Genomic DNA, 144,179 nt, shown 5'->3' on the forward strand with positions numbered 1-144,179 from the left:
AATTACGTCTCATTTCACACAGTGAAATAATTATCTCAAATTAAATATTTTAAAGTGTGTTTACGTGACTGGGTTCGAACCCCCGGACCTTGCATACGTGTTAGTCCATTTATTCATCATGTTTCCCCTTCAAGGGGGGAAGCCTGCTTGTACCGCCGCTGCTGCTTTTTGTGCAAACGGACCGACTTGCTTCGATCGTATCTTTCGTCGAATGGGACTCTGATACCAGAGTTGGGTCATGAGGGAGGGAACGAGGGGGACCGACCACATCGAGGCTAGAAGAACCCCACAAGCAAGAAAGGCACCACACTCTTACCCAAAAACTTAAGACAATGGATTTATGGGTTTTCTTACTTATAAAATGTTCAACCTTTACTATTTTATCCGATGTGGGACATATAACTCACACTTGCACACAACAACAAAAACCACATAAAAGCGAAATGTTTCCACTTATAAATGCATGACTTGATCATGTCATATTTTACTCGATGTAAGACTCTTTTTAACACTTTGAAAAAAAAAAAATCAAAACAATCATACACATTGCGCACAAAGCATTTGTAGTAGACTTTTGATGACCTGGTAAAAAAAAAGGGATGAAAATTAAAGCTAATAATTCCGATTCCTTTTTGGGTTATGAGAATCTGAAATCTTACTCCCTAAGAAACATTAACTAGTTCAAAACATTTTCCTTAAAAACCTAGACATTCTTCATAAGGAAACACTTCACTTTTCACCAATTAATACTAGACCGTTATCTTAATTAGGTTCTTTCTCTTTGAGTGGGGTGACAAATATTTTTTCTAATTATGAAAATTTAACACAAATGCATATAATACAAACCTAACCCGTACGAAACTCAGAGGAAAAACCACGTTTAGAAAGAATCCATTAATCACTCTATCATCCTCATGATTAGACCCTTCAACAGATTTGACAAAGCAGAGAAAGTGCCCAATTTACAAAACCACGTTTATTTTATTTTATGTGTTACTTTTTGTAAAAAATAAATAATGTTTTTGATAAGGCCACTAACAAAGAGCTACATTATGTATTCTGAGCCCTCTAATTTCAGGATTTGAGAATCTACTCCATAATTGGGGGATTGACCAGAATACAAAAAAAAAATTGATTCTATTGAAAAAAAATCCAAAAAGAATTATTTTAATAAAATAATGATATTTTGTTAAAATTATACTTAAAATCATCCAAATATATAAAATTGATTATACTACTTCTCTAAATTATTTGAATGAAGATTCATTTTGGTTATGTGCAATATTCAAACGAGCTAATATAATCATTCAAAATAATCTTTGATATTTTAATATTGAAGTACAAATCAGTACTACTATGTTATATTATGTCAATGACTAATTTATTTTCGATATCAAAATATCAAAGACCATGTTGATTTTGATTTTTTGTTTTATCTCCAAATGAATTAATTGAGTTTTATTTTTGTTAGAGGTTAAATTAACTCAAAAAAATCATGAACGACTAATATAGATGTTGACACAGTTAATTTTAACTTCTAAAAAAATAAGACCAAATATCACTAAATCGTGCATTAATTGTAATTTGTAATATTCAATTTTTCACTAATTTTCTTTATTTGAAATCTTAACACAATGTCCTTGAAGTATTCGTCATTAATACCTTTTTAAATTATGAAGATTAAAAAATGAAAGATAATAGTAATTAAAAATAATCTTTGACAATTAAAAATATATAAACTTTGTATATATTTATCTGATTCAAGGCGGCCGACCTACTCTCTACTTTCGAGAACTAATGCACCTTGCTTTCACAACAACCAATAATGTATCAACACGCGTCCAAGCTGACGACAAAACCCATAAGCCGACTTCAGTGGACCCTACCGCAATTGGATGGAACCTTATGTTAACATCGGCCCCACCACCAGCATTCACAACCACTCAGGCTCACAATATGTTTTTTACAAAGAAATTTGTCTTTTAAAATGAGAAACAAGATTAAAAAGAAATCAATATATCGTTTGTTGTAGTTATGTGAAAGTATAACACTTCTTTTTGCATTTCAATGTTACATCAATGTTAACAAAATCTCTATAATGCATATACGAAGCAAACGATCGTAAGGACTTCAATGTTGCATCAATGTTAACAAAATCTCTATAATGCATATATGAAGTAAACGATTGTAAGGACTCACAAGGTGGGGTGAGAATAGATCGGGTCAAGTTGGATTTTTCTTAAATAAATCGAATTTAGTTGAAAAAATTAAAGCTTAAGTCTGATCTATTAACTTGGTAAAGACTTTATTTTAAGTATGGTTTGACCTTTTTAAAAGCTTGGGTATATTAGCATGTCTAAAAGACTAATTTGTAAATTTTAAATATAACATTTGACATATTTATAAAAAGGCTAATAAACATATACTCCCTCCGTTTCTTTTTAAGTGTTACTTTTGGAGAAAATTTTTGTTCCTATTTAACTGTCACTTTCAAAGTTCAATGCAACATTAAATGTAGTTTTACCAATATTGTCCTTAGTTATTTATTGTGGAGAGAGAAATATATGAAATGAGATATTAAATGAATAAGGTCATTATAGTAAAAGTACATCATATTGCATCAAAAGTAGTATCAATTGTTGATTGTCTTGGTTTATGTAAAATGTCAAAATATGACAATTAAAAAGGAACGGAGGTATCCAGAAGTCCTAGTTCAACTGACAAAATGCCGAAATTATTAGGCCGGATGCCATGACCGGGGTTCGAACTCCGGTACCTCCACTTGTGTGTGTGAATTTATAATGGCTTTGCCATTTTGTCTATCTACCAAAAAAAAACGAACGGAGGTAGTATTTTTTAAAAGGCTACATCCATTTTCCCCCCACTTTAGCTTATATATATATAGCACGCCAATAAAATTTTGTAGGGCTAACACATCCATTTTGCATAGGCTAATACACGTGTATTATATAATGTAGTTAATATAATTACACATATATGGACTGGTTTGATAGGCCTAGTAGGTTTTTCTTTAAGCCTTAGCTTAGCATAAGGCTTATTCCCACCCCACTTTAGGTAGGCCAGGTCATAGGCCCCTGACGAGTGCCTGACCTATTCCCACCCCTACACATAAGTCACAAACTGCACAATATCTAAAAACTACATTTTACGTTTTTACAATTCAATGTTACATCATTTACACACAAAAAAAAGAAAAAAACTTCAAAAATACTAATACAAAGCAAACAATCGTAAGGATTCACACAAATCCGAACATGGACAAATCAAAGAAATGCAATGTCGTAGATCTGAGGTCACAACATTGACGAACCACGTAAATTACTACCCACGCCAAGCTCGAGGTTGACAGATCAAATATCCCCATATTCTTTTTGAATGAGGTCAAAACCGAAACTCTTCATTCAAACAAACATTATTTATGAGCGAGAAGATCGTGAGAGCTCACAGTAGATCCAAAACGAACAATATAATAACAACTTATAGTCGGAACAATTTATAAACAGAAATTTAATAGAATCTCCTTCAAGCAAACAGAATCATCATTTTTTTTCTTTCATGTATACTTTTTACTTAAATTTTTATTTTGAGGGAATGTATACATTTTACTTAATCTTTGTAAAGTTTTCAAATACGGTCGAACAATGGGAGCAATAATTGTGAAACACATGTGTATATATAATATGATCTCTTTTATTTTTTCTATTACCATATTTAGATATAGCACCTTTTTCCAAAGGAGTACATTTTCATTTCCTTTCTTCCCCCACTTACTAACCCAATATTTACATCACCAACCAAAAAACTTAGGTATAATTACTTTGGTAAAACAAACCTATATTAAAAAAGACTTACTAGTTTTGCTACACGCACGGGTACGTCCACCCATTCTTTTTGCTAAATGCACCACCAACTATTTCACAGGTGTCTTTTATTTTCTACTACCTCAACCTTTTCCACTTCTATTTGGATTTTTTTATATACACAAAACACTAGAAAACATTGTTTATCTTAATAAAAGTTAAAAAAAAAAAAAAAAAAGTACTTGCATTAGTATATATATCAGGGGCATTATAGCAAATAATAATCTACATCAAGTCCCCCCAATGGGGCTCTATGTGGTATTCCCTTTCTTCTCTTGGCTGTTCTGTAATTAACTGAAGTTGGGGGTGGTGTAGATGGTGTGAAGCTTTGAACTTTGATTTTCTTCTGACGGCTATGAATGTTGTTGCTACTGTATGACTCCTCAGAATCTGATGCCATTGCTGTTAAATGTCTCTTTTTCTTCTGGAAGTTCTTAGATGTCCCCACAATCTACAATTCACATTCACATTGATTGATTAATAAACCAATTAACCAAAACTGAATAGTACAATTAACAACATAAACTTGTTGAACACATAATAGTTATGATTTTGACAAAGATGGATTTTATAAGTCAATATTCAAATCCCAACATTCATGGTTTTTTAATGCTCTGAAGAAATTTATGCAAAAGATGATTAAATTGAAGGATACAAGAGTCTCGTGAATCAAATGGTACCTATTATGAAAAAGTCAACCTCAACTCATTTTAACCCATCAAAAGTTTCTTACTAGCTTGAAAAGAAAGCAAATACATCATCCAATGTTGTCAATCAATCACAAATCCCAGAAAATATTAGTTTGTTCAAATTCCGCTACACAACATTGTTATGGCGCTGCTATAGCTCACTATAGCTGAGCTATTTGACAACATTTTATACTACATGGCGTATAGCCGAACAACAACGATATGTTCAAATTCGATGAAAATACATTGGTGGAAAAAACAAAGTAAAGTAAAGTAAATTACCTTGCAACCAAGAGAACAGAACCGGAAGGAATCAAGAAGGCTACGCTCACAAACTTCACAAGTGTTTGTGACACCTTTCCCTGGCCTTGGTTGAGGCCTTTCATTCAAAAACACAACCCTTGCACTGTTGATAATGTAGGTTTGAACACCAGCAATGTCCAAGTGTTTCTGAATCTCATTCACCCTTATCACATCATGGTATGAAGACCTCCTAATCTGTTACAAACCATACAAAAAACAAACTTTAGCACATTTATTAAACATTATACATCAATGGTTAAACATTATTCACACACATTGAAAAAATAGCTGAAAATCAGCAAAAGGTCACATTTTTTTTAAAACCCATTTGAGAACAAGACATAGATCTCAACACAGAAAACAAAAGTGGAACTTTTAACTGAAATTAACCCAAAAAAAGAACGAATCTATAAGTAGCCCATGAACCAAAATGTGTCAGATTATAAGTTTTTCTACAAAAAGTAATTTTTTTTATGAATCGATTGAACAATGAAGACAAACCTGAATGTAACGGTGGTCTTTGTGATAAGCAAGACAGAGAGAACAAAGAGGACCATTCATACAATCCAAACAATACATGTTACATTCACTCTTGTGAGAATCAGCATGTATCTTGCATTGAACAAAGAAAGCTTCTTTCAACAATGGTTTCAACCATGGTGGCCATCTGTTATCATCATCATCAGGTCCTCCAGCACCCTATTCAAAAATCAAATCAAAAATCAATAAAAACAGAACATAATACAATGTATAAAAAACAGAAGACATTAACATTAAAAACAAAAAAACCATTAAGAATCTAGTGGTAGATTGTGCATACCATGATTCTCCTGTTCTTTGGTTTGATTTCTCTGACACTGGTATTTTCTTGATTTTCAATTGCCATTGGTGTGTGTGTGGTTTGAAGTTTGAATGTGAAAAAGTGAATGGTGTTTGGTTTTTTGAGTAGAGAGAGAGAGAGAGAGAGAGAGAGAAAAAGAAGAGAGAGAGGCAGAAAAATAGGGTTTGAAGTTGAGAGTTAGAGAAGTAAAGAAGAGTGAGGGAGGGAATGGGTTCTTGTAGGGCTTGGAAGCGGTAGATAGCGTTTTTTGTTAGAGAGAGAGAAAGAGAGGGGTAAGGTCGTTCTTATCCTCACAAAGTCTTCATCCAAACCTAGCTCCAAACCTGATTCCGAACCTCAGATGCGTTGGGAGTAAGGAATCCACCTCCTTATTTCCTTTAATTTTTTATTTTATATAATAATCTTTAATTAAATATTGAATCAAATCAGTTTGTTATCCAAAAAAAATAAAAAATACTCTTTCCACAATTTAATCCGATTATGTAGGTATTTAAATATTAAAATTTAAATAATAATCAGTAAATTATTTCAAACTTGTGGAATAGTAAAAAAAAAAAAAAAAGAGTCAATTAATTTAGACAATTGTTCTTTAGACATCTCAAATTGACTTGCAATCAGGTCGTAACTCTCAATAAATTTTTACTTTTTTTAGAAAAATTTAATTGGGTCGTAATTATCGACGGTTAACTATTTTCAACAAGGTGAACATATTTAATGTGCTTGGAACAAAATATGTGAGCTCCAACCACTAGACTACTTGACAATAAAAATAAAAAAATTAAATCCATAGTTTTTTTATAAACCAAAATACTTATAAGCCTAAACACAATGAGGTTCAACGCAGACAAACTTGAACCTTCTCCGTCCAACAAAGAACCTCAACAACTAACCTTAGATTTCATGAACTTGCAACGCCTTAACGACTAATGAACGTTGAGTTTGACATTGACGGGGCGCTGTGGATAACGGTCCTTCGTCAACTCTCCAATGACTCCACACCTATGCCTACAAAAGACACCCTTAATCAATTTAAAGCACACAATTTCTATCATTTAACACTTTGCACTCTTTGATCTTGTATTGACATGAGCATCGAAGTGCGTGTAGGTACCCTCAAACTTTAATCTTGAAGAATTGTTGCTCGACACCAGCCACCATTTATGATCACTTCGTATCAATGGCCATTTTTATTTGAAGTTTTGCATTACAATTTCAAAATTTTACATTTGTTTTGGTGCTGCAAAATCTTAAAGAAACTAATTGTTATGGTCCTCCAAATTTCACAATTTTGACATTGATATTCCTAAGATTAAACACAGTTAGCCCCATATTTTCCATTCTTCGATTTTTACCCGCTAGTTTACCCACTTGGATTAGTCTGAAAGTGTTGACTTGGAATCTTGAAATGTGCTTCTTCTTAAGGTTTCAAGTTCGATTCTCTCTGGTGTCAATTTAGGTGGGCTAGTTTAGTTTCTTAAAAAAAAAAAAAAGTTTTACCTTATTTTGCTTTTGGTAGTCTCCCATTGAGATTTTGACCTTGATTATATTTTATAAAAGTCATAACAATTGTAAAATTATAAATAATATATATGCAAAATTAATTAAAAAATTATAAAATGAAATGTCGTCACATAGCTTATATTTTACTCTCTCTATATATATACACACATATACATACACAACATATATATATATATATATACACACATAAATATAAAATTTTAAAAATTAAAATAATGTATTTTTAAGTCAAAATATCAATAGGAGACTGACATATGCTAAAAGGGATAAACTTGGGGCCACAATTGAGCAATTGAAGTTTAAGGGCCAAAATCAAATAATTGTGAAATTTGTGGGTCAAACTAAAAAAACCAAACTTGCAGGACCAAAATCAAGCAATTATAAAATTTGGGGTCAAAACTCTATTTAAGCTTATTCTTTTTTTTTTTTTTTATGGTGGTCAAGGTTTGAACCCCGAACCTTGCATATATTATGCATTTAAACTTATTCTTTAATTTATGAGATTAATTTTCTATTTTATATATTTTAGGGACTTCATCGATCGACTGTTTCAATTCAAGAAGAAAAATACCTATTTACACTTTTTTTTTATGATATTTTGGGCATCAGTTCCTATTTACACATTTAGACTCAATGAAATAAATAATATTTAAATTGTATTGGCGGTTGTTTGATTTAGTGGAAAAGCTTGAAAATGGTGGCGTCAGTTAGTTGCTTGGGGGGAGAAATTGATGGGGAGTGTAGTGAGGTTTTATCTAACATTTACTTACAAGTTGGTGTGGGGGATAAGTGGAGCTGGAGGATAACGCTTAACGAAAGGTACAAACTCAGTGGTGTTTATCAGATGTTAACTGAGGTGGAACCAAATACTCGACATGATTTACAATAATAATTTATAACAAAACAGTTTCGTTAAAGGTATCTATTTTTTCATAGAGGCTACTTCATAATCGGATCTCTGCAAAGGATAATCTAGTTCAACGTGGAATACTTCAACACAGTATGAGTGTGTGTGTGTGTGTGTGTGTGTGTGTGTGTGTGTGTGTTGAAGGCTGCGGTGAAGCTGAAAATTTGAATCACTTGATTTTAGCATGTGACTTTTTTTTTAAAAGCTTTGGATGCTAGTGCGGCAATGGTTCAATATCTTTTGAGTGAATCCCTCAAGTTTGTTTGACCACAATCTTCTATTTAGTGCTCTATGAGGATTTTTCTAAATCATTACGGTCGAGGATGCATATTGTGTGGCTTATTTGTGTGTGAGTAATTTGAAAAGAAATAAATAATTGTTGTTTTAAGCAAAAAGACGAGTGAATTACTCAATTGCTAGGTATAGTTCAATTATCATCTTTGTGGTGATTGAAAGCTAAAAATCTATGTTTAACTTTTGATTTTCATAATCGGTGATTTAATCCTTTAATGCTTGTGGGGGTAGACCACCTGTTGGCTTCGTTTCCTTTTTGTTTGTGTTATTTTTGTAAGACTCTTTGATCTCCCCTTGCATTTCTGATGCTAAGGGAACCCTTATCATGGTATATAAGATTCATTTTGACTTGTTCAAAAATATATATTTAAATTGTATAAAACTCATCTGGTTAGCATGTGCTATTAAGATGTCACGAACTTGTCGCATTTTTATGACCATGTATCCTCTAAATTAAGTTGAAGAGTGATAATTGAAAGATTAAATTGATGGTTTATATTTAAATATTTAACATTTCATTTTCACATTGTTTCTCTGATCTTATCGTTCTTTTTTTTATCATAAAAACTTATCATTTTCAGTTTCTATTAATTAAATCTTGCTTTCGTTATCAGTGTGATTAAAGCAATTTTTTTCCTGCCAAGCATTCATTTGGGCATGCTTATTTCGTCCACTAGTGTTTGAATAAACTATAATAAGCAATGGTACCCTTTTCTTTTATATATGGTAAATCATCTGATGTTTTTACAGGACTGCTCTGGCTATTGTCCTAAACCAACTTAAATTTGTTATCAATAATTCAATATATATGAAAAATCTTTCAATTGTTGACCCAAGTGTACTAGCTATATTGGGTCATGTCCCTACTATTTGTAAAAAAAGATGAAACCGTTATTATTCCAGCAGTAATTCTTTGTTTGTCAGTGTAAAAATGTAGACGAGTTAATCAATGTCCTCAACCAAACATGAACTGTATTTGGCAGAAGTTTATTTGATAAAAATGCTTACTATATAGTCATAACCAAGATAAGAAATATTGTGCGGTGTTTGAAGTTTTTCTAGAATAAATTCAATGACTAATAACCAATCATATTAATATTGTAAAGCCAAATAAACGTTCGGAAGTGTAAGCATCATGTTGGCCCTAATCATGTGGGTTAGGTCTTGGTTGGCCATCCCTAATTAGAGTCTATAACAGAACCACTTATTTTATTCTAGAAACAATAATTGTTTTAGCAAGTTAAATGTTCGGGTTTGATATTTCCTTTTAATAACAATGGTTTGGTTGTGCTATATATATAATCCATTACCAAATATGAGTAAGATAACCCAATTTTTTTTCTTTCCGAAATTCGAACTTCGAATCTTGCATATACTATGCATTGTCCCTACCAACGGGGTTGGAACCCCAAACACCAACAAAACTTTGCATATATTATGCATTATCCTTATCAACTTAGTTAAACTCACGACAATAAGATAACCCACTAACCAAATATGAGTAAATATTGTTTTTCTTTTTTTTTTGGATCAAGGAGTAAATATTGTATTTATTTCTATTAGAGAGGACAATTGTGTAAAAAATAAAATCAAAGACGATAATTGGATTCATACTCATAGATAGAGTGCCCGAAAATATTATTTACAATGAGGGTGGGTACGGACGGTACCTTGGCACCATCTTTAGAGCATCTCTAAAGGTGAACTTCACCAAAAGCATTTTGTGGGTCCCATTAAAACCACATCATTTTGAAATAACTCTTTTTATATTTTACTCCAATGGTGAAATTTTAAAATACTCATTTTAGGTCCCATAACATTACCTCATTTATTAATATTTATTTAACTATTTTTATATTAAAAGCTGCATCAAATACTGTGCTCCCAAGATTACTTCAGAAAGGAACGGTCTCGCCAAGCTGGACTACTCCAATGGAAATTTGCTACAAAGTTCCATTCCTTTGTTATGTAACGCTGGAGTACGTTACTTCAAAACCAACCGTTGAAGTTGCTCTTAGCGGCATCGGCGAAACTGACAATATTTTTATAAGGTGGTCATATATATAAAAAATAAGATATATTGTTTTTTAAATTGATAGTTAACTTAACCAATAAGAAAATTAAAATGACAATAGTTAATTTGCACGTGGCAAGTGATTGGTTTTAATTCATTAAGAGAAGTGAGAAAACAATTAGGTCGTGTCAGATTTTCTTCCATGATTATTTGAGTAACTATAAACTATGAATATAATGTTATTGATTACTTGATTTCAATACCAATGAATAAAATAGTTAGGTTTATGTCTTGTTAACTAATTATTTCCAATGGTTACTGCTCCCTAATGTCCTATGTGAGCCCTAACCAATGAAGGTTTAAAAATGTCAAAAGTAACTAAAAATTATTATTAGTTTATGTCTAAATCAAATCAATAATTGAATGATTAAAATAGGTCAAATCAACAAAGTTAGAGTTAGTAATTAATGTTGTGACCTAACAATCGATTTATGAATAAAGTTGTGGTTAATAATCAATGAAAGCATGAAAAAACATTAAGAACAAGATTAACTAGATGAAAAAACAAAGTAATCGACTAAATATTCATGGAATCATTTAAACTTACAAGAGTAATTAATCACAAGAAAGTTGCTCTTTCATGACCTAACATAGAGAGAATTAGTTACTCATAGGCCATAGCTTCTAAATACATATAATTAAATATGATTGGAAAGCATGAGAAAAGGATCATCAATTGATGATTCCTTGGCTTCCAAATGACTCAGGACACTCCAATCCTATTGAAATCTTGTTTTTGCCTTCGCCTACTCATCAAAATGTGTTTTTTATATTGACATGGAGGTTTAGTATTTATAGGCGTCCATTTTCCTAAGTTGTAGGAAAATTGGTTCTCGATGTGAGCCTTATCCTCGCAATGTGAGGCAGGGAATGAGTATCTCTTTTGGCCATATAGCTCTATCTCGTGAGACGGGACTCATAGCCCGCGATGTAAGATAGACAGTAGTGATCTCCTTGATTTCCATCGTATTCTCGTGATGTAGGGCTCATTGCGCGCGATGTGAGTTAGGCAGAAGTTAACTCCTTAATTTCTTCGTTCCTTGCTCCTTTCTTCTCACCAGAACGTCCATAATGACTATGTACCAAATTTAATCAATGACAAACTTGTAAAAAACATAGCACGGTTACAAAGTTGTTTGGTTAGGTAGATTTTCATGGCTTTAAAGCTTTATCCCATCTTTTACAACGGATTAATATATTTTCTATCACACCTAATCCCCAAAATCGCCCCCATTTGTCAAAAAATAAATCATTGAATCTTGAAAGCCTATTGTATTTTTTTTGGTAGTGTCAGGTATTTGAACCCCTAAGTCTATTGTATTTAATAGTGCACTTTCACACCTAATTATTGCCTCACTTTTTTTCTTCTTCTGCAGTTACGCGCATATGATATTCGTTTCACACAAAAAATGCATACACCTAACACTAACGAATGATCTTTTAAAATGAGTGCAACTTTTGAACTTTTCTTCTTCTTTTGAAAGCCTTATTTTTTAAATTCAAGGTAAATATCTTTAAACTCGTGGAGATTTGTTTGAGCTACTAAATAAGTAGTATTTATTTTAGCTGAAAGTCAATCTAAGCAAGACTTGGGATGAAGTAGAAAAGATGATAGGATACCATAGACTACAAGTACAAGTGGTAATGTCTTAGCACTTTCCCTAACTTTCACATGAGTTGCTAAGAAAAATCTTCTAGTAGGGTACTCATTACATGTTGCTAAGAGACCGATGGCATCAAAACTCCTTGTTTGCCCAATATCCCATATATCAATCTTCAACAATAATTGCTGGGAAACTTTCAAAGCTTTAAATAATCAACTAAATTTTAAATAGACCGTTGTTACGATCTACCTCAAAGTCTATTTTAGCTTTTCCTTCAAGAAACCCTTAAAAAATGGAAAATCGAGTTGAAATCATTCAATCAGTTTTTACTATAAGACTCCATTTGTCAATGTTAAACCGCTGGCTTATAACAGATACTTTATCAAAATTGTGTAACCAAAATCAAAGTCCTATATTTGATTAAAGAATTGCTAATTAGACTTCACTTAATCGAAGTCCAAATTATTTGGAATCCATATCTTTCGGGAATCAAAGTATTAAAATTAAATAATATGCACACTAGACTACACTCTAAGTATATTTTTATTTGCATCCCCTGCTGAAATATTTTGGTTCGTGGTTCGTGCATATCTTTGATACGATCAATCCGTGGATAAGCACCGATCTCTCTTTATATAATATAAAAAAAAAAAAACACATTAGCTTTAGGTTAGGAGGACATTATATCATTTGATTCATGTTAATTAATTGAAGATGGTGTTACGTAAGATGGATTAAGAAATGTACTTGTATAATAATACAAGTCTTTGAAGAATGGTGCATTTTGTTGTGGACTACGTCCAATTGTGAATTATTTTCATGGTTCCCTTGCTGATTGCTGAATGAATCAACATATATTAGTATTGCATTCATCTTCATTAAAAACATTGAATATATTTTTTAGTCCTGAACTAGTTGATATATTTTTTTTTTTAATATATCGGTATTTTAATTATTGTTCTTGTTGTTATTAAATAACTAAAAAAAATATATACACGCGTGACCACTACGGAATACCAGGTTTCACGAGACTGGTATCAACAAGATACAATTTTTATTCTCGTAATAGGTGCTTTTGTTTTTGTCTTTTTGCAAATATACCTATGTTTTGTTTCCTTGGTTTATTTGGGTGATGTAGTGGGGGAGGTTATTCTTAAGGGAAAGCCAATAAAATAACTTTGTTTCATTTTTTCTTTTGAGAAATCTTTAATAGTTTATACTTTGTTTTCAAAATAATATTAATAATTAAGTTTACACTTTAAAAAAGGAAAATGGTGGATTTACAATGCAATGGAAAAAGACACTCCATCTTAATTAGAAAGAGAATTAGAGCTCTATGTAACTAAGGAATTTTAGTTGAGAGGTTGCAAAATTTCTCAAGTTAATTTACACATCACTCGTTTTGTAGTTTACAATTAGTTGGTCCAAAGAATCAAGTGGTAAAAATATCATGGCATAATACCATTAAATGAGCTTGGATTTCATGTCCAAAAACTAGTTTGATCAAGAGCGTCCAAACCCATATACATCCAATTAATTGAGAATTCTTGTTTGATAATATGTTAAATGAATTTGAATATCATTCGTAAAAACTAGTCCCTCCGACTTCAATTATATATAAAAAAAAAATTAATTTTTAGATTCATTGAATAACTAATGTATTTGATCTGTAATATAAATCAAATACAGGGTCGTTCCAAAAAATTGGAGACTCGGCTCTAATATTAAAAGTGGTCCCTAATAAAAATAATTAATGATAATTTAAACAATTGCATATTAAGAATAAGCATTACTTTGATTTTAATTTGTTTTGTTGATTTTTTTTTTTGTTGATGTGTGGGTTTGGCTTTACTTGTCCATTTACTCTTTATTTTTGTCAGATAATAAGTGTTTGATTTAGACCCACATAACAAAAGAAAACATTATTCTACATCCAAACAATTATACTTATACCCCTACAAATAATTGAGACCCCCATAAATCGGAGGTTCGGCTCCGTAGAGCACCTTGCGCATGCCAAAAAACGACTCTAACTAAATACATAAGCTATTCAAAGGAAATACTATTTATAATTAAAACCGGTTGGAGTAACTTATAATGAGAGTGTCCAAACATAGCTCGGAAACTTTGCAATGGAAGACTCTATAAACTTCAATACATAAGGTGTCAAAAACCTTATCATAGTAACCTTTAGATAAAATTAAAGTAAGATAAAAAGAGTGGATATTTTTGGTTTGTACTCCTAAGATTTTGGTTTTTGCTCCCCTAATGGGTGATGATTTATACAGCCTTGGGTGTAGATTGATCGATGGGAGATTGTATTATGGCAAGATAACAAAAGATATCAGGACAAGAGAAGAAATCGGTTTCTGCTAGGCATGATTGATTTTTAAAAAATATCTTAATCACTAGAGTGATTCATGCCAATGAAAAACATAATTCTTTTGATTAATTCCATTTATTGAAGTACCGAAAAAGACTGGAAGATGAGTAGTAAATATCAGGTTATTTATTGACTTGAATTTATGACCTTGCTTCATTTTCACGAAAAGATCACACAAAGGGTGGTGGTTTTCTTAACCCAGTTATTTTTGTTTGGGTCAAATAGTTTAATGGCTAGAACTCACATATTTAAATGTGGAGATATGGTGTGTCCGGTGTTCGAACCCCGATCCCTGCATATAATATGTAATATTCCTACCAATTGAGCTAAGCGTACGGGAATTCTTAACACAGTTATTAATTATTGAAATGTTAAATATGATTTTACTCATTTTTTTAATAAAATATTATGTTTTTATTTATTTTTTACTAAATGTTTTTATTCTTATAAATATATCATGTAACTTAATGTCTTCAGGTAAAATATAGCTCTATTATTGAACTCATGCACTATTTTATTTGTTGGATAAGCCTGATTTTTTCTCCATATTTTCTTATTTCTTATACCATGTCGGCCTTATCCAATTCAATTGTATTTTGTTTCTTGGGAAATTCAATTGTAACTTGATGACTATATTGAAATTTTACAAAATAAAAGTAGTGACAAGACAAATTGATGCCCCTTGTAATTTCATGGATATTTTACAAAATATGTTACTTTTTTGAAGATGAATAGGTGATTAATAGTGAGTTCACTAGTCACCCAAAACACAAAACCGTCCAAGCAAATTAAAATATCTTGTCTACCAAGCAAGAGGGATGAAATTGTCATAATATCTTCTTACACATGATTTTGTTATTGCTATATGACAATTTCAGTACAAGATATTATGTGAAACCAAGTAGCGTTGAATTTAATTGACTTGGTTGGGTCAAAAAAGAAACCTAGCTTGTTCCACAAACCACACACTCTCTCTCACGAGCACACCACCATTGACCAAACTTCAACATGCTTTCGCACGTGTGCGTTGACTACTATATTCTAACTCACGCGGTCTACCCTATCATGCGGTTTCCGACCATGCACCTCTTTTGTTTCATTTCATTTATTTATTTTACTTTTTCTTATAGTAAGTGTTACTAATAATAGATGTACGGTGACCAAATTTTATGATGATGCACATGTTGAAGAATGATAGGAAAATGTATGAAGGCTAATTTAAACTTTTAGGTTAAGTAAGTTTTGGGTTAAAATTTCGGTCGAAAATGGAGAATCTAAGTCGAGTTTTACATGTATTTTGATAAAGATTAGTCTCTTTAAATGTTTTTTAACAAAGATTAGTATGTTAAATAATTGTGAAAACTTCATATCAATTACTCAATCCGTCCTTTAATAAGTGATTGTTTTGTTAAAAATATATTGTCCTAAAATAACTGATCTATTTCACTTTTTAATGCAATATTATATTAATTACTTTTTTTTTTTTCAATTATAACTCTAATTAGTATCATTTTTATATTCACAATTCATATATTCAACTTTGCATTTATGATAATAGAAAACACACAATACTAAATAAGAACACTTAAAATCATTTATCTCCCTCTTTCACATATATATCTGTTTTAATAAGTGTGAAGTGAACAAATGACTCACTTAATTCAAGACGGAGGGAGTACAAGATAAACCCAAGAAAAACATGACGATCTATTGCATTAGGTTAAAAACAACCATATGAAGAAATCTAACAACACATTTTTACCAAAAACCTTAAAACATTTGGTACATGACCTCTCTCACTTATATGTCGTTTAATATTCATTTTTTTCTTTCTATAAGAGACTACTAACGCACACATACCACAACATATATGTATTAAAAATCCTTGATTATTTTAGTGTATGTTTGAATTGAAGTTTGGAAGGAGTTCATAAATTTCCAAATTTTAATTGGTTATTTAGGACATAGAGTTTTTGTCACGGGATGGATAAAATCATGACATGTAAAGGCTTCAACTTTAAGTTTTTTTTTCTTTCAATGTACTCATCCTCACATATGTTTGGAGGTACTATGTCTAGGCTGCTTTTATTTTGGATTGTATCTCATTATTGATCCTCGTAAGGTTTAATATGTGACACTTGTTTATCCCTATTTAAGACACATCTTGTGCGGTGAATAATTTTTTAAGGCAATTTCGGCTTTTTCTAAAGCATAAGTTTTCAAATGCAATTTTTGGGGTTTCCTTAATATTATCCACCTATGGCTTATATAGTACTTTTTTTTTAATTAAAATAAATAAGTTCATTGATTAATAGAGCATTTTTTAGCTATATAATATAAAGAAAAGAAAAAAGGTAAAATAGGCTAAAAATGCTTTCAGCTAAGGCATTTCAATGAGATTTGAACTTACGACCCGATACAAAGCATGCACACGATCATTAAAGGTGAGTGAAATGTTGTAATTTATGTTTGACTTATTTTGTAATAGTAGTTCAAAATATGTATGTTTTGGAAATTCTAAAGTGAAAATTTGGATTGCCTTATAATTAAGTCGACCTTGTTCTAAAATGAATTTCAGTAAAAATAAACTAATTTATAATTAGACTCAACTCAAATTTGGTTGACCTAATGAATTTCGATTAAAGATAAGGCGAAACTAATTTCTTTCTATTTTTATTTTTTGTATGGACGTTGGTGGTTGATCAAATGAAAATAATTTATACATGTGTCTTTTTATAGAGAGCACACTCAATTATTTGCTACACATAACTCCATGATAACCAACTCACACTCTAGTCTATGTAGACGACATGCAAATATTAGATGAGGAAAAAAAACTTTTTATGTGAACATTCATAACACTTATGAGGATTAATGGAAGGACACCTTCTACATCATATTAATCCTACTTCTTGATCTTACCTGATTAGAAGAACAACGTCTGATGCAGCGGTTTATGGTGTTTGTAAATTTGAAATGGTAGGGGTGTGTATACCTACAAACACTTCGACACTCAAGTCCGTATGAGTTAGAAAAAAGGGGTTAAGAGTGAAATGAATCGTACATTTGAGGACCGTGTAAAGTTCCCTTATATAGAGAGGAAATGCCAGTGCCGTTGTTAATGGTAGAAAGTCGTTGCTCGACGGTTACAATTGCAGAAACCGTAACCGTCAAGCGTTACAATGTGGGTATCACGGGAGCCGTTATGATACCGTGTTTGAAACGACGCCTCGTGTTACTAAGAGCCCCCCACCCCACCCCACCCCGCGGAGAGGGGTGTGTGAAGTGAATAATTGGGCAAGTATTAAGTTGGGTTTGTTAATTGGGCCTGAATTGTTTCGAGCATGAGCCTTTGGACCGTCTAGAACATTTCCCTTCCATCGAAAGAATGATTTTTTTTTTGGTCAAATAGTCTAGTGATTAGAGTTCACATAATTTAATTCTGGAGAAGTGGAGTGCCCGTAGTTCTAACCATGGCCCTTACATATAATATGCAATATCCATATCAACCAAATTAAGCTCACGGGATGAAAGAATGATTATTTAATGAATATGTTTTATATAAATTATGAAGTTATTAATTTTCATAAATTATCCTACAATAGTTTATTAAAATAACTTCAAATAAAAGTGCATATGAACCATGGGCAGATCTAGGGGTGTTCAAAACCGAACCAATTCAATAGAAAAACCGCAAATCAAACCAATCCAAACTGAAACCGCAAAAAACCGCACTTGGTTCAGATGAATTCGGATGACTTTTGCAATGAACCGCGCGGTTTGGTTTGGTTTGCGGTTTGCATCTCAGCAACCGAACCAAACCAAACCAAACCGCAAGAATGATGAATATTACTTAAACATGTACTAGCCCAATTACATAACTTAAAAATAATCTCTTTTGATTCGATTTTTCCATTGTTGCACCATCAGGTTCGATTCTAATTCCTTTCCATCTCTTTCAATTCATTTCAAGTGATGAATTTGTTTCCTTTACTTTTCAATAATTTGTTTCATGCTTATGTTTCTTCTTAATTTTACCTATTTTTATATAAGTTTTACCAAATATTTTATCATATAAACAACAAAATAAAATATCCTATGTTTATTTTGTAACAAGTTGGCAATATTAGAGTTAATGTAATATTTTTTATCTCACGATAAACTGCACAAACCTAACCAATCCAAACCGCATTGGTTTGGTTTGGATGAATTTTTAAAAATCAACCGAACCAAACCACATGCTTTTTTATCTCGCGGTCTGAATGACTTTTATGCTCAAAACCGAACTAAACCGCACCGCGAACACCCCTAGGCAGATCTACCCTAAGTTTAAGTGTGGCTACAGCCACACCAAATTTTTCTCTCTATTTTTTTTTTCATTTGTATTTTTATTTTTTACAATTAAAGGATGGCTATTAGAGCTATTGAAAGATGAACATTTTTACAAAACAATATGAAGAATACAATGCTAGAGAAAGTTGACGATTCATTTACATTTCATTCAAATACTCCACATCATAGGGTTTATGACATTACTCGTAATTTAGATTGTCTTTTTGTTATAAACCTACTTCAATTTGAATCCACATTGGTAATTTGTATGAAACAAAAAAGAGGTATAAAGAACTGAATAATTGGTCAATCACGTGATTACGAGTAACATATACTGATTCACATCACATGTGTTACTTTTAGAACGGTTATAGGTTGAGCAACAAAAACCAATCTGAACTCAAAAATCTAAGAGTCATCAACAAATTTTTTTTTTTGAGGGAATCAACAAATATTAACATTAATTAACAAATTAAGTTGATGACACAGTACATAAAACACTGTCCACATACGTATTCAAATTATAGAATTAGCAAATAAGCCATAGCTACATGACAAATTGAACTGCTTACATTGTCTCTTAGCATACTTCAAAAGAAGAAAACGACATATAACATTTAAAAAATAATTTAAGTAATTTTCTCAATCAATATCAATATTTTATATAGTAATTTTTTTTTGAAGGAATATTTTATATAGTAGTAGCGGCAAGTTGCAGCCGGAAAAATGAATTATTGAATTGAAATAATGGGATACAATACAATAATAATTAGAGAGACATAGGCAAGTTACATGCTTCTTTTTGGGGCTTAGAATAATGATTTTTTTTTTATTACTACTTTGGCCATGTAGTTATGCGGTTACGAATTGAAAGGGACCCTATAAAATAAAAATCTATAAAGGTAGAACCAAGTGATGGGTCACTATGTGTGTAAATCACACTTTGGATAACTATGATGACTAGTGGCACAAAAGCTATTAAATGAATATGAGATGCATTAACAAAATGATTTTAAGTGTATGAAGAAATTGAAAGGAGAAAAGAGAAAATGGTTGTACCTGTACTCTAAACATGTGTGATAGTGATAGATACATTTATATTGAAGAAATATTTACTTGTAACGTATTTTTGCCATAAAATCAAAGAATGTAGATAGATTCATTGTAGTGGTAGTTGTGACATATATTTCAAGATGAATGGGTTTACTTGGTTATGGGTAGGACCATGCAAATTGCAAGTGGCAAAGACTTTGAGCTTTGAGGGAAAGGTTAGTGGAAATGACTTTGAACTTTGTCCTTTTTCCCTTATTTATTGTGTTTGGCGTTTTGGACCCGTCAACGCTGCGTAATTGTTACTGCAACATTTTTGGTAGTTGGATGAAATTACTTTCTTTTGCCGTTTAAATGAGATGAAACGAGTCTCTTCTAGCTTAAGCAATGTTCTGAGTTCGAATCCAGCCTTGAGCATGCAACAACGTTAAAACTCTTCGGGAGAACTTGTCGTTCAATTGAATCCCACCATATTCGAGGAATTAGTCTTCGCAGTTGCGCGCGGAGGATACTCAGTTTACAACAAAAAAAAATTACTCTTCTTTTATGCAATAATGATGATGGTGTATTTTTTTTTAACATGTGAGAAATCACACAATTATACCACCTTTATGTGTTAATTCTTATGTGTTGAGTAATTGGGTCAATATGCTGCAAATGGATAAGTAGAGATGCTAGAGCTCATGATGGATTTATTTAAGTAGAATAAATAGATCATATGATGATGACAATAAATATGATTATATTTGGCTTCATTTGCAACTTTCCTCTATATATAGCAATTCTGTTTATAAACTGCTACACAAAATCATGAAGCATATGTACGGTGTCGTCCTTTGAACCGGTATTTTAGGGTCACGCAAAATATGTAGCAGTGCAGTTCCGTCATTGCTTACAATCAGAAGCTAGCAGTGTCATTATGAACAAGTTTGGTCTAAACATATTTGATATTCAAAGGGAAAGGTCTAAAACAAATTTTATATAATATCTTTTAATACAACAATAAAATTATGTTTTGACAAATCTGAGGTTTAAGCCCGGATCAAGAATGATACTAGGTCTTTATTTTGATTAATTGAGTTAGGCTAGCGCCTATAACTAATGTGTCATATTTTATATTTACAATTAAATTCATTTTCTTAAGACTTTTTCGATCTAAAATTTTAAGTATTAAAGTCTTAGCTTAAGTTGAAGGGCCAACTCTGGCTATGAAATTGCTTGGAGATATTTTTTCTCATTATTAAAAAAAAAGAGGAAATTAAAAAAAAGCTTACAAATTAAATGGGAGAAAGAGGTCTCTTGAAAATCATCATCTCAAACTAGTTGGAGTTGCGGATAGAACCACTTCCTAACACAAAATTATCGTCATGGATTAGATTCACCAACTTATTACACACATATTTGTCTCACGAAAAATATGTTTGATTGAGCTAACCCTGCAATATTTTTACCGTAGTTATACAACAGCATTTTCTATAGTATCTTATTAGGTTTTTATATTTGACCTAACTCATCCTTGTACAACAGTACAAGACTAATAATACACTTGATGGAATAAGGCTTAAGCACGAGTTCCTTATCCATATCCTTGAATTTTTTGTAGATAATTCTAATTTTTTAGTATCATCTAATTTTCTAAACTACATATAATAGATCAAAGTCGTATCAACATCAACATTCTTGTGGGGGAAGTATCTAGCTTAGCCTGGTGGGTGAAGCATCTAGCCTAGTACTGTTTCAATGTCATGCCGTTTTCTTGCACTATTTAATTTTTGTACTTTCTGTTTTTTAGTGTCTAATATCAAGATTTCACTTCCTTCTTCCATTTTACATATGTTACTCATGTCATGTATATATAGAAAATTTTTCGATCCCCTCTATAAAGTTTAGAGTTTAGAATTTAGGGTTTAGGAAATCTACGATATTTTTCAATTTCTTCTGTCCTAAACTCATGATTAATGTAAGAAAAAACCTAGTTGCCAATGAGAATAATTAGTATTATTATGGTGTAGTAATTATGTAGTACTACTTCACAAACGAGGTCATGTGATAAAACTGAGAAAATTATCGTAAGGTTAGAGACAGTGTGCTTTTTTATATACTATAATAATATATTCCTACGAAGATCCTTTATGAACTTTTGTCTATTGCAACTATTCCTTAAAAAAATGTAACAATGAAAGACAAAGACTAAAATTAATAGCAGGAGGGAGAAAATAAGACATTGAAAAAGTAAATATGTTTTTGCTGGCTATATAAGATATGATCACGTGCAATAACTAGTACTAGCAATAATGAAAGGATGGATTTTTTTGAACTGTTGTCGGAAACTGATAGTGAATATATATAGTGACATGAAGGGTCCCTATATATGCCTAATCTCTACTAGTCCTTAAGCATTTGGAGTGCCATCTTACACAAGATCAGTATACAGTAGATGATGATATAGAGGGACATAATTGAGCACTTGTTATGTTAGAAGATGCTTCATTTTCAAGAATCGTATTAAATTTTATCTAATAAGAGTTTAACTAATTAAGTAATTAAGGTTGGTTAAGATACTTGATCTGAATTAGACTTGAGACGGCGGTTTGAGTATAAGACTTTGTTTGATAGTTTGAAGATGAGGGGAGGAGTACCTTTTTTGGGAGAGGGAAATAGAGAAAAAAAAATACATAAATCTTTTACTTTTATTATTAGCCACATAGAAAATCATTGAATTTTGCGTGTATTGAATTTGGTTTAGGATATATCTTTACAAAATTGGTGTCAATCTACAGACATGCTAACAATAACAGCAGTTCAAGAAGTAAACTTCTAGATGGCAAATTATCTCACGACGTGGTAAATTTTTTCAGAAGTTAATTTGTAGATAGTTTATTAAAAAAAGAAGTTAACTTTTAGGTAGCAACTATTTCGAAATAAAAAAAAATATATATGAAGATTTTACAGGGGGTTTATTGGTAAAATCACAGTGCAAATAACAATGCCGATACATTTAGCAATAAAATGAGCCTCGTTGGCATTAAGCCCAACTGAAACTTCTCAGAGTCCATAGATCGAAGTCTTCCCTTGAGCTTCGGTTTCTTCTTTCTTTCTTTTCATCAGTAGAGTATTACTTTTTTCACTCTACTAGCTTCTCACACGTCATATTTTTTTTCACAAAATTGTTCATGAGGTTTCGGATTATATAATCGGAACATAATTTGAATGTGTTTGGATTCTATATTCCAAAATATGCTTATACATAAACAACTATCAAAATCTCTCTTATTTTCAGTAGTTGTAAATTTCGCTTTTAAAAACAACACAAACAAAGTAAAAAAATGATAAAACAAGTAGAATAAAATAAAAAATAAAAAAATACAGCAAAAAATTCTACTACTCAATAGAACCGTACACTTGCAGATTAGATTAGAAAAAGAATTTAAATAAAATAGATTTTAGACTTGGGTTGAATATGATTCAATCATTAGATTAGTCCAACAATCCCAAGACTAAAGTGTACTCAGTCACGATCATTGTAGACAAAGGATTAAAATTACAAGACAGAAATAAAATGTATAAAAGTAAATGACTGAGTATAAAGTGTTGGAATTGTACATAACAGAAAAGTAAATATCAAGTAATTGTAAAGTGCAGAAAAATAAACTTAGAACAACGTAGAACTTTGATTTCAATACAGCAAGTTTACAAAGATTCTCAGATGATTTGCAAGTCTGATAATGGACTTATTTATAGCCTAAGATCTCTGACAATGCATTGAAGATGATTTACAAGTCTTAAACTAGGAATTGCAAGAGTTTTGTAACAACCATTGCTGGCAACATAAAACGCACGGTCGTGCATTTTCCAGATTATAGGCATACAAAACACACGGTCGTGCTGTTGGAAATTTAGCTCTTGATATAAACAGATTTCATAAAACATGTTCAACAATTATAAATCAATAGCGGAAGCAAACAAAACATTGAACATGATTATGATCGGATCTACGACATGTTTGATTTATCAAGGATATTAAGAATTAGGCTATTAGGAATACCTGGATAAAGCTTTCAAGGCAGCCCTCTCATCAACAACGATAACCAAAGAGAGGAGATGATCTGAAACACACAATAGAGTTAGCGGCGGCTGATTTGGTTCTTCCTCAACCGGTACCTTTATGCCTCAAGTTCTCTTCAGATGGGGAGAAGAGAGAGTTTGCCGTGTACGGTGTATTGGGGACCATAGCCTCTTTTATATTTGATGGCCATTAGGGTTTCCCATTATTCCGTTAATGGGCCATCCGGACATCCACTCATGTTGAGTCCATATCAACTAATTAAATAATTAATTATCCAAAATAGAAATCTAATTAGCCTTATTACTTAATTTGATCACTAATCAATTAAGGCTCACAATTGATAAATAGCTAATATAATTATTATTACGATATTTGCCCACATAATGATATTGGAATATTATTAAATAATAAAATATAATAAAATATTCCAACAATCTCCCACTTGGGTTACATATCTTAATAATTATATCAGAATTCTTTAGGCGCGCAACTGAATGCTATTTATCTTTAGATTTCAACTTTACAATCTGGTCCACCTCATACATTAATAATGGGACCACCGCGGTTGTCGTCACTGACATATAACGTGATGGAACCCCGACGACCACCATATCAATGCACTTGATGACATAGATCGATATGGATGAGTGACATGGAAATTTCATGTAATGTGATCTCTAAATCATGTCTATTTCCAACTGGTCCAACTGAAAACTTTAGTGAGATCAAACTGAAGTTTGCAAATTCAATATTTGCACAAAATGATACAGAAATGGTTATAACAAAAAACCTTATGAACTTTATTTCTGCAGAAAATCATACCATAAAGTCTGTATCGATTCTAAAACAAAATATAGAACATAAAATAAAAGAGACTCCCACTAATCCAAAACATCCTTAATGACAACAACCATATGAAAGACCTTTAGGTGTCATGTCTTTGATTAGTGGTATAGCTAGCATAAGTTTATCTCTACATGTTCTATCATTTAACAAATCTATAAGGTAATGAACCTTATAAACTTTGTTAACAAGACTAAATTATGTCACTATATATCTTAAGTTGTCTTTCAATACCTTTTACTATATGCAACCAAGTGACATAAATACTTATAGTCATTTCTTGAGTTAGAATGTCTATTATCTACTTACATCCAAAAAACCATAGTCTGACAAACTAATGATCTCCAAATTGTCAGATTTCTGATGTGAGCATAAGCTCTCTTGTTCTCTTTAATAATCCTTATGGTTGCTTTTTAAACAATTCAAACTTTGAATTGCTCAAATATCTGCCAAACAATTTTATCATATACACTATTTCAAAATGCGTATAATAATATTATTCATAAAAATCCTATAGACAAAGTGTAGGAAAATACTTAAATTTATGAATTCATAAATTTTCTAATGGGCAATATTTGAGACTGAAAAGTCTCTCTCGGTGATTGAGGTCATCCAAAAATTATGTCATTTCATTTTCAACTTTATTGATATAACTCTTTTGTGATATCCGAATAATACCTTGAGAAGAATCTCTAAGTATTGAAATGCCTAATACAAAAGAGGTGTCCCCAGGATCTTTCATCACTAACTTTGTTAGAGATTTCCTTGGTTTCACATAACAAACATATATCATCGTTGACTGAATAAAATAAAATTGACATATTAAACTAGAAATATAAAATTACTCCCACTGAACTTGTTAAATCCACAATTCTCCATAATATTATCTCAAAACCAAATAAGACAATTACTTTATGAGAATTTTTGGTAACACTAAAGAGACAAATTTCTTAACTTATAAGTGGATTTCATGACTTTGCAAACCATTTACTTTGTATCAATTGACACAAAAGTTTTATTCAGATGCACCATATTGTATCGTTAATGTCACCATTAAGAAACACTATATTATAATCCATCTTATGCAGCTCCAAAATTATAATCAGCAAACTAGTATCATGACTGTCCTAATAGAGTCTTTCAATTAAACTAAATAGAACTTCTCTTTTCAGTCAATTCTTAATGACACTAGAAGCCATATTTCTTGTGGGTGTTGAGTTTGATCTATATGAATTCATTTCTTAACTTGATTGAGAGAAAGAACAATAATGTCCTCACGAGGATCCAAATATACTATAATAATAGTAACTATATGAATTAGTTTAGAATTAATTCTTCCTCGTTCAATTTTGTTCTAAAACCATATCTCTCCCCCAAACTCAAAATCCTCAAGAAAGCTTAACAATTTATGTCTCAAAAAGAATTTCTTAATTTGTGGGACGAAAAACTTATAGTATTCAAAACCTTAAACAATATAGAATGTCACAAGTCATAACTGAATTGACTCTAATAATTGAACTTAAAAGACACATTGAATCATCAATTGAAAATAGAACTCAAAATATCTTGACTTATTCAAAGAAAAATAAATAAATAAATAAAATTCAAACTATGATTCACCAACTTGTCTTTTAAATACAAAAAAAAAAACTAGTGAGGACAATCTAAAATTGGTTCAAAAAATGAATAAAGCAATCTTTATCAACTTTGTCCATTCTAAATTGATATATCTTTCAACATCATTGGACATAAGTCAATCAAGACTACCTTTCTTTATTTGTCCTTATCTTTTGAGGTATTTTCCGAATGAGCACTATTTTATTTTCTCTTGCTTCAGCCTTTCTTATTTGCACACTTTATAAATTGATCATTTAAACGATCATTTCTAACTGTAACAGTTATAAACTTAATTGTGCAAAGATAATACAAAATACTGAATTCTCGAACAAGTCATATGATAGTCGAAATTACTGAATTTCCGAACAAGTCATATGATAGTCGAATTTTTAGCGTCTTAGCAAGATTAAATGTTTACATAATGTGCTCCTAACATTTTCTTTGCCTAATAACCTTAACGAAATACCCACTCTCCAATGAGAGCTTGTCTTTCTCTATATTGCTTTTAAAAAACACCTTAGTTTAAGCAAAGAAAATATGACAAATTTTTTTGTCATTTTAAATAACACCTCTAATACGTATGATATTTTGGCTTTATGATCTTACGTGACCTAAGAGATTTGGTGTATATTCACTTGTCAAACTTGATTCTCACATTAGGTGCTGAATTTGTGAGAGAATGTGAGTTTCACCACCCTTATCTAAGGTCTAGATCCAAGAACAATATTAATATTATTCTTTAATTCCTAAAAGAACTTTTAAGAGTTAAAATTTAACTCAAATTAACAGATACATAAACTATATTAGTTTAAAGAGAATAAGAGAAGTAAAAGTACTCACCAAAATACCTAGTGCATCATCAATATCAAGTCTTCAAACATTAATATCAATTGCTAGTGGTATTTTACAACACTGATCAAACAATGACAATTTACTTTGACAAAGAATAAATTCTTATAATTGTCAAATGTTTACCATCACATGTGTGGATGTAAACTCTTAAATACTTAAATGAGTTTACACTCACACAACATTAGTCGACATGTCAAAATTAATTAATTATAAGACATGCACAATTTATCTTTATTTGTAAATTAAAAGACAAAAAAACAAGATACCAAGCGCACCATTAAAACACAATCTTTTGACTGCTAAGAATTAATTGCAAGCGGTACTCTTAGTGCAATGATCAAATATTGGTAATAAGTCCTGTCAAAATAATGGGTGCCTTTTGACATCCTCATTACCCACATGGAAAAACTTAATAAGTATTGTCAGATAATGAGTGCCTTTTGACATCCTCATTACCCACATGAAAAATTTAAGAATTACCACATATTTGTCATCACAAGTTGTAAATTAAAAGACCAAAAACAAGATACCAAAGCACCATTAAAACACAATCTTTTGACTGTTAAGAATTAACTGCAAACGGTAATCTCAATGCAATGATCAAATATGGTAATAAGTCTTGTCAGATAATAGGTGCCTTTTGACATCCTCATTGTCCACATGGATAAAATTTTAAGAAGTCCGGTCAGATAATGAGTGTCTTTTGACATCCTCATTATCCACATGGAAAAAATAATTACCGCATATTTACCATCGCAGGTATGTAATTATCTGGCCAAACTGTGTCTTCCTTTTGGCCGACTAAAACAACTCGCATGAATAATTACATACTACATCTTTTGTAATTCCAACTGAATCAAATCTACGCAACAGAGGTTACTTTTGCAACTTGTTGTTTCAACCAACTCAACCAAAATTACTAGACAATTCAATAAATGAATTTCAATAGGAATGGTCTTAATTTTACAAGGCAAATGGGAAATGTCTAAATTTACAAGGCACTACGGACATAATGTAGGCCGAATTAGTCCATTATGTTGCTAAGTAACTATAAGGTCACTCGACAACCCTTAAGTGTGAAGACAAATTCACAATAATTGAAAAGATGTAAGTCAAAAAATAACACCAATGTATGTATGACAACATAGTTACAGATATCGCTTGAAAGCATCAACAAACATAGCATGAAATATATTCAAAATGCATGATAAGATAAAATATCATTGTAGAAAACTTAATAATAATAAACTCTAACACCATAATCATGCTATAATTCAATTTCAAAATAAAAGAAAATTGAATCATATATACACCAAAATATTTATACCACAATAGATTCACATATACCAATTGATTCTTTAAATAAAACAATGAATAAGTCTAAACTCAATTATTTCCTAAATAAAGAAATATACTTTATGTTTATAAATAAACAAACAAACAAAGAAAACTAGAGAATCAATATTAATATTTTTTCAATATTTAAAGAATCAAATCCCTGTCTTATGTGTATATTTGAGATGCGTCATTATACGCAAAGAATAAAGACACTAAATTTTCTACAATTATATATAACAGCCAAATATATATACTAATTTATATGTGTCTTGCTTCTCAAACATAAAACTTTAAGCACAAAATCTACTTGAATCAAAATTGAAGGATATGATAAAATTGTTTGAAAAATAAACCAAAAGTAAATAATTGATTCTAACTCCTTGAATTTTCCAAGCAAATCACACAAAAACAAAATAAAATCCAAATATGCTCATATATTTTCAAAAGGTCACACATGATCCAGAATTTGAAACGATTTTCTTTATGAAATCCTTGAGTAAGCAGAAAGTGTAAATATAAAGGATCATCTCTTTTACTGGAAAAAAAAATGGATGTAGCACGTATATTATCCACACTGGCACACACACAAATAATAGTGTTAGGATCTATAACATAAACACAATGATGATCCTTATTGATTATGGCCACAAGAAAATTTTAATCATTAGAAACAAATAAATCTGATCACACATAAGTATGTGAACCATAAAATATAAAACAATTCACGAAGGAAGGAAAATCACGTCATGTGTTCAAAAAACACAATTCAAAAGTAAACTAAAGACCTTCTCTCAATCATATATAATATTTAATCATATTTAATCAAAAGAATACGAAAAACCGAATATAAAAATAATTCTACAATATTTCCATACCTTTTACTTCTGGACTCAAAATTAAAACTAATAACAAATAATACACTAGATGTTATCGGAAACCAGAAATAAGAGAAAATAAAAAAATAAAACGATTCGAAAACCGATTGTTCTCATGGAAAAACAAAGGAGAACGTACAACCGGACAATAAACAATCGTTGCCATACAAAATAGTATTTAGTAAACCAAACAAAAGGAACACAAAAGGTTTACGTAAATGATCTAAAAAAATAAAATAAAAAATAAAAAAATCATATATGAAATATATGATACGAATAACATGGTATGGAAAATTAACCAACAAACCCCAAATTAAAAGAATTGTACGGAATAAACAATTTTGGAAAACTCAATCAATCCTAATAAATCAAACATGAAGACGGCTCTGATACCACTTGTTGGAAATTTAGCTCTTGATATAAACAGATTTCATAAAACATGTTCAACAATTATAAATCAATAGCGGAAGCAAACAAAACATTGAACATGATTATGATCGGATCTACGACATGTTTGATTTATCAAGGATATTAAGAATTAGGCTATTAGGAATACCTGGATAAAGCTTTCAAGGCAGCCCTCTCATCAACAACGATAACCAAAGAGAGGAGATGATCTGAAACACACAATAGAGTTAGCGGCGGCTGATTTGGTTCTTCCTCAACCGGTACCTTTATGCCTCAAGTTCTCTTCAGATGGGGAGAAGAGAGAGTTTGCCGTGTACGGTGTATTGGGGACCATAGCCTCTTTTATATTTGATGGCCATTAGGGTTTCCCATTATTCCGTTAATGGGCCATCCGGACATCCACTCATGTTGAGTCCATATCAACTAATTAAATAATTAATTATCCAAAATAGAAATCTAATTAGCCTTATTACTTAATTTGATCACTAATCAATTAAGGCTCACAATTGATAAATAGCTAATATAATTATTATTACGATATTTGCCCACATAATGATATTGGAATATTATTAAATAATAAAATATTCCAACACGTGCACTTTCCAGCTTTGCTAAAACACACAGTTGTGCTCTCAAAATGCACGGACCGTGCGTTTCTCCCTGCCATTTCTTCCTTTCTCATACTTTTCGTGCGCACAATCGTGCATAATAAACGCACGGTCGTGTGTTTTTCCAGCTGCCTATTTTTCTTGCTTTTCTTCAATTTCTTTGCTCCTTATCCGTCTTTATGATTCAAATATATTGTTCTTCATTATTTTTACTTTCAAGACAAAACAAATACTTTGAAGTAAAATAGTTCTAAAACAAGAATAAAATAAACTAATTTTTATTGAAATTAAAAGCTAAAAACACCATAATCTATGGCTTATCAGTTGATCATACTCTTGCTAGGACAACCACATCCTCAAGTAGTTTTCATTTTTTCCATTGATATTCCAACATGTATCTATAGCATTATTTTGAATGAAGATATTACCAAATGGAGTGCCTACTTCTGGTGCCACAGGAAGGGTAATGTCATCATATTCATCAGCAGGTTCAAATGTTTCCATGCTTAATAAAATAGTCAAATTGTGATTATATTAACCCATTTTTCGCAATTGTTTGCATGTTTTTTAAACTGGTAATATTTTGCCATTTATTCTTATTTAGTGCTTTTGTATGTAACATTTTTTAGTGATGTTATTGATGATTCTGTCTGCAGGATGCATTAGAGGGTTTCAGACCATTGACAACATTTAGGTCCTTTGACATAAATGTACATGAGACTTAAAATGTCCTAAAATAAATGTCATTTTCAATTTTCAATTTAAAGTAATATATATTTTTTCCATTTGTACTCATTATTTTCATCACTTCTAAGGTATTATATTCCATTTGGATGATAATGGTGAATATACAAATGTTTAACCAACTTAATTTCAATATAACCAACTTAATGTCATTCTAGTCTTTACAATCATAAAAAATGCGGATTTGATTAAAATTTTGTAATTTCATGAATCATTTTGGAATCGCAAATGAAAAGAACAAGATTGATGTGATCTTATAATTTTAAGGACCAATTTAGATATTTGTTGAAAAAGTCACAAATTATATAATTAAAAACTTACTTGTATTCTTCGATTTTGAATGATATATACTCATGGATTACTCGTGTTTATTATTATGTCAATATTGAAGTTGATATTTAAAATTGTATCATCATATCAGCCTAGCCTCTACATTATCAATATTTTAAAATGATTCATGAAATTATAAAATGTTAATGAAGTTTATTTGTTCATTTGAATTTGTTATGAAATGTAAAATAAAATATTATTCATTCATTTACACAACGGTTGTAGGATAAAATAAACAACCACTGATTAAAGGATAAACTGCGTTTGCCGGGAGTCGAACCCGGGTCTATTGCTTGGAAGGCAATTATCCTAACCGTTGGACTACAAACACTACTTGTTGATAGAATTTGTTATTCACCTCAGCACACCTTAATTGGGCGGAAAATACAACATTTTTATTACTTGACCAACTATCAGGAGAAGCAAATACAACAGGTACACCAATCAATTAATGAAGTAACAATTTATGCAAAAACAACATTCGTCGTCTCATCATTATTTACACAACAGTTGTAGGATAAAATAAACAAAAAATGATTAAAGGATAAAAAAAATTGCGTTTGCCGGGAGTCGAACCCGGGTCTATTGCTTGGAAGGCAATTATCCTAACCGTTGGACTACAAACGCTACTTTTTGATAGAATTTGTTATTCACCTCAACACACCTTAATTGATGTGGATATTATTCAATGGTCGGAGACAACATAACATATTTAAAGACTTAAAGATTTAAAAGTTAAACTTTAAGTTTAGATAATTAAGGGACCAAAAATGTAATTCAACCTAAATTTTATATCTAATAAAATCAACACACCTTCAGAAAAACAATAATATCAAAATTATCGTCATATTATTAATCAAAATTAACGTTAGGTTTTCTTCATCTTCTTCTCCTCTTTTTCATCCTCATATCATCTTCATCAGCCTTCAACAACAAGAATCCCAAAAAAATTCCAAAATAAAATGAAGAAAACCTAACGTTTTTGAATTAAAACTAACAGAAATAACCAAAATGTGTAATGGAAAGAAGTTAAGGGACCAAAATAAATCAAATTTTAATTAAGGGACCAAAGTGATACTACCTAAATAGTTAAGGGACTAAAAATGCAATTTGGCCTAAAATTTACTAACATGCACTCATTAATTTTGAAGGTGGTCTAAATTAACAAATAATTTGAAGTGTGCATTAAACAAAAACAAAAAACAAGAAAGTGTCCCTTACGGTGCATTTAACAAATCCCTATTTAATATATTGATAGGTTTGATTAAATTATATATTTTTTTAAAAACATCTAACAAAAGAAAGCTGGACATTTTTTAACACCAAATCTTAGATGGTCGACGGTTAATAGTATGAGAGGGAACTCTCAAGGTCTCAACTTCGATTCTCTCAAATATCAATTTTGATCGATTGATTTAACTTCTTCAAAAAGAAAAAAAATATATCATGGGATTCTCTCCAATATCAATTTTGATCGATTGGTTTAACTTCTTCGAAAAGAAAAAAAAATATCATGGGAGAGAATAGAGCCTTTAACTTCAGATGCTCAAACAACATCACAACTGGTTAAACTTAATAAAACCAATAGATTTTGTAAAAAATAAATAAACCAATAGATAAATAATTTTAAGATTCAGACACAATTGTTTGGTGCAAGATTCAGACACACAACATTTGTGCATATATATACTTTATCTTACTCTGCTCATCCAGCCCTCTGGAATGGTGCTAAGAAAAGAATAACATAAATCCAATAGTATTAAAATATTAAACATTAATAACAAGAAAAATGTCATAAACCACTCTTTCTTCTGACATGTGATCTTCAAAGAAGAAAAATGGCGATTTTGAATCTTCTGATATGTGAGGGATGAACCATACGATTCAGATTCAACTAGAACACTTTCTTTTCCAATCATAAAGTATTAATTTCAATAGGTTTACATTTATAACTCTAAAAAAATGGCATAAGCGACAATAAATACCAGGCACTCTCCAAACTCCGAAGTTCACATTGATACATCTGTAAGGCAAAACCTAGGTAAAAAGAAAAATGTTTGGCAACACCAAAAAACGTTACACTAGGGAAATTTAATGAATCAACCACTGTAGAGTTGCTTTTTGATCAATGTCAAGCTTCAATTAGATTCCAATCCAACCAGCAAAAGGATCAAACATGCATGGTAGAGTTGCTTCTAAACATAGAAAAGAAAGTGACAAAAATTTTGGTATGCATAGCTTTCCCTGTTTTACTGCATCAGATTCTAGGTGCTGTATTAAGAATCACAGGTTCGTTGTCAGTTGCATGCCAGAAAAACATATATAGTAAAATACCATAGGAAAATAAACAATTAGCATATAACAGTGTAGCAATGCAAAATTGGTAATAGGAGATGAATAAGATTGGCTTGCCAAATAAACTGAGTTGAAACTCATAGTTAGTTAGCTAGGATAAATGTCTTCTTGAGAGCCACTGAATCTTCATAGAATAGAAATATATATATATATATATATATATATATATATAGGCCATTTCAAATGAGATGACTTTTTAAATGAGAGGGTGAGAGGATCAAATAATAACCAATGGATTAATCTCTACGGATGAGATGAAATTACTCATTAAACAGTGCACTCACACACTATCCTCACACGCCTCTTCATCTCCTACGCTGAGAATGTCATGCACTATTTTCCCTTGAGATTCACTAATAATGGTTAATTATGTGAATGATGACAAATCAAATTAATATTCAATTAATCATTTTTCCGTTTTAATTAACAAAAAATTCCAGTTTGCAATACCCCCAATGTAAGATTTCACCCATGGCTTTGCAATACCCCCAATAAGATTTTTTTTCGTTTTAATTTTCTTTCAGCAATTGATCAGACGTGCTTTTGAGTCTGAAAATAAACATTAGCCATGGCTTTCTAGTTAACGGCTTCTAGTAAATGAGTTTCGATGTTAAAAAGGCTATGGCTTTCCAATTAATGAGTAAAAAGCTATGCCTTTTTAGCAAGATCCAGATCTAAAATTGAAAAAAAAAAAAAAAAAAAAAAGGTGTTTAAATTGATATAGATTACGACAACGAAAAGATTGCAATAATTTCTCAAGATAATTAGTGTATTACTGATTAGAGTATTTTAGCGGATTGAAGTTTTGTGAAGAATCAAGCTGTAGGCGTTTTGAAGGGGAAGGGCGTGATTGGCAAGGAAGAAGGAGACGAGTGTGTGAAAAAAATCATGTGAAAAAAATCAGGTGCAATTTTGTGAAAGTTTTAATATGCACCGTACAATTTAATCAAAGGGTCATTATTTATTTCTCTCATCTCTCATTACTCCTCTCACTTGATATACCCTATATATATATATATGAGAGGAAGTGTTATAATGAGAGGGTGAGAGGACCAAATAATAGCCATTAGATTTAAGTCAACGGTTAAGATAGTGTTTAATTAATATGCACATGTTTCCTTTTCATTTAGTTTCACGGTTTCTCCACGCGCCATTCATTTCTTCGTCTCTTTCAACTTGCTCTCTAATCTCTATAACTCGGTCCATGTTCTGGATGTTAAAAGCATGATTTTTATTTATTTTTAAATCTCAAACGTAGAGATATACAAAGGCATCTCACATCTGGTTCATATAAAATAAAATCTTCACTATACTCTTGAAATTGAAATTGAAATTTCAAGGCTTCAGATCTCTGTCCTATGATATGCCCTTTGAAGCTATGGATAATTGTTTTTGTTTAGGAAGCTTCACGTTTATAGTTCAAAGGAAGCTTCTTCATGTTTATGGTGGAAGACCAAGTTGATAAGGATATTTATCCAATTTCATTTACACAAATTATAATTAATTTAAGAAACATATTTTTTTGAGTTACAGAGTTAATTTGAGAGATAAATATGGATTTTCAATTTTGATAGAATGAAATTATCAAAACCATCAAAAAGGGAACTTTAATCTAGCGTGTTGGTTATTAGTCTAGATTGTTGGGAGGAAAGCACACAAGAAAATCAAAGAACAGGAACATAAGCTAACGCAAGTTTCTGAGAGTGAGAGAGAGAAAGAGGAGGAAGAAGAAAGGGCAGCAGCAACCGCGTAGACCAACCAAAAAAGTCACGTTCATTGTTTAAGTGAACCTTTTAATCTGGACTGTTCATTTTCATGCAAGGGTCATAGTCTATTCCTCTCAGCCTCTCATTATAACACTTCCTCTCATTTGATACATCCCCCATATATATATATATATATATATATATGTTGCATCTCACTCCTTCCACTTGTGGCCACACTTTTCATTCAAGCACTCGTAAAATATTGTTGCAGGTTCATCAGCTGATCGAGTCTGTTGCATGTGATAACTAGCTTGAGGATGGCGACAATTTGGGCATGGTACTAGGAGGGAAAAAAATAAGAGGAATGAGTGAGAAAAGGAAGATATAACAATGGAAATAATGATAAAGGAAATAACAAAGAAACAAGGATTGCATAATTACTTTATTAAAAAAAAATAAAAATAGGATTGCATAATTATTCTATACCTTAACAAAAACAGTATTACAATTGGCCCATTGGCCCTCTTTTGTACCAAAAAAAAAAAACAGTATTACAAAAATTAGGGGGATAGTTACTAATCATCTGGTCTGAAAGAAAACATACCAAGGACAAAATCAATCCAACTTTTAAAAAAAAAACAGACATCGAGCAGACAAGACGCCTAAATCATGATTCAACTGTTTTAAACCGCTCGAACCAAGACAAAACAGTGGTTGAACCACTCAAATAACAAAACCATAAACAATGTTAATTCACAATTCAACTGCTCAAACCGTAAATCATGTAAAAAAAGACATCTAAATCATGATTCAACTGTTTTAAACCGCTCGAACCAAGACAAACGGTGGTTGAACCGCTCAAATAACAAAACCATAAACAGTGTTAATTCGCGATTCAACTGCTCAAACCGTAAATCATGTAAAAGAAAAGCATAATGAAATTGCATGATGAAAAGCAAGACAAACTTAGTGCAAGGAAAATAAACTTAAAAGTTCCTATCAGGAGTTGACTCAACAGTTCCTATTAGAAGTTGATAATCCAAACTGAAACATGCAAACTCACAAAGAAAACCATACCACGACTTCACTTCCCTACTTCTTAAAGCTCGTAAATATAGCTGAGCACACCGTCTTTAAAACCAAATCAAACAAATTTGATATGTATTGGCAGGTACAAATTAAGCTATATCAGACAGCTTATATATATGGTAAAAGTATTGCTGGTTTAGATTTGGCTTCACATTTTGACATTTAAAGTTTAAACCTTCAAAATATAGTGGGTGACCTCAACAGTGCTAGAAAAAAATAAACAAGCTTGCCTTACACTAAACTAAATCCCCGTTTATCCCTTTGCATTAGATTACATTCAACTCAAGTGAAGATCTTTAGTTAATAAGATAAGAGGGGTAATCCCAAATATTTATCTTCAGAGCCCAATCACTAAAAACAGATCGTATCATCTCCAACGACCAATAAAACAGTTCGGCCAATTGATATAATTATTTCAAAAATAAACATAAACTAGTATTGATTGATATTTGATTATCCAAGTAAACAGGTCCACGATGAGCTAAAGAAGGATGATTGACAAAAATTGTCGTGAGAAAAGTAAAAGAAAAGTAGTACCGTCGGCTTTTGGTTTATTTTTGTTGATCTCATGATGGGAGATAATAGGGTCAATCCCCTTCCTAACCAGCATCTGTCTTCTCTTAATCTTAACCTGTAAAGTAAAAAAACATGATGAAATGGGTTGAATTGAAGGTAACTGGCTGGTACTAGAAAATGGAAAATAGAAGAAGAGTACATAACATAACATACCCCTTTCTCGATTCGGCAAATATATGGACAAGTGAGGCAATAAAACCTTGTGGGATGAAATTTGTCGTGACTCGAATTGGGTAGTTCAAGCATCAGCATGCTCCCGCACATAGGGCAAAACTCCATCTTCACAACACAATCAACGTCAAAATATTTGAATTCTCGATACTAAACAACTAGTAAATTATAGGTGTATTAAAATGATTCAAAACACCAACTAAAGGCACTGAATTACTGATTGAACTGGATTCAACAGGATGAATTGGTCGCATTACTTGGTCTCTATAAATATTTTGCCTTGGTAATACTAACATGTCCTGGGGATCGTGGCGGCCGAAGAAGAATACAACGGTGGTCGTGAAAACAAGACCTAATATATGCAATAAAATATTAGACGTGGGAAGACCAGCCATCAGATGATCCAACTAAGAAGTGAATGTTACACAATGCTAGCATCATAGCAGTTTCAGTATAAGAAATGACTCAAAACGAGGGTGAGAAGAGAGAGGCCGCAGTTTCATTTGGAGAACTAACAATTTCAAAATTTCAAAGAGGAGCGGATCTAGACATTTAGGAACAAGTAAAATTCATCTAATCGACATTCACATGACAAAGCACAATTAAATGTTGAAATTTGGGTTATTTATCATAATTAATATGACAGATGACAAATTTACAAAGCAATTTTCCAATTCCCAATTCTAAAAGAAGCAGCAATTGGAGAATGAATTGGCTTACCTTAGAGAGAGTGAGCAGGCAGCAGCTGAGAAGCACCAGCGGGCAGGGGCTTACGCGAGAGAGAGCTGTTGTTGAGACTGGCGGCAGTGTGTGTGGTTAGGGGGTGAGAGAGAGACTCGCGAGGAGGGACAACACAAGAGAGAAGAATTGTTTTGATTCTTCACTTCACATATTGTGTTTTCCAAAAGAGGAAAGACTATGATTCATTTCCAAAATATTTTTGTTTACAATGATTTTTTATTTTTTATTTTTTAAGAGAGTTTACATTGAATCTTAACAACCCTCCTTATTTATATTAATTTTCAATTAGTTATAATTTTTTACACAGATGACTTTAGAGGTGGTCACCAATAGAGATTCTGCAACAATTTATTGTATTCTTATTGAATTTAAAAATAAAAATAAAAACAATTTCAATTTAATTTTTATAACATTCAACCTCCAAACACCTACAAAATATATCTTTAAAAAATTATTAAAAATATTTCCTAATTCAAAATAATAATAATAAAAATACTTGAATACTAATCATTATTTTTTTGACGAAGTGAATACTAATTGTTTTTGTTGAACTTGAATTCTATGGAGATGCATGAACTTATCTAAAGAATGGGAGGAAGTGATGATTAAATTCGTCCTTCAAGTCATACATTGTTATATAATGAACATATATACTTTTTTTTGAGGGATCGGATAATGAACATATATACTATTCCCCTGTCAATCACATATGGTATTGAAAAAAATGATATATGCAGTAATCACATATGGTATTGAATGTTGGCAGGATGCAAGTTTGAGTAATGTTTTGCATCAGAAGTTGCTAAGCCAACAAACTGTCGAGGAAGTGATTTCTGATATATGCAACTAAGAGTGACTGATTGCAGGGCAGGTTGCTGCTATATTATGGCCTCTTTGGTGTGGAGTAGCATTAAATTGGATGAAATTCAATCGGGGACACAAGTGATTGGTATCCAATTCATTCATATGAGGAAAAACAGGCTTGATGATAATCGTTGTGGTAGTAGTATACAACATGAGCACAATTGGGTGAAACCGAATTATGGCCAGGTGAAATGCAATGTCGATGCAGTTTTTTCGATAACGCATTTATAACAAGTCCAACTTGTTGTTCGGGTGACATCAATGGATTCTTTGCGATGACAAAAACAACTTGGAAATGTGTATGAATGTCAACAATGATAGGTGAATTTGTTGCTTTCCTTGATGCGTTTCAATTCATGAGCAGTTTCAGACAGACATGTGTAATTTTTTAAAATGTTTATCAAATTCTTGTGAAGACCATCCGACAATGATCTACTAGAGTATCTGATTTAGTTCTTCAATTTCTAGTATTTTAGCTAATCCTAACTTTGAAGTAAAGTCTTTTAAGCAACAAACAAATATGATTGTTTATATTCTTGCAAAGACGGTAATTTCTTAGACCAATCACCTTGTGTTTGTGTTTGTTCCTTATTATTAATGATACTAGTTACAAACCCGTGCTTCGCACGGGTTGAATAATGTATCTTGTAAAAAATTTGTTCAAAAAAAAAATGTGCAAATTAATGAATATTGCACAAACTCGGATATTCTAAATAAATCACTTTTACTGTATTTTAAAAAAAAAACTTTTTTTTTTAGGGATTAAAATAGAAAAATCTTTGTTATAAAGGAGAAATGAGCAAATTAAGGGAAATAGCTGCATTTTCCTAAGAAATTGTTGTCGTTCATAAATGACAATCTAATGAAGAACCACAATGATTTCTTAAAAAAAATTACATCTATAAGAACATTATAATCAAAGAAAACACGTAAATAAATTAAAGCACATAACTATACAATATAAAACGTCAGTTTTGAACTTTCCATCTTGAATTTTCTTAAATAACTTAAAGCGAAATTCATGAGTAACAATGTCAGTTAACTTGTCATACTTCTACACCTTTGTACCAGAAGCAAAAACAACATTAATGTCCAATCCAAGAATCCACACATAAAAATAGAAATAGAAATACAAAAACAAATAAAACAAATATGATTTGGACAATTGGAAAATAGGATTTGGAGTCCTTTGATTCTCATTACTACTAGTCACAATCCAAGAATCCAGCACTCCAAATCCTATTTTTCAAATGTCCAAATCATTTTTGAGATCCTTAATGTAGTCATAATCCTTTGACATTGAAAGTCCTATATGGAAATACAATAATATATCATTTAATTTTATTCCATTTGTTCATTCTCATATCGAAAGAATCTAACATATTTCTATGTGATCAATTTTTGTATCATGAAATCAACGTGAACTTAAATGCACAAAATTCTGTATCATCAACTTTCTTGACCTCAATGATGTGACCAAAACAAATTTTCACCAATTTTTCAATGATCAATGATATAGGAAAAAATTAACCAAATATGAAAATTGTTACAGCTTTAGGATTACTCACAAAAACTAAAATAAACCACATACATCAATTTTTCAACTACAGTACCAGAAGGTAAATTAACAATTGTGTCAAAACCTTACCACTGAAGGAAAATCGAATTCAAAACAGAATAAGCAGCGGATAAAAATTTTCAATTTTCTTTCCTTGGATCATTACGAATTACACATGAATCAGTGATCCGATTGTTACCTCGAAGTGTGGAATCTGAAAGCTGAAAACTGGAAACTGGAATCACGATCACAACAAAGCAGCAGCAAAGCCTCTACAAGTCCAAACGAACAGTGCTCCTCCAAAACTCGGTGCTAGCCAAGGAATCAGAAGTTTCAGAGAGCTAAGGTTTCTCAAAAATGTGCAACCTCAAACTTCAGTAATAGGGTTCTATTTATAGAACTCCTTGTGTGCTCTGCAAGTCAGAAGCCACTATTGGGCTTCAGTAAGCCCAATAACTTGTTTAGTAATTCTGCTAACTAATTAACGTTATTTACTAAACGCACCCTTATATAAGTCATACTTATATATTTCTCTTTTGACTGTTATTTGTGTGTGACAAGAATGTCAAGTGATCTGACGAAACCTTTTTCATGATAATAATTATGTGTACAATTACTCCTTTGTCTCGATATCTTTATTGACCCCAATGCATAGATATTGTCACCCTTGTATAGATCAATGTTTATATTTCTTGATTCCGAAATATACTGAATAACGAATAAGTCCAATATCTCATATTGACTTAGTTCGGCATGGCCATGCAATTTTACAGTCATATTTCATCAAGAGGCCTAAAGATATATCTCCTGTTTATGAGGAGGGACAAATCTCATCTACGACACTCATGTCCCTCAACATGATTCATCAAGTACCCATCAACCAACGTTATGGTTATTCTTTTACAGACAACGTTAGAATGGAAACAAAGTACTTGAGTCCACATCAAGAGATCATAGTGGTTTCAGGTCTAAGAGCGATATACACTATTATCATTGTGAGAAAATCTTATGACAATTAATCTCATAACGTACTATGTAGTATTCTCACGGTGGGTCTATCCAATATAAATATTACTCCTAATATTTATACATATGTATAGACTTAATATCTCATATCTATAACCCATGAGATGTGGTCATCAGTCTACATACATAGTAGTCTCGACGCTTTATTATTATCCTAATTATATTAAAGCTTGACTACGGATACATTTAAGAATAGTGTTCTTTATGATAATGTAATCTCATGATTAAGTCACAATTAATATATTATTACACGAACTATCTATTTTAAGGACTTTATTAACATTACTATAAATATAATAAAGAGTGTCATATATTATTCAATAATAAAAATCATGATACATAAGATAAGTTTAACATAAACTATTGGCCTCTAGGGCTTACACCAGCAATATACAGGTGCAATATATATAAGTATAATTTTTTTAGGCATCTATACCTTTTTTGAAGAAAAGACATCTACAATTTTACTTTTAATTAAAATAAAAAATATTATAAAAATAATCATACGTATTATGCAATGCCAAAAAAAAAATACGCATTAGCGTAACAAAAAAACCGACACACAAAAAGTATTACTCTAAATGTTAATGTGTGTGTGTATATTAGCGAGGTTGAAGAAAGAAAATAAAAATATTTGATATCATTAAATGACAGAGTGAATAAAAATATTTGTGAGGTTGTGATAATTAAACGATATTGAAATTAAATATATAAGTGATAAAAAGATAATAAAATTCCTTTGAAAAAAGGTAGAAAAATTAAGAGGAACATCCTTAAACAAAATTAAATGGAACGGTTCAAAAAAAAATTAAATGGAAGAAAAAACATATTGAAATATAATATTAAAAAATAAAAGAATAGGTTCCCAATGTGAATTGAAGATAGATGCTTCTGAAATAAATTATCGAGAAGTAAACCAAGTTGTTTGGACTCCAGTGGCAAGGAGCTCCTTCCAAGGACGTACCCGGGGAATACCGGGTTCGATTCCGAGGAGGAACAACGCTTGACCAGTGTGCATGCTTCTACGCATGAACCGGATTAGTCGCCCACCTTTGGTGGGTCAGAAACCGGTGCGAAAGCCAAAAAAGAATAAAAATTGTCGAGAAGTAGTTTTGTGAAGTATCATTCAATAACTTTTGCCCAAAGCTCATTCTATTCAATTTTATGCATTAAAAAAAGTACCTTTTTTAATAAGTACTAATTGATTTTGTATTTGGCTTAACTTCTCCTTAAAAATATAGAGAAGTTGAAAAACAACCGGGTCAAACAATATCTTAATCTCCTACAACGGCGGTGTAGATAGCACTCAACACAACACTAAAAAAAATTATATGCATTATCATAACAAACAAAAAAACAGACAGACGGACATAAAATATTACTCTATACATTAATGTGTGTGTGTGTGTATTCGTGAGGTTGAAGAAAGGAAATAAAAATATTTGGTATCATTAAATGACAGCGTGAATAAAAATATTTGTGAGGTTGTGATGATTAAACGATATTGAAATTAAATATATAAGTGATAAAAAGATAATAAAATTTCTTTGAAAAAAAGATAATAAAATTAAATGGAACGGTTCAAAAAATAAAATAAAATAAAATGGAAGAAAAATATATATTGAAATATAATATTAAAAAATAAAAGAAAATGTTCCCAGCGTGAGTTGAAAAGAGGTGTTTGTGAAATAAATTATCGAGAAATAATTTTTTAAAGTAACTTTCAACAACTTTTTGGCCAAAGCTCATTCCCTTCAATTTTAGGCATTCAAAAATTTTTTTTTTTATTAAGTACTTAATTGATATTGCGTTTGGCCTAACTTCTCCTTAAAAACGTAGAGAAGTTGAAAAAAGTCGGGTCAAACGATAACTTAATCTCCCACAACGATAATGTAGAATCAACTGAATTTAGGTTTATTTTTATTCTTACAAAATAAATATAAAATAAAAAGGAAAATAATATAAAATAAATAAAAAATAAAAAAATAAAAAATAAAATAATTTGGATGAGGTGGCACTCACCAAGATTAAGGAGTTATAGAATTACTAAATTGCCCCTTCTAGGGGCAAAATTGTAAATTCATATAGCATCAATTTTAATAAATAGAGTTAGTAGATAGATAGATAGATAGATTTAATAAATAGTTAGTAGATGAATTAAATTTGTATTGGTAAAAAAAAAAACTCAGAGGAAAAAGATATGCAGTTGGCAAAGTAATTGACGGTAGAGATTCATTCTTGGTATTCTTGCACACATGTTACGTAATAAGTAGCATTTCTCCCTCAAAAAAAAAAGAAGTAGCATTTCTCAAAAATGTAAGCTTGTGATAAAAAGAAAAACTGTTACCAAATGTCTCTATTTGCTATACGATTTTATATGTACGTTATAAACTACCCATTATAAATTAGCAGTTAGATCTTCCCAAAGAAGGCCTAATCTACTAAAGCATGCCAATGTAATGCATTGATAAAGCATGCCTTCTGAAAAGACACCCCAATAATACATCAAAGAAAATCCTTGTCAAAAACAGGCAGAAGCAAAAGTTTTCATGACAAATTGACAATCACTTTCGATGGGGGCAATAATTCTTTTCATACATGTTACATCTGTAAAATATAAATTGGTAGTACATGACTTTGTACAAAAAAGAAAACATAAAATTAGTGGTCCATGACTTATTTATGGATTTCCAGAATTCCGTCAGAATTAGAAAATATCAACGGTTTTAAAATTTCATCATGTGTATTATAGAGAGGATAAATATTGACATTATTGATATCAAAATATTTTATAGTTGTATTTAATAACCTAAGTGCAAAATGCATCGTACGACTTTAGCAGAGTTAACAAGATTTTGTCAAAGATGTTGCTGCTTTGTGCCTTTGTTTTCTGTTGTCTTTGCACGTGGCTTTATCAAACAATTAGAAACTCCAAGATTCAATGGCTTTGACCATTTTGATTTTGTAGATGCTACATGTGGTGGCATTTCACATGAATTTAATGATTAGATTAATTAAATGAAGAATATATTCTTAACATGCTCTCTCAACAATTATTTATGATTTAAAAAAACTTTTTTGCTTTTTTGATTTGGATACAAAAATAAACATTTTATTAAAATAGCTATAACCATAGCTATTCAAAAATTATTTCAAAAGTTTACTAAAGCTTAATAAAAAATAGCAAAATTCAAATAAAATTATTCCATTCACTTTGGAGGTTTGAAGTTAAAATTTTACTTTTTTTTTTTGTTGTTGAGGGAATGGTTAAAATTTTACTTCTAAAATATTCATCGCAAAGAAACAAATATGCTAAATCGTATACTAGGTTTTACTTAAATATGAGGAGTGTCTTTCAAGGACAACCTAATGACAAAGTTGGTAATAACATATACTAATTGGGGTGTTAGCAACAATAATGGCAGTGTCAATATTTTTTTTTACTCCGATGTCAAATCTTTTTCTTTCTTTCTCTAAATAGTTTAATTACATACTATAAGTTGAGAATTTGAAATTTGAATTCTAACTCTTAGTACAAATGTTTATAAAATTTATCAATTGAGTTACACTAATAAGATGATGATATACTTAGATGATCATCAATGATCTCTCCTCAATTTTTTAAGTGATCTTCATATGATTATTTTGTATCGAACTTTAATAAGAGAAAAATGTTGTTTCTATACACATAAAAAAAAAAAAAAAAATTAACTGCTTTAAGTAGGGTTTCAAGTAAACTTGTTAACATTCCTTAAAATAAAAGTAAACTTGTTAACATGATCCTAAGAAATAAAAAAGGAATTTAGCTCTATTATGTTTTTTTTTTTTTATGTAGATAGACGAAATGGTAAAACCATTATAAACTCACACACACAAGTGGAGGTATTGGGGTTCGAACTCTGGTGATGGCATCCGACCTAACAATTTCGGCATTTTGCCAGTTGAGCTAGGACTTCTGGATTCTATTATGTTACTTATATCCATATATGAGAAATAGTTTCTTTAATATAAACTTTTATGATAATTAAGCATTAACTAAAGTCTAAAAACTTCAAATTTTGAAAAATGATGAGCTTAGTAACATGGTTATCCGGTGAAAAGCTCAGCAGAAATACCAAAACTCTCTGATAATGTTGGTTTAAGACCTTGTAATATGTTACTCTTCAAAGTTTCGGATATAATTAATAATGTTGACTTGAGATCTTGAAGTATGTTACTATTCAGAGTCTCAGGTTCGATTGTGTCAATTCAAGTGACCTAGTTTAACATTTAAAAAAAAAATCAAATAAGCCAAATCATATATTAGTAGTTTTTACATAAATATGTGCATTTTAACTTTCATAAGTTTTTTTTTTTTTTTTTAACGAATAAGCATTATCCTTTTAATCTTAAATATTTCAATTTTTAAAAAAAATGGATCGTGATAATTCAGAGTTTAATTGGATCATAAGTAAATTACAATTAAAAATTGATAGAAAGATTCCAATTCAGATAATAAAATAAGATTTGCTTTAAGTCACACTTCATTCACTTTTTTTTATTGCATGCATTATTAAGTAATAATCTTGTTGGGAGTAGGACCATGTCCTCTAATGTTGAGTTGCTTAGAAGTCCCATTCAAGATGTGAAAACGCTCTCAATGTGTCTTACACCTCTCCATTAGAACCCGTCAATACACAACAACTCCCAACAATCACATTCACCTTTTTAATACTAATTCATTAAAATACACACCACAACAATAAATTATTAAATTCTGTCAAAAATGACCAATGGTTTACTCGTTATTTTGAATCTGAACATGTACCAAATCATAAAAACAAGCCCCGCTGACGAAATTAGACTAATAGACAACACAAATGGTAGTTACCTGACTCTAGTAAATATTTTGTCTCGAATTATATCAAATGTGTATGAAAAAAATATGCTAAAAGATGTTAACTCTTTAAATAGATCTTTGTTAGTGAGAAATTGATCTTCACACATGCGTCCGAGTAGGCATGGTAATGGGCGGGGTAGGAATGGAATTTACATTCTCCGTCCCCATATCATATTCTCAAGTACTTACCGGGTACCCTACCATACTCAACAAATATGAGAAATTAAATCTCATTCATGTTCCCGACAGGTTTGAGTATCCATGTTCCCCATCCTCATACTGAATATTTTTTTTTAATAAAAAAGAAGTATTTTTCAGCCACAAACTCAATGTTGTATTGCATTATCCAGCAAAGAGATGATGACGATCAGTGACCGTTGGTGATAGAGAAGAGAGAGACCAAGGGTATGAGATGTGAAAGGAGAAGATAGAGGACTTAGAGATGTGAAATGAGAAGAGAAAGAACTTAAAGAAGTGAGTGTCGTTTGAAAGACTGAGACTTTGGTTGTACGAGTGAAATGATTTAGGGTTTGAATTTCTATTTATGTAAAAAGAAAAGATAAATTGATTTTTTACATTTGAAGCATATTTAAGTATGAGTTCAAGATGAGTATTTATATCTCTAATACCCGTCTCATATTCGTGTTTTAAAATTGAAGAAAACATAAACTCATATTTATACCCAATTAAATCAGAAAAAAATCGTAAATTTTAGTTTGGTTCGAACATATATCCATGCATATGTACTTTGTTGTCATGTTTACGGCGGAGTGCGAGATATTTTTACTTTTTTACCATAACTAAAATGAAACTAAGTAGACAAGAAGTCCAAACCGTTACACAAAACGCGGTGTTTTGATTTCCCTCAACCCAATAGTCACTAACCTCATTTAACTAACCGTGGTTAAACTTCCCACTAATTATCTTAACCATGGTTAACTCTCCTCTCTTCTTCTTTTAAAAGCCTCACCCACTGAACGAAAACGAAAAAAAATCACAAAAATTCTCAAGAAAAACGGAGGAAAGAAAACAAAGAGAAGAAACTGAAGCAGAAAGAAAATGGCGTTGTATCTCGACGAAGAAGAGATATGGAAATGTCTAAAACACCCTTCAAAGCGAAGGAAGATTGGTATTTGTCCAGTTTGTCTCCGTGAACGTCTCGCTGCTCTCTGTCCTGACTGCGCTAACGTGCGCCCGTGTTCTTGTTACGCTTCAACTTCATCTTCTTCATCGGCGTCTTCATCGTTTTCTCGATTTTCCGTCACCGGCGACGGCGTCGGAGCGGTTGGTAAAGTTAACAATCTCATCGATCGTGAGCCTCCGCTACGACGCTCTCGGTCTATGGCGATTCCGTTTCTCCGATCGCGATCGAGATTCTCCGGCGCCGGCGGAGATAAAGAATTGGTACCTGATAGAGATTCTCCGGCGATTAACGGAAGCAAGTCAGCGAGGTCGTTTTGGTCAATTTTCAAGGCACATAAGAGTAACAGTAACAGAGGGAGTGAATCGGAGCGAGATTGGGAGATGAAGAAGGTGTTGACGGAGGAAATCGACGGTGATGTGAGTAGAAAGGCGGCGGTTATGGCTAGGTCAAGGTCGGTTGCTGTAACGGCGGTTTCTGCCGGTGACGGAGAATTTAGAGCGGCGCCACGTTCGAAGGGAAAGGGATGGTTCTTTCCGAGTCCGATGAAGGTTTTCCGGCAATCGAAAGCTTCTAAAGTTGTTCAGGAACGTTCTCCTTTGTATAGAGGTTGAAATTGAAATGAAATTTTGTAGATTATTGATATAATCAAAAATAGTAACAATAACTCTTACTATTAACACAAATATATTAATTTTTGTTTTATCTTTATGATGTTAATCTTCATTCTGATTCTACTGTTTTATGCCTCAAAGAAATGTAGAAGTTGTAAATTTAAAAAGTATGAAAATCATGAAACTATTTTATTTCAGTTACGAGCTTATGATTTTAATTATTTTTGACTAATTTTTTAAGTTATTTTTTAATTAGGGGTTTGTCTTAACTCTATCTTTAAAATCATGCTCCCTTCTTGTGTTTTACACTTTTACTAATTACTCATTGAATTAAGTGTCAATTTTATTTTTAAGCTATTGTCGCATACAGCTATTTAGTTTTTCAGTCAATTGTTTTGAATGTCTGTTAATAAGACTTTAACATATAAAAAGGGATTAATGTAGCCCTAAATAGGAAAAAAAATGTATCGTTAAACTCTTCAATTCAATCATTTAGTTCCTAATCTCATCTTTTCTCTTATTTTCAAACTGCATAAAAATAAGCTTTTAAATGTTGACGAAATTGGCATGGATCAAGATTAGGGATGGGAAATTGAATCTAGATACATCGTATTCTTTTGGTGTTGGACTCAGGCATACGATTGCGTGAGTCCGATGCAACCCTTAATAGAAGATGTGTAGAGTTTTTTTAGTGCAATGCTGGGTAGGGTATGCACTTTTTTCATGATTTTTTTTGCTTATCAAAGTAAAATTTCAACATTGAAGACCAAAATAGTTTTTATCCTACTTAGGAACTATACTATTGATATACTAGAGACTATGGACCAACCTCTAAATTAGCATGCCTATTAAAAGGGATTGAGATTGCATTCTGTGAAAGACATATCCAAAACCGGTATAAGATTTTAAGTTCGGTATTTTAGATTTTAAAAATATTAAAATATGTATTAAATTTGAACTGGCGATCTCACTCCAACGACTAGAGATATATCGATTGCCTGATTGCAAACTTTACTCATAAAATTAAATGGGAGGTATGAATGTGTATGTCAAATGCTTTGTTATTTCATTGAAGACTATAATATAAATAGTTTTCAATACAATTAATCAAATTGATACGCTGGCTATTAATTGAGGATTTGCTCTTTGCAATGGTCCAAGGCATTAGTGCGTGATGCTATGATTATGAAGGTTCTTTAACGGAATTGGTATTTTAATTATTAATTGTTGATTTGCTTGTAACGGTTCCAAAACATTAATTTGTTCTTAATTAACATTTCCTCCGGGCCTCATCAAATCTGATTTCCATTAAAAAAGGGACCAAATAATTGGATGAAGAATAGTTTAAGGACCTTCTATAAACTTATTTCAAAAGAAAAGAAGAACCAACTGTTAATTAGGGGACATGATTAGGCTGCACTGTGCTACTTGGTTTAACTGCCTTATAATTCATGCAAATGATTGTTATTTGATATGTTTGGTCCCACTTAACATGTGGTTTCAGTCTTATTAATCATAGAATGATTATTGTATCTATAATTTTTCGCTTGGGTATTAGAGAGTGAAGACTTTGGTCCTGACTCCTGTTTCATTTTTGGAATCTGTTTTCTAAGTTGTTGATTCATATATGATCTAACGATAGGACAAATCCCATTGCACAAGACATACGATATGTTTTGCATTATGTGTAATGTCGTTTTTATCATCGGATCAATGAATGATAGGTTAAATTACAGCAGAGGTTTTTAAGTTTGATGTTTGTAATAGATTGATTTTTAAGTTATTTTGATCACACATAAGTAGACATGGCAACAAATTCCGTGTACATGGGCACCCGCCCAAACCAACCCCGATTTGACAGGTTTTCCCCGATTTGACTGAGTTTGGGTTTTCTCCGATTTCAAAATACGGGTACGGGACGGATAACGGAGATATATGTACCCACCTCGAACCCATACCCAAACCCTACCCGAATGTAGAAATGTCATATTTTTCATTTTTATAAAGAACTTTCATTGATAGTTAGAGGAGCAACCGAATTATTCGGTAAGAAAATGTTAAAATGAACGCAAATTGTTGGATAATGCATTACAATATTACCATTGAAGCTTAAAAAAACTCTTTTTTTATCAAAAAAATTAGATTCACTACGGGGACGGGGATGAGGCAGGAATACCCGAACCCATTGGGGACGAGGATGAGATTCAATTTCTTATCCCCGTCGGATATGGGTAGGGTAACGGGTAAGTATATGGGAGTAGGGGATAGGATGGGGAAGACAAAACCCGTCCCCACCCCGCCCCATTGCCATACCTACACATAAGTCCTTTAAAATTGTAAAAGTTTTCAATTTAGTCCTTCTATCACATCATCGTTTTGGTTAACAGAATGACTAAATTGAAAACGTTTACAAACTTAAAAAGACTTTATGCGTGACCAAAATAACTTAAAAGATCAATATGTTAGAAATCTCAAACTTAAAGGACTTATGTGTGACAAAAATAACTTAAATGACTAACCTATTATAAAGCTCAAATTTAAAGAACCCTTGATATAATTTAACTTAAATGATACCATTAAACTATCCGAAGTAATATAGGGTCTGTTTGGGAAACCCCAAAAAAGAGCTTTTAGCTTTTAGCTTATAGCTTATAAGCTCGTTTGACAAAAAAAGCTCTGTTTGGTAACACTTTTTCACCATGAGCTTATAGCTTATTTCACGAGCTTATAAGCTATTTTTCAGAAGCTATTCCAAGTAGCATTTGAGCTTATAGCTTATATCTTCTCACTTTTTCTTCCAATTTTACCCTTATTATTTCATTTAAATTGTATTTTTATCCATTATAATTTTAATAATAAGCTACGTAATAAAGACTACCATCCCTTTATTCCAATTTTTGTATATATATCAGCTGACCTTTTTTTTTTTTTTTTTGAAAAATATATACCTTCTTTTTTTTTTTACGAAACAAAATACTATTATTCTATTAGTGTTACTTTTTTTTTTTTTTAGGTAAGTGTTATTTTCTTTATTCTCTGTTATTAATATTACTCTATTAGTGCTACCTTTTTTTTTGTTTTTGAGGTAAATGTTATTTTCTTTATAAAGTGGAAACACTTAAATGATAATAAATATAAGATAAAATTTTAGTGAATAAAATTTAATTTAATTTATAATACATAGGATATATTAAATTAATAAATTTAAAGTATTTTTTTAAAGAAAAATTAGTTTACAAAATTACAAATACTTAAATTAATGATATAATTTTTATTATGAATTAAGAATACCTTTTATGTCATTTTACATTTATCAGCTAGTTGAACCGCTATTTTTACCAAACACTTCAGTTAACTTATCAGCTAAAAGCTATCAGCTAGCTTATCAGCTATCCGCTATTTTTACCAAACAGAGCCATAAGATTTAATGATTAAATGATACAAAAATAAGTTTCATATGAAACAATATTTATTTGCTCGTGTATACTCTTCATAATGAAATATAAGTAAATATGATAGTTTCCTTAAAAGAAAGAAAAAAGTAAATAGAATAGTTGAAATATAAATGTGGATAAAAATTTAGTTCATATATTCTTTAAAAAAAAAAAATTAGTTCATATATATTGAATTTTTAACTACTATTTTAGTTTATATTTCATCGCGAATGGAATATTAATTACAAAATTTTCAAGGGCATAGCAAATCATTTTGTTAAGTTAATGTATTAATCATGAATGGAAAGGACGGGTATATAGTCTTTCATCAAAATAGAGTAACTGGTTGGTTGTACTTGGGCACATGAGAATGTAGTGGAATATGGTATACTATTGATTAGTTTTTTATACTAATTGGTTTAATGTTTATGCAGTCAGAGTAATGCTAAAAAATTGTCTCATTAATAAAGAGATAAAATAATTTTAATCTTGATGTTTAAACATCCCTAAAACAAAAAACTTATTTAAAACTATTCCCTAAAAAAAACTTATTTTAAACTATCATATGGACGTATGCGCTGTTCATTGAAAACATAATGCTTAAATTAAATTATTATTTTTTTTTGAAGATTTTAGATTTAAATATATTTTAGATATTATTAAGATATCATTTTTTTAGAAAAGAAATTCATTGTATTTCATTAGCTATCAAATTCCATATAGACGACAGTACATCATCATAAACATGAGAGCTAGCATGTGATGGGGTTACCTCTGCTAATTTATGAACGACCCCATTAGGTTGCTTCCTTTTGAACCCAACATGAGAGTTCTGAAAACTATTGTCAAACAACAATCTACAAGCATATATAATACATCCAAATTCACTATTACCAATTATATATGACTTAAAATGATCTACGATTCTTTTAGAATCAAGTGCAAAATTCGCATTATCAAAATGAAGAGCAACCATCCATTTCAACGTTTTGCGAAGGCCAACAACCTCTCTCACATCAACATCAAGTAGGGGAGAGAAGATGTATGCCTTTGCGATAACAAACTCACATGTATCATTGCGAAGACATATTCCAATACCCACCATGTTTAGGGATGAGGAAAATGAGGCATCAATATTACATTTGTACCTGCCACGTGCAAGTTTCGTTCATTCCACCACATCGCTGCTACTAGGACCATTTGTTGAATATAGGAGTTTGTTGTTCTTTGAGATTTAATACATTGTGATGCTCACCAATCCTCTAGGAGATGTGTTCCACGCTCGACAACCTGCATGCTCGTCACATTTTGTTGCTGCCACAGTTTCAAGTTCATGCGCTTTCACAAACTCCACATAATCGTGACAAACAGTTCACTTTGGGCCGAGGGTAATTGGTGAAGAAGGGAAAATATCAAGGCATCCATATTATAATTTTTGCGAAGAGTTCTATCAATTGTGTCCCATAAATGAACAACACACCAAGCTTGAATAACACATGGACATTCCAACAACACACAAATGTTATCTTCATAATTACTACCACAAAGAACACAATCAACCGAGCAATGTACCTCTCAGCTACTAAGGCACGTACACGTGGGGAAACAACACCAACACACACGCTACACAAAATTTGTAATCTTGGGTGGAACCTTCAATTTCCAAATCAAGTTCCACTGACCCGGTATATGCGAATAGGAGTTATCTGCAATTTCATTCACGCAAACACGGTATGCACTACAGACATAATAACTAGAGTTTGGAGAGGAGTATTCAATATAAGTTGGATACTGTGGTGATAAAAAAGATTATAAATTAAATAAAAATTCCACACCTTTGCCGATGGTTCAATGATATCATGGACTTTGACATGAGATAGAGGCGCGCACATAGGACTATCAGTGGCAATAGAGTGTCCATCTTTGAGCCAAGGTGCGCCTAGTAATGGAATGTTATCGCCTGACCCAATCCACCATCTTGCACCCTGTTTCACCACCATTTTAGCACTAAAAATACTTTGCCCGACATAACTGAGATTAGTTCCAAGTCTAGAACTCAGAAGACTAGCAGTATCAATGTGGAACTTCCATCTCTATTTACTGAGCATGGCCACATTGAAAGACTTGAGGTCCTTAAATCCCATTCCTCCAAAGTTTTTATAAACATGTAGCCTTTCTAAAGATAACCAATGCACAACTCTTTTCGTGAAGTCACCATGTCCCCACCAGAAAACATTAATCATTTTTCTACATCATCAATTAATTTATTCGGTGAAAGATAGATACTCATCACATATGAGGGAATAAATTGGAGTACCGATTTGATCATGAATTCTCTTCCGGCTTTGGATAGACACTTGCTTCTCCAGAAATTAATTGTGTGCCAAATACGATCCTTCATAAAGCCAAACGTAGCCCCTTTGCTTCTACTGATTGAGGTATTTGCCGGTACCCATAACAGCTCGAACATCCAAAGTTGTCGTGATAAAATCCTTCAAAGGGGCTGATACGTTGTGGTTGTAGTAAACTTCAGATTTAGGGAGATTAATTGCTTGGCTAGAGACTGCCTCATATATTTCAAGGATATGTTTCATCATGTGCGCTTCTATTTCATTTAGCCAAAAAAACAAGAAACAATCATCTGCAAATAAAAGGTGAGAAATAACGGGAGCATTAGTACATATAGATATGTCATGCATATCCTCTCTCCATTCACCTTTGTGGATAAGAGCTAAGTGACCCTCTGCACACAAGATAAATAGGTAAGGCGAGAGAGGGTCACCTTGTCTGAGTCCCCTGCCAAGAAATATAGGTCCCACCGACTCATTATTAACAATCACAGAATAATCATCCGTTTCGACACACATCATAATCCACCTAACCCAACGATTTGCAAATTCCAGTTTTTGCATGACCTCTTTGAGATATAGCCGGTCAATACAGACATAGCCCTTGCCGATGTACAACTTCAGCGCTACATTCTTATCCCTACTACGTTTGCTGATTTTCATATGATGGACAACTTCAATAACAATCATAACATTATTAAGATATCGTTAAAATTTATAATTTATAATTTATATTTCTGTTTAGAATATTTTTAGAATTTCTTTTATGTTTAGATATATGATTTTTTTTAAAAAGAAATTTAAATATATGATTTAGAATTATGTTTTGTATTTGACTTTTATTTTATATATAAAGTCTGTCATTTTTTTTTAATAAGAGTCTTCTTTGTATGAAAATATATCTGTGATAATTTCTTAATCACAAAGACACTAAAAACCCATCAATGTTTATTTTATACAATTTATTTATTTATTGGTCGACCTAAAGTTTTTCAAAGATTTGGATTAATTTAATCCATGATCGAGGTTGAATAGTTCAACTGATTTATGCTAAAAAGTAAAGATTTGAAGGTCATGAGTTCAAACCCGAAAAAAGAGAAAAAATAATCAAACAATTAATTACAACGGATGGGAGTTTATGACTTTTGAATTGGATTGCCAGACGTCGGTGACATCTCTAACAGCTAGTCATCATGGAACTTTTGAATTTTCTATTATTGTTTCTCATATTATTTTTGAGTTAGTTTTACATTTCAATTTTAAGATGAAGTTTATTCGACGACAAGCGAATATGGTTGCTCATACCTTAGCGAGGGCGGCCCGTTCTTGATCTAGTCACCATGTTTGTGAGATTTCTCCTACTTGTAATGAACAATTATTGATTAATGATATTAGTTAAACTTGTTTCGTTCGAAATAACATAAGAACTAATTACAAATATTTTTCATTAAAAAAAAAAGCAATCACTTGCCTTTGTTTAATGAGGAGGTATGTTTCTTTATATCTCTATTTTCATTACTTATCTCTTTTATTACTCTCTCATCACATTTTTTATGCTATGTTTCATTTTCTTTCTTACACTTCACCTATATGAATACTATGATACAAAATCAATTGTCATCTAGGACTGAATTCTGAGTTGTAAATGTGGAAATTTTGAATAGAAGCCTAAGAACAGTGAGAACTTTAAAGTTTTGGAAGACTGTCACTTCATGTGAAGCGGAAACCTTAACATGATTTGCATCTTTGACCCCACACCTAACAATTGAATCCAATCTTTGCGATGAAGATGCTATAAAATAAATGAGTAGTGATATTTGAACAACCATTTTCAACAATTTTTGTGACAACTTCTTTTCTCTTTCTTTTCATTGGTCAAAAACAATGGAGAGAGAAAAAGGAAGAGAGAGAATAAAAACATAATGTGAATATGAGAGATAAAGTTGTCAAAAAGTTGTCACAAATTGGTTGTACAAATATCATTTCTCAAAATAAATATTGGTTATGAACATTTTCGCCTTTAATAAGTCATTTCTAAATGCTAGGGAAAAATGTAGCACCTTATTTTTGAGTCATGTGGTATATGTGGTCTATGTGCTCATTGTTAGATGTTTATTATTTTTGGAAGGATTGATAATCAATTATAATGCTCATTTTTAATCGATTAAGTAGTGAGTTTGATCAATTAAATCGTGTTTGTATAAGTATTCTTATGTTAAATCGACCAATTCAAATATGCGCGTGAAAGAAACACAATTTTAATCTATGGGGTCTTCATTCAAATTAACATTAAACATAGTTGTTTATTTCAAAAGTGGGAAAACCTATAAGTAATGAGAACTCAAAGTTATGAGAGACCGTCACTCTGGCTGCTTCACTTGAAGTGAAAACCTTAACATAATCTATGTTGGTGGCAAGTTTGAGTTAAAAGCTCCACATTTAATGAAAAGATGAATGTTGATCGGTATATATATGAGATGATCAATATGTTGAATGTCTTAAGTTTTTTTGGTAAAGATGTAATGTTAAATTTTTGTGTTGGTACTCTTAACTCGATGTCATAATTTAGCTACAAAACTTTCCGAATATGCGGATTCAATTTATCTAAAATGTGATGAAAAGAATCACTAATAACATGTCATTATTTTATTTCTCTAAAGAAAAGGAATGTAGAAGAAGCATTCATGGATGGAGTTATTCTAGGGCAATTATTTTGTTCTCATTTTTTTACTTGTCAAAGCTAGATATAGTGGATCCCATTAACATTTGACAAAATGTGACCAATCATTCTTAGGGAATGAAAAGCACTCATGGATTCCAACCATAGTACGTGCTATAATTTATCAATTGCAAAGGAAGTCATTCCCGCAATTATTTCCTTTGGCAAACTCTATTGTCCAAGTTATCTTCACCAAACAACCGTACCCACAACAATTCTCTTTTTCTCCCTCAAGGAAGACCACAAAATATCTAGGAGAAAGAACATAAAATCAACAATAATAATAACATCCTCGTGCATGATTTAGAGGACACATATTTATGCATGATCCCAAAACCAAAAGGGGGAAGTACTACACAGACCTTTTGCAGTGAATGGTAACTTTCAATCATTGAACCCGCCAAAACAAACAAGGCAAAGTGATCGAGGGCTATATTATTCATAGGTACAAGCCAAAAGGAAGGGTTTTATTTTTTTCTTTTATTCGAAATATAATTTTTGATGTTCTACTATTGCTAATTTGCTACACAAATTCAAAAATAAACACAATTCTATGAACTTAAATTATTTGTACTTACTTTGTTTCTAGGATGTAGTGTAGTTCAAATGGTTGAGTCGAAACATTTGATTAAGTTTGTGAAAGAAATCCAAAATTATAATTACTAATATTACACACTATAACAATTGTATATAAAAAATAACAAGTATCTTGACACTTCTAATTTCTCAAAGACATTCAACACCTTGTTTTCTCTCTGTATCTTTATTTTTATCAGATCACCAATCATATCACATATATACCACACCATCTTCTCTATTACACCATCTTCTCTATTTTTTATTCTCTCTCAAAATGTATAGGTATATGAATGTCCAAATAACCATATTCAATGACTATGTGATGATCCAAAATTATGGTCCAAAACATGAGTAATTCTTGGGTGGACACAAGAATTTGGATACTCCATTTAGTTACACACATAAAAAGACAAAAAGTATAAAAAAAAAAAAATTAAATAATAATTAATTTCCAAATGATTATAGCATATTTACTTTTTTTATGTGTGTGATCAAATGAAGTATCCAAATTCTTGTGTCCATTCAAGAATTATCCCATACCTCCAAAAATATCATAGTCACTATCGTCACGTTGTAAATTTGGAGATAAAACTCTTATGATTGTGTTTGATTTGTACCATACTTGATCTAGAAACTAGTCATGATGTCGGACAATACATGTAGTTAGAGATTGCACAAAAGCATGAATTTTTATCCCTCATTAAACCATGCGACAACTTTTTGTCAAAAAAATAGATTGTTTGGTTTGGGAATCAAACACACTCTATATTTTTGTAAGCCAAAATTGAAATAAAATGAAAATGAAAAAGAAATAAAAGGACTTGACGCAATAAACCACAAACTCAAACCTTAACCGGTGATATAGACAAGTCAGTATAAAAAATGAAACACACTCTATATAATCAACAATTCATTTGAGAAAATGAAATGATTAATAATTAATATTAGATAAAGATGAAATAATAAAATTATGAGTGATTAAGATATGATCTCAATTTTTCACTTCATATTAAATGACCCATCTCTTAGAATAGTGATAGTGAACTTGGCTTCTTAGGGGCCACACATAGCAAGAACATGCCATGTGCTAAGTGACCCATCTTACATGTGAAAGTTTCCATGCTGGATTTGGTTCAACTTTCAATCGTATGCTCACACTGAACCTGGCTTTGGAATGTTGAAGAACATGCCGGCACCTTCAATTTTGGATAATGTATTTGTATATATTGATATCTCTTGTTCTTGCCACTTTTTTCTTTTAAACGTGTTTTCTGGGGTTTAAAGATTCCAATTCATGCAACAGACAGACATACGCACACGAATGACCAACGTACAGTTTCCTTTTTCACTTTTTCTTAAACAATAAATATTGCTTTTCACGAAAATAAACAAATACTCTCTCTAATTATATTTATAAAACAAATTTAGATTAATATAAAGTAACACATTTGATTAAAAAATTAGATCAAATACATAAACTTTTGTTAACTTAAACACGTCTTATAAATAAGATTAGAGGGAATACTATTTCATCATCGAATCATTCTTTGATATATTATGAGTTGAGTTCCGTTGAATATTTACTAGTAAAATTAATTTGTAATTTAATTTATATTTAAAAAATTAAATATGAAAAATAATTGAATGTTACTTCTTAAAAAAAGTGATTGGATGTTAGAAATAATTTATGATCTTTTCAGTGCTTATAACTTTTCTTTTGATGATGTATAATTAACTAAGCAGACAAGAGCCATAAGAGCTAATTGGAATTTAAATATTTTATTCAAATTTTAAAAAGATTGTGATATAAAATTATTTATATAGAAAAATACAAGATGACTCAATAAAATAAATACAAGATGACTCAAATGCAAAAGAGTTAATTATTTAATGATATAATGAGAACATTTATCAAACAATGTACTCGAAAATATCAACTAAATCCTCTTTTAAGTTTTGAATCTAAACTTTTTGTGCACTCTTTTTCTTTCTCCCAAAGCAAGTAATAAAAAAACACACACACTTTTACTTTTTCCCTGTATCCTGGATCGATAGGGACATCTGTGAATGCGGTTAGGGATGGTGACATAGAGAGCATATAATAAATCAGCTGGTATATCTACAAATTAATTAATGGTTTATTTGGATGAAAAGAAAGTGTAAGGAAAGAAATTTAACCTTTATCTTCTCTTTGATTGAGTATACAATAAAATCAAAGAAATATGCATTTTTAACAATGACATAATTTGGTGGCCTAGCCACTCATAAAAAAAAAACATAATACTCTTCGTATAAAAATGAATTGAAGGATATTTCAAATGGAAGCTAATATGCTTTGTAAAAAAAAAAAATGGAAGCTAATATGAGTAAGTGGATCCAATGATGGAAGATATCAAGAAACAAAAGAAAAAATGCATGGAATTTTGAGCATTCTTGCTAGAGGGGGAACAAATGTAAATGGACCGTCAATATATTTCTATAGAACCTAAAAGACCTCCAGGAGAGTTTTTAGACTCTCTTAGAGGTCTTAGCACTCTCAAGAAAGGCCCTGAGGCTCGAGGCGCGCCCTCTCCAGGGCGCCGCCTCTACTTCCTTCTAGAAACCTCTAGAAGGCGCCTAAAATACCTAAACATCCATATTACTTACAACCCAAGTAATCATAAATCAGGTCCATAGAAGGCTATAAATACAACCCTTGAGAGCACTCTCAAGGCACGACCAATATAATACAAACCTTAATACGATTATTGTACTTTTAGCAAGTACAGTAAATGTAATTCTTTTCATGGGCTCCATGTATAGATTGTTATTTCCTTATGCTTTCTTGCGATTCAAACCACAAGACATGTAAAAGTTCCTTCCTTCAATTAAAAAGGCTAGGCTTAGGCTTACAGGAGCCTACGACTTGGCGTGTTCCTTTCCTTAGATTGTTATTTTTTTTTTAGCTAAAAAAAAATAAGTGTAAAGGTTACAATTTCTTCTAACATGTACAAGTAGGGTTAGGAATAGGTCAGGCCGGCCTACAGCCTGGCCTGTTTAAGCCTGGTCTGGCCTAGCCTGTTTATTAAAAAGGCTAGGCTTAGGTTTTTGAAAAAGCCTATTTAAGTAAATATGTCAGGCTTAGGCTATCAAAAAAGCCCACGAAGCCTAATAGGCCGGCCTGTTTATGCAAGTTATTACTACCTCTGTTCCTTTTTAATTCTCACTTTTTGACATTTTACACAAACCAAGACAATCAATAAATATTACTACTTTTGATACAATTGTTTTTACTTTTACTAAAATGATCTTATTAATTTAATATTTCATTTCATATGTTTCTCTCTCCGCAATAAATATATAAGGGTAATATTGGTAAAACAACAATTAGTGTTGCATTGAACTTTAAAAGTGACAATTAAATAGGAACAAAATTTTTCTCCAAAAATGACAGTTAAAAAGGAACAGAGGGAGTAAAATTTAATTTTTATTTATAATAAAATATAATTTATATTAAACATAAAAATAAAGAAACAACTCAAATAATAGACTTTTTAAATAGGCTTTAAGGCCTTGTAGTCAAATAGGCTTTTAAGACCTTATAGTGATAGACAAACCTTACAATGAAGACTATTACTTTTCCCACCCTGCTGCCTCCTCGCGCGCCCTGCAAAATTTACTAAAATACCCCTGGTTCGGATTACATAATCCGGATCAGATTGTTAGTGATTTCCGAAAACAGAAATCCGAACCAGATGTTATGTAATTTTCTGTGTCTTTCTTTGATGTCAAGGGTCTCTATTGACCGTTATATAAACCCTACACAAGTTGCAATGCATTGCAATTGCAGGGTTCCTATGAACGGTCAACAATGACCATGACACCATCGACACCCCTAAAAAACTAAAAAACATTTGAAGAAAATGTAAGAAAAGAGGTGAAGTGAAGAATGAAGGTATTTGTTGAAGATGAAAACCTATTTATAGCCTAAAACAAGTCCTAGGTCATTAATACAGTCAATGAAAACGTGTTAGTGGTTGTTGTAACCGTCCAAACCCACATTAACGACTATGAATCTTTCCGGATTTTACTTTCCAGAATGTCCTTAGCCCTACAGGAAGTGCCAACTTTCCCTCGTTCACCACTATTATCGCATTAATCCGGAAAATATATTCCGGAAAACAGATGTGCTTTCCGAATTATATATTCTGGAATACATCAGTCATGGCCAGTGGTCTACACCACACGTTTTTGTCGGTGGCCAAGTAAAAAAATAATGGCAAAACGCGTTTTTTGACTGCATTTATGGCCTCCCAACCGTTTTTGACCCACCCCTCCTTATAAATAGTCTTCCAAACCCCACCATTTCTCACACCATCCTCTCCCATCCTTTCCTCCTCTTCTTCCTTCTACAACCATGGTTTTCCATGGTTGGCCTTTCATAGATAAGGGCCTCGTTGAAAACTTTCAGGGTTTGTATGAACGGTCAATAAGGATGGAACCGCGCTGCAATGAAGCGCGGTTCATCTGAGGGTCATGTGGGTCAGTGTGGTTCTTAGCTTGGCCTGCCTGGGCGTAAGTTTGAGCACCCCCCCCACCTCCCTCATGGGCATTGTTCTCTTCTTCCCGCCCTCCTCTTCCCTCCTCGTCCTCCGATTTTCCTCCAATAGGCAAACTACTGATATGTCCCATCACATACCAGTGGTTAGGCTCTTAGGAGATTAGAATTAGGCTCATAGGAGATTAGAAATAGATTTAGGATCTTATGTAATAAGCTTAAAAAACTTGAAAATTATTGTAATGTATTGTACATATATTAATAAAATGAGTTGTTTTTATGTTTGTGTCTTTTTATTTCTGTTTTTTCTTTTATTTGCATTTTATTTTACGAATTTTAAAGATTAAAATTGCAAAACTTCTAGTAAAACATTATTCCGGATTTTCAAATTCGGAAACATCTGCAAAATTCTAACAATACCATCCGGAAAACGAAATCCGGACCAGGGGTAAAATTGGAAAAAAATAGGGCGCGCGAGGAAAGGCATAGGGTGGGAAAAGTAATAGTCTACAATGAAATAGGCATTAAGGCCTATTTACCCTATTTAAAAGTAAATAAAATAGAATGTTTAATGACTTTTATAATAAGTATGCCTGTAAATAGGCTTTCAGGCCAGACCAGACTTTTAGATAGGCCAGACCTAAAAAGTAGGCCTATGAAAGGCCATAGGTCAGGCTCAGGCTTAAAAAATAATTCGTAGACCAAGCTCAGACCTATCAAAGCCTGGTCTAGCCTGACCTATTCCCAACCCTATTTACAAGTGAGTCAAATCTCATTCTTAACTTTCCCTATATATTCCAGAGCGCGTAAAGTACCAATTAAATAGTATAATTGAAATTCTCGATTCATATATAATTTTATCAAAGATTAAAAATAACATTAACACAAAACGAGAATAGAACATGTAAAATAAGAGATGTACATGAAAATAAAATCTTGATTATCTTCATTATGAAAATGATCTTTATGTCGTAGTTGTAGGGACTTCAAGAGGTAAGATAAAATAGATTATCTGATCAATCAAGTAATGTACCCACCTGACTTGATTTATTTTTCAAAGCTTCACACATTTAGACATATTTTAGAAGTCATTATGGAATATAAATCCGAGATAGGTGGTGACGTCTATCTGATTCAAATATGTTACATGATGTTAGTTTTTTTTGGTGCATTTGAGGTGACCTTCTTTAATGACCGGTCCATGACATAATTGGTTTGAGATCTTGGTTATATATCTATCTATCATCTTGGAATCCAACTCCCAGACAACTTTGAAGTTGATTGCAGATACTACATAAAATGATTTTTATCCGTGTGTAACTTTACTCTCTCTCATTAGAAAGTTCACTTCTCTTCATTGGATGGTTTTCTTTACTCATACCTTAAGAGAAGACAGTGAATATTTTGATTGGTTTGTCAAGTTTGGTGCTACCAACATCGACTCCTTAAAAACATGGACAACTCTCCCTCCTCAATTATACATCGTTTTGGTTGCGGATATCTCTAGGGCGTTATGACAGCGGATTACTTAGTCCTTTTTCTTGTCTTTTTCTTTCTTTCTTTTTTTTCTTTTCCCCTTAATAAAAAAACTGAATCAGGTCAGACAAATTGGAGAAAAAGGATAAATTTAGTAAGCAATCATAAACTTTTCTTAGTTAATTAAGGAGGCCCAAAACGCAGGGTACTGAGTTGGCAAAGACTTCACTACTAATAAAATTGATTCGCTAAGTGAATTGCTTGTTTTGTTAGCAAATTTGCACTTACTCAGTTTCTATTTAAAGGCCATTAATTGTCATATTTTAGAAGAACTTTATATTTCGAAGTCTTAGAGGAAGATAGGAGATAGGGAGTGATCAAGAAAGGGTAGAGGATCTTGAGGAATCATCTTTAGAATTCAAGATATTCTCTTTCTTCATGAATTGTAAGGTCATCGTATCAAAACTTTAATGATACTCTATAGATTAACCGAGTAAGACATCATAAGTTAATAGCTAAAATAGATCTTTTGTCGTTTGTTGGACTTTGAAACGAATGATAGGGAACATATGAAGGTATAATTGAAACACTTAAAGTATATAATTGACCAAGAGAATATATTATCAAGTTGTTGACCAAGTTTAATCCCCGATAAACTCATCTCTCAATTATTCTACTTTTAATTTATCAACTTTCTACAATTTTATAAAAACCAACCTACCTTTACTCTCTACTTAAAATGGTAATAATTATTGAAAGACATCGATATCGCACGAGTCCTTATGAATATATACGATAACTCGAATACCTACTTTTGATATGTTAAAACTATAATTATCTCTAAAAAAAAGTGGTTAATATTACAGGTATTTATTTTTTTTTTAAATAAGTTTTTGGTCTTTATAAATATATTAACTTTTCGTTTTAGTTTCTCTAAAAAAATTCTTCAACTTTTAGTCCTTATAAAATTTCAATCACTAATTTTGGTCCTTATTTTTAAGTTAATTTTTGTATTTTTTTAAATGAAATTGTGCAAAAATGTGAAGAATATTGTTTAAAAAATTTCCAAAAAACAAATTAGAATTTTTTTAACAAAACATAAATTTAATATTAATTTTTAACTGTCAAAAATATAAAAATTCATATTAAATTCATGTTTTGTTAAAAAACATTCTAATTTTTTTTCAGAGAGATCATTATAATATTATGAATTTTTCTACAAAATTTTATTCAAAAATATGAGTTTACTTTAAAAGAGGGACCAAAAGTGAAAATGGAAAATTTTGTAGTGACTAAAAGTTGAAGAAAATATTTAGCGAGACTAAAACGTAAAGTTAAGTATTTATAGAAACCAAAAACATATTTAACTGTTGACATATTCAAGTTCAGCTTTGTTTCCACCTTTTTGTATTCCTCATTGCTAGTTCAAGAGGAGCTTATATCCCTTCTCAATTCTCATGCTCTCTGTGAATTTATATCAAGGAGGGTGACCTCGGTTGAGATATACAAGGGACATCAATGATGCTTCCTCCTTCAAGATTAATTAGTTGGGATATGGTAACTTCAAATAACCGATGGACCATTCTTACAAGGGCTATAGTACTGATATCTAAGGGATCTATTTCCTTTCATATTATTTCTTCTATTTGGATCGATGTGAAGCATAAGCTCCTTATTTTTATGGAGCAATGAGCATAGCCTTGGGACAAGATTAATTAAGGGCTAGAGGTTACAACATGGTTTCCATGAAGAGTTTAGCAAACACTTGTTTTTCTGAATGTCATTTTGCTGGTCAACTTGGGTACTTGATTGATTACTACCATTTCTAGTATGCAGGTGGACACCATTTGTTATAAATATTCTTGGTGACTACAATGTAAAGTGGTTATCACTATATGGTATTGCAAAAATAGATACATATCTGACGGTGTCAATATTAATTGGTGTAATTGTTGCTAATTTAGTGTGTTCTAACTTCTAACACTTTCCTTACTAGAAATCATACCAAGGCACACTATTATTTTAACATGGAGAAATTTGTGTTTTTAAAAGCTTTTATTGTCTAGGTCCATGCACCTATTGTTCTTTGCATTTAAGGATGTGTTGTGACATCCCCCATTCTTAACTAGGTCGGGTGTAATATAAATGATAATGTTAAGGATTTTCCAAGCCCTGCAATTTGTGCAGGAATTTTCAGGGATAAAAATGCTATTTTTTTAGGTGGATTTGTTGTCAATCTACACATCACTACTTCTTTTCAGGGTGAGCATTATGAAATAATAAACACTATTGTTCCTCGACACTTAAGGAATAGATGGTTGAATTGTATGAAGTTAACAAAAAAAGCGTACAATTTTACATTTCTCATATTAGGGTTAGATGGCCTTCAGCACAATGGGATGCTTTGCATTTTAGAATTTTTAAATCGGAATAGATTAGGGTTTGCTGAATTCAAATTTTGTTGATGATGTTTTATATAAGGTTCTCGTATCCTTATTATCTTTGTTGATGTTTGCTCGGTACTCTTTTTCTCTTTTCAGATTTTATTTTTTTTGGATTTTCTGATAAAATTTTTAATAAGACATATGTTGAGTTCTCCTGATTATTCTTACTTGTATTTTAGTTTAATCCCCAAAATACTTTTGTATATTTTTTTATTTCATCTTATTTTTAGAATGTTGTAAAAGATGGATATCATCCGAGAGATGTCAACATATTTGAGGTGCCCTAATTTTTTATGCATGTCTTTTACCTTGTGATTTTATATAAAAACATATAAACAATGTTAAATTTGTCAACAATTTAGCTTCTTAGCAAGTACTGGAATTACATGACATGTCAATATTAATTTTCTTAAGTTAGGTACGTTGCGTAATCTGAAGGTTACTAATTAATTAGGGTACAAACAGACGTGTTCCACTGGTCCTTTCAAAAATTAGTTTAGGACTTCAACTTTCTATACAAGAAAACAAACAAATTTTCTAAGCAAAATTAACGGCAACATCAGAGTTCAAATCTTAGCACTTAACTCAATAATTCTTCTGTCGTGCCATCAAATCATACAAGAACCAAGATTACTTTTTTTTTTTTTTTTTTTTGAAGGAAGAACAAAGATTACTATTACTTATTTATTATTATATTATTAAAAAAAGAGGGTGCGTTGTTGAAGCGTTACTATCCTCATACTAAACTAAAAGCATTTCAATCCTTTTCTAACATCAACATTTCTGTATGCGTGCTTGCCTTAATAACCATACATTAAGAGCAGTAGATTACTGAAACACTATGGTACTTATTTGGCTTGTGTGACATATATTTTCAACAAAGAAACTATATCTATGAAAAATCAGTATCATGTCTCTATTATGACAGCACTATTTCACTGTTCCGCCGAATGCAATGATTCATAAGCCAAATTTGTTTCACTTCACTGATTTTAGCTTCTTCTAGTTTGGGCAACATAGCATCGTAGTAGGGCTAGCAGCAAGAGGGAGAGGAGGGACCATGGCAGCTGCCATGGCCCCCTAATATTTTACAAGTTCATTTGATAGTTATTATATGATCAAATATATTATGGGAAACTTCTTATGTGTGAGTATTATGTGCACTAGAAGATGTGAATACTACAAGTTTTTTTTGAGTTTGGAGGGGGAGAATGGAGAGGAGGATTTGGAGGAAGGGGAACGGAGGAAGAAATAGTAAAATCTTTTCCATTTTTTGAGAGTTTGTTTTTGTAGAGAATGATAAATGAAATTTTATCATTAAAAGGATTTGTTATACAGAGCATAATTATATAATATATATGTTCTATTTTGAAATATGACATGACATAACTCTTAACTTTTGCATTTTTTTATAATTTTTTCATGATAATTGTTTTTTTTTTAAGGAAGTAAGACTAAAAGTTTGGGCAAAATAGATTACAAAAATAACAACATATGTAATAATCATTAACAAATCGTCAATTATTTATAGCTGCAAAATCTTAATATATATTTATATATCATAGAGCGCACGCACATGCACTAACACGCGCACACAAAGATGTGTGTGTATATATACTTCCTCCGTCCCAAATTATAAGCAAAATAAAAAATAAAAAATCACACTTATTAAAAAAACTAAAACATAAGAAATTGGAGTATAGTTTTTTGTGTTTTCTTTTTTATAGGAAGAGTAAAGACAATTTTCATTGGCTATTGGTTATGGAGAAAATGAGAGAGAGAGAGAGAGAGAGAGAGAGAGAGAGAGAGAGAGAGAGAGAGAGAGAGAGAGAGAGAGAGAGAGAGAGAGAGAGAGAGAGAGAGAGAGAAAATTGAATGTAATTTGCATTTAATTTTATGAGAATAAACAAAAAAAAATCTTGGAAAAAATGATTTTTTTTTTTTAAAAACAAGGTTAAATAGGATAAAAGTTTGTCTTTTTTACTTATATTTTGGGACAAAGAAAATGAGTTTTTCTTGCTTATATTATGGGACGGAGGTGTATATATATATATATATATATATATATATATATATATATATATATATATCAAAGTTGCAAAAAAATAATATAGCAAGCATTATAATTTAGTGGAAGGTAATCAAGTTAATGTGTTTGAAGTTCACAAATTTGATTCTCACTAAGTTTATTTTTACAAGTAAATTTATTTATATATATTGTTTATTTTTTTTTATTTTTGAAGGATGTATGTTGTTTATATTATCATGAAAAAATAAAAAACGCAAAAGTTAAGAGTTATGTCATGTCATATTTCAAAACAGAACTTATATATTATATAATTATGCTCTGTATAAAATATATATATATATATATATATATATATATATATATATATATATATGGGCTGATGTGGCAATAGCACACTCAGCCGATCCATCCCAAATCATCATCAAGCAAATCATTAGTTTAAAACTTAGTCACATTGTTTAAAGTTCAACATCCATATATTTCTCTGGAGAAACTAAACTTGTTATCATGTCTTCAAGGTTAGTGTGTATTATTGTTAACTTGTTATCATTCTAAGTGTTTGCTTGGCTCCATAGTGAGAACTTTTCAACTTGAAACAACTATTTATTTCTTTCACCTTTACGTTTACTTTTAACATTTTGCAATTTTTATAGACATGTAACACGTTCAAACTCTTTTTGATAATTGCACTCTCCAAAGACAATCTTGATCTAAGATATTCAACAAACAACATTAATTCATAAATATTTTTCTTCATTATATAAACCATAACCTTGATTCATTTTTAATTATCTATCGTAAAAATCATCTTTTTTTTTTTGTTCATATTTTTACGTACATTTAACAATTCTCTTCCTTTGTCCTTTTGAGGCGAAAGCCCATGGGCCTTGAAAACGAAAATAAACACATGAAAATGAAGAATTGCGCGACACTGCAAAGGAGAAAGAAAAGAGAGAGAAACAATGGCGAAAGCGAAACCGCATCTAATCTTCGCATACGGAACATTGAAACAAGGATTCCCCAACCACGGTTTAATGGAAGATCTTAAAACCAAAGACGACGCCGTTTTCATGAATACATACTCCACACAGAAACCGTATCCACTGGTGATTGGACCCCACGGAATACCGTACCTGATCAACCTACCCGGGTCGGGTCATAAGGTGAAGGGAGAAGTTTACGCGGTTTCGGATGACGCTGTGGTTAAGTTGGATGAGTTCGAAGGTGTGGGAAGTGGGTTTTATGAGAGGGTTCCGGTGGTGGTTGTGACGGAGGGAGGGGAGAAGGTGGAGGCGGAGGGGTATTTTGGGCATAGAAGTTTTGGGGAGAAGCTGTGGAAGATGAAGGGGGAGGTTGGGTTGGTTGAGTATGGTGAGAATGATGCGAGGGAGTATGTGAGGAAAGATGATAGACCTGGTTGTAGAAACACTATTCTTGATTTTGTAAGTCGTTAGTTTTTGTTGTGTTCATCGTATGAACAATAGATCAACATGTTGTAATCATTTTATAAGAATTTTATGTATATATTGGTGATGTATGATTGTCCATGAATCACAGACACATATATCTGACACTCCAACAAAGATAATGCTTTGAGAAAATAATATAATTCAATGTAATAATATGTATCTCTGTCGGACGGACATGATAAGTATCCGATATTGGAACACGTCTAACTTTGCTTCATAGATGATTGTATTAATTCTATGTTGTTGTACTATGAGTAGAATCTTATGGCATCTTCTATGTTTAGTCTTTATTTATAGTACTTTTTTGTTGTTATTGGTTTATGTTATTGGCATCTTGTTCCATTTATGATTTGTGATTAAGTACTGTTAAGTTGTGTTGTGTCCTACTTATCTTTCTACTTTTATTTTTGAAATTAATTCAAACATATGCTTCATGCCCTGGTTATGTCATTATACACATTTTGTTCTGATAATATTATGCATTTGCATATTGTTTAACTTTAAAACTGATACATTTCTCTCTCAAAGTTGTATGCAGTCAGCAGAAACAACATTTCAACTGCAGCCAGTATGAGCCATAGATATGAATTTATGTATTGTGTACATAGCTATTTTATTATGACTTTGGATCTCTAATTAATCTAAACATGTTTTATACTTGGGTGTGTTGTGGTTGTTAAAATACTAACCAGTGTTATCATTGTGTAAGATATCTATAAAAAAAAATCTTGAAAATACAAGTTAAAGACTTATTAAAATAGTGATTATCATCAATATTATGCTAACCAGTGATCTGTAATTTCTTAATCCTTAAATTAGTTTACAAAAACTTCTTGACCATGCTTCAGACTGTTTTTATAATTGTGAAAAGAAGAAAAAAACTAATACTAACAAGGAATCAAATTTGAAATTTTAAGAGACAACAGAGGTGTCTGCACTGCATTACAAGATCAATCCAAACACATACTATTGTATTACAACCAAACACATACTAATTACAAAATCTAGCAAACCAAATTCATAGCCGATCACACATAATACCGATGATAAACCAAATTTAGTACAAATTAATTAACCTTGATATTTTATTAGCTTGAAAGTCCCTTAGTGAATCACTTCTCTAATCTCTAGGGACAATTTGGTCATCAACATTTACAATCACAGTTATATTGTTGAGTGCAATCAGCAAATCCCTTGCCTGAGTCTGCATCAGGACCTTCAGTCCTAAAAATGGAACAACTCCATCCTTCACCACACTTGCAGAATGTTTCACTGCCATTGTCAGTGCTAGTCTCAATTTCAGGTGTCACAGCTCCACCATCACTGCATGCATAAGAGTTGGTCAACATATATGTGGTAAAATTCTTCCAAAAATGAATTATGATACTTTAAAATAATATAGAAAAAATTGATTATATAAGCCTAGATTTGTGGCATATTTGAATGGTCTCAAGTCGAACCGGTTTTATAAGTCGAACCGGTTTTATCTCAAGAGTTAATTCTGACATGAAACTGATTTAAAGTTTTTTATGTCTAGAGTTTATTTTAATCTTAAATTTATCGGTGTTTTAAAAACTGGACTCTGGATCAAATGGGTAAGACTTCCGATGTGACAATAGTTGAATCGAATTACAACTAAATAAATAAGTAAAAGAATAAAATAAAAAGCGTAAAAATGACAATTTGCTGCACTGATAACCGTTGAACGGGTTATAACCTAGTTCAATCTAAAACAATGAAACTGCGATGGAATAAGGATCAAATCGAGGAAACTAGTTGATTCTCGATCAACCAGTTGAACCAACCAATTCATTCGATTTTGAAAAATATTATAAATCACTTTACATTTAACTCATTTTGATCAAAATCATTTAGATGCTAGTAAAATTAAAATAGTCTAAAGGAGCAGTGTGTGACATACAGTGTGCAGGTGCAATTTTCACCGCATTTAACAAAAACTTTGCCAGCATCAGGTCCAGTAGTCCTAGTTATAACACATGTCCAGCCTTTACCAGTCTTGCACACCACATTTCCCAATCCCAGGCCTGAGTTTTTGTCTTGAACTATCACTTTCCTGCACAAAGCTTCTTGGTTTAACTATGATTAATTTATGTATGAAAATGGAACATGAAGAGTATTGGTGCTACAAAGTAATATTAATAAATAAAACTATATAGATGAAATAAGGATGAAAAATGAAACTGAATTAGACTGACCCTTGCTCTTGAGTGCAGCTTTGGGACTCCATATTCTCACAATGATATGAGTAGTATGATTTCTTTTGCTTATCAATTTTGTCATTATATAATGTATCAACTAGTGAATGAGGTAGAGCCTTAAAAAGTCAGAAATGCCCTCTATCATGAATAATTGGACCACGTTTAAAGTCATAAACTGCCTCTTTATCAATAATTGAACCTAGATTGAAAAAAACTGCCTCTTTATCAATAATTGTTTTATCACTACCTTCATCCTCAATTAGAAATTTGTTTTGTCTTTAAAAAATCCCCCAATGATCTTTTTTGTTAAAGAACTTAATTTAAGTTTTCTACAATATTAATAAATGGTATTTAGAATGCTACATCATATTTATGCAATTGATACTTATTTTTCTAATAAAAGAGAAAAAAATAATAATAGATTCATACTTCTATTAATCCACTTAGTCAGTGTATGGTGCAACGGTGGTGTAAACGCAGCCTTGTGTTTAGTGTAAAGCTCAAATAGGTAGTTTAATAAAATTGCGATGAGTACGGCATCGTAATGCGAGATTGGTTGTTTGTGCGCGTTACCAAACATGTCATTAGAAACCCTTGCTGAATTTGCTCAAAATCTACATACAAGTCAGTAGATATATTGTTTTTAGAGAAAGGCTGAATATCCCGACAAAAAACTCACGAAGAATTCACAACAGCTAAATTGCACTGAATGTATTTTTTTTGTGGCGGGAGTAAAATTATATATATGATTGTAAAACTGTCGTGATTCCGTCGGGATAATATGTCTCGCGATGTATAGCAAAGCTGTTGTTTTTAATATTCGATTTATTACCCGTCAAAACAAATATTCCATTCATCAATATACCATTATCATCACCACCTTTCAAAAGAAGAAAAAAACATCATCATCACCAAGTGAGTGGCGTACAACTTGAGTTCGGATTGGAAACCTCTTCATTTTCTTAAAAGAAATAGAAAGAATGTCTATCTAATACTATAGTTTTAACGCAAATAAAAAGATAGAAAAATGTAAACTTTATATTAAAAATCGTGTGTTCTACACATTCAAATATTAAAACACAACTTTTTCAATGTAAATTTAACAATTTTTTCTTTTTTTTAATCTTTAACAAATATTTTAATGGTATTTATTAACATGACCTTAAAAGATTTTAATTGCACGTATTTCTAGCATTAATGAGGATTTTTACTCGTACAACTCACACCGAAATCCCCTGAAAAAAGACTTTCACCAAATACATGAGCAAAAGACACCACTTGGTAAATACCTATTTGGCACAAAATGAACAAACTTGTAACAATTGCCATTAGTTTCAGACAAATAAACAATATGTCATTGCAAGGTTCTAATAGTAGTTCAATAACAATTCAAATGTACATTGTAAATGCATGCTAATTCCAAGATAATGAAACTTAGAATTCAAATTCAGAACACCTTACCTTAAGGACAAAAGCATGAGGCAGCGGGAGTGAAGGTTACATTACCTTAAATGGTTCATTGTCTATTTGGAACTTAATCCCTGGAATGAAGTGAATCCAAAGAGGTTAACCACTCTTAAGAAGTTAAAGCCCTCAATTAGAAATGAAGACCCCAGGAAAATAAGCTATTTCTATTTAAGTGCTTATAGCATATAAGTGCTTTCAACAATTAGAAATTCAGCTTAATATACACGCTTGTTTTCTTTTCTTATAACTACTAATTAAAGCTGCAAGCAATGCAGACTTTTCCTTCAAACATTACCAATGCAATGCTGAAAGGCTTAGGAATATGAAAGAAAACGGTTAGAATATGATAGAACAAATTAAGAAAACAAAACCTGACCTTTAATTGGTTCATAAACATAGTTTCGATGACATAAAGTCCTCCAATTTTTGAATAAGGTTTGGCCACATCTAAAACCAACAACAAATTCAACACTGTTTAGAATCAAATACAATGCAAAAACTCAGAAAATACATAGAAAATCAAAGAGAGAGAAACCGATGGAGCACTAGGAAGGTAACAAGAAATCAATACTCAAACTTTTGTATGTAGTAATTGAAATAGAATAAAAGTGGAATTTAAGCAAACCTTAAAATTTTTCCTTCATCAATTTCATTCTTGAATTGAGAAAGATGAGTTTGGATTGAGAAAAATTATAACCCTTTTTCTTGATTTCATTTGTTGCGATCCTAAACAGTGTTTGGTGGATTAAAGTTCAGATTGGGAACGTTGAGCATGGTGGTTCTGAGAAAGAGAACACTGTTTTTTTTTTTTTTTTCCTTAAAGTTAAAAAGTCAAACAATAATTTTCGAGGAAATAGTCAATTTCCCCACTGAAATTGTAAGTTTCATCGATTACCCCTCTGAAATTAACAAAACTTCAATTACCCCCCTGAAATTTCACAACGTTAGTCAATTTACCCCCTCCGTCAAATTTTTCTGTTAGTGAACATGACGTTTTGCAAATACCCCCCAGAAGTTTTGCACTTATGTGCAAAATGCCCCCCAAACTTAAAAATTTATATTATTTTTTTCTTAAAAACAAACAATTAATACTTAAATATTAAAACTAACTATTAATTTTGGAATTTGGGAAAACTACATGCATATATACATCAAAATAGGCTCCAAAATATGGAAAAATATGTATTTTTTAAAGTGACAATAATGGGATGATTTGTGGATTAATATTGGGGGTTGTGTAGTTTAAATGGTTTGAGCAAATTGTTGAAGGAGTTGGAGGAGTTAAAAGACTAAGATGGTGAAGGAGAAAATATAAATTTAAATCTGATTATTAATTTGTTTATAAACCTCTAAAAATAATAATTTGTCTATTAGAAATAATCATTATTGTCACTTTAAAAATACACATTTTTCCCTATTTTGATGTATATATGTATGTAATTTTTCCAAACTCTAAAATTAATAGTTAGCTTTAATATTTAACTATTAATTGTTTGTTTTTAAGAAAAAAATAATATAAATTTTTAAGTTTGGGGGGCATTTTGCACATAAGTGCAAAACTTCAGGGGGGTATTTGCAAAACGTCATGTTCACTAACAGAAAAATTTGACAGAGGGGGTAAATTGACTAACGTTGTGAAATTTCAGGGGGGTAATTGAAGTTTTGTTAATTTCAGGGGGATAATTGATGAAACTTACAATTTCAGGGGAAAAATTGACTATTTACTCAATAATTTTCATTTTTTTGAAGTAAAAAAAATTAAACATTAATTTGTTGCCATGTCATCACTCGTGTGATTTACACGAGTGTTATGTCGTGCACTCCAGGATTTCCCTTATTTTAAGCAAAAACCCAAAAGGAATAAAACACGGGTGTTATGTCATGTACACGTGTCAACAAGACAGCCACGTGTACAAGGACTAATTTGATGGAAATGGTAAAAATTCGAGATTTGACTTTTCAATGTAATTTTTCATGTGTTCCAATTATACCCCTCTATTACATAAGGATCGATTTGAGACTTACTGGCATAATTTGAGGACTAATTTAAGGGCTGATATGATTGATTTTATTTGCAGAAAATGAGTACAATGAGATATGGCATGAGAGGACCTGTGATTTCAAATGACATGCATAAGCAAACATCACTGAGGGTCCTGCTCCACAAAATTCAACTGCTCCTAGAGTTATTAGATTTCCAAATCCAAATTACGGGCCATCCGCTTCTACTCAACCGCAATACATGGAGTTTATCCCAACTCCAGGATTTCCAAAGCATTTATGCTTGTTTAAATTATGCTTTTTGAACTTGTTTAGTTTATGCTTTTTTGGATATGTAATCACTTAAGAACATCAAATGATTTGATGACTTGACGGCTATGTAATGTTATTTTTTTGGCTATGTAATGACTTATGAACATCAAATATATGATTTATAATGGTATGCAAATGTCTGTCTTTTTATAATTAAAGTGTCTGTCTTTTAGTTTTTACTTTGTTCAGCAAATGTATGCACCAAGGATCACAGTGATATCTGTTGTGAAAATTCAATGACCTATTTGGTGGTATTTTCACTAATTTGATGATCGATATGATGGATATGCATATAATTCAAGGACCAATTTGATTGAAATTTTTTGACAGAATGGTTTGATTCATTCATCGACAACCTCTTTTTATTACAACATTACATGGACTTGGCACAATCAATAGCATTTTAAACAACTCAATCAAACAAAATACTCCTATCAATATCTTAATCAACCTAAGCTCATCATTGTACATATAGCTTGAAGATGAAGACCGACTGTTGTAGTTGTTTTTGCCCATGCGCCCACCACTCATCATTTTTTAACACCGAATATTCAACAATGACCACTGGTTTTTGAATTTCGAATTGAATCAAAAAAATTAGGGTTTTAAGTTTTTTGAATTGGGGAAGAACATTGACATCAATTCATGTAAGAAATTTGGGGGATTTTGAACTCTAGGTAACAAATTATAACATTAGGGTTCCAAATTTATATGTTTAGGGAAGAAAGAGTCGTTAATGAGGAAGAGGAGAAAGAGCCGTTAATGAGAAAGAGTCGTTGGCAATTTTCTGAAAATCCATCAATTTAGTCCTTGGCAACATTGGCAATTTTCTGAAAATCCATCAATTTGGTCCTTGGCAATTTTATGTAAATCAATCAATTTGGTCCCTGCTTGCGTGGCATCTGACGTGGTAAGTCATGTAAGAGGTTAACGTTACACGTCACCTCCGTTAACAAACCAACTTAACGGAGGGACTGATTTGATTGACATTTTGTAAATTCAGGGACTAAATAGATATTTCGCAAAATTCAGGTACGAATTTGGCCGATTTTTTAAAATTCAAGGACGAATTTGAGGTATTAGTCAAGAAAAAGAAAAGTAAGACTATATGCACCGATAAAGTCTTACTCTATAAGATTTGGTATCTATTAAATATCATCATTGCGAGAGAAAAAAAATTAAGTGAGCTTGAAGGTCTCAAATAAGCATCTCATTTATTTGTGAGAATGGATCTTGAAGAGTGTGTAAAATATCTCATTTCGGCTATTTCAATTTTTTATCATATCAAATCATTTTCAATAGAAATTATATATATAAGAATTAATTACACATGAATAGAAGGCAAACGAACAACATATTACGCCGCTAGATTTTTTTAATGGCAAAACCAATCTTTATAAACACAACATTCATGATCTAAACATGACATTGTTATTGTTAAATAGTCTCATGTCGGATAAGAGATACCTAACCTAAGGATGTGTTTATGGGTGAGAGCAATTATCAGCTCACAAGCCGATTTTATAGAATTGTGTAAGACTCAACCACGATTTCTAAAAGCACGCTTCACTCAACCACGATTTCTAAAACCACGCTTCTATGTAAAGTCGTGTATCATTCATCCCCTTGAGAATCACTTCTCAGAGCATCTCTAATCGGATATGTTTTTATCTATAGAGATCCAACAACCTATTAAACAACCTCATAAAGAAAATAAAGGATAGCTAACAATAGGCATCATTGCATGCGCAAACACTTGCTCTTTATCCTCTCTCAAGCGCAGGTTTTACTATTATGTCCCTTCTAATGCAAAGTTTATGATATACTCCAAAACTGTATTATATAGGACTTGAGAGCATATGTGCAAGAGTGGGAGCATCACTGACTTCTACGCTAGATTGGAGAGGATGGTGGTGGAGGGGTATTTTGGGCATATGAATTTTGGGTTGATGGAGTATGGGAGAGTGAAGCGAAGGAGTATGTGAGGAAAGAGGATATACCTGGTGGTAAAAAACACTATTGATATCTTTTCACTATTTAGTTGAGAAATGATATTTCAACGACCATTTTTTGATAACTTTCTCTTTCATACTTGTATAATGTTTATACTTTCTCTCTCTATTGCTTTGATTTTTGTGCTTCTACCTAAATTTCTTTGTATAATTTGGTTGTCCAACAAATTATCATAAAAAATATTGTTCAAATAACATTCCTCGTTTAATTTCTGTTTTGTGTCAACAATTTATTGTTATTGAATTGAAACTACTTGATGAGCTACTTATGAATCAACTTAATGTTGCACAATTTCTGGGTGAGTCTAAATTAATTTTAAATGTGTGAAATTAATTTTGTCATGTTCGAATATTCCATAGTAGAATTGGTTTTGCATAATTGACTCTAAACTAGAAGCTACACTTTATAGTTTTTATTTCAACAATCAATTTTAACGTTCAATTTTTTTTATATGAATGTATCGAAACATAAATAAATGTTTACATCAACTCATTTTTAACCTGAAATAATGCATACCAATTTATTTATTTTTAGATCACACAACCAAACATACACACTGCTGCTTAAGTTACAAACATGTAGCAACATTTTTTTCTACAGACCAATAGCAGAATAGGGGTCAATTGGTCTATCAGAATCAACAGTTACAAGCACAGTTATACTGTTGAGTGCATTCAGCAAAGCCCTTGCCAGAGTTTACACCAGGGCCTTCAGTTTTGAAAATGGAACAACTCCACCCTTCACCACATTTGCAGAATGTTTCACTGCCATTGTCACTGCTACTCTCAATAACTGGTGACCCAGCTCCACCATCACTGCATATATTATTGTAAAAATCTTCAAAAATGAATTATATATAAAAGCTAGACAAAAATGACTCTATAAGCATAAATTTAATTGTGCTTGTTTGAGTGATCGAGTCAATTGATTTTACCTCAAGAGTTAATTATAATATGAAATTGCGATTTAGGGCTTTTCTGTTTAGAATTAATTTTTTTTATTCGACTTATTAGGTAAAAGTCTATAGGTAAGATCTTCATGTCATGGTTCAATCACTTCAACGATGGTTGGACCATATTACAAACAAATAATAAAATAAGTAGAAAATATTTTAAAAAAACTAATAAATAAAAAGTGAAACCTAATTTAGTTCTTCACAATTTTCTTCCAAATCAATTTAGACGTCAATAAAAATAAAACTCAAAGTAATCCCTAACATTCATAACTTAGGGTAAATTGATCATTGACTCATTATAGATTTATAATAGATGGACTAATTTGTCATCAATATGAAAATGTCATGTACTGCTTTGAGTTTTTTATTTTTTTATTTTTATCAAGATAACTTTCTTGTCAAATTGTTAAATTTGCAGTTAAAATAACAGTAACAATAGCAGTGTTTGACATACAGCGTGCAATTGCAATTTTCACCACATTTAGCAAAAACTTTGCCTGCATCAGGCCCTTCAGTCTTAGTTATAACACATGTCCAACCTTTACCCGTCTTGCACAACACATTGCCCAAGCCTTGGCCTGAATTTTTATCTTGAGCTGGGACTTTCCTACACAAAACTTGTTGGTTAATTATGACTTTTTTATGTATGAATATGGAGCATTATTTTGGAGGAAAATAAAAAATGTATGAAAATGGAACAAAGAAAAGTATTGATGATGCTACAAATTAATATCAATAAACTGTATAGATGAAATAAATGATGGAAAAAGACTGTAATTAGACTAACCCTTGCTCTTGAGTGAAGCTTTGGGACTCCATATTCTTAGAATGATATATTAATAGTATGATTCTTTTTTGCTCATCATTCTTGTCATTATATAATGTAACAGCAAATTGCTAGGGAACTAGATAGAGCCTTGGAATGAATAATTAGACCACGTTTAAAGTCAGAAATACCCTCTATTATCAATAATCTTCACTGAATCGATGATTTTCTGTCCTTGATCTAGAAAAAGAAAAAAATATCCGCATTATTCAATCATCAATTCAGTGATGTCAATTAATCAAACCACTGAACCGTATTAGTTTAAGCAAAAGTACAAAGAATAAAACACTGCAGTCCATTTCCTTAGGGATTCTCTTCTAAAAAAAGGCCTATATGATAGTACAATACAAGTGCCAAACTGTAAGTTAGAGTGGGGACAGGAGACACGTAGCAATAAAAAAAGAATTATGCTCTTCTCCCAACAAGTTTTGTTCGCGCCCAACTGAATTGCCGAAAACACTCATGCGTTAGTTAAGTAGCGCAGAATAATTCTGCGCTACTTAACTAACGCTCCGTGTAGTTTTAAAGACAAATAGAACACCTCATTTCCTCATTTCTTATCAAAAATCACAAAAATCCCTCTCAAATCACCTAAATTCAAAATTCCTTCAAGTTCAAATCAAACAACACTCGAGTAACAAGTTTTCATAATCAAACACCATTAACCTTTTATGTTTATATGTTAGATTTTTTCTCTTAAATTAGATTTTTTTTGGATTTAGGGTTTGTTTAAATTTTTGTTTTTTTGGCAAGAAATCATACAGTGTTTAGATGTTTGCATGTTTATGTTGTAGTTTTGAGTTTTAGAGATTCTTTTTAGATTTAGGGATTGTTTAAATTTTGATTTTTTTTTTGCAAGAAATGATACAATGTTACATGTAAATGACTTATATTGCTTAATTGTTTAGATGTTTGCATGTTAATGTTGTAGTTATGAGTTTTAGGGTTTATGTATAATTTGCACTTCAAGTGTTTAATGAAATGTTTGAATGAGTTTTTCATTGATTATTTGTAAGTTCTTTTGTGTAGATTTGAAGCAATGGCCGATATGTTCGACGTTCATGCACAATTCAACAGTGGAGAACCTCAAAGGTTGAAGGTTCGGCACCTTGGTGTCACGTTAAGAGGTATCAAGGATCAACTAAATGAATTCAACCAAGGAGTCAACCCCGGAGACACAAGAAGGGTGGAATACGTTCGGTATAAACGTCCAACGCTCAACGATGAGATAATATCATTCAGTTAGGTGGAATTAACGAACGACGATAACAGGTGGAACATGTTTTGCTGAGATCAACTGAAGATATCATCAACAGTCTGATTCCGCCAGAAGATCGTGATTAGGTAGGGATCGTGATTAGGTAGGGAATGCATCTTCCAACTACAACAATTGTCTTACTACGAAATGGGGTAATTCAAACTTGTTAAACGGCAGTTCCCAAGCTTTCACCCGACAGTTCTATTGTTCCATTCAAAAGATTAAATTCTTGTTAGGCTGGTTTAGATGAAGGTATTGAAGTGTCAAGGAATGCACGTCATTCTTTTGACACTTGAATACCATCATTTAAACCAAGTCTAACAAGAATTTAATCTTTTGAATGGAATAATAAAAATTAAAGGTGAATGCTTGAGAGTTGTTGTTTAGCAAGTTTGAATTTACCACATTTCAGAGGTAAGACAATTGTTGTAGTTTGAAGGTGCAACCCGAATTTAATGTAATACTAAAAAAAATTACCCGGAAGTTTTATTGTTCCTTTCAAAACAACATGTATTATGCAAAATCAGCTATATACGTTATGATATCGAATTCCTTCATTTAAATTCTTGTTAGGCTGGTTTAGATGGAGGTATTGAAGTGTCAAGGAATGCACCTCATTCTGTGACACTTGAATACCATCATTTAAACCAAGCCTCAAGAATTTAATCTTTTGAATGGAATAACAAAACTTTCAGGTGAATGCTTGAGAGCTGCTATTTAGCAAGTTTGAATTCACGCCATTTCAGAGGTAAGACAATTGTTGTAGTTTGAAGGTGCAACCCGAGTGTAACGTAATACTAAAAAAATTTACCCGGAAGTTTTATTGTTCCTTTCAAAACAACATGTATTATGCAAAATCAGCTATATACGTTATGATATCGAATTCCTTCATATAAGATGAGTGTCACGGAATGCACCTCATTCTTTATGTGATGACTCGTGTCATGGATTAAATGATCTATTAAATAAATAGTTTACCAACAAAATATTATATTTCTATAGTTGAAGGACCAAATTATAGAGAAAATGGTACTATCTCCGTTCCTAATTATAAGACCATTTTGAAAGAAAAAAAAATTGTCCCTTTTTATAAGACTCGTTTGCTATTTCCAACTGCATTAATTATTTCTTTACATACATGTCCCTATTTGTTATACATCTTTTTCTTCAATCAGCAATAAATAACATGTTGAAAACATAAAACAACCCTCTCTTTTAAAGGATAAAATTGTAAAAACAATAGTAATTACAAACATATTTAATACAAATATTCACTATCTTAATTCTCATTATTTTTTCAAAAGGACCCTATAATTAGGGACAGAGGTAGTAGTTTAGATACGAAATTGATGATTTATTTCTTTATATATATATATATATATATATATAGGCGATTGAGTTTTTCCATCATAATGCTTGCAAATTAGAGGATATTAATAATCTTGCCCGTGTATTAACGTTGAAAGATGCAATAGATTCTGGGATGCTTCCTATCATGGATTAAATGATCTATTAAATAATCTTAAATTGAACTTGGTGATTTTTACTTGATATTTGTCGGCAGATTAAGTAGAGAACTTGCAGACCACCGAGGTAGGGAAGTCAACTATGCCTCACAAAGTGAATGCCATTGATTTTGAGGGCGCATATATTTAGTTGTGGCTAATGGAGGTCTTTCTCATCTAAGTACCAAGTTAGCAAATTTGTAAGTAATACATTAGTTAGTTATATTTTATTTATTTGTTATTAGTATTTTTCTAAACTAAGACGCCAAGAGGAGCTTACTATCATATCATTTGGAAAATGTCTAGACTAGTACAGTTTTCTTTACTGATCTGTGTGTATGTGTCTGAAAGAGTTGACTGTGCTATTCCGGTGTATCGACCTTTTAGCATAATTTAGTCCTAACAGTTGTAGGGATTTTTGGTTTTAATCCGTGTAAATGTAAATGGAGGAGGAAGAAGAAAATTGAAATGGAATAAAGGGGTTAATGACATTAAGTTTTGGATGCAATCCCTCTCTTTTGTATTAATTTTAAGAGAAAACTTAATACAATTTTTTAGGTGTTTTTTGTATGGTTTTTAACTAAAAATACATATTTTTTGGATATAACAAACTTTGAGAAAATTATGAATTTGAGGAAATCATGGTGAATTTAGTCAAAAATCATACGAAAAACACCTAAGGAATTGTACCTAAGTTTTCACCTTAATTTTATTCTATTAGTTAAATATACAAGGATATAACTAATCAGTCCCACATCATTGCAAAATGACACGTCATGTGTTCTGATGTGAGCATCACATTATTGAAATGACTCAAAATTAACAGAATTTCTGGAATCTCTTTTCCATCAAGGTATTTTTATCGCTTTTGAAAATCTTATTACTAAAACAATTCATTGCAGCTCTATTGAATTAATTTACAAAATGTTACTTAAATAAACAATTTTTAAAACATAACAATTTGTTAGTTGACATTTGTTATAAATTAGATTCCCTATGTAGTTAGCTTTTTGTAAAAAGGAGGATTATTCTTGTGTAGTAACAAGTTTAAATATAATTTTTCCCTCAAAAAAAAGTTTAAATATAATTTTTTTAAGCGCACGCTCAAAACATTAATTCTATATATTATTCTTTTAAATAGTCAAAAAGTTAATTCTATTTTTAGCTTTTTTTCACGAGTTTGTCCACTTGTGACCTTAGAATTGTGCCACATTGTAAGAAATGTTCATGATGTTTGTCTGAGCTTTTTATTATTTGGTTTTGATTTTTTTTTATTTTTAAAAAAAGATACTTATAACATTTCATTAATAATAATATCACTAATACAATATGAAAATAAATATTGACACTAGCTGATAACACATCTTTTTCAGCTAAATCATGAGCTACCGCATTTGTTTTTCGCTTGTTGAACTTCATCCTATAGTTTGTGAATTGTGAATGAAAGAGTCTCTCGCACCCTTATATGATATGACCAAATACTGAAACGTCAGGTCTGTTGGAGTGAAAAGTGTCATTGGTTGTTTTATAATCCATCACAAATTCGACATTGACACTTTGCACGTCACTTAACCATTCTATAACATTAAACAAACTTAAAGAATCACCAACAGAACAGAACGTAAAGGAGAGAAACTCATGGTTTTGACTAGAACAAAAGCTTCATCATTGTCGCGCACACATATAGCAATGCCTACACGATTCATAGACTGCAAAAATGAAGCATCAATATTGCACTTGAGATGACCAAGTGTTGGCCTTTGTCGTTGCATATCAACCAGATCCTCAACACATAACCTGTACGCACTTTGGACAGAATATATATACTTTCCATTTTTCTCAGCTTTCCAAACCAACCTGTCATTAAGAACCTGATTAAACAGAGACGTGTTTAAAATAGAAGTAGTTATGTCCTCACTAAAAAATTGTTTCACTAAATCACCATTCCAACTTTTGGAATTAGTATCCATAAACTATCCACCCTAAATTCATGAACCAAATGTGCTTCTATGATATTATCATCAATACAACCACCATTCAACAACCAAGGTTCATCAAGAATGGGAATATAGGTACCTGAGCCCATACTCCACCGTGATCCACCACGAACAAGAAAATTAACGCGTAAAATACTACGCCAAACACAGCTAGGATTATGACCAAAGGTGGCTGTGGGATAGTTTTTTGTAGGAAAGTACATGACTTTAAAAATACAAGATACAAGAGAATGTGGTTCTGAGAGAAATTTCCAACCTTGCTTGCCTAACATTTCCAAGTTAAAAAACGAGAGGTCCTTAAACCGAGTACCATTAATAACACCATGATCTTCAGCATCTCGAATGATATAGGGCTACCCGACCTCTGCACAAATAATGAACAAATACGTGGACAAAGGGTCTCCTTGATGCAAACCTTTCCCGGGAATAACTGGCCCAACCGATTCATTGTTGACCAACGTAGAATAGTCAATTGGCACCACGCACATATTCATCCAATGTATCCATTTATCATTAAAGCTCATTTTCATCATCATTCAAAAAATTTCAGTCGATACGATCATACGTTTTACTAATGTCCAGTTTTAGCGTCGCACATCCCTCATTACCACGAGTCTTTGTTTTCATGTGATGGATGACTTCTATTGCAGCCTTGGTGTTATCAAGAATTGACCTCCTAGGTACAAAGGTTGATTGATTATCAGAGATTCACTGTGGGAGAATAAGCTTCAACTTATTTGCGAGAACCTTAGAGATCAATTTATAGAGAACATTACATAAAGCTATCGGCTTACAATCTTCCATCGTAGTCCGAGAATTGCCTTTAGGGATGAGATCAATGTTTGTCATATTAATAGAAGCTAGAGATTGACCTGTATCTAACCATGCACAACATTGTTGGAACTTGGAATATCTCATCACTACATAAATTTCAAAATTAATGATAAAAACCTGGATTATAACCATCCGGATCAAGACATTTGTGAGGGTGCAAAGAGAACAACGTCGCACGAAACTCCTCTTTGGTAAAAGGCGTTGTTAAAAGCATGTTGTCATCACTAGTAATTGTGGTGCAAATAACGCTAGTAATTGTTGAAATTTATTTCATGTTGGTATTTCAACAATTTCTAAGACTTTATGAAAGCAATAGTGATGAGTCATTCATAAACTCACTTTTTTTTTTGTCATTTCACTGTCAGAAATATAGTTAAGGAGAAAAGTATCACTAATATTTTTTTTAATCAAAAAAAAATTATTATTAAGGAGAAAAGTACAAAGAGTATTTGACTCACAAATTAAAAAGGTACAATGGATACTCGACTAAAAAAAAAAACTCCAATCAAGAATCAAGACAAGGAAATGAGTTTGAAAATTGAAAATCACTCGTAACACATACAATACCTCCTTTTTTCTAACTAGGAACCACCTCCAAGAGTTGATTTTATACCCTCAATAATTTCTTCCACCTCACATCTTTTCGAAGAGAAAACAACCTCATTTCTAGCCTTCCAATTCTTTCATATTATGGCATGTCAAATAAGCGTTAACCTCTTCTCATGTTTTGTGTTTGAGGATGAATTTGTAAAGTAATCAAAGAGTGAAATAACATTTTCTGGTAAAATTACACCCGTTCAAATCCACTTAAAGATTAAGTACCAAACGCTTCCGACAAAGCTATGTTAGTAAAACAAATGATCCTCTACTTCAAAAGTCTTCGAACACCACACACAATTTGGACTCGCTCCTTTCAACAACACCCCCTTCTAAATAAATAAAAAAACAGTTTTAAAATAATCTCTGAAATAAATTTTAAAAAAAATATTGAAAAAAAAAATATTTAAAAGTTATTTCAAAAACAAAAATAAAGGTTGGTTCTTTGGTTGAGATTGAGACCTTCGTATAAAACCAAATAGCGGATTTTGACTTTTTCTTAGATTTATTATGCTTTGACAACCATAAATTTTCTGCATTTAAAATTAGATTCATTATTTTTTGGTTACAAAATTGGAAGAATTAAAAACTTTCATTCATTATGTTTTGACAACCCATAAACTTTCTGCATTTAAAAAAAAAAAAGTATCACAAAAAATCTGATTTTCTTTTCTATATATATTTTTATCACACTGCATAAAAAAGCAATTGAAAAATAATATTATGCAACTTCAAGAAGGAATCAAATACGGGTTCTTTTTCCGAAAGAATTATCTCAACATCAGGTTAGGAAATTAGGTTTTCTATAGAAGGTAGTAAATTAGGTTTTAGGTATAAAGTTATTAAAATGCTTTAGGCTTTCTAGAGCTATTGCATTTGCATGCTTGGATGTGGAAGACAGCAAAAGCACACAATGTACGATTAATGGGCAATCTCTAGTGTGAGAGTGAAACTACGATATCATATTGTACTACTGCGCTTTTGCTGTGTAAGATAGCTTTGTGTGTTTAAATAATGGGCCACACTGTAGGGACTTCCAACTTCACTAACCATGTGCTTCAACCACTCTTTGCTTTGAACTTGCCATGCCAATCCCTATAAATACCCTTCAACTTCTCCAATTATAAACCAAGCTCTAGTTTTTTGGGAGTTCACCTTCAAAGCTCAATCTCATGGCTTCTATACATAGAGTTCCCATTGTTGCTTTCTTAGTACTACTGGCTTTAAGTTTATGTTCTGCTAGAAGGGCTCTACTCACTTTTGATGCCGGAGGTGGCTATGGTTTAGGCCATGGCATTGTTGGTGGAGGTCATGGAGGCTCAGGTGGTGGTATTGGATATGGAGGTGGGGGAGTAGGAAATGGAGGTGGTGGTGGAGGAGGAGCTGGATATGGAGGCGACCATGGAGTTGGATATGGAGGTGGTGGTGGGAATGGTGGTGGTGGAGGTTATGGTGTTGGCGGAGAGCAAGGTAGTGGTTACGGTGGTGGTGGTGGAGCTGGAGCTGGGGGAGGCTATGGAGTTGGTGGTGGTGGTGATGGAGAACATGGCATAGGATATGGAGGAGGTGGTGGAAGTGGAGGAGGTGGTGGAGGTGGTCATGGTGCAGGAGGAGCTCAAGGAGGTGGATATGGCATTGGAGGTGGAGCTGGTATAGGTGCAGGAGGAGAGCATGGTGGTGGTCAAGGAGGTGGAGCTGGTGGAGGTTATGGTAATGGTGGAGAGCATGGAGGTGGTTATGGTGGTGGTCAAGGAGGTGGAGCTGGCGCTGGAGGAGGTTATGGTGGTGGGGGAGAGCATGGTGATTCTGGCTATGGAGGCGGTGAAGGAGGTGGGGCTGGAGGAGGTTACGCTGGTGGGGGAGAGCATGGCGAGTCTGGCTACGGAGGTGGCAAAGGAGGTGGAGCTGGAGGAGGCTATGGTGGTGGGGTAGAGCATGGTGCTTCTGGCTACGGAGGTGGTGAAGGAGGTGGAGCTGGAGGAGGCTATGGTGGTGGGGGAGAGCATGGTATTGGTTACGGTGGTGGTGAAGGTGGTGGTGCTGGCGGAGGTTATGGAGCTGGTGGAGAGCATGGCATTGGTTATGGAGCTGGTGGTGGAAGTGGAGGTGGAGGTGGAGCAGGCTACGGTGGTGGAGGAGCGCATGGAGGTGGTGGAGCATATGGCAGTGGTGGAGGTGGTGGCAATGGTGGAGGAGGTGGATATGGGGAAGGTGGGGCACATAGTGGTGGTGCTGGAGGAGGTGGAGGAAGTGGTGGTGGCCATGGTGGTTATGTTCCCTGAGAACTACTCTATCACACATGACAAATGGAGTATATACATTGGAGTGTCCCCTTTAATGCATCAAGAATAAGTTTATGGTATTATTGATAACAAAATCATATTCATAACTACACCCTCCGGTCACAAATATAAACAAAAATTTATGTTTTAGATACATTCAATAAATGATGTATATTGTCTACAATAAAGGTCACATACATTATTTATTGAATGAATTTAAAACATGAATTTTTGCTTATATTTGTGACCGGAGGGTGTATATTACAAGAGCGAGATTTCAGCACATGATTTATATGTAACAAATATTCCTACAATTATTTATTGCAATGTTGTGTAACTATTCTTAACTTTTGTTTTGCACTTATTAGTATATTCCATTGAAAGAAATATATTGTTGTTTTTAACTTTTTATCATGCATGTCTCTAGTCTACTTAATATTAATAGGTTCCTTTAATTCCTCAGAAATGTCAACTTAGATCTGTTTTACATAGCATTTCCTCACATTAATCACACAACATACATGAAATAACTAACATAGATCTCACAATTCAATTTCAATCAATGTCAGACATCAGTTTTTATTTCGATAGCCAATTAATAATGTTAGAAATGCAAATTACATATCATTGAACAGAAATAGTTAATTATCTAATGAATGTACCTATCTATCAAACACCACCCATGATGGACAAAGAGTGACAATCTGTTCCACAACCAACCGTCTCACAGGACAACCCATTACAATTTTCTTGTGTGGCACAACCTGCATTGCAATAATAATCACACAAGGAAGTTTACTAATGTGATATGATTGTAAATGGTAATGGTAAGTTTAAAATGTGATAGCAAAGTGTTAAGTTTATTTAATATGCCATATTTTCTACGAAGATCCAAGATCGCTTGACGCTTTAGATACTTCACATCATTTTAGCACTCATTTTTCTCTTTCACTAGATGTTTATCTTCCATCTCTACCATCCAAAAATCATTTCTTGTTTTTAAAAACACTACGAAATAAATGACATAGTTTCACTTTCATAAACTAATTGTATTGAGTAGTATTAGGGAAAGGAAGTTAATCCAAGTGTTACCTATCAAAGTGTAATCCTCGTAATCATAGAATAGAAATTTATGAAAGCAATAATGGTTAATAAGATGACTAAATTAATTACACTCACAAGGATTGTTGAGACATGGCATGACCCCAAGAGTGTGACAGCGCACGCTATGGTAACGACATTGTCAAGTGCCCGTTGAAGAGGCTCTGTTGAGAACTCTGTCATTGCATCCATGACAACCACCACATGTTTGTTGGTGTTTCCTGTGCTTGTAAGGTCATGATCAGGAAGATCATTCTCATGTGACCTCTTGTCCCGTGGAAGGAAAAAAACCTCGGCATTGATTTTTAAGATTCTAGTACAAATGCTAACAATAGTAACAACTGAAGAAGGAACTGGGAAAGGCATTTGTTTAAGTCATATTATATCCTTTTATAGATCATTTTCATTGCTCAGAAAGAAATGCATACGAAGTGCTCGACATGATCAAGAGTTGCTTAGTAATTGGGATGTCTTAAATGTTGCATTAAATAAAGAAAGATTATTTAGTTATTCTTGCCCTCAGATATAATCAATGTTCAATAATCAATCTTGACAAATATCGTAATGACAGGCCAATTAGTTACATTAACTAAACTCAAGCACCAAAATCAACCGAAGGGGATCTACTCATCGGTGCAAACAGTTTGACATCGTAATCTACTCATGTATTAAACAAACAACAAATATTGGGAAGATGGGGATATGCCTTAAATCACTAGTAATATTTATCATCACCAATGCTATCATTTAAAATATTATTGTCCAAAAAAAATGCTATTATTTAAAATATTATAGTACAACATCCTTGACCACGATTTCTATTTGTATCTGTTCTTCTCATGCATAATGGAACAGGGTGTGCCATGTCATGACTATACAATTTGGCTGGAGGTATTGGTTTTAACAAAAAGACCACAGATAAAGGTATTTTCACCCCAAAAAACCAAGTACACAGCCAAATGCCTAAAGTCAAAGACTATATTCACTGTGAAACTCCGGCTGCCACAGGGTAGCTTCCGACAGAAGCATGGCCTGATTTCTTGCGAGCACTGCTGCTGTCTTTGTCAGAATGCGATGAACCAGTCTTTTTTCTCTTGTTTTCTGGAGAATCGCCAAGTAAGTCCAAAAATGCACCTCTCCTTGAACCAGGCATATTCCTAACATATGCCCTGGCAGCTTTATTTTGAGGATTATCCGAAGACTTGCCTGATGATGATCTTTTACCACTAATTCCTTGCTTCTCTTTCTTCAAATGATCGCGTGAGATCTGGAAACTCTTACCTGACAAATCCATCTCAACGGTTATTGAACAAATTAAATCAGAGTTACATGAGAAAAGACTATCCGAAAAAGTATATTCAATCACCTGGAGTCTGAGAAGGGGGAGAGTTGGGAGGAGTTAAGGCATTGAAAACATCATTCTCTATAAAATCATTAGCTTCCAGACTGCATTTGCTTTTATCAGGAGCAACATTCTCAGCATATGAACTCCCACCAGGCTTTGCAATGCCAGTCGGGCTGGCATAATTCACAGGTAGCACTTGGGCGCTGATATCTTCCGATCCATTCAAATGAAGAGTTTTCTGATTTGATGGCCCAGCAGGAAATTGTTTGCGGCAAGGAGAAGCATCAATAACATCGTCATTTTCAGGAAACTTGCGACTTTGTTGACAAGAATAATCAGACTTCTCAGAATTTTTTTTGGATTTACCGACCCCACTCCTTTCAATATTTTCATTTGAAATAGAAAATGATTTATCTTGGCCATCAGTGATGTCTAAAACAGACTTGGGAGACGTGTTCATCCTACTCAGATTCAAGCATGGAATTGTAGATTCTGCAAAACTTGAAAACCAAGGTGTGCCTTGTCGGGCATAAAACAATATGTATGCTTCCTGAGACAGCACAGTCCCTTCAGATACCTTAGTTACCTGAATAATTATCAGATATTAAGTGTTAATTAAATAAAAGAATGACAACTAGCCAATGCAATTATTAAATAAGCCCTAACTATATGCAAAGGAAACAATCATGAAAAGAATACAGTTTGCAAAAACAGTAAAATGAATAGTTTCAAGCTATGAAGACTGGGCACCTAGGAAAAAATCTTGAAGAAATAATATGTAAATGCTGAACCGTAAAGTTACAGTCAACTTTTATCATTAAACATGTTATTTGTAAAACAATTAAATCTCGTCCAAGTGGAACAAGTATAGCAGATGCTACCATTGAATCATCCAACTTATGCCATGTGTCTGGAGCAGTGCGAACAAAGCAGAAATAATGCCCAGAGTCAGATGAAGTTCCATTATGCACAACAACTGCATATAGATCATATTTCAATGATGCCTGTCAACATAAAAAAAATGGGTCAGTATAAATTCACAAGGGAAATTTAAGTGAAGAAATAAAATCAAAACTTACATTATCGCTTTCATTCAAAATGGTGTAAGGTTGCAAATCCAACTCCAATGGAAAATTGATATGCTTGTCAATCTTTTCAACTGCATTATTCCCAACTGTCTTAAACCTCTTTAAATGGAATGCAGCAATTGAAGGTGTCTGATCCAACATAAGCTGTTTCTCCACAGACACTTCTTCATTGCAGCCCTCACATTTAAGCTTAGCATCAATGTTTTCCACCATTGTGAAAGACTCCAATGCACTTGAAATAGAATCTACATTTTCTATTTCTAGACTCAGGTCAATCAACGGCTCATTAGTGATGGAAGAGCGGCTACAGTTACAACACCGAAGCTGAAACATAAATACAAGGAAAATACAACCGTTAGCAAACATGTCATTCTGAATCAAAAAGGAGACAGACAATGTATTTCTCAATCATACCTTGCTAACCAGACTGCCTCCAAAGACTTTCTTCGCAATATTATCCTCCTCAAAATTTGAAAAACATGTCTCAAGTTTATCCAATGCACACTGCATAAACTCATGTGCATCCTCTTGCTGATGTCTTCTAAAGTCAGAAGAAAATTCTGATACAGGTCATGGATAACAAGCACTAAAAGTAAAAGAAACTAACCTTATATTAATTAAAGGTTCTATATTTTGCAGGCCAATAATATAACACACTACTATTTTACCAATTAATCAGACAATTCTAAATCCTTTCATTGAAAAGATATGCAAGAATAAGAAAGTTTCCATGAATATGGTATTTAGGATACGCTTCAAATTATCCACAAATACCACAGGGGAGATGACTCTTCCAGTAGACTCCAAGGACTGTTTCATCTGATAGCGGAAAGCACAGATAACACAGAACCCATTATGACCTGAAATTCCCAATCTAAAGGTCAAAATCTTCAGAAAATAAAACAAACAAATAAACAAAAGCAAAACTCTAAAATAAAAAACTTGAACTAAACACATAACTGCGACATGTGCCATAAACATTTAAATCACAAAAAAATCCTCTTACTCACATCTAAACCAAAACAATAGCACAACCGCGTTGTATAATAACACAACTTTACGTTTTTACCCATCAAACTAAAGCCAAATTGTTCAAAAAGAATGACACCATTAAATTCAATCAAGTGTAACTCACCATCATTAGGAGAATGGCAGCTCAAAAGAAGACCCTCAACTAGGGGCACGGTATGCGTGAAGCATTGCATAATTGAATTGAGAAAGCATGTGTTACCAAGGTTGGCAAGCCCAGCTCCCTGTTGAACAAAAGATCGTCAACAAAAATTCAAAACCAAAAGGACAAAACCTATGTTGCACAAACAATTGATATTAAAGGTGTGTCTGGTGTCTAACAAGTATCGGTAGATAACACTAACACAACACAGATACAATTACTAATACAAAATCACAGGCAACCCAGATCAAAAGTGTGTTTGGTGTCTAACATGCGTTGGTGAACAACACCAACACAATAGTAACACAACCTCTGTAGCACAGACAATTCAAATCAAATGTGTGTCTGGTATCGGACATGTGTCATTCAACAACATTAACACAATACTAACACAAAACCTATGTAGCATACACAATTCAGATCAATTGTATGTCAAGTATCTGACACATGTAAGTCTATTAATCAGTGCCTACATGTCAGTGTCGTGTTAGTGCTTCGTAGCATACTAAATAAATAAATAAAAAATTATTAAAAAAAAAAAAAAAAACAGAGAAAGAAAGAAAAAAAAACGCTTACAATCATCAATGGCACAGCTTTAGAATCAGAATCATAAACTTCATCCTGTAAGGCTTCTTCATTAAAATCATAAATCCAGTTCTCATCATCAGGAGGTAACCAAGCTTGGGGCGGCGCAGCCAAAATCCGAGTAGAATTAATCGGAACCGGAGCATACACAGCAAGATCCATCGGCCCCGGCCAAATATCTGACAAATCACCAATATCTACCTGCGGAACATCACCGGTGGACATTACGGAAAAAATCTCAGCGTTGGTTAACCCCGCATCCTCAGGCTCAGAAACTCCCACAACATCAACGTCAACGTCAATGTCATCCTCAAGATCAGCCAAAGAAATACCCATTTGAGCAGGATCTAGGGTTTCAGAAATTGAACTCATCATTGAAGATGAATTCATTTGATTCTCTTCTTGTTCTTGTTCTTGTTCACCACGTGGTGAATTTGAATCAGACATTGAAATTTTGAAAGTTAGGGTTTCGAAGAAGAAATAATTGAGAGAAAGAGAAGTTTAGGATTTCCAAGAAGTGAAGTGAAATTCTTGGTTGGTTATAATAAATTAGGGTTTTGAAGTGATGAAAAAAAAAAAAGAGGGAAAAATGAAAAGTTTCAAAAATTGAAGAGGGATTTTGAAAGAAGAGGGAAAAGCTAAAAAATTGGCACCAAAATAAAAATGTCTCAGGAAAATGACATCGCGCTCTTTCTCTTTCTCTCTCTGTTATCTTCTCTCATAGATTTTGATAGATACTGTAAACCATGTCTATGGTGCGTTTTTATAGGTGAAAATTATGATTATTTTATTGATGAAATGGGGAATTTTTTATATTTGTAATTATAATAAGTTTCGAATTTTTTAAAATGGAGAATTTTTTATCTTTGGAATTATAATAAGTTTCATATTTTTGAATAAAAAATTATATGGTAAATGACAACAGTTTTTTTGCGTAGAGAACAAGCTGTCAAACAAATATATATTTTTAAAGAAAGGTATTCAATTATTAAAGAATTGTTTGAATTTTTTTCCAGGAAAATATATATCTTTTTAATAAAAAGGTATTCAATGTATTAAAGAACTGTTTGAGATTTTTTCCAAGAAAATACATATACTATTTATTAAAAGGGATGATATTTTGTAAATTTTTATAGTAAATAATAAATTTAGTTTTTTGTTCACATTGTAAATTTGGTTTTCGTGAAGAGGAAATTGAATTAAAAATATCTTATAATATAATAAAAAATAAAATAAAATATTTAGTATTTTAAGAAAATTGTTGAAGAATTGATTAAATTTTCTTCTAGACTCTTCTAGAAAGAAAAAAAAAATTGGTGGATAGACGAAATGGTAAAGCCATTATAAACTCACACATACAAGTGAAGGTACTGGGGTTCGAACCACGGTTATGGCATCCGGCCTAACAATTTCGGCATTTTACCAATTGAGCTAGGACTTCTGAATTTTTTTAAAAAAGATGTAGCCGCTGAACGAAAGTGTAGCGATCAAGATGTAGAATCTTCTAGGAAAAAAAAAATTCAGAAAATGTTGAATAAAAAATCATCATTAATCTAGACCAATTAGTCCTAAAACCCAGTATTTTTTTTTAAAAGATTATTTTACTTTATAAATCTATAAAGTAATTGACCGATGTAGTTATTGTGGCCGATTATTTTAAAATCATTTGGTTTAAAACTTGTTCTTCTACTTTAGCGACCTAGGTTTGATATTGTGGCGCTCCGGATATGTAGTTATTGTGGTGAACAAGATGAATTAAACATATGTTGTAGAAAATGATTTGTGAACAAGATGAATTAAACATATGTTGGCGACTTTACGAGGGATTGGTTACCTACAAAACTTAATTTGGCAAATCGTGGCATTCTATCTGTGGAGGAGCGGTTATGTGTTTCTGGATGTGGGATTGTCGAAGATGTTTCTCATTTGTTTTTGTCTTGTGCAACTTTTGGTGCATTATGGCCGATGGTGCGGGATTGGTTAGGCGTGGTAGGTGTCGACTCTCGATCAACTTCAGATCATTTTGAGCAATTTATTAATTATGCAGGTTGTTCGAGAGGGCGACGGTCTTTCTTCCACTTGATTTGGTTGCTTTGTGTTTCGGTGTTGTGGAATGAAAGGAATGATAGGCTTTTTAGAAATAGACAAAGTATTGTACCACAGTTGCTAGATAAAGTGAAATCAACTTCGTTGTGGTGGTTAAAGGCTAGTAATGTTGTATTTAGTTTTGGCACTTGTTATCATGGTTTTTGGGTGCCAAGCCATTAATTGGACTTGAACCTTTTGACCGTTGATATTCTCTATTTTTTCTTGGGAAGGGCAAAATTGAGAAAAACCCTTAGATTCTAAGTTCGGGGGTCGTTTTCGCTACGGGAAGGTGTTAGGCACCCGGAGCGATTATGGTACTCCATAAGAGCCGCTCTCCTAAGTTGATTTCTACGCTTTATTTTTATTGCCTACTTATTGAAAGAAAAGAAGTTTTATTTGAGTGAAGAATGGGGGTGAGAAGAAGTAGAATTTAATTTTATTTCGGCTTGGAGGGGTTAAAGTCCCTTGCCTACGTACCGTTTTACGGGATCAAAACCGGCGTAGTTCTTGCTAAAAAGACTTGTTGTTTTTTTTTGTTTTAATTGTTTGATTTTAAATTTTGAAAATGATTTTGAAGAAAAGGATTGAGAGGCTTCATGAGCATTAGAGTATGAAAAGTGGGGGTTTGTTTAGTGATTTTGCAAAAAAAGTCTAAATGATTAGATTTATTTGAGAATTTTGTTAAGAAAATAAAAGGTGAAAAGTTGTTGGAGTTTTGACTCCATTTTTATGAAAAATATTTGAAGCGAGTTTGTTTGCATATTTTTTTGGAAAAAAGTTGGATTTTCTCTAAGTGTTTAGACCTAAGCATTCATCTAACCATGCAATCCTAGCCATACATCTACACATGCAATCCTAGGCATACATCTAGGGTGAGTGTGCGTGCCGGTGCGCCATAGTGTCCATAATCCATATTACAAAAATTGCCTAAATACATTCTATGGCCTCTTTGCCAAGCTACAAACCAATGATAACAAATTACATCACCGAATGAATTAAAATTTGCAAAAATAAATGCTAAGCTAAAGAAAGTGGAGGAGATAGTGAAATGCTATGAGTGAAGTCACATAAGGAACAAAATGTTAGTGAAACAAGGAAAAATATAATGGAAATGATGAAAAATGCATCAAATGAATATGCAATAAAAAGGGGTAAAAACATGAGAATTTATCAATCACAATATGTAAAAATGCATCAAGAACATATATGGAATTTTAATGAGCAAAAATTAAAGAACAAAGTAAAGGAAATAAATGCAAAAATAAGCAAACAAATTCTAATACTTAGAGGAAAAATTAAAATGATGGGGAAATATTTTTAGAAAATTTTTTAGAAGCATAAAACACCAAGAAAGTGTAAAAAAGGTATTTAAAACACAATTAAAAAGCAATTAAAAAAAAAAACTCAGCAGGATTTAATCTGGACCGTTGGATGAATCCAGAGGTCCAGATCAAGCCCTCAAGATCACATCACAGCCATTTGATCAAAGATCAAAGGGTCCAGAAAAAAGCATAAAAGATAGTGTAAAATGCAGGAAGCACAGTGACCGTTAGATCAAAGATCTAACGGTTCAAACAGAAGATATACCATATTTCACACAAAAAGTCATGCACAGGATTCAAAATCAAACACACAGCAGCCATCAGATCTTGGAACAATCCAGATCTGATGGTTCACAGAGCGAGGGAACACAACAAGAGCACGCACGCGCGCGCGTGAGATCGGAGGGAGTATAAAAAGGATTTCTCTCACAAAAATCTCACAATTTCTTTCCTCTTCTCTCTCTAAGTTAAACTTAGAGAGAGAAGCTCTCCCTTCTCTCTAAAATCAACACGCCGGAGCTTATGGAGGAGGTGGCGGCCGGCCGGTTTCCGGCGGCGGCGCCACCGCGTCGGAAATTTTTTCTTTTTCTTTTTTTTAAAATTTTTATACCAAAAGCTTCGTCTCCTCCTCCTCTACACAAATCCGGCACTAGTTTTAGCGAGAAAGGTTCGATTCGGACTAGATCTACATTTTTCTTTGAAAATTTTTCACACTTTTTTGAAAAAAAACCACGGATTTAGATATCCTTTTTGCTCTAGTGTCCGAATCCGGCCTTAGAATTTTCAAAATCCGAACGTACAAGCCTAGATCTACCGATACATATCCGTAACAAACTTTTCACATGTGTATATGCGCGAAAACGAGGGAAAAAAGTGTTACCGTCGTCGTGAAACGGAGGAAAAATCCGAGCCTCCTCTTCTCTCCGCCGCGCGCGCGCGTTATGCTCCGGTGGTGCTGCTTTTGCTCGAAAATCCGGTACGGATTTGGTATTGGTGTGGTGGTTCGCGGTGGTTTTGAATGATTCCGGTTCGGATTTGTTGATTTTGTGATGATTTGAGTTGGTTTTGAGTGAATCCGGTTCGGATTTGTTGATTTTGTGAAGATTTGTTCTTGGTGTTCTTGGAGATTTTTGGTGATTTTCTATTTTGGATCTAACTGATTTTGGAGAGAGAAAGAAATTTCTGTTTTTTGTGATGTGACTGATTCTTTTTTTATTTCTTTATTTGGATCTGACACATCTATTTATAGCCTGCCATGTGTATTTGTGGGCCAATGAGAAAATGTCATCTGGACTGGGACTGAAGTGTGCGAAAATTCTGGACAAAAATGCCCCTGGGACCTTTTCTGCAAAAAAAATAATAAAAAAGGACTGGAAAATGAAAGTAAGGACTGATATGAAATTAAAAACTGTTTGGACAAAAAATGCAATTTTGGGACCTCAATTGAGGGACCAAAATGCAATTAAAAATAAAATTGAATAAAAAACGTAATTTGACCAAACGTAAAGCGAAACAAAAAATAAAATTGACAAAACGGACTAAAACGAATCAATGGCTTAAATGAGGTACTTCAAAGTAACCTCTCTATGCCGAAATTTTGTGTGAAATGACCAAAATGCCCCTAGGGCTAAAAATGACCTAAACAGATTCAAATTGACTTGACACTGACTCAGATGCAAGTTTGAAATGAATTTAACAAGGTTTACTGATGAAATGTTAAAAATCAATCTGAAAAGACTCAGAGACAGTCACAAGGATGAAAATGGGTCCCACTGCAGGAAATGACCAAAATACCCTTCTGTACGACTTTTTGCAAATTTTGAAATAAACTGTAGAAAAAGCAATGTAATGATTCAGAGACACTTTTGAATGACTTACAAGACAAGTAAAGACATTTCGAAAGGTTTTATGCAAGAAAAACATAGGTAAAATTGTGATTGAAAATACTGCGAGGCAGAGACAATTTGAACTGTGCAGTTGAAATTTGATAATTGACAAAGTTTGAAATGAAATTGGGCCCAGTATTTTTAGGTCCAAAAACAGGGTATAACAGCACTCATCAGTGGTGGTCGAGCCCGCTTTTATCTCTGGGTATTTGACTGATTTGTTTGTAATTTTGTTTGGACCTTGACATTTTTGTGATTGTTTGGCACATCTTGTGCGGTAACAATTACGGTGTCCGTATTAATATATCTCATTTTTGCCTGTTCAAAAAAAAAAAATTGAGTATCATTTTTAACATGATGCCCATAGATACATGCAAATAAAAGTATATTTTTACGACATTTTTGAGAAAGTGAAGCTTAATTCTTTTTTATGGCTTTCTTCGAATTATGTTCCTCTTACTTTTGGTTTCATGATTGGTGGAGACATCCAATTCTATGTATGGGTGTCATGTAATTTATTTTTTCTTTGGTGGTCGTATCTGTTTTGTTGGTACCTTGATTTTTAACTGATACTGTGTGATTCATCATTCTTAGCACACCTTGTGCGGGATTAAGGGGTTAACCACTTTCGTTTGAACAATATATTCCATTTTTATTTGTTCAAAGAAAAAAACAGTATATTTTTGGAACATGATTGTGTAAATTGAAAAATTTATATGTCCTACATATTGATAGTTTATACGCAAAGCTATTTGTTGGTACGTTTTTGTCGGAAAAAAAATAAAATTATTTGTTTGTACGTTAATGGAAAGTATGACTTTTATGGAGATTTGTAAATAAATGATGATACATTTAACATGACTTCTACGTACATGCACGTCCGATCGAGTTTGAGACTTAAGTTGTGTGATGTATTATTTTTCAATGATCTGAAACCTTAAATTTATACAAAAAATAAATAATAATCAAACAGTTTAAAAAGCTAAAATAAACATTATATGAGTAGACCCTAGGTTATTCAAAAAAAAAAATTTGAGTAGACCCTTAGAGTATAACTAAGTTGAGAAGGACATTTCATTATTTGATAAGAAAAACATTTTATAAGTGTGAGTAAGAAATTTAATTTGATATTGCAATTATAAACAAGAATATCCATGGGTGATAGCCTAACGTCCCCCTTTTGAGGACATCAACTTTTTATGATGTCGCTTAGTAGTTTATAAAAACTTGGGTTAATAGGTTTTTACCTCCTGCAATATAGGTTATTTTTTGTTTTCTCCCCTGTAAAAATTTTTTGTCAGATTCCGTCATTGTAAAAAAAATTATTTTGAAAAACCCCCTAGACCAGCTGATTGTGCATTTTCGCTTATGTGGCACGCTGAGTCACCATTTTAACTAGCGAATCCGCACAATTGTTTCCCACACTTGAGGAATGATGACAAATCAAAATTCAAGGATAGTCCATAAACTTTCTAACATTATTGATGATAGGAGCATGTGTTGGTTGCACTCTATCTTCAATCAAACTTAAAGCAGAATTGTAGTTTGATTCACATATGGCGAATCTTATTAGGAAAACAGAGAAATGATTCTTATTGATGAAAAAAGTGTTTACAATTGCTATATATACAAAACTGAAGGTGCATAGTAAGTAAATCTATGCTAGCAACTAGAGAATTAAGGTGGCTTGTTCTGCAAGTTATCTTGTTCCTTTGCTTTCTTTCCTTCTTCCTCTATATACTCTTATAAATCTAAAACCATTACTTCAAAACGCATCAAGATCATAACAAATAGTATGCAATTCAAATTTTATATTAGTAGTGATGCCGCAACTACCATAAGATTGTATGAACAAATTACCTATAGGGAATCACGAATCAATCCATCCTAACCAGAGTAACAAAGATATTTCAAACGAGCTACAATAAACAGTGAGTTCTGCTACATCGCTTGGGGAAGCTAAAAGACCAAGTGATGGACAATCTTGGCAAGTGTATCCAATCATTCACAAGTAATAAAGTAGTAAGTAAGACCGTCTCCACAAGAATTTTCGTTTCAACTCGGCAACTAGCATTACTTATTATATTAGAACGAAAAATAGAAACAAATAAATTAAATAAGTGCAGTAAATTTGGGGGAGTTTGCAAGTTTTATTTAATTGCGCAAAATGGAGGTGAGTTAGTAACCTGATTTAATTGCAGAATTTTAGCAGCGCGGTTAGGATTCTTCGCATCCACCCTACTTTTTGTTGGATTAAAGACAAGTCAACATACAACTATAAGACAAAGGTTCTATTTAAGTTATGAGTTTGTGGGCCAATATGTCCCACTAGCTGTCAAGTTTCACATGTTGATCACTCTAAGGTTATACGCAACACTAAAAGGTGCATGATTGTCAATACTAAAAGGCCCATTAGGCCAACGTACGAAATATTATAGCGTGACCTTACTCTCTCATAAGTAATTGAAACATAAAAGAATTAGAAATTCTGAATTGTCATCTAAAGGCTTCAAGGTTGTATATGAATCTTAGAAGTTCATCACGTACTCTTTCTTACTTCAGTAGCTTTATAAACGGGTAACTCTAACTCATCCACCTTACCCGAAAAAAGAATAAAATTCAATATGCAACATTCATAAAAGAATGTTTGCTCCATTTCTAGGAAAATTAAATAGAAATAATAACATAACTAAATAAAAGACTTGAATTAAAAAGATCAAACAAATAAATAGAGGTTTATCTTAAAACCCTACCCAATTAAAGTTTAGTTATATTTTTGAGTTTTTTCTTTATTGAAACTTGTTTTGGGACTTGAAACAAAACTTCTCCACTTTGTAATATCTTAAGAGGCCTCGTGAATCTTCTTCCATTGTCTTTCCAAATTCTCATGAGATGTTTTGCTTTGTCGATTTGCAGTGAATTACATCAAAAACACCTAAGAATAGTTTGGTTTCGGAAAAACTATAATTACACGATTTGAAATGAAAATATTACAAAACATATCGTAAACCATAGACAATTGTTCCAAAACTCATCTAATTTAAATTAAAACATAACTAAAATGACTAAAAAATATGTTGAAAATAACGTAAAATAATCCATCATTAGTAATCACTCATTATTAACAATTTGTCACAACGTAAGATTATCCATCAATACATTTTTTTCTTCTTAAATACAGTTTTGACCCTCTAAGTTTCATAATATGACGAATTTGACCCTCTATAAAAATTATTAACAATTTTGATCCTCAAGTTTACCCCATTTTATACATTTAGCTTCTTGGTTCAATTTTGACCTAATCAATACGTATGTGGCACCTCACTTAAGTGATTGAGATGTCACATGTGCAATTTTTTATTTAAAAATAAATAAAAATGTCACATTTATATTGCTTTAATTAAAAAAAAGGAAATGAAGAAAGAAAGACACGTGATCATCATCAACATTCACCATTAACACACACCATGAATTAATTTGCTGATTTTTTCTCAAATCACTCCATCTCACTCCCACTCCAACTCTCGATCCTTCTCATTTTCATCTTCACTCCCCTTTTTTTTTTTTTTTTTTTTGTGTTTTATCAATAACGTTATTTTAATATCATTTTTGACGACATATGTTTAATTCATCTTGTTCACCACAATAACTATATTTCGAAGGGTCACAATATCAAACCTAGGCCACTAAAGCAGAAGAACAAGTTTTAAACCAAATAATTTTAAAATAACCGGCCGCAGTAACTACATCGATCAATTATTTTATAGATTTATAAAATAAAATCTCGTTAAAAAAAATAGTGTTTTAGGTCTAATGTATATAGTTTTTTTGGTCTTGATTAATGATGAATTTTCATTCAACATTTTGTTTTTGAAAAAAATATTTTCCTAGAAGAGTCCACATCTTGATCACTACTACACTTTCGTCCAACATCTCTTTGGGAAAATAATTTTTTTTTTCTAGAAGAAACTTTCTTAGGAGAGTCTAGAAGAAAATTTAATCAATTCTTCAACAATTCTCTTAAAATACTAAATACTTTTTTTAATCTTTTATTGATTTTTTTATAAAATTAATGTCACATATGAAAACCAAAGCAGCAAGTCATGTAAGCAATTTTACAAAGTCAAATTCAAATCAGCGTGCCACCTCATCCATTTTGTATAATTAGTTAAATTCAAATCAGCGTGTATACAAAATGGATGAGGTGGCACGCTGATTTGAATTTGACTTTGTAAAATTGCTTACATGACTTGCTGCTTTGGTTTTCATATGTGACATTAATTTTATAAAAAAATCAATAAAAGATTAAAAAAAGTATTTAGTATTTTAAGAGAATTGTTGAAGAATTGATTAAATTTTCTTCTAGACTCTCCTAAGAAAGTTTCTTCTAGAAAAAAAAATTATTTTCCCAAAGAGATGTTGGACGAAAGTGTAGTAGTGATCAAGATGTGGACTCTTCTAGGAAAATATTTTTTTCAAAAACAAAATGTTGAATGAAAATTCATCATTAATCAAGACCAAAAAAACTATATACATTAGACCTAAAACACTATTTTTTTTTAACGAGATTTTATTTTATAAATCTATAAAATAATTGATCGATGTAGTTACTGCGGCCGGTTATTTTAAAATTATTTGGTTTAAAACTTGTTCTTCTGCTTTAGTGGCCTAGGTTTGATATTGTGACCCTTCGAAATATAGTTATTGTGGTGAACAAGATGAATTAAACATATGTCGTCAAAAATGATATTAAAATAACGTTATTGATAAAACACAAAAAAAAAAAAAAAAAAAGGGGGAGTGAAGATGAAAATGAGAAGGATCGAGAGTTGGAGTGGGAGTGAGATGGAGTGATTTGAGAAAAAATCAGCAAATTAATTCATGGTGTGTGTTAATGGTGAATGTTGATGATGATCACGTGTCTTTCTTTCTTCATTTCCTTTTTTTTAATTAAAGCAATATAAATGTGACATTTTTATTTATTTTTAAATAAAAAATTGCACATGTGACATCTCAATCACTTAAGTGAGGTGCCACATACGTATTGATTAGGTCAAAATTGAACCAAGAAGCTAAATGTATAAAATGGGGTAAACTTGAGGATCAAAATTGTTAATAATTTTTATAGAGGGTCAAATTCGTCATATTATGAAACTTAGAGGGTCAAAACTGTATTTAAGAAGAAAAAAATGTATTGATGGATAATCTTACGTTGTGACAAATTGTTAATAATGAGTGATTACTAATGATGGATTATTTTACGTTATTTTCAACATATTTTTTAGTCATTTTAGTTATGTTTTAATTTAAATTAGATGAGTTTTGGAACAATTGTCTATGGTTTACGATATGTTTTGTAATATTTTCATTTCAAATCGTGTAATTATAGTTTTTCCGAAACCAAACTATTCTTAGGTGTTTTTGATGTAATTCACTGCAAATCGACAAAGCAAAACATCTCATGAGAATTTGGAAAGACAATGGAAGAAGATTCACGAGGCCTCTTAAGATATTACAAAGTGGAGAAGTTTTGTTTCAAGTCCCAAAACAAGTTTCAATAAAGAAAAAACTCAAAAATATAACTAAACTTTAATTGGGTAGGGTTTTAAGATAAACCTCTATTTATTTGTTTGATCTTTTTAATTCAAGTCTTTTATTTAGTTATGTTATTATTTCTATTTAATTTTCCTAGAAATGGAGCAAACATTCTTTTATGAATGTTGCATATTGAATTTTATTCTTTTTTCGGGTAAGGTGGATGAGTTAGAGTTACCCGTTTATAAAGCTACTGAAGTAAGAAAGAGTACGTGATGAACTTCTAAGATTCATATACAACCTTGAAGCCTTTAGATGACAATTCAGAATTTCTAATTCTTTTATGTTTCAATTACTTATGAGAGAGTAAGGTCACGCTATAATATTTCGTACGTTGGCCTAATGGGCCTTTTAGTATTGACAATCATGCACCTTTTAGTGTTGCGTATAACCTTAGAGTGATCAACATGTGAAACTTGACAGCTAGTGGGACATATTGGCCCACAAACTCATAACTTAAATAGAACCTTTGTCTTATAGTTGTATGTTGACTTGTCTTTAATCCAACAAAAAGTAGGGTGGATGCGAAGAATCCTAACCGCGCTGCTAAAATTCTGCAATTAAATCAGGTTACTAACTCACCTCCATTTTGCGCAATTAAATAAAACTTGCAAACTCCCCCAAATTTACTGCACTTATTTAATTTATTTGTTTCTATTTTTCGTTCTAATATAATAAGTAATGCTAGTTGCCGAGTTGAAACGAAAATTCTTGTGGAGACGGTCTTACTTACTACTTTATTACTTGTGAATGATTGGATACACTTGCCAAGATTGTCCATCACTTGGTCTTTTAGCTTCCCCAAGCGATGTAGCAGAACTCACTGTTTATTGTAGCTCGTTTGAAATATCTTTGTTACTCTGGTTAGGATGGATTGATTCGTGATTCCCTATAGGTAATTTGTTCATACAATCTTATGGTAGTTGCGGCATCACTACTAATATAAAATTTGAATTGCATACTATTTGTTATGATCTTGATGCGTTTTGAAGTAATGGTTTTAGATTTATAAGAGTATATAGAGGAAGAAGGAAAGAAAGCAAAGGAACAAGATAACTTGCAGAACAAGCCACCTTAATTCTCTAGTTGCTAGCATAGATTTACTTACTATGCACCTTCAGTTTTGTATATATAGCAATTGTAAACACTTTTTTCATCAATAAGAATCATTTCTCTGTTTTCCTAATAAGATTCGCCATATGTGAATCAAACTACAATTCTGCTTTAAGTTTGATTGAAGATAGAGTGCAACCAACACATGCTCCTATCATCAATAATGTTAGAAAGTTTATGGACTATCCTTGAATTTTGATTTGTCATCATTCCTCAAGTGTGGGAAACAATTGTGCGGATTCGCTAGTTAAAATGGTGACTCAGCGTGCCACATAAGCGAAAATGCACAATCAGCTGGTCTAGGGGGTTTTTCAAAATAATTTTTTTTACAATGACGGAATCTGACAAAAAATTTTTACAGGGGAGAAAACAAAAAATAACCTATATTGCAGGAGGTAAAAACCTATTAACCCAAGTTTTTATAAACTACTAAGCGACATCATAAAAAGTTGATGTCCTCAAAAGGGGGACGTTAGGCTATCACCCATGGATATTCTTGTTTATAATTGCAATATCAAATTAAATTTCTTACTCACACTTATAAAATGTTTTTCTTATCAAATAATGAAATGTCCTTCTCAACTTAGTTATACTCTAAGGGTCTACTCAAATTTTTTTTTTTGAATAACCTAGGGTCTACTCATATAATGTTTATTTTAGCTTTTTAAACTGTTTGATTATTATTTATTTTTTGTATAAATTTAAGGTTTCAGATCATTGAAAAATAATACATCACACAACTTAAGTCTCAAACTCGATCGGACGTGCATGTACGTAGAAGTCATGTTAAATGTATCATCATTTATTTACAAATCTCCATAAAAGTCATACTTTCCATTAACGTACAAACAAATAATTTTATTTTTTTTCCGACAAAAACGTACCAACAAATAGCTTTGCGTATAAACTATCAATATGTAGGACATATAAATTTTTCAATTTACACAATCATGTTCCAAAAATATACTGTTTTTTTCTTTGAACAAATAAAAATGGAATATATTGTTCAAACGAAAGTGGTTAACCCCTTAATCCCGCACAAGGTGTGCTAAGAATGATGAATCACACAGTATCAGTTAAAAATCAAGGTACCAACAAAACAGATACGACCACCAAAGAAAAAATAAATTACATGACACCCATACATAGAATTGGATGTCTCCACCAATCATGAAACCAAAAGTAAGAGGAACATAATTCGAAGAAAGCCATAAAAAAGAATTAAGCTTCACTTTCTCAAAAATGTCGTAAAAATATACTTTTATTTGCATGTATCTATGGGCATCATGTTAAAAATGATACTCAATTTTTTTTTTTTGAACAGGCAAAAATGAGATATATTAATACGGACACCGTAATTGTTACCGCACAAGATGTGCCAAACAATCACAAAAATGTCAAGGTCCAAACAAAATTACAAACAAATCAGTCAAATACCCAGAGATAAAAGCGGGCTCGACCACCACTGATGAGTGCTGTTATACCCTGTTTTTGGACCTAAAAATACTGGGCCCAATTTCATTTCAAACTTTGTCAATTATCAAATTTCAACTGCACAGTTCAAATTGTCTCTGCCTCGCAGTATTTTCAATCACAATTTTACCTATGTTTTTCTTGCATAAAACCTTTCGAAATGTCTTTACTTGTCTTGTAAGTCATTCAAAAGTGTCTCTGAATCATTACATTGCTTTTTCTACAGTTTATTTCAAAATTTGCAAAAAGTCGTACAGAAGGGTATTTTGGTCATTTCCTGCAGTGGGACCCATTTTCATCCTTGTGACTGTCTCTGAGTCTTTTCAGATTGATTTTTAACATTTCATCAGTAAACCTTGTTAAATTCATTTCAAACTTGCATCTGAGTCAGTGTCAAGTCAATTTGAATCTGTTTAGGTCATTTTTAGCCCTAGGGGCATTTTGGTCATTTCACACAAAATTTCGGCATAGAGAGGTTACTTTGAAGTACCTCATTTAAGCCATTGATTCGTTTTAGTCCGTTTTGTCAATTTTATTTTTTGTTTCGCTTTACGTTTGGTCAAATTACGTTTTTTATTCAATTTTATTTTTAATTGCATTTTGGTCCCTCAATTGAGGTCCCAAAATTGCATTTTTTGTCCAAACAGTTTTTAATTTCATATCAGTCCTTACTTTCATTTTCCAGTCCTTTTTTATTATTTTTTTTGCAGAAAAGGTCCCAGGGGCATTTTTGTCCAGAATTTTCGCACACTTCAGTCCCAGTCCAGATGACATTTTCTCATTGGCCCACAAATACACATGGCAGGCTATAAATAGATGTGTCAGATCCAAATAAAGAAATAAAAAAAGAATCAGTCACATCACAAAAAACAGAAATTTCTTTCTCTCTCCAAAATCAGTTAGATCCAAAATAGAAAATCACCAAAAATCTCCAAGAACACCAAGAACAAATCTTCACAAAATCAACAAATCCGAACCGGATTCACTCAAAACCAACTCAAATCATCACAAAATCAACAAATCCGAACCGGAATCATTCAAAACCACCGCGAACCACCACACCAATACCAAATCCGTACCGGATTTTCGAGCAAAAGCAGCACCACCGGAGCATAACGCGCGCGCGCGGCGGAGAGAAGAGGAGGCTCGGATTTTTCCTCCGTTTCACGACGACGGTAACACTTTTTTCCCTCGTTTTCGCGCATATACACATGTGAAAAGTTTGTTACGGATATGTATCGGTAGATCTAGGCTTGTACGTTCGGATTTTGAAAATTCTAAGGCCGGATTCGGACACTAGAGCAAAAAGGATATCTAAATCCGTGGTTTTTTTTCAAAAAAGTGTGAAAAATTTTCAAAGAAAAATGTAGATCTAGTCCGAATCGAACCTTTCTCGCTAAAACTAGTGCCGGATTTGTGTAGAGGAGGAGGAGACGAAGCTTTTGGTATAAAAATTTTAAAAAAAAGAAAAAGAAAAAATTTCCGACGCGGTGGCGCCGCCGCCGGAAACCGGCCGGCCGCCACCTCCTCCATAAGCTCCGGCGTGTTGATTTTAGAGAGAAGGGAGAGCTTCTCTCTCTAAGTTTAACTTAGAGAGAGAAGAGGAAAGAAATTGTGAGATTTTTGTGAGAGAAATCCTTTTTATACTCCCTCCGATCTCACGCGCGCGCGTGCGTGCTCTTGTTGTGTTCCCTCGCTCTGTGAACCATCAGATCTGGATTGTTCCAAGATCTGATGGCTGCTGTGTGTTTGATTTTGAATCCTGTGCATGACTTTTTGTGTGAAATATGGTATATCTTCTGTTTGAACCGTTAGATCTTTGATCTAACGGTCACTGTGCTTCCTGCATTTTACACTATCTTTTATGCTTTTTTCTGGACCCTTTGATCTTTGATCAAATGGCTGTGATGTGATCTTGAGGGCTTGATCTGGACCTCTGGATTCATCCAACGGTCCAGATTAAATCCTGCTGAGTTTTTTTTTTTAATTGCTTTTTAATTGTGTTTTAAATACCTTTTTTACACTTTCTTGGTGTTTTATGCTTCTAAAAAATTTTCTAAAAATATTTCCCCATCATTTTAATTTTTCCTCTAAGTATTAGAATTTGTTTGCTTATTTTTGCATTTATTTCCTTTACTTTGTTCTTTAATTTTTGCTCATTAAAATTCCATATATGTTCTTGATGCATTTTTACATATTGTGATTGATAAATTCTCATGTTTTTACCCCTTTTTATTGCATATTCATTTGATGCATTTTTCATCATTTCCATTATATTTTTCCTTGTTTCACTAACATTTTGTTCCTTATGTGACTTCACTCATAGCATTTCACTATCTCCTCCACTTTCTTTAGCTTAGCATTTATTTTTGCAAATTTTAATTCATTCGGTGATGTAATTTGTTATCATTGGTTTGTAGCTTGGCAAAGAGGCCATAGAATGTATTTAGGCAATTTTTGTAATATGGATTATGGACACTATGGCGCACCGGCACGCACACTCACCCTAGATGTATGCCTAGGATTGCATGTGTAGATGTATGGCTAGGATTGCATGGTTAGATGAATGCTTAGGTCTAAACACTTAGAGAAAATCCAACTTTTTTCCAAAAAAATATGCAAACAAACTCGCTTCAAATATTTTTCATAAAAATGGAGTCAAAACTCCAACAACTTTTCACCTTTTATTTTCTTAACAAAATTCTCAAATAAATCTAATCATTTAGACTTTTTTTGCAAAATCACTAAACAAACCCCCACTTTTCATACTCTAATGCTCATGAAGCCTCTCAATCCTTTTCTTCAAAATCATTTTCAAAATTTAAAATCAAACAATTAAAACAAAAAAAAACAACAAGTCTTTTTAGCAAGAACTACGCCGGTTTTGATCCCGTAAAACGGTACGTAGGCAAGGGACTTTAACCCCTCCAAGCCGAAATAAAATTAAATTCTACTTCTTCTCACCCCCATTCTTCACTCAAATAAAACTTCTTTTCTTTCAATAAGTAGGCAATAAAAATAAAGCGTAGAAATCAACTTAGGAGAGCGGCTCTTATGGAGTACCATAATCGCTCCGGGTGCCTAACACCTTCCCGTAGCGAAAACGACCCCCGAACTTAGAATCTAAGGGTTTTTCTCAATTTTGCCCTTCCCAAGAAAAAATAGAGAATATCAACGGTCAAAAGGTTCAAGTCCAATTAATGGCTTGGCACCCAAAAACCATGATAACAAGTGCCAAAACTAAATACAACATTACTAGCCTTTAACCACCACAACGAAGTTGATTTCACTTTATCTAGCAACTGTGGTACAATACTTTGTCTATTTCTAAAAAGCCTATCATTCCTTTCATTCCACAACACCGAAACACAAAGCAACCAAATCAAGTGGAAGAAAGACCGTCGCCCTCTCGAACAACCTGCATAATTAATAAATTGCTCAAAATGATCTGAAGTTGATCGAGAGTCGACACCTACCACGCCTAACCAATCCCGCACCATCGGCCATAATGCACCAAAAGTTGCACAAGACAAAAACAAATGAGAAACATCTTCGACAATCCCACATCCAGAAACACATAACCGCTCCTCCACAGATAGAATGCCACGATTTGCCAAATTAAGTTTTGTAGGTAACCAATCCCTCATAAGTCGCCAAGCAAGGATAGATACTTTGAGAGGAACCTGTTTATGCCAAATTAAGTCCATATTATGGTGTAACTGGGGCTGCTCCTGTGATGTCAGCATGTCATAGACTCCACGTACAGAATAACCATCATCATGATTAGGTAACCAGAGCCATCTGTCTATCACTGATTCCTGCAAAGAAACTGTTAGTAACAAAGCCCTACACTCCTCTACCAACTCCTCCTCCCAAGCCCACAACCGCCTACGCCACCTCAACGCCTCCCCGCCCACATCCACCCCCAGCAGGAACATATTCCTAACTGAGATTGATTTGTGAACAGTCAAGTCAAAAAGGCGCCTAAATCGGACACACAAAGGAACATCTCCACTCCAACAATCACGCCAAAAATCAGTATCTACACCATCTCCCACCCTCCTCCTAACACATGTCCCAAACCAACCCTCTCCACCCTCACCTATCCCATCTCTAATCCTCACAATCTCCCTCCACCACGAAGAACAACTCCGGCCCCCATCCTCCAAACTGCCATCCTCCACACCATACCTAGCCATTAAGTAAGGACATCGCAATAAAATATGTGATGTGAAAACCAACTTAACAAAAAAAAAACGGACATCACGATAAAAAAAAACACATTTACATTTATGTAGAAATAAAATTGTTGTTGTAAGTATGTGGAATTTATTCCTCTTCTTTTAACAACATAATATAATATTAACCCTTTAAAAAACAAAAACATAATATAATAATATTAATACAATGCACTCTCACTTTAAAATTAAAATTACTAATCAGATTGACATCAAAATAAATCTAACCTTAGACATTGATGATAAACACGATCAAAGAGCATAATCCAACACCAATATATTAATTCAAGTGGATTATCAATAAATGTTAATTCCTCAAGTTTACAAATCTTAATTTAAATGGGGAGAAAATGTCATAATTGTTAGGTTTGAACTCCGATAAAAGATATGATCAAGAAATAAGATGAATTTTATTCATTTTTTGTCTCTTTACATTTTTGTCTCTTTTAATTTTATACATTTTCAATTGTGCGTTTTCTTTTAAAGATTTTTAATCATGCATTCTTAATATTATGACCAATATTGTTCTGAAATTTTTAGAAGGGAAAAATACCAGTTCTCGCGAGGGAATTGCTTCCTGAAATTTTTCAGACAAAGGTGTCAAACTTTAACTGCATGGTTTATTTATTCACTCGTTATTTTTTAACAACATCAACGTGAATTGTGGCAAGCACTGAATTATAATTGACTATTTTTTATTCTTGAAAAAATTATTCTTGAAGAAATCAGAATACTCTCTCTAACTCTCTAGAGATATAACACTGCTCTTTTTATAAATTGAAGTTTCAAATTATATAAATTAAAACAAAATTCAACTTATATTTGCCAAACAAATGATATTTTAGAATTTAAAAAAAAAAAAACTTACGAGAAACCAATAGAATAATTATTTTTAAGGAGAAACCAATAGAATAATGACCATAATTTGTTTTGGTGAACTGTAAAATCCAATTCCTTTCTTATTCAATTGATGTAGGCATTAACAACGCTTTAGTCCCACCGCCACAAATGTAGATAACCCAACCTGAAGGCATGTCACGTCCATCCTATCTGACCTGGGTCTATACTCTTGTGGCAGGCTAGTGTTAAGGGACCAAGGTTTAGACTTTAGAGGAAGGCAAGCGCACCATTAATTTGTTACTTCTATTTTTATATAAAAAATACAAACCTTTATAAACCATGGATTAGTTATTAACCTTGTTAGCTATGGTCCTGTCAACTTAAAATAACATACTAACGTTATTATAAAATTAAAATAAAATAATACTGAGCTTTTTGGTTTTATAGAGATTGAGAAGAAAAATTTAGTTAGGCTTAAAAGGATTGCCATCATCAGAGTGATTAAGTCACCTCATTCTTTTACAATTTCAAACATAAATTGATTCAAGTCATTTTTCTATTGCTCTCATTTCTTTGACTTGTCAGTTTTGCGTCATTTTAAAATTTTAATTATACTTAAGCAAGTATTTTCAACTTAGGTTACCAAGTAGAGATGCATGGTCAAAAAAAAATAAAAAGTAGAGAAGCAATATTTGTTCTTCTAAATAAAAGACACAAGATTTGATAATATGTATGAAGCATTATTTTGGCCAAAACATCTTGGAAGAAATCCAATGTATCTACACAATTATGCTTAGTGGTATCCAAACGATCAATACCACAACCAAAATGAGGACCTACTTAGTTAAACATCAAAGAAATCCAATGTAATGTAATGTATCCACACAAGCTAAACATCATAGAAATCCAATGTATTCACACAAGCTAGGCATAAGAAATCCAATCGATCAATGCTCCACAAGACCACAAACCTACTTAGTGGTTTTCTGTTTCTTAGCCTTCTTTTCCTCCTCATCATTCTTTATAACTGCACCAAGTTCCTTTTGTGCAAGTAACATTCCAGCTCCAACTACATAAATAAATAAAATAATAAGAAAAAAATTGAAGTAAAAGTATGGAAGAATCATAATAATAAAAAATAATTATGTACTGTCACCATCAGTCTCCATTTTCCTTATCACAGCAGCTACATAAAAAATCATAGAAACAGTTCAGTATAATTTAATCTAATAACCTAATAATGTAAATTGACTATATCAAAAATTCCTTTTCTAATTGAAAATTTTATTGCCATCACCTAAAAGATTATCTTCCTCGAGAAATTCATCAATAATGTCACACGCCTTATTTACTTCTTCATCATCATTCACTATCAACAACCAGAAGATAAAAGAAAATAAGAACAAATTTATATAGTTCAATAAAAACTTAGAGCAATAATATTTGAATAACCATTTACTAATAACTTTCATGACAACCTTCTTTTTCTCTCTTCTTATTGGTCAAAAATAATGGAAAAAAAGGAAGAGAGGTAGTAAGAATATAATAAGAGAGAGAAAGTTGTAAGTTGTCATGTACAAATATTATTTCTTAAAAACTTAATATTGCAAAAAACAGTACAAAATTAAAAATGTTGCAGGTTCACTTTTACCAGAGCTTGCAGGTTTGTTATTGAAAAGATCAACAAGTCTTTTCTTAAGCTTAGAATCTTCGCCACCACAAGCCTTCTTATCAATTCCTTGAAAAATCTCATATGACTTTTTAGCAACTAGATAAACAAAACAGAAATTAAAATACTAAAATGAAAGTTACAAAAAGAAACCAATAAAAGCATTTCTCACGCTCATCATTGAGATTCTTAGAAGATTTTTCAGCAGCTAGAAAAGAAAGAAAAAAAAAATCAGAAATTAAAATCCAGAAATAGGAATTAAAAAAATAAAAAATCAATGAAGCATTACTTACTCTTATCAAGATCCTCCTTAGAACTTCCTTCAGCAGCTACACAAAATCATATGGACATAAAAAAAATGATAACAATTGAAGATTTCGGTTTATAATTTTAGGAATTTTCAGCGACTAGAAGAAAAAAAAAACAACAGAAATTGAAATACAAAAATAGAAGTTACACAAAATTACGATAAAGCATTACTCACGCTTAACAGCAATGTCCTCAGAATTTCCATCAACAACTACAAAAAATAAAAAAGAAATTATAAAGAGGGAATGAAATAGAATACATGATTAGTGAAATATAATGTTTATTCACCAGAATTTGATGAATCCTTCAACAGATCTAGGTTCTTGGAGCTTCCATCAACAACTACACAAAATGAAAAATAATATGAACATAACTAAAATTAATAATGAAATATGATTTGTAGTTTCAGTTCATAATCACCAGTGTTTGATATATCCTTCTTCACCGGATCTAGTTTCTTTGAACTTCCATCATCATCAACTACACAGCAACAAGATGAAGAAAGAACATGAATATAACAGAAAAATTATGAGAATTACGGTTAATAATTAACAATGTTTGATAAATCGCTCAGATCTACATTCACATTTTCAAAATCAACTAGAAGAAGAAACCGTGAAAATCACCAAAAAGAAAAATGAATCATGAAAAATATTAGTTGAAATCAAAGAAAACTAAGCTTACCTAAAACTTTTGGAACTTCATCTTGAATCTCAGAATCTTTGTTCTCCATCTTCAAGCTTCACTTCTCTTCTCTTCTCGTTTTTTCCTTTCTTTCTACCTTCAAACAAAATGTGGTATGTGTGAAATATGGCGCTGAAACGTATATATATAGTAACAAGTTCAGGTTATGAAATGTGATGAGCTGGCAATTTCATCATTAAATAAAAATTAAAAAAATAAATAAGTGAAAGAAGGAATAGTAGATGAGTAATGACACATGAGTTGAAACTCATTTTACCAAGTAAGCAAGGATGAGAGGGAAGTTGGACGTCACTGTAAGTAAAACGAGTAAATAGTCAATTTTCCTTATGAAATTGTAGGTTTTGTCAATTATTCCTTTGAAATTAATAAAATTTTAATTACCTCTGAAATTGCATAACATTAATCAATTAACCCAATCCGTCAAACTTTTCGTTAACTGTTTAGGATTATGATCAAATACCCCCTTGAAATTTTGCACTTATGTGTAAAATGCCCCCTAAATTTGAAAATTTATATTTTTTTTTATCCTTGAGTCAAAAGATATTAAAGACAAACAATTAACAATTATTGATCATATAAATCTTTATGAAATGTATGTTTATGCAGCTATTGATCATATAAATCTTTATGGAAAGTATGTTACTCTCGTGTGTTTTAAATATATACATATATAGAAGACTTTTTTTTACACAAGTTGGTAATTATGTTAGATTATGCACTCATAAAGTACACAAGCCTTTGATAATTGTGTGTCCATAAAGAAACTTCATAGGTTAATATCTGCAGAAAGAAGAAGAAACAAGGCTTATGTTTGTGAATTTGCAACTTAATTAATGATATAATTTTTATAATGCAGGAAATGTCATATCTATTAGATGCAGCATGTTAAATAGATTATGTCACAGACCTTCTCCATGAAACCGGTAGATCACATTGTACTACAAAATTATGTGATAAATATCAATTATCTGCTGCCATGACATTCTTGTCTTGGTTTATTTCAACAGCTTGATATCTTTTTAATGTTTGATTTTTAGTTTTATCTTCTTTGTAAAAAATTTATCTTGCTCCTTGTTGATAAATATGAAATATGAATGAAAAGGCTACACATGACAAAACCATGATTTCTTTGGTATATATTCATTCATTTTCTTGTGAATAGAATTTTTATGACAATAGATACAATATACTACTTGAAGAATTAAATGTATGATTTTTGGTAAGAAAAAAAATCTAAATTTTTAAGTTTATGGGGCATTTTGCACATAAGTGCAAAATTTTAGGGGGTATTTGATCATAACCGTAAACAGTTAACTTTGACGGAGGGGTAAATTGACTAACGTTATGCAATTTCAGGGGGTAATTGAAGTTTTGTTAATTTCAGGGGGATAATTGACGAAGCTTACAATTTCAGTGGGGAAATTGACTATTTACTCGTAGTGAAACTCTTTTCCAAAAAACCCCTCGTTGAAATTTTAAATTTCAATGATATTTGATCCGAGTTTTAAAATTGAGATGCGTTGAGAAGTCCGTCGTTTTAGAAAAGAAAAGATGTTTTTTTTTGAAGAAAGAAAAGAAAAAAAGAAAAAAAAAAGAAAGATGTTAAGATGTACTTTTATGCATATTTACTTGAAGATACACATTATTATATCACTTATGTAAGATGTAGATCGTATATTTCTTTATTAGTTTTGATATTATTTTTTCCCCATGGTAAGCTGCAAAATAAGTTAGAAGTAATTCGCGTGAGCTTAATTCAGTTGGTATATTGCATGTTATATGTAGGGGGCGGGGTTCAAACCCCGGACACCCTACTTCTCCACAATTAAATTGTGTGAGCTCTAACCACTAAGCTACTCGACCTAAAAAAAAGTTAGAAGTATAAATAGAATCAATCAATAATGAAAGAGAAAATTACAATCATCTCTCCTAAATTCTCATCAAGGAAACAAATATAGGCTATAAAAAGCGGTTGAAGTGACTAATATATTGATGCAATGCAAAAACACTGAAATTATCACTCCTAACCACGTTGGAGCGGCGCAAGCAAGAGATACAGGGGAGGGGTTAGTGCAGGTCAACACGTCAGTTTCAGCCGTTTGGACGACTAGAAGCCTGGAACAGTGTTGTTTTCGGATACCTTTTTGGTTTCTACTTTAAAAAAGGGGTAGGAGAGGATCTGGATTTGATGTTGTAATAAAGCACGCAGTTTCACGTTGTACTCAATTACAATCATTGATATCAAATCGAACGGTTTATATCACAAAGCAATTTTATGATCCTGACCATTAAATCAAATCGGACGGTCCCGCTGTAACAGCAGGAAATCCAAGTCCGGGTAGGAGACCAATCAAGAAGCATAGAGAGGATCGAGATAAGAAACAATGTAGAGAGAGAAGAATATAACGGAGGAGAAAAGGACAACGAAGAAGGGATATACATCACATTGTTGCGGTGATACAATGTATTAGTCATGAGGGCTATTGCTAAAATAACTTAGGCCCCGTTTGGATTGAGCTTATGAAAAAGTGTTTATGCAAATACATAAGTTTTTATCTTAATTCATAAGTTCTCATTAACGAAAATTGTACCTTCATAAGTTGTTTTTTCATAAACTACATCAACAAACTTATAAATAATACATAAAAGTATATTTATATTTATTTGCATAAGCTGTTTTGCATAAGTTTTAAAATAAATTAATCAAAACATTCCCTTAGTGTATTTCTACTCAGACCAAGTATGGGCCTCTAAGTTAACTGAAGTTCAAATTAAAAGAATAAAATCCTTATGAAATATGAAAATTTAAATTTTTTTTTTTTCTTTCTAGATTTATGTCCCCAATTTTTCTATTTTTCTTTTTTCATATATATATATATATATATATATATATAATGCAAAAAAGGTTAATTATTTAACAATGCGAAAAAATTAATATATACTAATAAGTTTAAATTGTTAAAAAATGTAATAAACTTATAATTTAATTTAAAATGCAAAATATGATATAATGATATTAGTAGTAAACGGTATTATTCATATTTAGTTAAGTAAGTAAGAATCTTTCAAAAAAATGTTTACTTAAGCATGTTGACTTGATAAGATAAATAGTCTTTTTAACGGTCCATTGTTTGATCTTTTTAGTTAAATAGACTTAAAACAGTTTCAATTCTTTATGTAAGAAAAAAGTTTATCTTACCTTAATACATCGTAGGCTAGATCTAGACCAATCTAACCTATTTTCATCCATACTTTGTAACAAGACCACACAAGTCATCCAAGCCTTTCAACACTTCAAAAATTAATGTGACCATAAATAATCAACTACACTCAATATCAATAGTAACTTAATTAAGTAAAAATCCTTAGCACTCATTTGTAAATAATAGGTTAGAGTGCACTTTTTTCCCTCTAACTTTCAAAAATTTGCAATTTTGATCTCCTAAATACAAAAATTACAATTTTGGACCCCTAAGATTTAACCTATTTGCTTCTATGATCCTTTTAGCCAATTTTGACCGATCAACGTCTACGTGGTACGCCAGGTGTGTAATTATTTAATTAAAAAAATTAAAAAACTCATATAATCATTTTTAAAATTAAATAAATGAAAAATTAAATTAAAAAATAAATAAAAGAATCAGAAAAAAATAAAAAAGTTGAAAAAAATTAAAAAAACTCATATAATCATTTTTAAAATTACATCAATATAGAAAATAAGAAAACCAATTTGAAACTTAATATTTAAACAAAAGTTGAAAGGAATTTAGAGCTTTTTTCTTTACAAAAAAGCAATCACTAGTTATTGTTATAAACACATAACAAAACAAAACAACCTAAAAAAGAGTCATTATTGCTAAGTTACTAAAAATAAAAATGAAGATAATGATGATTATTGAATAGTTGAGAAATGGCATTGTGCCACGTGTTAATGATTTTTCTTTTGTTTTTTTTTCTAATGACAAGTGTTAATAATTAATTGTTCGATTAATATTTACTAATTTATTTATCTTTGAATCCAAAACCTCAAACTCTTTAATTTAAGCATGCTCAAATCAGTTAACAGGACACTTCAGTAGCAAGGCACAAATAGTCAAAACAAAAGTTTCAAGATTAATATGAGCACATAGTAAGTAATTAACCATATACAGTTCAGCAGTAGATTGGGCAATAGAATAGACAATTCAAATTCCATTTCCTTAAATTGCAATTTTGTATAGTGTTCTAAAAATAAAGGACAAAAGTGAATCTTTTAGAAGATAAATCCATCAAAACGATTTGAGTAAAAGATCAGTAATGTAAATAAATATATTTTTGCCAATTGACTACTTTTTTTGTTACGACCAATTGACTATTTTTAAATGGTTAAGATCTTTTTAAAAACAGTAATGCTATATACCACGAAACAAAAGGCCACGAAATCCACGAACTCACACAGCATGCGGCATTTTTTCTTTGATTAAATAATGGAATAAATATTAAATTGGTTTTTGGTGGAAAACATGGGTGGTGATAAATGAAATTCTTGGTTTTCGTGGATATATGGTTCGTAGGAAAAAGCATTTCCCTTTTAAAAAAGCCAAACCTATTTATTAAAAAAATAAATAACAATCCAAACCTAACGGATACGTTTGAAGTTACAAACCCTACCCACGTTATACATACACGATGCTTCTACGGTGCAGTCATGAAATTGACTTTTAAATTTTAATCTTAATGTTTGATTATTTTTGTAAATGTTGATTAATGAATAATATTATTTCATCTAGTAATGCTTGCAACATCTTGGACTTACAGGTACTGATTTATCATTGACATCTTTAACATGCAAACATAGTTGTTGATATCATGCTATAGTCTTAAGTGTTACACTTAAAACAAAGTAAGATAAAATTAGATTAAATGTATTCTTGTTAATCTGATAAATTGATAATACTATGGAGACTGAACTTTTGATACCACTATACAAACAAGCAGTGTGGTGTTACTCACAACACTATTTTTGATGCTATAGTGTTAATTTTACCAGAAAAGTCATTCTGATGACTTGATGAATTTTCCATACACTGCATTATTCATTCACACTCTCCACAAAGTCGACCGCTGTGGCCTTTCTCCACCAACACATGACGTGTGTTCCAAGAAAACAAATGGCAGCAGGTTTGTATCTACTGGACGAGTGTTGGGAGTCTGTTTCAATTCCTCAACGACGGCCACGACCACCACCACCGTTACTTGGACCATCTCTCCCTCGTTTCCAAACAGTTTCTCTCCATTACCAACTATTTCCAATCACCCCTCAGTATATGTGATCTAACCGTTCCTTTCCTCCCCCGCCTCCTCCAGAGATTTCCCAACCTCGCATCCCTCGACCTCTCCCAATTTCATGGTGACCTTGACGACCTTCTCAACCAGATATCACTTTTTTCTTTGGATCTTAGATCGCTCAACCTTCTCAAATGACGACCCAGCAATGGGCTGCAAGCTTTGAATGAAAAGATGAAGATGACTTTGATCTCTCTCAAATGCTTCAACATGGATGGTCTCAGACACGCCAACCTAGCGCCCATCTTCAATTGTTTTCCTTTCCTCCAGGAACTCGACCTCAGTCACTCGATAGATCTGTTTGATTTTAAGTTGAAGGAGGTGTCCTTGGCCCTCCCCAAGCTCCGTAAAATTAATCTATCCGGTAATAACATCTCGGATCAATCACTTTTTTATTTATGCAAGAATTGTGAGTTTCTCGAAGAGATCGAGATGATATCTGTATATCATATAACTGTTGCCGGAGTTGCTTCTGCTATCCGCGAGAGACCAGGTTTGAGGTGTTTGTCTTTTACCATCTCTAATTCAGCAGTATTAGTATTAGAACGGGAGAAATTTGCCGGAGTTGCTTCTGAACTCTATTATTTCATCTTCTCAATTGGCTTTTTTGAAAGGGAGAAATTTGGTGGATGGGGTGGCGGTCATCAATGAGGTGGTGGATTTTGCGAGAAGGGCAAATCGAGAATGTTTAATTTTAAAAGTAGATTTTGAAAAGGCATATGATACGGTAGATTGGGGCTTCTTGGAGTATATGCTTAAGAGGGTGGGTTTTTGCACGAAGTGGATCAATTGGATGAAGGCGTGTGTTTTTGGAGGTAATATGTCGATCCTTGTTAATGGCTCACCAACGGAGGAAATTAGTATTGAGAGAGGGCTAAAACAAGGGGATCCTTTGGCGCCTTTTCTATTTCTTTTGGTCGCGGAAGGTTTTAGTGGATTAATGAGGAACGCCGTTAATTCGAATTCCTTTAAAGGTTTTGATTTGAGGAGTAATGGTCTCGTGGTGTCGCACCTCCAATATGCCGATGATACACTTTGCATAGGGGAGGCATCCGTGGATAATCTTTGGACTCTTAAGGCTTTGCTTAGAGGTTTTGAGATGGCTTCGGGGTTGAGAGTTAATTTTGCAAAGAGTTGTTTGATTGGGGTGAATGTTGGGAGGGAGTTTATGGATGCGGCGTGCAATTTTATGAATTGTAGGGAAGGTGCTCTTCCGTTCAAGTATTTGGGCTTACCGGTTGGGGCGAATCCGAGAAGGTTGTCTACATGGGAACCGTTGTTGGATTGCTTGAATATTAGGCTAAATTCTTGGGGGAATAAGTATGTGAGCCTTGGAGGTAGGGTGGTCCTCCTCAATGCGGTGTTGAATGCTATTCCAATTTTTTATCTTTCCTTTTTCAAGCTACCGGTGAAGGTGTGGAAGAAAGTGGTGAGTATTCAACGTCAATTCCTTTGGGGTGGAGTGAAGGGTGGTAATAAGGTGTGTTGGGTCAAATGGTCAACGGTGTGTCTACCTCGTGCTAGTGGGGGGTTTGGGAGTTAGAGATATAAGGTTGGTAAATCTTAGCCTTTTGGCCAAGTGGCGGTGGAGGTTGGTGCAATCGGAGCAATCGTTGTGGAAGGATGTCCTTATATGCAAATATGGGAACCGTATTTCGTATCCCGTGTATCCGGATGAAAATGCTTGGCCATCTCTTGCCTCTACTTGGTGGTTAGATTTGATGTCTTTGGAAAGGGCGGTGGGGGAAAATTGGATTAATAGGGAGTTGGTGAGGAAGGTGGGAAATGGAGTGAATACTAGGTTTTGGCGAGACCGATGGGTGGGGAATGAGGCGCTTTGCTTTAGATTCCCTAGACTTTACTCCATCTCTTGTCAAAAAGAAGCGATGGTGGGGGAGGTGTGGGAGGGGGTGACTGGAATTTTATGTGGAGGAGAAATCTTTTTGTGTGGGAAGAGGGGTTAGTGGTTAATCTTATTGACTCTTTAGAGGGTTGGGAGAAGGTGGAGGAGGTAGATTCTTGGTGGTGGAAGTTGGAGGAAGACGGGATTTTTTCGGTGTCCTCATCTTATGTCTCTCTTGAGAGTTCCTTATTGCCTATAGAGCCCTTGGAGAGGACGAAGAAAGTGGTGTTTGAATTAGTTTGGAAAAGCCCGGCGCCTTCAAAAGTGGTGGCTTTCTCTTGGCAATTGCTCCTCAATCGTATCCCGACAAAAGATAACCTTTTGAGTCGGCGTATCCTAGCTCCGGTGTCCCTTGGAAGGTGTGAGTTCTGTGAACAAGTGGCGGAAACAGCGACTCATCTTTTTCTTCACTGTGAGTGGACTTTTAAAGTGTGGTCGAAGGTTGGTGGTTGGTTAGGGATTAATTTCATTACACCTCAATCTCTTTTTCAACATTTTGAGTGTTGGAACGGGGAGATAGGGAGGCGTAAACTTCGGAAAGGATATTGGTTGATTTGGCACGCGGTGTTATGGACTATTTGGAAAGCGAGGAACGATAGGATTTTCAATAATATTTTGAAGGATTTTGATAAAATTGTGGAGGTAATTAAAGTGATTTCGTGGAATTGGGCGAATTCAAGACTTAAGAGTCCTCCGTGCCTCTATTACGAGTGGTGTTGGAACCCCAATGAGTGCTTACTGAGATAGGTGGGGCAGTTTTAGAGGTGTCTGGGACTTTTTCCTGTCAAGATTGCTGTTCTGGTGTGTTTTCGGCCTTCTGGTTTCTGCTGTTGCAGTTTTTTGGATTGCTGTTTTTCTGTTTTGCTGGCGGGTCAGGGGATAGTCTTTTCTTAGGCTGCTGGTTGGTGCTGCTTAGAGCAGTATTACAACTCTAGCAGTTCCTTTGTTCTGTTTTGGCGTTGTTGCCGTCACCGTGTATTTGTACTTCTCGTATATTTCGGTGTTAATAATATAAGCAGTTTCAAAAAAAAAAGCTTGGCCTCCTCTTTCGGCGCTATGCTATTTGAAATGAACTTTGTAGTTCCCAAATTGGAGGTATTGAACTTGTCTCGATCCGCAACTGATGATGAAACACTCTATGCAATCTCAAAGAGTTGCCGTGGTCTATTGCAATTGGACCTGGAAAATTGTTATGCTGTCACAGGGAAGGGAGTGAGGCAAGTGGTAGAAAAATGTACAAAGTTGAGAGAGATCAATTTGAGGGATTGTCAAAATGTGGCCGATAATGTAGTTTCTCTAATGGTACTTTCAAGGCCATCGTTGAGAAAGATAACGATTCCCCCTTTTTATCATCCTAGTGATCATGAAAGGGAACTCTTCTTGCATCATGGATGCCTTGTTTCCTAGTATTATGGAAGTGCTCTGCTGAAGTATGAAATGTTAGATGATTATGCCCTTCTTTGAAACTTTTTAAAATGCCAATTTACATTTGTTATAAGATAAGTTATATGTTCTTGGTAGTTTGTTATGCAACTTTTCTGCTGGAGTTCATTCAATAGAAAAAAAGCTATACTTGAAATTGTTCCTTTCATTTTTTTCTTCTTAATTTGCTTGAAATTCATGTTAAATGTATACTGTATTTATGTAGTACATGTTTTGGTTCAAGAGATTAGAGCTTACATTTTTGTTACAGATTCATGACCATTAGTTCAAAATAAAACTTGATATCATAGTAACATATATTGGCATCCATAGACCATAATCATAAACTAATGTGGGAGTGTGATTTCTACCTATCTTCTTTGTGCAAGAATACTAAAACAGGTACTGAATGATACTTCCAGTTATTTCACTCTTTGCACAAATTGTCAATAAGTTTTGAATTTAGATATACAAAAATAATTGTAACATCATCATGGAAGTGTCTCGTCAATCTTTTAAAGGACTGAGAATCTTATTTCTCTCTTCTTAGCTGCATCCAAAAACAGTGAGCAAAGCAATAAAAATACTAGAAATGATTTAGTTATACATATATGATATATTACAACAGTAGTAGTAGTAAAGCATGTCTCCCAAGACTAAAATTATTCATGATTCAGTTAAACCATAAAAAAAGTAAGAAAGAACAAAAGTACATAGCCATCATATTCATCCAATTTAGAGCAACTAGCCAGGTAAATTTACTCCTTCCACCACATGAAGATTTTCAATATCAAAGTGTTCAAGAATCTGGAATATGTTTCTCTCTAAGATGGTAGTAACAATATTGAGCCTACCAAGCCAATGAAACCAGTGAAGAATCCTATCCCCATGCTCATGTATAATGCCTCTAAAAATATTGAATTCTCGTCTCCTGATTTTATTGTTAGCACTGGATGTTCTGCTGGGTCTTCACCGTGACATTTTCTATCAAGAGGTTCTCCGCAGAGATTGAAATTTCCATCAAAACTTGAAGTGTCAAACGTCTGCAACTGCGTTCCAATTGGAATTTCTCCATAGAGCTGATTGTTTGACAAGTCCAACCAAGTGAGACGATCAATATGAGCAAGACTGGATGGAATTCTGCCTGAAAGATGATTTCTTGAGAGGTCAAGAAACTCAAGTGATTTGAAGTTTCCTATGTTTGAAATGATTTCCCCACAGAGATTGTTCCTTGACAAATTTAAGGAAATCAATCCAAATAAGTACCCTATTTCAGTTGGTATTTTCCCTGTAAGATGGTTGCTTGAGAGATCAATGCTTTTTAAAAACATATCTGGATTTTTGTAGAATTGGTCTACACCTTCCCAAAATGTTAGGCTTACTTTTTTTGCATAGAAGGAAGCTAAATCTGAAATTTTACTATTGGAGAGATGCAGTGCTGCAGTTTGCAATAAAAAAGAAGGAATTGCACCTTCAAGTTGGTTTGAACTCAAATCTATTTCAGGATAGTTGGTAAGATTGATTTCCAAATTTGGAATCCTTCCGGTGAGATTGTTGTTTGAAATGGTCATGGAAACTAGTGTTTGCAATTTACCCCAAAACCAAGAAGGCGTCGGAGGTAGACTACCGACATTTGAAAGGTACATAAATGACAAGTTATTTTGTTTTTGAAGCCAATTAGGAAATCTAGAATCCATATTACAATATGACAAATCTAACTCTTGTAATTGAAAAGGAGGAACCCAATCATCACTAACCTTCATAGTGAGGGAGTTGTAAGACAAATATAAGTATTCCAATTTGGAGAGGTTAGTGAAATGATATTCAGTGATGACACCTTTAAAAAAGTTTTTGCTCATGATCAACATCTCTAACTTCGTCAGCGATCTGATACTCGAGGGTATTTCTCCAATTATTGCTAGCAAGATTCAAAATTCTCAAAGACGGGAAGACTGAAAGGTCAGGTAACATACCAGAAATCTTATTATTCGATAAGGATAGTACCTGTAGCGAGGATACATTTCCAATGCAGTAAGAATAGTTGTTATGGATGATAAAATCTGAAAAGTCTCCACTCAAATTGTTATTATCAGATGCAAATGTCTCCGCGGTGCATATATTCAGAATAAATCTTGGGATTTGACTGCTTATATACAAATAACTAGGGTCTGGATATTTTAGATGTTGTAGCTCAGTTATTGAAGGATTGATTTCGCCACTCAAATAGTTTGTTTCTGAACCCTGCAGATCAAGACTTTGAACATAACCTGTTTGGTTGTTGCATTCAACTCCCATCCATTTGAAGCAATCTGAATTTGGATCATCCTTCCACGTATACAACGTACCAAACTCATCTTGGAGACCTTGTTTGAACATAAGGAGTGCATGTCTATCCCTCTCTTTGCACTTAGCATCGCCATTCTCGGTTGCTGAGTTGAACCGAACATTGGAGCACACAATGCATGAAATATAATAACAACATAGTTTCTCATCATAATTTTACCAACAAAATAAAGCTGAGATTATCTAATGGATGCTATATTCTCAAGTGTTATAGAAACTCTTGTGATGATATCAAAGCGTTATCTTGGTATTGGGCTTTGAGTAGATTATGGATTCATTCATATCTTTTTTATGAATGGACGTGGAATCCGCGTGAATGTTTGAAGAGGAGGAGGTGTGATACAGAGTAAGACATTAATATGGCATAGACTTTGCAGCCACCACCCTATATGCTAGCTTTCCAATTCCACCACCCTACTATTGACAATAAGGCCAACAAGCCACCATGTTTGACATTTACTAGATTGTGTTTCCATTGATGTATTAATTATCAGCACTATTTCAGCTACCATATGGCCTCTAGGATTGCTATAAATAAGGCCACTTCCTTCATGTATTACCACAATTTGAAATATATAAAACTTGAGTTTCTCATTTGAGAGTTAGAGAGTGGATTCTCTCTTGGTTTCTGAGCCATATTGGCATCAGAGCAAGGTTCCAAATCCGGAGTTGAGTTTGAGTAAAAGAATCAACGGAAAGTTTGAGTTTTCTAAAGGTGTTCTTGAAGAAAAAGAGCTGCCACCTTCGAAACTCTACTTTGCGGCCATTTTTTCGCAAAACTAACGCCGCCATTGCGTTCGGAAGGCCGAAAAACCTTGGACTGGAGGTTTTTGTCACCAACGGAGCCTCCACGAGCCGCCAAACGACTCGCCGGACCACCACCCGCCGCCACTAACCACCGCCGGAAGTCTAGAGGTTGAAGACGACCAGTCAGCAGCCACATCACCTGCCACGTGTCACTTTCAACCAATAACTTACCGCCACGTGTCAACCTGACACATCACCACTGACCTGTCCAGTCATCGACAAGTCAGCCTCCACACCCCTGCCACGTGTCACCTAGTGCCACGTCATCACCCAGTCATCCAAAATTTTCAGAAATTACAAATTTACCCCAAACCTTTTTGAAATTAGAAAATTACCCCTCAACTTTCAAAAATTGCAGAATTACCCCTGTACTTTTTGAAATTGCAAATTTGCCCCTATTCTTTCTGAAATTACAATTTTACCCTTGTTCAAAAATTGTGAATTTTCAGGAAATCCTTCCTTTTTAGTACTATTATAATAGACAATTCCTATTATGCTCTGTGGTTGCAGTTTAATCTGATCTTCCACATCAGAAAAGAATTATTCTATTTTATAGGACTTATACTCATTTCACCCTTTAAAAAAAAAATAAAAAATAAAAAAATATGCCTCCAAGAAAAAACGACCAAACACTTAGGGATATTCAAATGGAAGAAATGAGAAGACAAATCCAACAGTTACAAGAAACTGTAAATGCACAACAAGCACAATTGGAAGCCCAACACATGCAATCAGACGTTGATGAATCAAGTAGCGAATCATCATCATTAAGAAGTCGTCGTCCACAAAGACAATCATTTAGAGACAACGACATCAAGGTAGATATTCCTGATTTTGAAGGAAAGCTACATCCAGATGAGTTCGTTGATTGGCTCCAAACTGTTGAACGAGTCTTCGAGTATAAAGAGATACTTGAGGAAAAGAAAGTCAAGATCATTGCTGTAAAATTAAAGAAGCATGCTTCCATTTGGTGGGAAAATCTAAAAACGAAGCGAGCCCGTGAAGGAAAAAGCAAGATCAAGACTTGGGAGAAAATGCGTCGAGAACTAAGCAAAAAGTTCTTGCCTTCTCACTATTATCAAGATAGTTTTATTCAACTACAGAACCTTCGTCAGAAAAACTTGTCTGTAGAAGAATACACTAGAGAATTTGAGAAGTTAATGATGAAGTGCGACATTCATGAAAGGGAGGAGCAGACAATAGCTCGTTACCTTGGTGGATTAAACACTGACGTTGCTCATCCAGTTCAGCTCCAACAATACTGGTCATTAGACGATGTTGTTCGTTTGGCCATGCGAGTGGAGAAACATTTACCGAAGAAGCATTCTTATAGGAATTTTTCCTCCACTGAGAATTCTTCTTATCCCCGCAAAACAGACAACGATCAGCCTAGTACTTCTACAAAACCTTCTCCTAAAACCACTACAGAAAATAAACCCAAAGCTACCAAGTGCTTCAAATGTCAAGGTTTTGGACATATAGCTTCAAATTGTCCAACACGAAGAACCATCACCATCATCAAAGGAGAAGCTTATGAAGATGTTGATGAGGAAACAAACCGAGATGAATCAGAAAAAGAAGAAGTGTTAGAGCCAATTTATGATGAAGAGCTCATTGTTGCTGATCATGGCGAGTCTCTGGTGATCAGACGAAGCCTACACGCGATGTCAGCTCAAGAAGAGCATTGGTTGAGGAAAAACATTTTCCATACTCGTTGCACCACTGCTGGAAAAGTTTGTGATGTTATAATAGACAGTGGTAGTTGTGAAAATGTGGTGTCGAACTACATGGTAGAGAAGTTAGAGATGCCAACACAAAGTCATCCTCATCCTTACAAACTACAATGGCTCAACAAAGGTAGTGAAGTGAAGGTTACGAAGCGTTGCCTTGTGAGTTTTTCCATTGGTCAAAAGTATCAAGATCAAGTTTGGTGTGATGTCGTCCCAATGGATGCATGTCATCTTCTCCTTGGAAGACCCTGGCAATACGATCGTCGTGCCCATCATGATTGTTATGCCAACACCTACTCCTTTGTCAAAGATGGAGTAAAAATCAAGTTAACTCCATTACCACCGAGTGGACTTGATAAAAACAAAAATAAGTCCAAACCATGAGCTTTATTCTAATGTTCGAAGAAAATGCAGAAACTATCCTTCCAGTAGAAATTGAACAAATGCTTAGTGAATTCCCAGATGTAGTACCAGAAGACGTTCCACAAGGATTGCCGCCGATGCGAGACATTCAACATGCTATTGACTTTATTCCTGGAGCTGTCATTCCTAATAGACCAGCTTATAGAATGAGTCCACAAGAGCATGCTGAAATCACACGTCAAGTTGAAGAATTGCTGAAGAAAGGACTAATACAGGAAAGTGTTAGCCCTTGTGCTGTTCCTGCAATTTTAGTACCCAAAAAGGATGGAAGCTGGAGAATGTGTGTTGATAGTCGAGCTGTCAACAAGATTACCATCAAGTATCGATTTCCGATACCTAGACTTGATGATTTATTAGATCAGTTGCATGGTGCCACCATCTTTTCAAAGATTGATCTTCGAAGTGGATACCATCAAATCAGGATTAGGCCAGGAGATGAATGGAAGACTGCATTCAAAACAAGAGATGGCTTATATGAATGGACAGTGATACCCTTTGGGTTATCTAATGCTCCAAGTACCTTCATGCGTCTAATGAATCAAGTACTTCGACCATTCATTGGCAAATTTGTAGTTGTATACTTTGACGATATTTTGATCTACAGCAAACACAAAGAGGAACACTTAGAGCAGCTTCGACAAGTGCTACAAACTCTTCGCGAACAAAAACTCTATGCAAATTTGAAGAAATGTTCTTTCCTAACTAATGAGGTTACTTTTCTGGGTTACATAATCACTGCTGAAGGTATTCGAGTTGACCCCAGCAAGGTTGAGGCTATCAATAGCTGGCCTATTCCAAAGTCAATTCATGATGTGAGAAGTTTCCATGGATTAGCTTCATTTTATAGAAGGTTCATCAAGAACTTTAGCTCTGTTGCTGCCCCGCTTACAGATTGCATAAAGGGAGATAAGTTCCAATGGACCGAGCAAGCACAAAAGAGTTTTGACCACCTAAAACAACTTTTGACTGAAACACCAGTGATAGCCCTTCCCAACTTTGACCAGGTGTTCGAAGTAAGTTGTGACGCTTCCAATTCAGGAATTGGTGCGGTTCTATGTCAAGAAGGTCATCCTATAGCCTTCTTTAGTGAAAAGCTCAACAATGGTAAACTTAGATACTTAATATATGATAAAGAATTTTATGCCATTGTCCGAGCCTTGCAACATTGGAGTCATTACTTGTTGAATAAAGAATTTATTCTTTATTCTGATCATGAAGCCCTCAATCATTTGAATTCTCAACAAAAGATCAATCGCAGGCATGCCGCTTGGAGTGAGTTTTTACAAGCTTATCCGTTCTTACTAAAACATAAGGCAGGAGTTCAAAATGTTGTTGCAGATGCTCTTAGCAGGCGTCATACTCTACTTGCCACTATGCAAATGAAAGCCATTGGATTTGAGACAGTCAAAGAGTTATACAAAGATTATCCAGATTTTCAAAAGTTTTGGAATGCCACTGATTCACAATCCTCTCAGGACTACTACAGACATGAGGGATTTTTGTTCAAAGGAAAAACCTTATGTATTCCTCTGTGCTCTCTACGTGAAGCCATTATTTGGGAAGCCCATGATGGAGGATTAGCAGGTCATTTTGGACGAGATAAAACTGTTGCTTTAGTGAAAGAAAATTTCTATTGGCCAAGACTTGAAAGAGATGTCTACAAACATATTCAAAGATGTCGAATCTGCCATTTGGCCAAGGCCAAAAGCCAAAACACTGGTTTTTACATGCCACTCCCTGTTCCAGAAGCACCTTGGGAAGATGTTAGCATGGACTTTGTCCTTGGATTGCCTCGGACACAACGCCAGAAAGATTCTGTGATGGTAGTTGTGGACAGATTTTCAAAGATGGCTCATTTCATCCCATGCCAGAAGACTAATGATGTCGTTCAAGTTGCTGACTTATACTTCAAGGAAATTGTTCGTCTTCATGGAATTCCAAAAACCATCACTTCTGATAGGGATGTTAAATTCTTAAGTCATTTTTGGAGAACCTTATGGAAGAAGATGGGTACTAAACTTCAGTTTAGTAGTGCTAGTCACCCCCAAACAGATGGACAAACTGAAGCTATTAACAGGATTTTGGGAAACCTACTTCGGAGCTTTGTCGGTAAAAATCTAAAACAGTGGGATCTCATATTAGCACAAGTTGAATTTGCATACAATAATTCAACTAATCAAGCCACTGGAAAATGTCCTTTTGAAGTAGCATACGGAACTCGACCACACAGTCCGTTAGACTTGACTCCATCATCAGATAAACATCAGTTTAGTGCAGATGCAGAAAGCAGAGCAAAAGAGATCAAGAAACTAGCAAAATTCAAGATACAAAACTAATCGTGACAAGCACAGAAAGCAACAAATCTTTAAAGTTGGAGATTTGGTATGGATACATTTGCGCAAAGAACGATTTCCCAAACAACCAAATGCCAAGTTGTCACCAAGAGCTGATGGTCCCTTCAAAATAGTTCAAAAAATCAACGACAATGCTTACAAGGTAGAATTGCCAGGAACCTATGGTGTCTCAGCAACCTTCAATGTTGCCGATCTTTCACCATATCTGGATGACGAACCAGATATGAACTCGAGGGCGAGTTCTGTTCAACCCGGGGAGGATGATACAGAGTAAGACATTAATATGGCATAGACTTTGCAGCCACCACCCTATATGCTAGCTTTCCAATTCCACCACCCTACTATTGACAATAAGGCCAACAAGCCACCATGTTTGACATTTACTAGATTGTGTTTCCATTGATGTATTAATTATCAGCACTATTTCAGCTACCATATGGCCTCTAGGATTGCTATAAATAAGGCCACTTCCTTCATGTATTACCACAATTTGAAATATATAAAACTTGAGTTTCTCATTTGAGAGTTAGAGAGTGGATTCTCTCTTGGTTTCTGAGCCAAGGTGAGGTCTGGACTGGGCGTGCTGTGGTGTGGGTTTCCTGCTCCTGTTAGCCTGCGGTTTTAGTGCCTGCTGTTGGATGGCAATGCTGGCTTCTGGTTTTTCTGTTTTTTGCTGTTGTGCTTTGGTCTGTTGGAGCAGTGTGGGTTGTTTTGGCTTGGAGGCTTTGCATCTTTGCCTTGCAGTAACTCTTGGTGTTTTAGCTAGCGCTATTGCCTTGTTGTTTTTGCTAGTTCCTACCTGTTTTGTAATTAGATTTTAGGGTTTTTTTTATTGAGTTGGTGTATTGGTGTTGTAAGGTACTTTGTTTATAGGCCTTGCTTGTACTCTTTTTCCTCCTATTGCAGGCTTTGTGCGTCTTGCGCTTGCCTTGCTTATTAATATTATGCTGTTTAAAAAATAAAAAATAAGTATAGTAAGCTATCAATACATTTCTAAGATAAGAATCTTTTTTACTCAACGTGAGTCTTTTCTACTCCGCTTCGGATCTCAAAATTTCTTAATATTTAATTAGTTAAATTAATCAACTGTGCGAAAAAAGTAGATGAATTATAATAAACTAATGTCCACTTACCAAAACATTCTTTGATATTCACTTTTCTTTCACTTTTTTCTATCGGTGTTATTTTGCAAGAGACATTCTTTTTCTCCAAGTTTCAGAGATTTTATGCATAATTTATTTGCACCACCGGAGGCTTTCCTTTATCATTTATCTCCCACTCAATCTCGTCTTCCTCTTTCTTCGACCTTCACTTATCTCGGTTCGTCTATTCGCCAATTTGCAATTCGCAACATATCAAGAGAATTATGTGATTATACTTTAGAAAAGAAGAAAACCAATAGAAACTATCAACTTATTTGATTTTTTCCATTTCCTTTTACGAATATGGTTGAGAAATGGCGGCATGCCACGTGCAAATGAAAATGCATTGTTTTTTCAACAAAAGATGCTTTTTTAAGTTCATAAGAATTGCTTAGAAATTTGATATATTATATGCATCTCTAACAAAAGAATCCTTCTACACAGGAGAAAGATAAAAGGATAATAGCCATGGAGATGCATATATGTAATTATACTTCTTGTATGCAAGAGCAGCCCTAATAAGGGGTTTTATCTAGCACATATGTGGGGCTTGTAGGTAGTGGTATAATTTTGTTTAAGCATTGCATATAAGATTGGTTTCAACAGATTTCTTGGGACTAAAGAAATCTCAACTGCGAGGTAGAAACAGTCAAAACAAAAGTTTCATGACTAACTGACTACAAAGTAATTAACCATAAATAGTTCAGCAATAATTAGTCAATAGAATAGACAATTCAAAGTTCATATTTCCTTAAATTACATTTTTGTAGCATTTCATATAAGATGAAATCTGAGTACGTCAAACTCAAAATCTGTTGATAACTCCTTGTCTTCTTTTCTGATGTTAGATGCATCAGACTCAGGGGCCTTAAAAGAAACTTCTTTATTCGTTCACCTCATAATCTAGCTTGATGATACAAATATCTGAATCTTCTATTCCCACTTCACTGGCTGGCAAGAAAGTGACAGAACAAAAAAAGTTAAATTTTTCTCAGGTTGTACAATCTTTTACAAAATATGACCAAACAAACTTATATATTAGATGGTTCCAAATTTCCAATAAATTTATCAATAGAAAAGCAAAATCAATTGTCTTATGCAGTTACAACTTCAAGGTGAAATAGACATTAATGAATACTTCAGAATATATAACTTGAAAACTTTTTTGAACTCTCCTTTGATTTTGACATATTGTGTCCAAACCAAGATATGAGCTTCTATTATACTTTTTTTTGCTGTTTTTTTGTGTTTGGGAGGAGAGCAATGTACAATTCGTTCGTTTAGACTTTTATATAAATGGGATAAAACTTTTAACATTACAAGAAAACTATAAATTATAAACAACCATTACAGGCAAGCTGCTACTACTAGTATTTGCTCATACATCATAATCCATTGGCCACCATTATGAATGACAATGTAACTATGATATAAGTTTTATTTTGAAATAATGGTCATAAATCTGCAAACACGACATAAAGTATAATCTCTAAATCCAAAATTTGAAGCCTAAATAAAAAGAATCACAAGCTAATTACGAAGAACAAAAATGAAAGTAATACAGTTAAATGTAACTCTTTTGCCATTGATCGAATTAGCCTAGAACAGTTGGACAGCATATTGGAATCTCTATATATGCAAATACAATATAAGTAAATTGGTATATAAAAAAAATCCCAAAGAAGTAACTCTGGAAACATAAACATCTTACATTTTATACTTTGGCAGATCACGTCCGGAATACTAGAAAACAAGGCATCCATGATGCAAGAAGAGTTCCCTTTCATGATCACTAGGATGATAAAAAGGAGGAATTGTTATCTTTCTTAATGATGGCCTTGAAAGTACCATCTCAGAAACAACATTACCAGCCACATTTTGACAATCCCTCAAATTGATCTCTCTCAACTTTGTGCATTTTGCTACCACTTGCCTCACTCCCTTCTCTGTAACATCATTACAATTTTCCAGGTCCAATTGCAATAGACCACAACAACTCTTTGAGATTGCATATAGTGCTTCATCATCGGTCGCGGACCGGGACAAGTTCAATACCTCTAATTTGGGAACTTCAAGGTTCATCTCAAGTAGCTTGGCTCCGAAGGAGGAGGCTAAACTCAAATGTCTAATCTTATCGCTTCTCCTTAAAACTTCACCAACACCAACAAATACGCAATAACAAGAGCTCAAATCAAGTAGCTCCAAATTCGGAAAAAAATCAGCGAACATTTGGATGCTTTTGTCCCTCAACCATGCATTGCCCTTCAAACGAAGAGACTTCACTCGAGGGCTTACAACCAAATCCATCGAAGAATTTGGATTCTCCCAACCTGTTTTCCCAATACTAGTCTCCTCCATATTGATATCAGCGAGTAAAGGACAGTTTTTAACTAGCTCAAACAAAGTTGTTTCTGTTAGCTGCTTACAAAAACTAACGTTTATAGAAATCAAATCACCAAGAAGCAAAGATAACTTAGCAACATGTTGATCATTCAAAAACTCAGTCAGTTGAAGATCTAAATGTTGTAATAATTGACACTTGGATAACAAGCGAAAGATTCCAGTATAACTATAACCAAAGCAATCTTTGAGAACAAGACTCCTCAAAGGAAGTCCTTTCTCTGCGAGAGAGAAGAAGAGCTTATCCGGGGTATACGAAAACGAGAAATCAAGATAAGTCAAACCCTTCAAACTGAACAAGGAGGCACTTAAAAGGGCACTAGGGTTTTGTAATTCAAATTTTTTTAATGACCGTAACATGCTAACAGACAAACACCTCAAACCTGGTCTTTCACGGATGGCAGAAGCAACTCCGAAAACAGTTATAACACAACAGCGAATAATCACGATCTCTTCGAGAAACTTGCAATTCTTGCATAAATATAAAAGTGATGTATCTGACATGAAAGTACCGGAGAGATTAATCTTACGTAGGTTGGGAAGGGCCGAGACAAATTTCCTTACCTCAACCTGAAGTATACCTCTCGGGGAACTAAGGTCGACTTCTTGGAGGAAAGGAAAACAATTGAGAGTGAGTAACAAGTCCTTGTTTCTAGAAGGAACCATGTCAAAGCATTTGAGAGAGGTCAAAGTTTTCTTCATATTTCCGTTCAAAGCTTGCAACCCATTGTCGGGAATGGCGGATGATCCGTTGGAGAGGTTTAGCGATACGAGATCTAAAGAAAAATGTGATATTTTGCTGAGAAGGTCGTTGAGGTCACAGTGAATTTGCGTGAGGTCGAGGGATGTGAGGGCCGGAAACCTGTGGAGGAGACGAGCAAGGAAAGGAAGACGGAAGCTATCGAGGAAAAGAAGACCACGGAGAGTGAGGGATGATCGGAGACGGTTGGTGATGGAGAGGAACTGCTTGGAAACGAGGGAGAGATGTTCCAAGTAACTCTGGCCACCGTAGTTGTTCTCATTGAGGAATTGGAACACAGACTCCCAACACTCGTCGGGTAAATACATATCTGCTGCCAATCTTTTTCTTGAAACATCAGCCATATTCTCCGAGTTCTATCGCATATTGGCGGTGGAGGTACGACAAAGTGGTAGAGGTTGAGAAAAAGGAATAGGAGGTTTTTTTTTTTTTTTTTGAAAGAAAAGGAATAGGAGGTTGTGGAGTGTGATTTTGTCGACATATATTAGGGTTTTAAATGAGACTATTACTTTGTCACCCTATCTGTTTCTCGCTCTATTCTTTCACAAAATTGTTTTTCCGATTATGTAATCCGAATTTGAGTTTTTCCCACCCTAGAGTGAAAGAAATGAGTTTTTCACAATTTTGGATTTTGTAATCCAAAACCCTCCAAATATAGGGCGTGCTATATGACTTTTCCGGATTATTATAATCCGAACACACCCTAAACACTATTTTTTTTCAAGTGAAAAACAGTTCGGTTTAAATAATCCGAACTGTATCAGCACAAATTCTGAACATGTTTGTAACATAGATAATCATTTTATGGACAATATTAATCTTCCCAACTCTCGTATTTCTGTTTTGGATCATTGTTAGCTGTTCTTAGTCAAAAATCGAGTTTTCGGGCTACTTGATCATATTACTCTGAAACTTCCCCAGCAAATAAAAAAAAAAAATCAAGGATCTAGATCCAAAATTTCATCGTTTAGACCCATTTTTCAATTTTTTTTTTTTTAAATTTTTCATATATTCAAAAAAATCTGAAAAAATTTGCATTAATTTTATTTGATTTTTAGAATTTTTTTGGTCGTATTTTTTTTATTTTTGAGATTTTATTTGACTGGTTTTTAGCATTTTCTACTTAGTTTTTTTGTTGTTTTTAAAAAAGCAAAACTCAAAACTGTTGAATTGTGAGAGAGTATGATGGCTGATCATACATAAGCATTGTTCGGATTTTAGAATCCGAATTCACTTCGGATGTTTTCGGATTTTATAATCCGAACACCCAAGGGCATTTTTGGAAATTTTAAAGGGTGCGTGAGAATTGGATAGGGTGGAAAAAGTAATAGTTTTTAACTTATTGGTTCGAGTTGGATATCTACTGAAGCCCAAATACCTGTCATATGCATGTAACGCGAAAATTTTAAAATTTAAGATATGATACGTTTAAAATATGTTAAAAATAATTATGTACATTACTTTAAAAAAACATTGACTAGATTTTGTTACTATATAATCATAAAAATTACAATTTACAATATATAATACATGTGATAAAATAAAAAATGTGAAGTTTTCGTATAAATTATATTCTATTTTTATTCATATATTAGGACATCAACAAATACATCAATAAAGGAACTCAAAACAAAGTTTGTTTAATGTTAATTGATTGAATTATCTCTCTCGTTACCCTCATCCAACAAAAACATAATTTTAAATTGATTAATCGAAAAACAATTATATTGATTGAATTATATACATCTCCATTGAATTTTCACAACAAAGACTCACTTTTCCCCTTCATTTTTTCTAAGATACGTATATGTAAAGTATCTTATAAGTATATGTGGGTACGTATCCATGCAGTATTGATATATGATACAGATCCGTCTCCATATTTAAAGTATCTGAACTTCATAGAATAAGTACTACTTCTATTACTCTTTGATCACGAATGTCAACACCGACACTTATGTGTTTTTTTTTTCGGCATAGACAAAGAACAATAAAATTGTAAAACATAATTAAATGAAATATAATATATTCAAAGAATAATATTAGAGAAATATTATTATATTAATGTTGATAGTATAAAAATAGATATTAGATTTTTAAAATTTATCATATCGACTTTCTCATACTGGTGCATAAAAATTTGTTTAATTAATCAAATTTAAATCTCACTAAGTTACCAAATCAAATCTTAGGCATTATTTATTTTTGCCAAAACTCACATGCTGATGCTAGATTCAATGGAATTTGTTTGCAATCTACCACTTTCAATTTACTCGATTATGCTTCTTCTCATGAATCAATTTCTTAGATCTCATTCATTAAAATTTGTTCTGTTTTTCTTTTCATGGAGTTTTTGCTTTTGTGTTCTTTCTTTTATTTTCTTATATTTGTATTTGCGATTCTCTTCTTTGTGGTCTTCCTATGTTAATGATTTGTAATTTTTATGAGTTTTCTATTTTATTCTGAATATATATTGTGAATATATGTTGTGAATCCTACCTCATCTATTTTATTTTGATCAGTTTTTGAAGTGATATTTTAACCGATTCAACTCGCCTGAACCAACCGAGAAACCATCGAAACCGAAACTGACCAAACCGTAGCACTAGGTGGACGAAATTGGGTGTAATATTCTCATCCGTGGATTACGGTGGATTGGGGTTTTTCACCCGAAATCCGACCGAACCGACCGATTGTCCAGCCCTAGAAAATAGGATAGGATGATTCATTAACTCAGGGTTAGCCCAAGGAACTCCGACTAAAACAAGGGCTTTAGGCCGCCGAACCTTTTTCCCTTTAAATATATTTATGTTAGTTAAATTCTTTATACATTTCCGTGCTTAGTTCAGTTAGCAGTTAAGTGGAGAGTTGTTGATTTGTAGTTCATGTAGCAAGTTTAATACCAATGTAGCTACTTTATTAATTATACGTATCTTAAATTCTTTTTTACGTATCCTAAATTCTCTGTCTTCAGATTTTTATGAATATGACGTTATTTGTTGGACATATATTAAGCCAAATTGTATGCAACCAAACTATGCAAAAGTAAAAATGTAATATTTGTGTTAGAATTCAATATTACTTTGATATATCAAGGTTTAAGATTGGCAAATGATATCTATATTAAATATTATTTTTAACATATATGATTAACTAAACATTTATTTTAAACATTTCTTGCACTAACGAAATTGACTATAATGGAAGCCGTATAGTGTGCATGCCTCAAATAAAACTACACATCTAATGTTGTTAATTTTTATGTTTCTCAATCATGACACTTAAAAGACCTCAATTTAAAATTCATTCATTTTAGGCCATGAAATGCATTGGTCGGCCCTGCGTTAACTAATTTCCGAAAATGAGATCATGAATATCATTAGATTCTCGCAGTAACTTATATTTTACATCCAAGAAAATAATATTATATATGTGCAGCTGTAAGTTCTGTTTACAGTAGTGAATTAACTTAGGCATGAGCTGGATTAGGTCATAGGTTTTACATAAATTTCAACCTTCTAATGGACTTCTTCTAAAAATAAAAAATAAAACTTCTAATGTAAATACATGAAACTCTTTTGATCAATTCTTCTAAATAAACAAGCAAAGTTTATCTTCCTCATCCCCGTTAAAACATATCTCTTTTAAAGACACTCTTCAATAATTTATCTCGTAATTACTTCTAAGTTTATATTCCAAGTTTTCAGAACATAAATTTATAATTTAGTGGATTCTCAAGGTTGTTCATCAAAGAAATTGGTCACCAAAATATAAACCGTCTATTTTAATATAAGTTTTTATAAACTACTAAGCGACATCATAAAAAGTTGATGTCCTCGAAAGGGGGACGTTAGGCTATCACCCATGGATATTCTTGTTTATAATTGCAATATCAAATATAAATTTCTTACTCACACTTATAAAATGTTTTTCTTATCAAATAATGAAATGTCCTTCTCAACTTAGTTATACTCTAAGGGTCTACTCAATTTTATTTTTTTGAATAACCTAGGGTCTACTCATATAATGTTTATTGAGCAATGCTATATATCAAGAAAGATTTTATCAAGAAAATTCCAAAAATGACATGGCAGAATAACCACCCTTAGATTTTATCAAGAAATAGTCCTGAAATTAATGTTAACCAATAAAATCTCAGCCTGGCCGGAAATCATGGGGTGGTGGGTGTTATGTATTTTCTTTTTTATGAAAGATTAATAAATGAGACTGAAATCTAAAGGTGGTTATTGTGCCATGTCATTCTTGAATTTTTCTTATAAAATCATTCTTGATATCTAGCATTTCCATGTTTATTTTAGCTTTTTAAACTGTTTGATTATTATTTATTTTTTGTATAAATTTAAGGTTTCAGATCATTGAAAAATAATACATCACACAACTTACGTCTCAAACTCGATCGGACGTGCATGTACGTAGAAGTCATGTTAAATGTGTCATCACTTATTTACAAATCTCCATAAAAGTCATACTTTCCATTAACGTACAAACAAATTGTTTTTTTTTTCCGACAAAAACGTACCAACAAATAGCGCTGCGTATAAACTATCAATATGTAGGACATATAAATTTTTCAATTTACACAATCATGTTCCAAAAATATACTGTTTTTTTCTTTGAACAAATAAAAATGGAATATATTGTTCAAACGAAAGTGGTTAACCCCTTAATCCCGCACAAGGTGTGATAAGAATGATGAATCACACAGTATCAGTTAAAAACCAAGGTACCAACAAAACAGATACGACCACCAAAGAAAAAATAAATTACATGACACCCATACATAGAATTGGATGTCTCCACCAATCATGAAACCAAAAGTAAGAGGAACATAATTCGAAGAAAGCCATAAAAAAGAATTAAGCTTCACTTTCTCAAGAATGTCGTAAAAATATACTTTTATTTGCATGTATCTATGGGCATCATGTTAAAAATGATACTCAACTTAATTATTAAGTAAGGACATCGCGATAAAATATGTGATGTGAATTTTTTTTTTTTGATAAGCAAGGAGAGTGGACAGACATCAAGAGGCATCATCAACATCCCAACTAGGTTGGCACGTCGAGATACCTCTATCGTATACCGCCACGCTCAAGAAAATTTTATTAAAAAAAGGGGAAAAAATACAAAAGGAGGGGGGACTAGACCAAAACCCTCAAAAAACAGAAAAGAAATGGAACAGAAAAATAAATAGAAGAAACAACAAAAACCATCCAAAAAAACAGATCAGGGGAATCTGTAGTTTGGAAAACCACTTCTATCCCGAAAGAAATCAAGGCTCAAAATGCTAGGAAGGGAATTTAGCCAAACCCCACCAACAATGGAATGACCTGTGAAGCCCCGATACTTCAAAATGGATGACGTACCGTATCCCCTGCGTATCCTGCACCGATACTTCCTGATACGTATCCGGAGAGTATCCAAATATTAAATTTTATTTTTTTAAAAAATAATTATCCGATACATCCCCCGATACGCACGGATACTTGTGTTTTTTTATATTATTTTGATTTCTGTTTTTTTTTTTTGTGTAAAAAATAAGAATAAAAACATTATATTACTATAATATATATACATTTCCTTTATCTTTCTTTAGTGCTAGTACGACCCACACCACACCACACAACCAATTGCATCTTTCCCTTTCTAAGAAATTAGGGTTTCAACTTTTTCTTCCAAAGTGGTCGCCGTCCACTTTGGCCACCGTCAAACTATCCAAAAGCTTGCTTTAAAGCTTCTTGTGCAACCTTGTTCTTCCTCCTGTTGTGAGAGAAATTTGAGTACTTTCTCTTTTATCCATTCTTTGAAAAGAAACAAAATGGATCCAAAAAGGGTAGAAGATTTGGTTTATGTGCATATTAATCTTCGACTATTGTCAAGGAAAGAAGATGGATATAAGAAAAGACAATCAAGAATGTGGGACATTAGTGGAGATGCGCATGATCCGCTTGATGGTGTTGGAATTGAGTTAGCATAGTTGTCTTTGGATGAACTGGATTTGGAAGTTGATTTGTATCTTGATGATGGAAATGGAGGAGAGGAGATGTAAACGTTAGTTACTTGTTAGTGTTAACTCTTAGTACTTATGTGTTTTTTTTTTGGATATAATGATTCTTTTTTGGATCGATATAGTATAGCACTAACAAGAAATTCAATTCAGCATTGTTTTGATATCTTTTGAGTCAAATATAAGAAAAAAAACATAAATTTTCAAGTTCAATGTGCATTTTGCACATAATTGGAAGACATCGAGGGATATTTGCAAAACGTCATGCTGACTAACAGAAGAATTTAACAGTGGGGATAAATTGATTAACACTGTCAATAATAGCTTGCAAAAAATAGTGGTTTGTTCAAATTATGCTACACTAATATAGCATTATAGCACCTCTATAGCCGCTATTTGAAAACACCTTCGTACTAAATCGTTTATCACAAAACAGTAAGGGTTTGCTCTTAGGTTTTGTTTAATACGGACCTATAAAATTTTGGGTTCATCTTGGACCAATTTTATATCAGCCATAGATATAATGTTATTTAATTTAAGCGGTCAGTATTACCTATTGGCTACCTTTTCTTTAGGTTGATTGTTCAACTACTTTTCTATTTGTGTATTAGCCCTGCAAATTTATTGAATCTAATAATAAACCATTAACACTTAATTTATTTTACTTTACTTCATCATCTTCTTCCTTGATCTAGTTGTTCATCTTCATGCGTATACATAAACTTCATCATTTTTTAGCTTCCTCTTTGATTAACAAAACGTCTAGAAAAATTATCAAAGGAAAATTTCCTTTAATATGAAACCCAATTAAACAACTTGAAGAAATTAGAATGACTGGATTAATGAATAATGATCAGTTTCCCAAAATTTAACGGGACAAAAAATTCTGAAACACTCGTTTTCCCTCATCAACCACCATCACCACAACTTCCCTCTCCTGAATATTCATATGAAGATATATAAAAAAAATATTCTTTATTTCCTTAAAAAATTGTTTCTTTTTCACTATCCCAATTCAAAATCAATAAACACAATTTCTCATATTTGGGGTTGGTTCAGATTTTATGCCAATTTTTTTGGCTCTGATTCAAAGAGAAGACAAGATCCATACTTTATAATACCCCCGACACAAATTGAATTTATACCAACAAAATATTGAATCTGAGTGTGAGTGCGAATATTGTTTTTAGATCCAATATTCTTTCCGTAAAAAACCAATTCGGGTATAAATACACAGTTTTTAGCTTCTTCCTTGGAGCTCCGTATATAAGCTTCTTCCTTGGAGATGCACAAGAGCAACATAGATCTTGTTTTTAGCTCCGTATATAAGCTAACCTGATTATGTGAATAATGGATCTGAGTAGGGGTGTTTGTGGATGGGTTTAGCCAAACCCAAAATCAAACTAGATAGGATACTCCGGTTTAGGTGAGGTAAAATAACCACCCGTTATACTATTTGGTGGATTTGGGCAAACCCGCTAATTTATGGGTTGAATTAGATTGGCTAATGCGTTACCCTACTTATTTTCTAATTTTTTAATATTAAACGATTAAATGACAAGTCCTCATAATTTTGTTTTAAAATAGTACTCTACTTTTTAATTTTCTTAAAAAAAAATGTTTACTTATTTTATTATAATTTTATGCATCATAGAATATCAAATAATAAACTCCATTGCCGTTCAAAAAACTAATAAAAAAAAAAATGAACTCCTTCATAAAATACTTGCAACTAGGTAAGAAAGGTATTTTACCTACATGTGCATATTTATGATTTTATTAAGGCAAAATTACATTTTTAGTCCTTTAACTTAATTTCAGGTAACAGTTTGGTCTTTTATCTTTTTTTTCATTTCAATTTGGTCCTTTTTGTCCATTTTCATATGAAATTTTAAGCTTAAAATTCATGATTTTATTTTCTTATGGTCTTTCAGTCTTCAAATCTATGATCCTCGTCTATGTTTGCATAAGAATATTAGATTTAAAGCTTGAAAATGTATATGAAAATGGATAAAAAGGACCAAATTGAAATGAAAAAAAAGATAAAGGACCAAACTGTTACCTGAAATTAAGTTAAGGAACTAAAAGTCTAATTTTGCCTTTTATTAACCATTGTGAGGCTTATTAGTATTTACCATATATATGGGGGTATTATATAATTTAGCGTGTGACTGGATCAACTCACTGTAGCATGTATTTATCATGAACAAAAAGAGTGATGGGTTCAGCCTAAACGGACCCTTGTTCTTATTCTGTTACACTAGCATTGCTATAGCTTTTGTTTGACAACACTAATACAAATATGCACGGACAAGGAGGTACAACAACAACAACAAATAATAGAATTTCAACACTAACATTTTATAGGGTAAGCGCAACAATAATATCTAATTAATCCGGAAAGAAATGAGAAAATTAAACTTTATAACTAACACCGTAGTTCAGACGGTGGTCCTATTTTTGAGGTGAAAAAATTAGCCAATTCCGATCATTAAGAAAAAGAGAGTATTCCAAAAATTCGCAAGATTTAGCATCACTCTATTTAGGCAAGCTGGTCCATCAATACCAGCAAAAAAAATTTGAAAATGGTTCTACGAACTAACGTAATACTTGACCTAAATAAATCTTCCTAATCAAATCATCATCACAGTAGTAGTTAAACTCTCAAGTTTGATGATTATAGAACTATGCTATCCTCCCAACTCCTTCTTTGCAAACCATGCCCCAAAACCAGCTACAATAATCAGAATACCATTATAAATAATCAGATGTTGAATGAAATACAAAAAAAATACAAAATAAATACAATAAACCAATATGCACTCTCACCTTTGCTCTCCCATTCCTTTTTATAAAAAGCTGAAAAATCACAAAATCAAGGTAAAAATATAACTTAATAACATCAATATAATTTAAACAATTTAATAAAATCAATATAATTTATCCTCACCAGATATCTGTTCTTCGGTACATCCATCAATAAAGTCACATGCTCTAGTCACTTCATCGCTCACTACAAAAAGCAAAATCAATTTAGCTATAAAAACCATGGCAATAAAGAGCTCTTTGTTGTTGCATTACTGTTATCCTCTCTTCACTGGAAAATAACTCATTTCATGACCTATAGTCATAATTGATAATACTCAAGAAAAACGTACAAGCAGGCAGCAATAAAAATCATTGCAAGAGCTATTTTTGTGTTGTTGGGAGGAACATGCATTTCTACTTCAATAAGGCAGTGACAGGAAGAAATAAAAAAAAGGCATAGTGGGTGAAAGAGAAAGAGATGGTGGTTTATTCTTTGTGCAAATTAAAATTGTGCAAATTAAACTAATCAACATATCGTGTTCGCTTACCTGGATCAGATGGTGGCTTGTTCTTGAAAAGTCTATCAAGCAGTGTTAGAGTCTCACGATTTGATGAAGTTTCAATA

At 32.7% G+C, this 144,179-nt stretch overlaps 13 protein-coding genes and 2 non-coding genes across 17 annotated transcripts in view; 3 read left to right on the forward strand and 12 right to left on the reverse strand.

Annotated features, from left to right (window-relative positions):
* Positions 1–3,689: 3,689 nt before the first annotated feature.
* LOC11418769 (protein RGF1 INDUCIBLE TRANSCRIPTION FACTOR 1) lies at positions 3,690–5,961 on the reverse strand. The gene is made up of 4 exons (XM_003612837.4): positions 5,694–5,961; positions 5,375–5,572; positions 4,853–5,068; positions 3,690–4,332 (listed from the first exon to the last, which is right to left on the reverse strand). The coding sequence occupies exons 1-4, from the start codon at positions 5,757–5,759 to the stop codon at positions 4,090–4,092; spliced, it is 723 nt and encodes a 240-aa protein (XP_003612885.1). The 5' UTR covers positions 5,760–5,961; the 3' UTR covers positions 3,690–4,089.
* A 25,858-nt stretch (positions 5,962–31,819) lies between these two features.
* On the reverse strand, positions 31,820–31,891 carry TRNAG-UCC (transfer RNA glycine (anticodon UCC)). Its single transcript has one exon. It is a non-coding gene; the product is annotated as a tRNA-Gly (tRNA).
* Positions 31,892–32,115: 224 nt separating this feature from the next.
* Positions 32,116–32,187, reverse strand: TRNAG-UCC (transfer RNA glycine (anticodon UCC)). The gene has a single exon. It is a non-coding gene; the product is annotated as a tRNA-Gly (tRNA).
* A 3,453-nt stretch (positions 32,188–35,640) lies between these two features.
* Positions 35,641–38,370, reverse strand: LOC11429365 (DNA-directed RNA polymerase III subunit RPC10). 2 transcript variants are annotated; one of them, XM_013598222.3, is made up of 5 exons: positions 38,178–38,370; positions 37,715–37,809; positions 37,440–37,565; positions 37,248–37,341; positions 35,641–35,961 (listed from the first exon to the last, which is right to left on the reverse strand). In XM_013598222.3, the coding sequence occupies exons 2-5, from the start codon at positions 37,751–37,753 to the stop codon at positions 35,834–35,836; spliced, it is 387 nt and encodes a 128-aa protein (XP_013453676.1). In that variant the 5' UTR covers positions 37,754–37,809; positions 38,178–38,370; the 3' UTR covers positions 35,641–35,833. The 2 variants fall into 2 exon arrangements, with proteins under 2 accessions (XP_013453676.1, XP_039690552.1); XM_039834618.1 differs by lacking the exon at positions 37,715–37,809 and having other exon boundaries at positions 38,178–38,368.
* Positions 38,371–47,491: 9,121 nt separating this feature from the next.
* LOC11430295 (uncharacterized) lies at positions 47,492–48,404 on the forward strand. The gene has a single exon (XM_003612845.4). It carries the CDS (start codon positions 47,585–47,587, stop codon positions 48,278–48,280), a length of 696 nt encoding a protein of 231 aa, XP_003612893.1. The 5' UTR covers positions 47,492–47,584; the 3' UTR covers positions 48,281–48,404.
* A 5,736-nt stretch (positions 48,405–54,140) lies between these two features.
* On the reverse strand, positions 54,141–54,752 carry LOC112422030 (uncharacterized mitochondrial protein AtMg01250-like). The gene has a single exon (XM_024784740.1). The coding sequence runs from the start codon at positions 54,750–54,752 to the stop codon at positions 54,141–54,143; it is 612 nt and encodes a 203-aa protein (XP_024640508.1).
* Positions 54,753–68,255: 13,503 nt separating this feature from the next.
* Positions 68,256–69,551, forward strand: LOC11434110 (putative gamma-glutamylcyclotransferase At3g02910). Its single transcript, XM_039834122.1, has 2 exons — positions 68,256–68,364; positions 68,724–69,551. Exon 2 carries the CDS (start codon positions 68,809–68,811, stop codon positions 69,298–69,300), a length of 492 nt encoding a protein of 163 aa, XP_039690056.1. The 5' UTR covers positions 68,256–68,364; positions 68,724–68,808; the 3' UTR covers positions 69,301–69,551.
* A 649-nt stretch (positions 69,552–70,200) lies between these two features.
* LOC11421849 (uncharacterized) lies at positions 70,201–71,684 on the reverse strand. Its single transcript, XM_003612850.4, has 3 exons — positions 71,532–71,684; positions 71,237–71,389; positions 70,201–70,638 (listed from the first exon to the last, which is right to left on the reverse strand). Exons 1-3 carry the CDS (start codon positions 71,561–71,563, stop codon positions 70,461–70,463), a joined length of 363 nt encoding a protein of 120 aa, XP_003612898.1. The 5' UTR covers positions 71,564–71,684; the 3' UTR covers positions 70,201–70,460.
* A 6,074-nt stretch (positions 71,685–77,758) lies between these two features.
* Positions 77,759–79,177, reverse strand: LOC25494999 (uncharacterized). Its single transcript, XM_013598227.3, has 3 exons — positions 79,070–79,177; positions 78,737–78,889; positions 77,759–78,142 (listed from the first exon to the last, which is right to left on the reverse strand). The coding sequence occupies exons 1-3, from the start codon at positions 79,099–79,101 to the stop codon at positions 77,965–77,967; spliced, it is 363 nt and encodes a 120-aa protein (XP_013453681.2). The 5' UTR covers positions 79,102–79,177; the 3' UTR covers positions 77,759–77,964.
* A 6,974-nt stretch (positions 79,178–86,151) lies between these two features.
* On the forward strand, positions 86,152–87,990 carry LOC11435069 (glycine-rich cell wall structural protein 1.8). Of its 2 annotated transcripts, XM_039834140.1 has the most exons (3): positions 86,153–86,976; positions 87,031–87,689; positions 87,839–87,990. In XM_039834140.1, exons 1-2 carry the CDS (start codon positions 86,472–86,474, stop codon positions 87,579–87,581), a joined length of 1,056 nt encoding a protein of 351 aa, XP_039690074.1. In that variant the 5' UTR covers positions 86,153–86,471; the 3' UTR covers positions 87,582–87,689; positions 87,839–87,990. The 2 variants fall into 2 exon arrangements, with proteins under 2 accessions (XP_039690073.1, XP_039690074.1); XM_039834139.1 differs by having other exon boundaries at positions 86,152–87,689.
* Positions 87,991–89,290: 1,300 nt separating this feature from the next.
* LOC11424860 (ubiquitin carboxyl-terminal hydrolase 20) lies at positions 89,291–93,584 on the reverse strand. The gene is made up of 8 exons (XM_003612856.4): positions 92,863–93,584; positions 92,251–92,368; positions 91,868–91,975; positions 91,530–91,675; positions 91,107–91,439; positions 90,909–91,031; positions 90,049–90,613; positions 89,291–89,963 (listed from the first exon to the last, which is right to left on the reverse strand). Exons 1-8 carry the CDS (start codon positions 93,316–93,318, stop codon positions 89,665–89,667), a joined length of 2,148 nt encoding a protein of 715 aa, XP_003612904.3. The 5' UTR covers positions 93,319–93,584; the 3' UTR covers positions 89,291–89,664.
* Positions 93,585–112,145: 18,561 nt separating this feature from the next.
* Positions 112,146–114,197, reverse strand: LOC120580611 (uncharacterized). Its single transcript, XM_039834619.1, has 10 exons — positions 114,089–114,197; positions 113,825–113,884; positions 113,693–113,746; positions 113,580–113,615; positions 113,389–113,424; positions 113,268–113,303; positions 113,078–113,194; positions 112,724–112,795; positions 112,583–112,612; positions 112,146–112,495 (listed from the first exon to the last, which is right to left on the reverse strand). The coding sequence occupies exons 1-10, from the start codon at positions 114,135–114,137 to the stop codon at positions 112,398–112,400; spliced, it is 588 nt and encodes a 195-aa protein (XP_039690553.1). The 5' UTR covers positions 114,138–114,197; the 3' UTR covers positions 112,146–112,397.
* A 9,386-nt stretch (positions 114,198–123,583) lies between these two features.
* On the reverse strand, positions 123,584–125,179 carry LOC120580624 (receptor-like protein EIX1). The gene is made up of 3 exons (XM_039834645.1): positions 125,027–125,179; positions 124,635–124,763; positions 123,584–124,516 (listed from the first exon to the last, which is right to left on the reverse strand). Exons 1-3 carry the CDS (start codon positions 125,177–125,179, stop codon positions 123,584–123,586), a joined length of 1,215 nt encoding a protein of 404 aa, XP_039690579.1.
* Positions 125,180–133,301: 8,122 nt separating this feature from the next.
* On the reverse strand, positions 133,302–135,062 carry LOC25495002 (F-box/LRR-repeat protein 3). The gene has a single exon (XM_013598230.1). The coding sequence runs from the start codon at positions 135,060–135,062 to the stop codon at positions 133,302–133,304; it is 1,761 nt and encodes a 586-aa protein (XP_013453684.1).
* Positions 135,063–143,083: 8,021 nt separating this feature from the next.
* LOC25495004 (uncharacterized) overlaps positions 143,084–144,179 on the reverse strand; it is a 4,286-nt gene continuing 3,190 nt past the window's right edge. The window contains exons 8-11 of the mRNA XM_013598232.3: positions 144,103–144,179; positions 143,697–143,759; positions 143,576–143,605; positions 143,084–143,480 (exon numbers count right to left, since the gene is read on the reverse strand). The exon at positions 144,103–144,179 is cut by the window's right edge and continues 55 nt beyond it. Of these exons, the coding sequence (XP_013453686.1) occupies positions 143,437–143,480; positions 143,576–143,605; positions 143,697–143,759; positions 144,103–144,179 (214 nt within the window). The 3' untranslated portion in view covers positions 143,084–143,436. The remainder of the gene's footprint in view (positions 143,481–143,575; positions 143,606–143,696; positions 143,760–144,102) is intronic.

Source organism: Medicago truncatula, chromosome 5, assembly GCF_003473485.1.
Source record: "Medicago truncatula cultivar Jemalong A17 chromosome 5, MtrunA17r5.0-ANR, whole genome shotgun sequence".
Taxonomy (NCBI): Eukaryota; Viridiplantae; Streptophyta; class Magnoliopsida; order Fabales; family Fabaceae; genus Medicago; species Medicago truncatula.

What these genes read in the sequence shown, in the direction of transcription:
- LOC11421849 (XM_003612850.4), bottom strand. Translation starts at nt 71,563, where the DNA reads ATGGAGTCCCAAAGCTGCACTCAAGAGCAAGG. An exon ending in AGCTGCACTCAAGAGCAAGG is followed by an intron (nt 71,390 to 71,531) that starts GTCAGTCTAATT and finishes AGCTTTGTGCAG; the next exon opens with GAAAGTGATAGTTCAAGACA. An exon ending in GAAAATTGCACCTGCACACT is followed by an intron (nt 70,639 to 71,236) that starts GTATGTCACACA and finishes TTATGCATGCAG; the next exon opens with TGATGGTGGAGCTGTGACAC.
- LOC112422030 (XM_024784740.1), bottom strand. Translation starts at nt 54,752, where the DNA reads ATGATTGTTATTGAAGTTGTCCATCATATGAAAATCAGCAAACGTAGT.
- LOC11429365 (XM_013598222.3), bottom strand. Translation starts at nt 37,753, where the DNA reads ATGTTAGTATTACCAAGGCAAAATATTTATAGAGACCAA. An exon ending in AAAATATTTATAGAGACCAA is followed by an intron (nt 37,566 to 37,714) that starts GTAATGCGACCA and finishes TGTGTTGTGAAG; the next exon opens with ATGGAGTTTTGCCCTATGTG. An exon ending in TTTGCCGAATCGAGAAAGGG is followed by an intron (nt 37,342 to 37,439) that starts GTATGTTATGTT and finishes TTTACTTTACAG; the next exon opens with GTTAAGATTAAGAGAAGACA.
- LOC25494999 (XM_013598227.3), bottom strand. Translation starts at nt 79,101, where the DNA reads ATGGAGTCCCAAAGCTTCACTCAAGAGCAAGG. An exon ending in AGCTTCACTCAAGAGCAAGG is followed by an intron (nt 78,890 to 79,069) that starts GTTAGTCTAATT and finishes AGTTTTGTGTAG; the next exon opens with GAAAGTCCCAGCTCAAGATA. An exon ending in GAAAATTGCAATTGCACGCT is followed by an intron (nt 78,143 to 78,736) that starts GTATGTCAAACA and finishes TAATATATGCAG; the next exon opens with TGATGGTGGAGCTGGGTCAC.
- LOC120580624 (XM_039834645.1), bottom strand. Translation starts at nt 125,179, where the DNA reads ATGGCGATGCTAAGTGCAAAGAGAGGGATAGACATGCACTCCTTATGT. An exon ending in TGAATGCAACAACCAAACAG is followed by an intron (nt 124,764 to 125,026) that starts GTTATGTTCAAA and finishes TCCTCGCTACAG; the next exon opens with GTACTATCCTTATCGAATAA. An exon ending in AGTATCAGATCGCTGACGAA is followed by an intron (nt 124,517 to 124,634) that starts GTTAGAGATGTT and finishes CTCACTATGAAG; the next exon opens with GTTAGTGATGATTGGGTTCC.
- LOC120580611 (XM_039834619.1), bottom strand. Translation starts at nt 114,137, where the DNA reads ATGGAGAACAAAGATTCTGAGATTCAAGATGAAGTTCCAAAAGTTTTA. An exon ending in TGAAGTTCCAAAAGTTTTAG is followed by an intron (nt 113,885 to 114,088) that starts GTAAGCTTAGTT and finishes GTTGCTGTGTAG; the next exon opens with TTGATGATGATGGAAGTTCA. An exon ending in TAACAAACCTGCAAGCTCTG is followed by an intron (nt 112,796 to 113,077) that starts GTAAAAGTGAAC and finishes GGTTGTTGATAG; the next exon opens with TGAATGATGATGAAGAAGTA.
- LOC11418769 (XM_003612837.4), bottom strand. Translation starts at nt 5,759, where the DNA reads ATGGCAATTGAAAATCAAGAAAATACCAGTGTCAGAGAAATCAAACCA. An exon ending in AAGACCACCGTTACATTCAG is followed by an intron (nt 5,069 to 5,374) that starts GTTTGTCTTCAT and finishes GGTTTGTAACAG; the next exon opens with ATTAGGAGGTCTTCATACCA. An exon ending in TCTGTTCTCTTGGTTGCAAG is followed by an intron (nt 4,333 to 4,852) that starts GTAATTTACTTT and finishes TGTGAATTGTAG; the next exon opens with ATTGTGGGGACATCTAAGAA.
- LOC11435069 (XM_039834139.1), top strand. Translation starts at nt 86,472, where the DNA reads ATGGCTTCTATACATAGAGTTCCCATTGTTGCTTTCTTAGTACTACTG.
- LOC11430295 (XM_003612845.4), top strand. Translation starts at nt 47,585, where the DNA reads ATGGCGTTGTATCTCGACGAAGAAGAGATATGGAAATGTCTAAAACAC.
- LOC11424860 (XM_003612856.4), bottom strand. Translation starts at nt 93,318, where the DNA reads ATGTCTGATTCAAATTCACCACGTGGTGAACAAGAACAAGAACAAGAA. An exon ending in ATTTGTGGATAATTTGAAGC is followed by an intron (nt 91,676 to 91,867) that starts GTATCCTAAATA and finishes GACCTGTATCAG; the next exon opens with AATTTTCTTCTGACTTTAGA. An exon ending in GAGGCAGTCTGGTTAGCAAG is followed by an intron (nt 91,440 to 91,529) that starts GTATGATTGAGA and finishes TTTATGTTTCAG; the next exon opens with CTTCGGTGTTGTAACTGTAG.
- LOC11434110 (XM_039834122.1), top strand. Translation starts at nt 68,809, where the DNA reads ATGGCGAAAGCGAAACCGCATCTAATCTTCGCATACGGAACATTGAAA.
- LOC25495002 (XM_013598230.1), bottom strand. Translation starts at nt 135,062, where the DNA reads ATGGCTGATGTTTCAAGAAAAAGATTGGCAGCAGATATGTATTTACCC.